Source organism: Megascapheus bottae, chromosome 1 (genome assembly GCF_031878675.1).
Source record: "Megascapheus bottae isolate mThoBot1 chromosome 1, mThoBot2.hap1, whole genome shotgun sequence".
In the NCBI taxonomy this organism is placed as follows: Eukaryota; Metazoa; Chordata; class Mammalia; order Rodentia; family Geomyidae; genus Megascapheus; species Megascapheus bottae.
This window is the reverse complement of record NC_143509.1, coordinates 98,445,298-98,589,476: the sequence shown is the minus strand read 5'-3', so window position 1 is coordinate 98,589,476 and position 144,179 is coordinate 98,445,298. Positions and strand designations below refer to the sequence as shown.

Below are 144,179 nucleotides of genomic sequence, written 5' to 3'. Positions count from 1 at the left end.
ACAGAAACTTCAGTTAAATCCAGTAACCAATCAATTCCTTCACCTCTATCTGGTGTAATGATAAGCGTGATGGTGATACTGGTCAAGCAGTTTTGAGAGAAGCCTACAAGAGAATGGATCCCTGTCTGAAATGTTTGCTAGAGAAGAGACAGGGAAACCATATATTTTGAGTTGATAGATTTAGACATGTTACCCTTCAGAGCCTCAACAGAACTATCTGTTATTTTCTCTGTAATTTTCTCTGCTATTCCTCAAGAGACCCCCACCCTGCTGTGCAGAAGTAACTAAGACTAGCCAGTTAACAGTAGATTAGACTATTCCAATTTAAGCTGTCTCTTAGTCTATTTAAACATTCAGCCAGTATTCAAGGTTCAATTCCCTTTAGGTTATCTCTGCCCCTAGTCATCTATCTAGGATAGCTCAAATATCCTCCCTTTTCTGTCTTGCTACTTGCTGATCTGGCAGCCATATATCCAGAGGAAAGGTAAGATTTTCATGATTTCAAAGAACCAAGAAAAGGCATCTCTGAAGCCCACTACAGGAAAGCTCCTCAAGACACTTCCGTTAGCCATATCCACTGCTCTGTCGTGGGTGCCCATAGCAGTTCTGCTGGATGAGAGTGGAAGATGTCTCAAGATTTCCCTCTGACTCACCCACTCACGTTTCTGTGTGACCAGGCTGGGATAGCCTGTGAAATAGCTTCCTGTCAGAGTCCTGAGTTTTCCTCATCTTATATAACAGTCACTGTCATAAAAGGATATTAGCTCTAAGATCTTTAGTCTCCACCATTAATGTTTGCCTACCACAAGTCATTCTGAACCACCTTGGAAGTAGCCAAGAACTAAGTTCTTCCAAGAGCTCTGAAGGCCTCCTTGAATACAGTCACAGAAGTATGTTCGTAGTCAGGATGTTTGGGGCATCTCGTGACATTCTAGGTGTTTCTAGATGTTTCTGATATATTTTGCTTCTCTCTATCTACAATTCCAGGTGCAGTGAGGTCACCTTCAAGCTCTTGCAGCCTATCATAGCTTCCCCTGCTGCAACTCTCAGGCCTCATTGTACTGGCTATAAACTCTTTCACTTGATTACTATGAAAAAAATATTAAAGTGTGAATCCTCCAGTCTTAGTTACTAACAAAGTTAAAGGATTTTTGAAGTCCTCTTCCTCACTACAAAGTCTCGATTTCAAGACAACTGTCTTGTGTCAGAAGTCGCTTTTGGATTATAAGAAACTTCTGTTCTCTTTCATCCTGACATAATAATTCTGATTTTTCCCCCAGAAGAGCAACAGATGGCTCTGACTGTGGAAGGGATAACTGGAAGGAAGTCATACCCACAAAAATGCCAAGGGCAAAGTGACATGAGTTTGAAAAACAGAAAAATTAAAAAAAAAACAGTCCCAATTTTATAAACATATTACCGACACTCAATCCAAAGCTTGTCCTCAGCTTGCATATGTGCTTCTAATTTCAGAAAAGTCACTGAGATCCTGGCATAGATGAGCATGCATGCACTAGAGACCCCAAGCCTGTCCCACCTTTTGTCTCCACTCATCCCTGTAGTTCCCACCCCTCTAACCCCGCTGTAAGACAACTGTCATATGCTATCAACACATCCCACAACATGGAGGAAGGAATATTGTTGGTTACAGCAATTAGAAGCATAAGGTGATATTTTTCAATGTCAGAAAAAGATAAGGAGCTGGGCGCTGGTGGTACATACCTATAATCCTCGCTACTCAGGAGGCAGAGATTTAAGGATCACAGTTTGAGGCTAGCCTGGGGAAGGAAAGTACATGAGAGACTTATCTCCAGTTAGTTACCAAAAAACCACAAGGGGATTGTAGAGCACTAACCTTGAGCAGTAAAGCTCATTGACAGTGCCCAGGCCCTGAGTTCAAGCCCCAGGATAAAAGGGAAGAAAAAGACAGATAAGGCCTGCCTTATCTATCAAAAAAAAAAGATCAACTTAGCTCTTCTCTTTGGCCAGGTGATGGAAAGTTCTGGAGAGTAACTGCCACAAAAGAAGGGGAAACAATAATGTCAATTCCTTGATGGCCTTTACGTAGTGTTAGGTCTGCCCAGGAGAAATGCTCCCTTCCCTCTGCTCGCTCTCGCTCTCTCTCTGTCTCTCTCTCTGTCTCTCTCTCTCTGTCTGTCTCTCTGTCTGTCTCTCTGTCTGTCTCTCTGTCTGTCTCTCTCTCTGTCTCTCTCTCTCTGTCTGTCTCTCTGTCTGTCTCTCTGTCTGTCTCTCTGTCTGTCTCTCTCTCTGTCTCTCTCTCTCTCTGTCTCTCTCTGTCTCTGTCTCTCTCTCTCTGTCTCTCTCTGTCTCTCTCTGTCTCTCTCTCTGTCTCTCTCTGTCTCTCTCTCTCTCTCTCTCTCTCTCTCTCTCTCTCTCTCTCTCTCTCTCTCTCTCTCTCTCTCTCTCCACACAGCAGCTGTAATCCAGGCAACTGGCAAGCCTGGGGGTAGTGAAAGGCCCCCAGACTCTGAGGTCATTTCCCTGTCTTCTGAAGTCACTTCTGCTTCTGCTGTAGCCACACTCTTCCCCCCCCCACACACACACATATGATCTTTCTCCCTCTACCATAATCTCACTCACCCCACCGAACTCCATTTGGTGGGTGTGGAAGTTTGCTTCCCTCTCTCAATGAACACTCTTCACTTGAACCATGTGGGAGTTTCCTTTCTGCAACTCTTATATAGGGACTATGGGAAAAAGAGGGGGGAAAAGGGCAGGAAAAAAGAAGAGACACAGTCCAGCCTCAGTACACACAGGGGTCATTTCCATTGACTGACTTCTCTAGGCAATACCTCAAAGAGGCAGAACAATTGTTACGTTTGATGAAGTCCTGCATTCATGCGGCCACTTAATTTTCAAAGGCGTATCTCATCTTCTCTGCCTTTGATATCCTCTCACAAAGTCCCAGGAGGTGGTTCCAATAAGTGGAGCCACCTTTTTTTGACAGATATGTCAGCCTCCAGGACACAGAGCAGTTGTTCGAGATACTCAAGGTGATCTGCTTCAAATAAACCTCAACACCTTCCCGTGTCACACAGGCATCCATCTTCATAACAAGGTGGGGAATTGTTACTCCTGAACAGTGTAGTTAGAGACTGTGGCTGCCTGCGGATTCCAGTGGGACCCAGAAATAGGGTCTCCTCTCTTTGCCACGGGCTCCTGGTGTGAGTCACTGACCATCTCACTCTCAGTTGCCGTGTCCAAAGCACAATCATAAGAATCATGCCTTTGCAAGCATCAAAGACAAGCATCAGTGTGTGCCGTGTTTAGGGAGGACAGTTTGGGCACACAGCCCTCAGAAGTGGCAGCATACCTGCTTAGATACCTATACCTACCACATGCTGGATTCCTGATCCTTCTAGGCCCAGACTTGTCCCAATTCTGGCATCTCTGCTTCTTTATCTCCAGGGAAAGTGTGTGCAATCAAGGTCTGAATGGGTCCTTTTGCTCTTGCTTATAGATGGTGAGGAAAGAGCAGGTATAAATGTGGTGCAGGGCAGGGTAGGAGACTCCTTGTCTGTCTAGGGGAAGAGCATTTTACAGAGCACTTGCTAGTCTTGTCCTTCTGATCATCACAGTCACCGCTGTAGTCCCTCTTCCTCCCTCTAGGGCTAGAGTTAGGTTTCAAACCTTCAGAACCTGAAATGTAATTTGTGCTCAGGGACAGCACCCAGGCCCAGTACAAGCCCCATGATCAACAAAACAAACAAACAAACAACACCCATACACCTCAACTAGAGGGGATGAAACCCTGAGGAAAAGGTTAAACACAACGAAATCGGGTCATTTCCAAAGGAAAGAGGAGAGGAGGGAAGGGGAGAGGAAGATGTTGAAGGAACTAAAATAGTGGAGGAATTTGTAAGGAAATGGAAAGGCTTGGAAAAAATTATATTAAGTGAAGCAAACCAGACCCAAAGAAACAGGCTGCATGGTTTTCCTCATTTGTAATAATTAGAACATATCTTGGATAGTTTTAACAGAAGACCACAATAGCTCTATCGCTATATGCATATGACTATATAAAATGATGCTTATTGAAATGAACTCCAAGAAATAGCCACAATACTGTGTACAGTTATTTCTTTTTACTTTCTTTTTTGTTTGTTCCTTTGGGTTTATTCCTGTTGTTACTGTTTTTTCCTATTTTTATTTCTGTGCCCTTTGCCTTTTATATAACTTTATCTGATTTGGGGAAAGGAAGAGGAATGACAGAAATGGTTAGAGAAAGGGAGAAACAATGCAACAACAATACTCACCAGACGCTACACTGGAAACGAACTTTACAACTTGTGGAAATGGGAATCTCAGTGTGGGGAATAGATGAAAATGAGGGAGGGAATTACACTGTTCAAAAAGAAATGTACTCATGACCACCTTCTCTACGTACCTGTAACCCCACTGTACATCACTTTTACAACAAAATTTAAAAATAAAACTCTCCTTTCTCAGTAAGAACAAGTAACAGACATGGAATACAATTCTACCATCAGGAAGAGAATAAATTCCTCTATTCAGGCCAAAACTGTGTTCTGAGTCATCTAAACAGACCTTAGCATTGGACTTCACTTGATAGCTGCAGACCTGGACCCTTTGTGTTGAAGAGAACACACTAGTGTTGAATAAACTCTAGAAACAATAGGTTACTTCTCAATATCCACAATGGCCTTAAAACCTTAGAACACAATAAGCATATCTTTAGAGACATCTTCCCACTCTAGGGATAAGAGATCACAATTTGTCAAAGAATCTGGTACCCTATTGATCACAGCAGTTTCCTTTAAGAAAATTTTCCATGAAACCTGAATGTCCGAGTCTGTCCCTTTAGAGGAAATCTTCTTAAGTGTCCAAAAATAATAAAGTATAAATGTAACAGTCTTATTCAAAGAATGTGCTGTATATGTCCACTGTCTGTAACCAATTCCAGAGATACCCATATGTGGCCTTCTGGGATTACTATACAAATAGTGAGCCTCTTAAAAATGCAAACAACCACTGAAGAGCATTTCCATTGCTTTTATTTTGGATTATCTGTATTGAGAGAGAAAACAGATCTCAAGCCAAGTAGAAAGAGAATACCCCACATAGTATGTTTAATTTAACATACTCAACAGAAATAAAAACAATGCTTTACTCTCAGGTTTGTTTCCAAATGTTAGTAATTCCAGTCATTCTTTTGCTTCATAAAGTGCTGAAAACAATAAGCAAGAACACTTACATTCTTGACTTCTTTTACAATGCCTCTCCTCATTTTTCCTTTGATGTGACCTGATGTCTTCATTCTTCCCTTCATCTTTAAATCTTTAAAAAGGAAACTGTCATGCCTTCCTTTTTAGTCTACTGATAAAAAATGCTTCTTGGGCCTGGAGTTTGGCCTAGTAGTAGAGTTGCTTGCCTAGGGTTTAATTCCTTAATACCACAGACATAAAAATAAAAAAAAAGCCGGAAGTGGTGCTATGGCTCAAGTGGTAGGGCTCTAGCCTTGGAAAAAACCCAGAGTCAGTGCTCAAGCCCTGAGCTCAAGCCCAGGACTGGCAAAAAAATGCTTCTTAACCTTTAGTAATATACATTAAAATCTCCCCCACACTAGTGCAGCAGGCTTTAATGAGGGGAAGTTTCTTCTTTATCTCCTTAACTCCAAGGATAGTTCTGCAATTAGGAAACAACAGGAGAAACGAATAAAAATGATAAAATTGTTTGTTGGCAGAACTTTGAGGAAACAGATTTCCTAAATTTCACTGTTGGCCTCAGAAATTGTGATGGGGAGGGGAGAGCTTCTTAAGAACAATTTTGCAATATGTGACAAATCATAGAAATGTATCCTCCTCTTTGACCCAGTAAGGCCTCTAGGGGGAAAATGTCCCGAAGACTAATTCCAAAGAAACAAACAGATTTGTGAAATGATGTTTTGAGCCCTGCCATGTCTTGAAGGGAAGAACTGGAAATGACCCAAACACTCCACTGTGAGGAAGTGGTTTCAGCAGCCTGGGGTCTATTAATACAATGAAATATTAAGTGGTCACCAAAAATGACAATTACAGTGATGGTTATGAAATCTGGGGAAGAATCACGCAAAATCAGCCTGAGCAGAAAAAGTAGAAAATAGATGGATGCACAGAATCAAAAGTAAAACTGCCTGCTTCTAGAAGAACTCAACTATCCTAATTTAGTCACCGTGAAACTTCACTCTGCCTTTCAGAAGGACTTGTTGAATCTCTTTTGCTCAGTTGATCTAATATTGTCATTCTCAGCTGGTGGGCAACACACTCTTCTCAGAAAGAAAAAGACCAGAAGATAGAGGAAAAGGAACAAACCGTATAGTTTAAAATAGCAAATAGCCTTTCAAATGGATTTTCAGACATTCCATTGAAGCAATTTAGCCTCCCATCCTATGATAGAAGGGACACAAAAGAACAAATGTCTGCTTAGCAATTTGCCAAGGAACAGAGTTTGTATCCTATAACAGACTGATGCCATCTCTTATTGAGATGGCAGTATTGTCACAGACATAAAAAACTAAATTCTAGAAAGAACGCTAAGTTCTTATTAAGGGATGTGGACTGATAGAGTATGAGTCTCCTTGAGTATGTGACTGAGAAGCTCTTGTTACCTTATTATGAAACTTCCATCTGATATGTGTACAATGGGCTATTATATTCTTGAGCTCTAGAACCCAACTGGCCATTATCTCCTCAGATCTTGTTTTATCAGGGTTCTAGCAGTCTCCATAACTGTTACTGCATCTCCAGTGGCTTCTTATCCCAATGTCTTCAATCATAATGACACAAACTGAACTCTGTCCTTTTAGGTTTAACACCAATGCTCAGAGGCAAAGACCTCTGATGATTGTCTGAGCCAATTTATCTGGTATAAATGCACCTGCAAAGGCCAACTTCAAACCCCCAAACTAACATCACTAAGTAAAGGAGAAGGGATACACAAAGACACACCACTACATAGCATTTATATCAACCACATTTGAAATGGCATACAATGGAAGTTTGAGATATTTACTGTTTTGAACAAAATGTACTTCATTTTAATCTTACAAGGTTTAATTTTCAATTTTGAAGGATAGCTCATGAAACTCCTCAAAAATTAACCATTGGATCTTGTGAGCCAGCTCTAAAATACCACTCTAGCACACTTAATACATCTCTCCACTAAACTTGGATCATAAAAGAATTTTCCAAGGGTTTCTTTAACATTCCATGCCACCCTTCTTCACAGAAACCTCTTTCTACATTTCTGGGACCACACACTGCTCTAGCTCTTTTCTGTCTTCTCTGTCTCCTATCTTGGGTCTCTTTTCTCTACCCTCCTTGGCACATTTTCACACTCTACATCTGCATTCCTACTCTTTCTCTTCTTATCTTCCACCAACTCATTAGTAACCCTATCGCATTTACAGCCAAAATCCAGATCCTGTTCTAGGTTCAAGATGGTGCTGGGGAACCAACCCCTGGATGCAGATTGCTGTATTTCCTATGACCTCTTCCTTCATACCAGACACTTTCCTTTATCCTCAATCAGCATTCACTCACACATGTTACTTCAGAGTCAGTCACAGCATTAGAATGTGCAAAGACAGTAGAAAGCAAGCTTGCCAGTGGCCTTAAGAAGCTCACTTTCCAGAGAGCGACAAAAAAAAATCCATGAAAATAATTAAGCAAATGAAAGCCACATACATGCTACAAGATCAAGTAATAAACACAGTAAAGAGCAGGGCATTTTAGAGTCATCCTCACTTCCTTTCTTCTTTTATTGTGGGATTCTTTTTATTTTTGTTTCTTTTTAAAATTGTATTAAATAGTTGTACAAAGGAGTTGCCATTAAATAAAGCAGTTTGTGAGTATAATGCATCTTGATTACTGTCAGCCTTTTCAACATTATCACCCATGCCTCCCCTATTCACTCCCCTTCCCTTATTCATCTTAATTTCATTGCATGTACATTGGATTCTTGACTGCATTCTCCCCCACTTCTCTTCACTTATCTACCCTTCTCCTCTTGGCCCAATCTCTTTCAAGTGCCTGTTTACTAGTGTTTGTTTTGTTGAGTTTTGACTTTCTGAGGAATTACACTGTTTGAGTCCTCCCTTGAATCTGTCATATTCCAGTGAATACATTTGCATATACTTGCATATCACCCAATGCCTTTACTTACATGTTTATGAACTTTACTCTTCATGTCTGTTCCTAAGAACTCTTTTAGTACCAAAAGAAGTCCTTGAATGGGGACTGTATCCAGTTCTTTTGTTTTTGTTTTTGTCAGTTTGGGGCTTGAACCTGGAGCCTAAGTACTGTCCCAGAGCTCTTTATGCTCAAGTGCTCTATCACTTTGAAATCGCAGCACCACTTTAGGTTTTCTGGTGGTTAACTGGAGATAAGATTCTCACAGTTTCCTGCCCAGGCTGGCTTTGAGCTGCATTCCTCAGATGTTAGCCTCTTAAGTAGCTTGGATTATAGGTATGAACCACCAGTGCCTGGCTTTGCATCCTATTTTTAAATTATCTTCATGAAGGACCACTTTATAAAGGAAGAAGGTTTCTTTATCCACAGATATTTTTTTTGGAGGCTGACAACCTACTATCAGAAGTCCTAACAGCAGAGGCACATGTCGACAGAAGAGATGGGTTTTTTTCTCTTAAAATACGGAGCCAGAGAGGGAATCCAGGGCTGTGAGTATGTCCTCTTCCATGTGGGGCAGGACAGTCTCCATCCTGGGTCCTGAGCATGGCTCTCCAGCCCCCAGATGGATCAGCAAATGCCTTCCACCCAGACCTGAACTCTGCCTGCCTCAGCTTCCAGCTCCCATGTCTAGTCCTGTGACTGGATAAAAATGCCCCTGAACAAAGACGGGTGCCATTTCTCCCTCTTCCATGGGAGTACAACCCTGCTGGCAATAAACTCTTTGCTCTACATGACTGTGTTTGTGTGGTCTTCTGGGCTGGTTACTTTCATTCCAGAGGCTAAGTTCACTTTTGTAACACCTCAGACACGAGAGCTGGTGGGAAGGGGAGAAGAATACCCACAAGTGATACCAATGGATTCTTCTCACAGACCTTATATCATCACCTCTTAAAAGTCCCACTGCAGGGGCCGGGAGTTTGGCCTAGTGGTTAAAGTGCTTGCCTAGCATGCACGAAGACCCGGGTTCGATTCCTCGGTACCACATACATAGAAAAAAGCCGGAAGTGGTGCTGAGGCGCAAGTGGTAGAGCTCTAGCCTTGAGAAAAAAACAAGGACAGTGCTCAGGCCTTGAGCTCAAGGCCAGGACTGGCAAAAAAAAAGTCCCACTGCATCTCAGCACTGCCACAGGCGACAGCACCAACACATGAGCCACTGGAGTCCCACTCAAACCACACACAAGCCACACAAGAACCTTCCTCCCTCTCTAAACTCGTATTGTCTTCCTGGTCAAGAGCATCTACAGCTTCCAGCCTGAGCTTCTTGGGACAGGTTCTCCACATTTTCCATAGAATTTTCTCAAAGCATGCCCTCTCCTTGTTAAATACCTCTTTGCATATTTTAATAGTTGTAAGATAAATAGATACTATTTGCCCATTCTATAATATTTATCCTAGCTATTTACCAGGTAAATGTACTTACCTGGTAAATATTTATACAAACATAAGCATACACACACAGACACACACACACACAATCTCCTTCTATATCCCAAAGCAGATAGAGACTTCAACATTTTTTCATCTTAAGTCACAAACACGTTGCATGCAACCCAACATATTTCCTTCTGTGTTTCTAAACTTTTACTCCTCAGATGTGGTTGGATCCTGAGACCTGGTTTTCAGTGACAAGCAACAAAAGTCCTTGAATGACTGAATCATTGTTTTTATTCTGTGCTGGAACTGAACCTTCACAGCCCAGACTAACCTTTCTTCCTAAATTTCCTCTCCTGCCACAATACCACCATGCCTGAAGGCTGTTTTCCTACCCTGCTTTTTCCACCTGATGGTATTTCTACACACTTGAGCCCTCATTCATCTTTTCCTCCAAGGATACATTTCTTTGTGGCAAGCTTGCCATTTTCTTAGGGAAGACTTTGTTCTTCTAACACAAATCACCCTATTCCCCAGGAAATCAGTCTATTCTCAGCACTCCAAAGCCCTTGGCTCTCCAAAACTTGTTGAGTACCTACTATGCCAAGTCTTTGTTCACATAGGATTGATATTCTAGTGGGAGCACAGGAATATAAATGCACAAATAATCTCAATAAAGTATGAGATTTCATAACAATGAAATAAAACAATAGGGCATGAGGTAAGGAGATGCGTTCTAGTTTGGAGAGTATAGTAATTTTTTTAAGGCTATTATCACAAAATACAGTAGGTTAGGAAGCTTTTAACAATAGGAAAGTATTGTCTCACAGTTTAGGAGGCAGATAACCTGAGATCAGGGCACTGGCAGGGTCTTTCTTTGGCTCTTGTTATATCATCACAACCTGCTATGTTCAAATCCTTATTATCTCAGTATATGTCTAAGTTTCCTCATCTTGTAAGGACATCATTCATAATGAAAAAGGGCCCAACTCTGTGACTAAATGTCCTCAAGGACCCCAATCTCAAGGTCCTACCTCCAAACACAGCCACATTCTGAGATGAGATACTGGAAATGAGGACTTCAATATATGGATCTGAAGTGTATACAGTCCATCCCCTAACAGCCAGGCAATCTCCTCTCCCTCACTAGGGAGACCAGCTAACCACACCATCAAATATCAAATATCTGTTAGTGTAATTGCAGAAATGACAGGGATCATATCTCATTTCCTTTTAACTCTCCCTTACTAGTATGACTGTCATAGGCACTTATTAACTAGATAGATGGGGAGATAGATAAATAAATAAATATATATATACATTTAGACATTCTGTTTAGAGGCTAGAATCCACTCAGCTATCAGTCTTTCAATTTCCAGAGAAATCTTCTGATGGCTTCATAGAAAATCTCAACCACACACACACACACACACACACACACACACACACACACACACACACACACACACACACACACACACTGTGCCCAGTTTTGGAGTGGTTCCTATCAAACCACCTGAGAAGCTCATATTTCTCTCATTTATTTTTTTCCCCAAGGAGTTTTGTACCACATCCAGTCATCTAACAAGAAACAGTAAAATTGGATCTGACTTCCCAATTTTGCAAGCTTGAGGACTATTTCTGATTTGGAAACCATTCAGTTCCAAGAATATTGGTGCCAGCATCTGTACTAAAGTTAACTTACTTCTCCATCTGTGTCATTTATGAATCTACCCATTTGAACTCTCAAGAAAGAGAGAACTGGATGAGTTCTACAGTTACAGGAGACACTAAGCCTGTGGGTTGCTTTTAGGAAAAATGCATAGAACAACTCCAAAGACCTCAAACACCTTCTTCACATTCTAAGGGAAAAGGTACAGCAGGTACAGAGGGAAAGGTGTTGAGTATCTGCATCCTTCTACCTTGATCTGATTCCAGAACACAGGTACAGTCACATTCATCTTATTTGTGGCTCCCTAAGAACATGGTACGGAAACTACCACGTGACTTGTTATCACGTACAGCATAATTTTTTAATCACTAATGCCAGAAGTTTTCTTAGAAATATGATTTCAGAGCCTAGGTTTGTGGTCTTACTTCCAGTACTGTATCTTTTAGATAGTTATCTTTACCTTTTATATGTTTGCCCTCAATAAATTCAGATTTGTATGTATATATATGTATATGAATAGATATGTCTATATATGCATATATCTACACTTCTATATTACTGAAAAGATTCTAGGTGATATATAAAATTATTTAAGATATAACACAATTATATGGCTAAAAATAGGATAAAGTTGTGCATATGGCCTTTACTTAAAATAGAATCAACTTTTTGTACCACCTGATCTTTCTCACTGAGGTTTTCTAAGACATAATTAAACTCTTCTGTACAAGTACCCAGTGCTCCAAAGAAAATAACGGCACTAATAGAAGCTCAGGATGGTATCTGTGGGAAAAGGGAAGGCTGTGTTCCATGTTTCAGACACATTTTGCACAGCACATGAAAGGGAATTATTTTTCCTGTAATGAGTAGCTTGACTTTCGTAGTCTTGGTGACAAGATAGTATATAGTCAGAAAGATTCTCATTATTGCTGTGGTGGACAAGGGAGGCAGAGAGGTTGTAACATTCTCCAAAAAGAAAGCAGCTTCTTTCATATTGGAATGGGAGAGGGATGTAGGCAGTGGAGAATAGTTTGAGGAGACAATAGAGTATTTCACCACAATGGTATTTTGAGTGCCTGTCACAGGAGGGTGAGAATCGTGGATGGACGCCGACAGTGGATCAGGGGGAGAAACTGATATAGGAGTGAAGTTTTGGGTCTGGTCTTAGAGTGGCCTGCAGTTTACTGCTTGGGCAAAGGTCATGTGCTTAACCTTTTGGGATCTAACTGTACTCTGGTGTTCATTATCTCAGTTCTTCACAAAAGAATCTTTGAGAAGATTCTAGAAGAGCTTTTGAGAAAACTTCCCTTCAATCTGGACACTTTTGTTCATAGCTATAATCCCAGCTAGTCAGGAGGCAGAGATCATAAGAACCACGGTTAAAGGCCAGACCACATGGAGGCCAGACATCCCTTCCTCAACTCTGTCAATAAGCTAAGTGTGGTTATGCATGTGCAATCCTAGCTAGACAGGAAGCCAGCAGTCAAAGGAGCACAGTCTGAGATACAAAAATGCAGCACCCTATCTGAAAAGTAACTAGATCAAAAAATAAAAGGTAGAGGTAGGAGTGATTCAAACAGTAGAGTCCCTTTCCAGCAAGCTTCAGAGCCTGAGTTCAAATCTCAGCAAGAGAAAAATCTCTTTGTTTCCAGTAACATTTTGGAATGAGACCAATGCATGGGTCACCCTCGTGGTTATGCTCAGGGCTTGGCGGCCTCTGAGGCCTGCTTAGGTTCTCCATGGGCTGGCCAGGGCTTTGAGCCCACTATTAAAAAGGTTCGTGATGAGGACTCTATATATCTTTTTAGAAAACCTGCTCAGCAAATCACCTTAAAGAAGGAAAGGTTTAGGCCGGGAGTCTGGCCTAGTGGTTAAAGTGCTGGCCTAGCATGCACGAAGACCCGGGTTCGATTCCTCGGTACCACATACATAGCAAAAAGCCGGAAGTGGTGCTGAGACTCAAGTGGTAGAGCTCTAGCCTTGAGAAAGTCCAAGGACAGTGCTCAGGCCCTGAGCTCAAGCCCAGGACTGGCAAAAAAAAAAAAAAAAAAAAAAAGAAGGAAAGGTTTATCCTGAATCATCGTTTCTAAAGGTCTTCTGTCTCTATTGTTTCTGGGCTATGCAGAGACAGACCAGAGCAGCAGGGTGGCAGGGCCAAGCTAAGAGTATTTCTTTGGATGTCCAGAAGGACAGAGTGGGGGAGAGAAAGGGAGGGGGTAGGCAGTGGTGAAGGGAGAGAGAGGCAATGAGACAAAGAGGGAGGGAGGGAGGGAGGGAGAGGGAGGAAGAGGGAGAGAGAGAGGGAGGTAGGGAGAGAGAGAGGGAGAGAGAGGGGGACAGAGGGGGGAGAGAGAGGGAGGGAGGCAGAGGAAGAGAGAGAGAGAGAGAGAGAGAGAGAGAGAGAGAGAGAGAGAGAGAGAAGGAGGGAAGGAGGGAGGGAGAGAGGGAGAGAGGGAGGGAGGCAGAGGGAGAGAGGGAGGGAGGCAGAGGGAGAGAGGGAGGGAGGCAGAGGGAGAGAGGGGGGAGAGAGAGAGGGAGGGAGGCAGAGGAAGAGAGAGAGAGAGAGAGAGAGAGAGAGAGAGAGAGAGAGAGAGAGAGAGAGAGAGAGAGAGAGGAGGGAGGGAGAGAGGGAGAGAGGGAGGGAGGGAGGGAGACAGAAAATACCTGCTCTTTTTTTCAAAAGGTCTTCTGTCTCCATTGTTTCTGGGCTGTGCAGAGACAGACCAGAGCAGCAGGGTGGCAGGGCCAAGCTAAGAGTGTTTCTTTGGATGTCCAGAAGGACAGAGTGGGGGAGAGAAAGGGAGGGGGTAGGCAGTGGTGAAGGGAGAGAGAGGCAATGAGACAAAGAGGGAGGGAGGGAGGGAGGGAGGGGGGAGGGGGGAGGGAGGGAGGGAGGGAGAGGGAGAGAGAGGGAGGAAGAGGGAGAGAGAGAGGGAGGTAGGGAGAGAGAGAGGGAAAGAGAGGGAGAGAGAGGGAGAGAGAGGGGGGAGAGAGTGGGAGCGAGGCAGAGAGAGAGAGAGAGAGAGAGAGAGAGAGAGAGAGAGAGAGAGAGAGAGAGAGAGAGAGGGAAAATACCTGCTCTGGTAAGCTTTTTCTACCTTCCTTTTCTTCCATCTGGGCCCTCAGACTATTTTGAAAATATTAAAATCCAATCATAAGCACTCGAGTTAATTGGTGAGAGGGAACCAAAAAGAGTTAAATGCATGGTAACTATCAGAATCACTCTATCTATAAGCTTCCTTTCATATTAAAGTTTATATACTCAAGTCTTGGTATAATAAAATGTGGATTAAGCTGTTGTAGAGTTTAATGGAGCCAAGTCGTGATGCCAAGTTTCAGTTAATACATTTTAAATGAAAACACACCAGTAAGACTTGGAACAAGGGTCAGGAATCATAAAATAAATACCACAAAAATAATTCTCCGTTGTGAAATGACTGGTGTTATGCCCCCTGGGAGTCTAAAATCTCTTCTCAATCAATCTTTTCACTTGGAGACAACTAGCAAATCCTCAGCAAGCTCTTCTTGTACATAGGGAGAGGGAAAGAGAAGAACATTCAGAAAGGGAGGCCAGAATTGGTCTACCTTCATTTCTAAACCTGTCTCTATGCACTAATTCAACAGAAGAGACAACAGACGAGTAGGCCGGAGTAGAAGGCTAACTTCCAGGAGAGAGTAGCCTGGTGGTGCAAACATCTAGAACTTCTAGAAGGTAAATGAATTTGAATCTCAAGGAATGCCTTTGTACTCTAAGGATAACAGGTGGTGGATAGACAGTTAAGTAGTCAAATTATTTCCTGGTCCTTCTCCCAAAACAAAGCTCATTTTGAGTCTTGGTGAAAACCCATGCTGCACTTAGAGAAGGCAACTCTGAACAATAGTGAAGGGCGGATTGTGTGCTCAGCAGCAGCCTCTCATCCTTCTGCTGCATTTGTGTTCCTAGGTGATGCTGGGACATTGCCAGGTGCCATAAGGCCAAAGCCACGGAATACTGGACCTTCTCTTCAGCGACACAGGATTCTCTGTTCCAAAGCATAGTGTCTTTCCATTAGGCAAAGACTAGGGCTGGGCTCCATATATAAATGCCAAATTGACACCTGCCTTGGAATTTGTCCAGGCTGGATGGGATCCTGCCAGAGGGCCTTGCAGAAATATTCACAATTCAGGATGGTTTCTTCCACTTTAGGAGCAAACAAGCCTCAGACACGCGGTAAGAAGTGACACTTCACTCCACCGCCAGCCTTGTAACTTCCTAGCAAGCTGTCCCTTCAGCCTCTGCTCACCAAATGCATCTGGGATTTGTTCCTTCATGGTCCATCTAGATCTTCCTGCATCATCAAGAACCTTCTAGGTCTTTTGACTACCTTCTATGTTAGTCTCCAACTCACTCTGTCCCTGGGGTGGGCTGACATTTCCAGGTGGTCTAAGAGTAGCCAAGTGTATTGCCATCTTGCCCATCTCCATGCTAAAATCCTTTCTCCTCTTCCCAGAATGGTGGGGTGAGGTGGAGGGTTGAGACACCTGTTCACCTACAGTAGAACCCAGAAAAAATTCCCCCTTAGGCTTGCGTGTGCTTGAGGTGTGAGAAGATGAGGGTAAAGTCACAGTCTCACTCTCTACACTGAGGAGTTAGGAGCAGTAGCCAACAGAACTGGGGAGTCAGCTATTTGTAACAGACACTCCAGCTGTGGACGAACGCTAGAAAGAACTCAGACACACATCTGAACCAAATTTCAACAAGATCCTCTTTCCAGACTCTTCTATGTCGAAAGTGGCTGGATCTACCACAAAAGGAAATGTGTGTCCTTGGCAGACTTAGAAGAGAGGTGATGGCTAGCCTAGGAGCTGTATTTTTATTGGTAGAGGTACTCTGGTCTCAAAACCACGGTGGTCTCCAGGTGGGCAAGACGAATGGAGGAAGAGGACAGTTTCTGGAGGGCTGCACAGCCAAGTCTCTGTGAAATCCTGTTAGCTGACAAGAGCCAAACAGTGGAGTGATGATCCAGCATGGGTGATTCTCAACCCCATCGTTGAGCAAAGGGACCATAGCAAGGCATCTCCAGGCCAAGCCATCACAGTCACTGATCCTAGTTGATTGTGCTCTGCAGCAGGATGGAGATGGGCTATGATGCCTTCTGAGAACTTTGGAAAACCAAGACGCTTATAGCTATCCTGTATAGCCAGAGAAATTAACATGAATCGACATCTTGTTCCTGAATGCAAATCTCAACTCTTAGGGAAGCTGTTTTCGGTTTTCTTTCCTTATTGTATATACTTCTTTTTCACTTTATGCACATAGCTATTCCTGGAATCCAGTGAGATCTACTCTGCCAAGAGTTAAAATATGAGGAGAATTTTTAATCTTGTTAACATTTCTCAACTAACTAGAAGCAGAAGGTACATGGAATATAGGCAGAGGGAAAGATAAAGGGAGACACATGTTTTGGAGGCCCAAGGAGAGACATTTTAGAAGCAGAATATCTAGCACTCGAACATGAATCATGATGGGATGGGAGTGAGGGACTAGGAGAAACCATTCATATCTCCAAGATGAAGTATGGAAGGAAGGGTGGAACTAGGAGGTGGGGAAATCTCTTCCAGGTTGCTGCTCTTTACAACTTTGTCAGGACTCGTGTTCATGTTCAAAGGAGCACCATGGAGAGGGTTTATATCTCACATTTGCATCTCAGTCCTGCCTCCCCACTTCTTAGCCTTCTCCAGTCTCACTGGATGGCCTACTGAAGGAGAAAGAGAGAGAAAGAGACCCTCCTCTCATTTTGGTTCTTCTCCTCAGTCACTGTCTTGTTTTCATATTCTTGGCTTTCACAAGAAGGAAAGAAATTTGCCTGGAAGGGGAATAAATACTCACCATTTTTTCTTCCTCATTTCCTATCCAACCACTCTCACCAAGGTCACATGGTAATCTCATGTCCCCAAACCCAAAGGATTTGTTTGGATCCTAACCATTAGCCACTTCCATATCTTGGAATTCTCTGTTTCCCTGGCCTCTGGTGACTCCTCTTCTCGTGTTCTCTTTATTCTTCTTTGACCTTTATTCATTGACCTTCTCCCAAGAACCTTCCGCTGCCACCAGACTGGTATTCCCCCCTGAATCACATGGCTTCCCTTCCCTGCACTCAGCTTGATCTCTGCATGGATTTCTAACTTCATTCCATTGTCACTCCAGAACACCCTCTACAGGACTTTGCTTCTTTTAGAAGTTGGAGATTTGCTTTCTGCCCAGCGTGTGATTTTAGTGAATGTTCCATATGCAAGATAAAAAGATGACCACTCTGTTGTCATGGGGAATTGTCTATAATTATCAATTAAATCACATCGCTGATAGATTACTCAGGTCCTTCTATTAATTATAGAGAAAGAAGTGTTGATAACCCCAAATATAATTGTGGATTTGCTTATTTCTACTTAGAGTTGCTAGCTTTTGCTCCACTGCTTTTAGAGCTCTATTATTAGTGAATATGTATTTAAGATTTTTGTTCTTTTTTTCTTTCTTAACTTTTTCTCTTCATTCTTGTCAGTGCTCCCTATTCAAAAGCCTATTCGATCTGATGTTAATACCACAAAAGCAGCTTTTTGTGGATTAGTGCTAGCAGAGTATATATTTTCCATTCATTCACTTTACCCTACTTAAGGATTTATACATAAAGAGGATTTTTGTAGAAAACTTGTACTTCATGTGATCCAATGATTTCTGCCTTTTAACTGGCAGACCTTCAACTTATCATCTTCCTGTTAGTTTTCCATTTGTCTTTTCTATTCATTCTTTTCTCTTTGCCTTTATTTTATTCATTGCTTTGAGCTAATTGAATTTTTTATGATTTATTTTATCTCCATTACTCATAAGAAATTAAAGAGTTAGAAATAAAACCTGGTGAACTCAAAATAGAGTAAAAAGGATCAACTATGCTGAATGCTTCTGAGAGTTTAAATACATAGAGACACAAAAAGGATTTGGCAACGAGATCAATCTTATAACCTCGGCAGGACCAACCTCAGTGAAGTGGGTGGTAGGTTACACACTCAATGTAAATGGAATAGAAGAAAGAATAAAAGATGAGGAATTAGAGACAGGTACAGGGAAGAACATAAGAGATTGTGCTGTAAACAGGAAAAAAAGATTATGGCATCAAGAAAATGAGACTTTCTTTGTATTATCCTTAATTAATTGTAAAAAGGGGTTCCAATTAAACAAGCCTTGAGGAGTTGACTAAATCCTATCAGATCCACATAAAAGAACCATCACCAAGTCCCACCTTGGCTCTAATACATATCAATTTTAAACAAGTGGATGAATTCATTAAAAAAATACATGGTTAAGAAGATGCATTTGAACACCTAACTATAGCATTTGAATCTTGATTTTGCCACATCATTGTTGTACGAACCTAGCCAAATAAATTTCTTAGCCTTTCTCAATCTCAGTTTCTTCCATGGTAAAGTAGAATTTATAGGACTATAGTACAGATGAAAGAAAACAATAGACAGGACACTTAGAATAGTTTCTGGCATATAGTAAGCAATAAATGCTAACACGCTACCTGAGTTGATTGCTATTGGAAATAGAACATCTAAACTAAACTTATAAAATTCCTTAACCTGCTGATTTCCTTCTTCTTGTGTAATCCAAACTATATATGCTGAGAGAAAAAAAGAAGAAGAAGAAGAAAATACATCCTGAAAACAAAACAAAGCAAAAGGCTTGGGTCAGATCATTCATGCAAACTTCCCTTCCAGTTGTCATGGCCTCCTAAATATGGTGTTCAAGTATTTTTCAAGAAGACAAAGATTTTTTTCCAAAGAAGGCCAAATCCCATCCACCACATGTTAGTGCTTGGCCATCCCGGCTTTGCTTGGCCAACAGGAGCTATGGCAGTGGCAGGAACACAATCATTTGCTTTGTGTGTCTATAATAAACTGTAAAACAGATGCAGCTTGGAAGGTCTTCATTCCAGGCTGTCCTCAGGAGGCAGGAAGTCCCTCTGCTCTGGCACATGTTCCCACATTCCTAGAGGATGGGACCCCCCCTAAATCAGGCAACTGACTCAAACCTCAAAACCTGCAGCAGAGAAGCTCTTGGCAAAGAGCTTTTATTTTGTTAGCTTAGGACTTTGACTCTGATTATTTTCTTCTGTAAAATCCACATGATATAAGGTAAGATGGGTGATGATGAAATGAAGGATTTTTTCTCCCAGTGGGACAGTCATGATCATACTGAGCCCACCTCTCCAGACTCCTGTGGTATCCTGTGTATCCTATGGTGAGTTGAAGGGAGACACATTGTGACCAATTTCGCTAAGCAGATAGATACCAACCAGACTGAGAATGCAAGCCAGGACAAGTAGCACATCTAAAGCAAAGCTGCAAGGAGGATCTGAGGCCTCCCGTCTCTGGGCCTGACTCCAACCCCACTGGAGACTCTAAGACCTTAGGAGCCCTCTCGTGGGTGTCAGGTGTGATACCCAGTTCTCCTATCTGAGTTGTACATCAGCAGGCTCCACAGGCCTTGAAGCTTCTTCCCCTCTTTACCAAAGGTGTCATCCTTCTCACCCTTCCTAGAGACCTCTCTCTTTCTCTGGGTTCCCTGTTCCCCAGACTTGCACATCTGCAAAACAAGTGGACAGCTGTAGCTAAGTGCACATGGCAGCCACACCTGCTCCCAGAGGTCATCCACTGCTCAGTGAATGAAGACAGTGGAGCAGCTGACAATCTTCATTTTTATTGGCTCCGTGTGTCTTATTTCAGTAGGTGATGGGTGGACCAGTGCTAACTGGAAGCTCTGTGCTGCTCACTGCAGAAACAGCTCCGCTTGAATCCATCCTCCCATCTCTATCCTATCCTACTCTACAAGTACAGACAGACACCCCTCACCCCTTCCACTTAGAAGATGGAGCCTGGGGAGTGATTAGCCCCAGAACCCAAGGGGAGTGGCCATGAGTAGATAAACTGAAATCTTTCAGAATGTGGTATACACACACAGTGGAGTATTAGTCAACCTCAGAAAAGAGTGAAATTATGTCATTTGCAAGCAAATAAATAGAACTAGAAATAATCCTGGTAAGTGAAATGAGGCAGACTGAGGAAAAACAAATACTATAGGTTCTCTCTTGCCTATGCAGAATCTAGTCTGTGAACGGACAGAAGGCTAAAATGGGTTCTGTCTAGGGCTGAGTACCAGCAGGGGAAGGGGAGAGTATATGGGATTGGGTGGGATGCGGGTGGGGGGCAGAAGAGTGCAGCTGATGAAGTCCATTTACATGTATGCAACTAGAACATCAAAATTTGTTGAAATTGTTTCAAGAAAAAGAGCAGTAATAAAGGAGGTGAATTGTATTGGGGTACCCATTAGAGTATATTTTATGTACATTATATGTAAGTATCACAATGAAGCTCCTTTATACAACTAATATATGTAAATGAAGGATGGAAAAATACTGAGCATGCTCAGCAATGAAGTTAAATCTACTGTAGGTGTGTAGAGATGTGTGTGTGTGTGTACATGTCCAGAACCATCTGTCCAATGACTGTTGACATGATGGATAAAAGATTTATACTTTGAATCAGAAAAGAAAATTAGTATAAAGATTTGTGGGGAACACTGGTAAAATTTGCCATGTTAGTAAGATATTAATATCAATTATTTGATTGTGATCATGAAAATAAGTGTTCTAATTCATAATATTCAGGATTAAAGATCATGGTGTCTGCAGTGCATTCTCAAATGATTCTGAAAACAACATCTATGAGTGTCCAACACATTCTGAAACACATGTGACAATACCAACCATTCGTGAATGCAAGGCAGGGGGAGGGAATTATCAATTCTAGCATTGTCACAATTCTTCAGGCTTCATCATTTTCAGTCATAAAGTTAAAAACAAAATGAAACCAGGTACCAATGGCTCATCCTGTAATCCTAACTATTCAGGAGATTCTCAGGGTCACAGTTTAAAGCCAGCCAGGGCAAGAGATCTATGAGACTCTTATCTCCAATTAACCACCAAAAGACAACTATGAATCTACTATAAATATTTAGCTACAGCTTTATGTATGGGCATGCTTTTGACTCATTTGCATCAGTCTACAAAGTATACATCTAAGCAGGATCTTGTGGTAGAGATCAATGGTCCCACTCCTGAAGCATAAGATACTGATGGTGGGGAAGGCTGTGCACGTGTAATAGCCTGTTTGGAACTATTGCAACCAGAGCTGCTAAGACTATTTCTATAGGTATGTGTTATGTGTGTGCGCATGCATGCATACCGTTTCCCTTCTCAGGGAAACAATGTCCAAGAGTATGGTAAGAACATGTTTCATTTTGCTAGACTATTCCACAGCGGCAGCACCATTTTTCATTCCCATCTCCAATCTGTGGGTGATGGAGTGTCTTCATCACTGACTGTGCTGTCACTGCCCCTAGTTTTTATTGTAGCCAATCTGGTTAGCACCCAGTGAGATCTCAGTGGAGTTTCATTGGCTCACAGCTAATGTCTTTGAACATTTTTCTTCCATTACTGAGAAATGAACTGGGGGCCTTGCAGTTGCAAGGTAAGTACTGTACCACTTCAGATTTTTTGAATTTGTATTTCAGATAGGTCTCATGCTTTAACTCAGCCAGCCTTGTTCTATCTTTGTTTTCTGAGATTCTGGAATTACTGATGTGTCCCACCATATCCAGTCTTCTGAACACCTGTTCACATACTTATTTACCTTCTACTATAGTGTCTTCTAAGAAATGTCTGTTCATATCTTGGCCTAGTTTGCTGGTTAAATTGTGAATGTTTTACAATTGCATTTTAAGAGTTCTTATTTATTAAGAATTTTGTCAAATACACATTTCTGCCAATCTGCAGCTTGTTTTTTCCATTCTCTTCAAAAGCTCTTTCTTAGAGTAAAATTTTTAATTTAAGGAGATAAGATTTATTCATAGTTTTTCCCTTTTATTTTGGGTCACACTTTGTTTTCAATCTAAGAATTTATTATTAAGCCCTGGGTCTCTAATCTTTTATTCTACTGTTTCCAAGACTTTTGTAATTTATTCTATGATTCAGTTGCAGTGATTTTTTTTGTGCACAAATGCGGTTTAAGCCAAAGATCTTTTTTTGCAAGAAGGTAGCCAATTACTCTCACTTTTGAGAGTACTTTTTTCTTCTTCCTTTGAATGGTTTCTGCAACTTTGTAAAAAGAAATTACATAATTTGTTACAAGCTAAAGATGACCAGATCATCACATAAGCTAAGCCTAGGCATTTTTTTTGCTCACACTTGTACTTCTAGCTACTCAGGAGGCTGAGATTTGAGGAGCATAGTTCGAAATCAGCCTGGGCAGGAAAATCAATAAGACTCTTATCTACAAGTAATCACACAAGAAAAAGCTGGAAGTGGCACTGTGGCTCAACTGGTAGAGTGCTAGCTTTGAGCAAAAAAAAGCAGCTTAGGGACAGAGACCAAGTACAGAGTTCAAGTCCCAGGAGGAGCAAAAGAAAAAGAAAGGTAACAAGATCATGTCAGGTATGGTGAGGCACGCCTAAAATCCCAGCTTTGTGGGAGGTAGAGGTAAGAGAAGCCAGGTCCCAGGCAAAAGTAGATCTTATTTGAAAAACAGCTAAAGCAAACACTAGCTTAAAATGGGAGAGGGGCTCTCATGGGGGAGCCCCTCACCATGGCCTTCACCCTTCCTCACCAAGCCCACCATTCACAGTCAATTTTACCCTAAGGCTTCACTGGTTAGGGTATGTGGGAAAGGTGACAGGTTAGCCAGAAGCCTTGGAAGGTGCCTTTGTTTTGTCTGTAGGCCTGTGATAGAGACTGGGCCTCTGAGAACAGAGAATTCCCTTTGCACTTTAGCCACAAAGCCAAGAAACATAGCACAAGACCTTTGTTGAATGTCAGAATGTCAAAAAAAATGGAATGAATTTTTCCCAAAGAAGAATATTGGCTCTTCACAATTCCCCAACTCAGGCCAGATCTCCAAACCACCTTAAATAAATCCAGCCCTTCCATCTGCTGGGCTTCAGTTCTCCTAGAAACAAAGCCTATTCAAGACTGTGCACATAGCCAAAACGAAGATCCGCTTGTCCTTCCTGGACCCAGAGCAGAAGAAATGCCCAACCGATCAGTATGGCGCGAAAGCCTCGAGGATAGCACAGAGTAAAAAGAACAAAGACTTGAGAGCCCCGACCCTCATCCCATTACAGATTTTGTCCAGAGCATCCCAGGGCGAGCTCGCTTGTCACAGAGCAATCTCTGCTTGCTGTTCCCAGGACAAGCCAGGAGGGCAGTCATAATTAGATTGCCACAACCACATCATGGTTAATAAGTGCCACAAATAACCATATAAATGTCAAGCTGTGAATGTGAAACTTGACAGGACCTTGCAAATCCAACAGAGTTTGGCACTGAACAGCATTCTCTGAATTTGCACATAATCTGCTTTTTGCAGCTCTTTTGAGAAGGAGCTATTTACCCAGTAAGCGTATTATTCCCCAGTCATTCCAGGTCAATTAACTTCATTCCAGAGAAAAACAGGAGGAATTGAAAATACAAGGTGGAAAGGTTTGAGAATGAGACAATAGATCTGAAGGGGGCATCTTGTAAATGTAGCTACTGATACACTGGCATTCCCATGAGCTCTGAAAAGTAGACAATAGCCAGCTATGGGATTAAGACATCAATCCATGCTATGCTGGGTTCATACATAGCTGACCGGGTGGAGACTGACCAGCTGACAGGAAAGCCCACACGACACTAGAAACCGTCAACAAAACCAATAATCCCCGCACATCACAGTGCGTGCTTTAGGGAGCTATCCATCATTAAAGAGTACCCCCCATCCCTGTGACAGCCCCTTCTTCCTCTACTTTTTATTTTTATTTTACTCAGTGTCCATCTTGAGTCTTGCACTCAGGGCCTAGGCGCTGTCTCTAAGCTTTTATGCTCAAGGTTGGCATTCAGTATCACTTGAGCCACAGCTCCACTTCCAGCCTTTTGGTGGTTAACTGGACATATAAGAGTCTCATGGGCTTTCCTGCCCGGGCTGGCTTCAAACTGCCACCCTCAGATCTCAGGCTTCTAAGTTGTTAGGATTACAAGCATGACCCACCAGCACAACAGCTCTAATTTTTTTTAAGTTAGGTAAAATGTATGTAACATAGAATGGGCATTAAAGTGGTGTAAAGTTTAATGGCATTTAGTACACTGACTGTGTCACACAACCACCACCATTATCAAATCCAAAACATCACTATCCTCAGAAGAAAGCCCTACCTCATAACGAAGCCAATACCAGTGTCCCCGGCTCACTATGTCCTGACAAGGTTCACAGCTCTCTATCTCTGGATTGCCTCATCCTGGATATTTTGTATCATTAGATCCTTCAGTATATGGTCTTTTTTGTCTGGCTTCTTTCTCATGGTGTGTGTCCGTGCTTCCTTCTTTACTCTCATGGAACGTCATTCTATTGTGCAGATGTACCACATGATGCGATTCCATCCACTTATGGACACTGACATTGCTTTACCCGTTGCCTTTGTGAATAATGTCATTATAGATATTCATCTGTAAGTTTTGGGTTGAATACATTTTCAGTTCTTTTGGGCAGGTAGTCAGAAGTCAGGAGTTAATAACTGGGTCCTAAGTTAATTTTTCCATTACATTTTTCAAGGTGTTGCTGGACTATTTTCTCCTTCCTCGAGGAGGCTTAGGAATCTCACAGGAACCTTGTACCTTTGTAGCAAGACCTGGACTTGCTATGTATTAGCAAGGCTATGTTCTTGAATTCTTAACTAGGCTCAGTGCTGTCTGGGTGGATTTTGAAAGCAATATCTGCACTTGAGGGACTTAGTCCAAGGAAGATTTTATTACTTCTTATCTCTCATAGTTTAGAAAAATAAGCAGCATTTCATGGGCAAGTGACCCCATGGAAGCCTGTGTTTGTGGCTCATTTCTCTAGAGTCCTATCTCAGTTCACTTTGCTCTCAGCCACGTGCCTAGACAGGACACCATGAATGAGCTAATGTTCTGACTTCCTCTTCTTAGGTTCTGCCCTTTGAAAATGAAATGCTTTACTCACACCAAAATTATTCACAGTTCACTCCTAAATCTGAAATGATAGTTGTCTTTTTTCCAAGAAACCTCCTTTTCTTTTCACTTAAGATATTGCTGTATTCAAACTCCAGAATTGGGTTGCAATAAATGCTTAGAGATTATAAAAAAAAATTCAAATGAAGGAGCATGACAAATACAGCTGGGAAAACTGTGGCCCAGAAAGGTCAAGTCGCCGTCCAAAGTAACACAGTAGCCAACGCTGAGGTCGAGGTCAGGTGACTCAACACACTCAGCCAGGTACCCTGGGTGGAGTGGGGGGGAGGGCGCATAGAGGGAAGGGTTGGGGGAGGGGGTGGACCTGAGACACTGGAGCCCAGCCTTGAAGGAGGAGTTACCTGATGCTGGCATGCTCTGGGCTGGGTGTGTTCTCCTTTGCCCCAGCGCTGCTCAGTTGCTGTTCACCCTCCATGAAAACTAGAATGAATAAACAGGGAGGGACTGCACAGGAAATTCTCATGGGAGGATTCTTCAAGATCCATTAAGAAAATGCTCCCTTGTTTATAACAGCGTACATCCTAGATGCAGTGCCAATAGGCTGGCTCCGTGTTGTTTATCTTAACCGAGAAGGAAAGTTAGTGGCAAAAGAATATTTTGATAATGAATAGAAGGCAAGTCATGACATTTTTGAGGGGAGGAAATACAAATAAACTTTCTTTTAATGAGAGTTGTCTCAAAAAATGATGGAAGGTATTTATGAGAAAAGATTTTTGGGGTGCCTAGAGGATCTGCCATGAGTTTCTGTTTCTCCCATGCTCATACATTGTGTGTGTGTGTGTGTGTGTGTGTGTGTGTGTGTGTGTGTGTGTGTGTGTGTGTGAGGGGGGGGTGCACACATGTGCTCCCAAGACAATATCAGTTAATGGAAAGATTTTTTAAATATCTGGAAACACATCCCAGCACTTTACAGAACACGATGGTATCTATTTCAAAACAACCTGGAAGTATTTGCTGTCCACTTTGGCCTGGTAAATTTCCATTGTGGGTAACGATACACAACTTTTTCATTCCAACCCAACATACTTCAAATGGCAGGATTTCATTAAGCATTTCTGCACTCCTAAATGAATGCCAAACTTGCAGAGTACCATTTGTTGGGTGGCCTCAAGTGGACTGGAGTGGGGACAGGAAGACTTGTAGGTCTATAAAAGTTTGTGCCTGACTTGTGCTGTAGGGTAATTCTGCCTGGTGGCTGTCAAATGCCCACTTACTGGGAACAGTCCTGGCCTTGCCAGCAGTGATGTCTTCCTTTCCCCTTATCATCCAAGGCAAGGAGAACCCAGGAGACAGGCTGTTTCTGCAGAGCTCTTGGCCTTTGTGAAAGCAAGGAATTGTGTATTACATGGACTTCACCCACTGCCTGGGAAATTACAGAGTGAGCTGCCCACTTGCAAAGTCTAGTGCTACCTTATTGCACAAAAAGATTCAGCCCATCAAACAATCTTGACCTCTAACGTCTGCTCCTCTGTAACACAAGGTAGCAGTACAGCCTCATCATTGAGGCCAAAAAGGGTGCTAGAAATATTATAGATCAACTCCTGCTAATGGGTAAAAATCCATGAATAGCATGTACAGGTGCCATCCTTATTGTCATAGGGACACCGTTATCTCACTGTTCTCCTTAAAAAGGATGCCAGTCTTGATTAGGTATCTGCCATACTCCTGTGAATCTGGCTGTCCAAGGCAAGACCAGGAGGAGGGATCTGAAAGGACTCAAGTGTCCTTTATTCGTTAGGATAAGCCTGAGGCCCAGGGCGATCAACTAGACTCAAATCAGAGCCAGGCACTGGTGGTTCACACCTGCAATCCTAGCGTACTGAGGAGGCTGAGATCTGAGGATTGCAGTTCAAAGCCTGTTGGGGCAGAAACCTCCATGCCACTCTTATCTGTAATAAACTATCTAGAAAAAGACAGAAGTGGTGCTGTGGCTTGAGTGGTAGAGCGCTAGCCTTGAGCAAAAAGAAGCTTAGGAAGAGCAACCGGACACTGAGTTCAAGTTCACACAAAAAAAGACACAGATCAAACCTGAGTGTGGGGTCCAGCGAGCCACAGGAATGTTCCTCTCCTGAGAGAATGCCGTGGGAAGACACTTGCTCACACTTCAACGCATTATTTCTCAAGGTGATGCATCCGTCAGCCAAAGGACAGCTCCAAGCCTCTCAGTATCTCCCAGACCACTGTCCCAGGCTGCTTAAAGCTCCCAAAGAGAGGGAAGTTGCAAACCAAACACTCACTACATTTGATTTTCTTTGCCCCTTCTGGAATGAGATCTCCCTCACTAGTGAGCCATCCCCCTCGATAGGGAAGCAGCCCCCACCAAGAGCTGCCCCCTCATCCTCCATCCTCCAGTGCCTCCTCCAGGTCTACTTGCTCCCCCAACCAGGGAGCCTTTCCTTCTTCCCATAGTACTGAGTCACCTTTCCCCAAACAAGAGGCTAAAGGGAGACTTGTGTGCAGGCTAGGAGCCTTTTCTGACCTTATCCAGAAAAGTAGGAGGGGAGCCAGTGTGAAGAATAAAAAGGAAACACTAGGGAGAGCTAATGAAGAACTGGCTCACAGAAGGAAATAAAGAAATTTCAACTCAGAATCAAGAATAAGGAAACAGGGCCGGGAGTTTGGCCTAGTGGTTAAAGTGCTTGCCTAGCATGCATGAAGACCCGGGTTCTATTCCTTGGTACCACATACATAGAAAAAAAACGGAAGTGGTGCTGAGGCTCAAATGGTAGAGCTCTAGCCTTGAGAAAGTCCAAGGACAGTGCTCAGGCCCTGAGCTCAAGCCCAGGACTGGAAAAAAAAACAGAATAAGGAAACAGCAGTGCTGTTGCACATTAAAGAAAAAAATTACTGTTCCAAGGTTGGAGTGAGGGCTCATGCCTGCAATCCCAGCTATGTGGATGATGGAAATGGGAAGCCAACACAACAGCAACAAGTCAGGCACAGGGGTGCATGCATGTAATTCCAGCTACAAGGAAAGGGAAGTTAGGAGAAGGATAATGTAAGGTAAAAAGATGGGGCAAAAAGTGGGAGATCCTACTTGGAAATCTAAAGCAAAACACAGGACTCAGGTGTGGCTCAAGGGGTACAATGCCTGCCTGGTGAACTGGAGACTAAACTTCAGTACTGCAAATAAACTGTTCATTGACCTTAGATAATAGGAAGCTGTTGGGCCTGGAATCGGGGGCACTTGGTAAAACTGTGTCTTGGAACAACACAAATCCCAACTTGTACTGGGGGCAGAGAATCTGCTCTCTTAAATGTCACCAACTCCTTGGAGCAGAGCTTGGGGAGGGTTGAATAAACCACTCAAGAATGTCAACAAGAACCCGGTTCTTTCCCAGTTTTTGGTGTGGGCTTCCTTCTCTGTCTGGTATCATGCCTGCTACTGGAGAATGCTAAGCGTTTTGATTGGGATCCCCAAGAAAACAAGCTGGCCTTGCATTTGAGGTCAGTCAAGTTCTGCTGGCTAAAGATGGCCTTGGGAGGGGAACAAAATTCAAAGTCCCTGCACTAGAGCATGGCAGTTAGGTTAGAGAGAGATCGTATAGATTGAAGACAGCCACTGACAGTGAAGTATGAGGTTCAGTTGGTCAGTGACCTTCTTGACAACCAGATAAGGTATTGAAGGGGATCCTGGGGCAGAAGCCTGGGAAGCCATGTGGGATGCAGTGAAGTGAGCCTGGGTAAGGTGCATCTGTGAGTCTATGAAGTCTCGGCTGCTAACGTGCGCCTGGGTACCATTCCCAGGAGACTCATGAGTGTGTCTTAGCCTCTCTGCTAGGCCTGAAGGACATCCTCCCTCAGAAAGGTCAACCTGGCCTAAACGTGGGAGTCAGAAGATAGACATGTCAATGTGTCAAGTTGCTTTCTCAGCAATTATTAAGAAATCCTCAGAAATTTTGAGACAAAATTGCAACACATATGAAACCCTAGTTTCATTATAAACTCTCACGGATCACTTTTAAATAGATAAACAGACATCTTAGGTAGGCAGTGAAAGGCTATAATCGCAGTACTTGGAAGACTGAAGTAGGAGGATTGCAAGTTCAAGGCTAACCAGGACTATACACTGGATTTCTCTGTCTCTTTGATTCCCCATCTGTCTCTGTCTCTCTGTGTCTTTCATACACACAAAGCTTATATAAAACTTACATAGACTGATGACATTGAAAAACATTAAAACGCTACCACTCACAAATAACAAAAACAGTAAAATTGAAAAACAAGATGTGCACCAGTGACTTAGCCCTGTATTCCTAGATAATACTCAGGGGGCTAAGAGCTCATGATCACAGTTAGTTTCTATCCAGCCGAGATAGAAAGGTTTATGAGACACTTCTGTCCAATTACGCACACAGAAAAGCTGACAGTGATGCTATAGCTTAAGTGGTAGAAGCCTTGCCATGAGCAAAAAGCTCAAGGACAGCATCTAGGCCCTGAGTTCAAGCCCCAAGACTGGCATCTGATCATATAAAAGAATACTTCACAAAATGAACTCCAAAAAATGAAAACAAGAAATTTTATTGTTTATTGTTATCTTAGTTGTCTTTTCCTTTTGTTGGTTTATTTGTCTTTGGGAAGATAATGGGGGGGGCACAGAAAAGGTGAATTCAAACCTTATTCACCAAGGGTGAAAACACAGCAGTGGTACTCACTAAACACTATGTAGAAAATTAATTATATAATTTCTGAGTGAGGGAAAAACTGGGAGAGAGTGAGGGAAAGGGCGAATAGTTAAAAAAGAAATGTACTCATTTCCTGACATATAACTGTAACCCCTTTGTACATTAGCTCTACAATGACAATAAAATATATTGTTTTAAAAAGGATTAAGGAATATGTCCCCTCTCAATAAGCCCCTTACATGAAACTATGGTATCTGAAGAAGAAATTATATCTTTACCTGGATTATGTAACTTTAATCCCTCTGTACCTTTATAATAACAATAAAAATTTTAAGAAATTTTCTCTACTGCTAGTGGCCTAGTAGTAGGGTATTTGACTAGTCTGCACAAAGCTCTGGGTTCAGTTTCTCAGTAGCACATTCACAGGAAAAAGCTGGAAGTGGTGCTGTGGCTCAAGTAAAAGAGTTCTGTCCTTGAGAAAGCCCAAGGACAGTGCTCAGGTGCTGAGTTCAAGGCCAAGGACTGGCAAAAAAAAATCCAAAAAACAAAAATCTGCAGGATACATACAGTCATCCCTCAGTAGTCTCAGGAATCAGTTTCAGGAGACCCAGCATAGACCAAAATACATGGAAGCTCAAATCCCTGACAGAAAAGGGTATAATATTTGCATATAACTTACACGTATCCTTCTGTATACTTTAAATCCTCTCTGCATAATTTAAACTACTTAATATAAAGTAAATGTTATGCAAATACTTATTATACTGTATATTTTAGAGAAAAAGTCTGGGCATGTAGATACAATTATATATATATGTATAATATACAATTATACAGAATATATTTACTACATAATTATGCACAATTATGTACACACAATGCATGTGTATACATATGCATATAGGTGTACATATACATATATATAGACACTCACATATAGTCTATAGTTACAGTTGGTTGAATCTGATCATGTAGAAGTTGAATGCAGCTATGGAGGATTAATTATATTATGATCTTATATTTTTTAAATTAAAATTCTGATCTGCCTATTTCTGGAAGGTCCATGAGATGCTACTAACAGAGGATTGATTCATTGATTGATTGATTGATTTTTTGTCAGTCGTGGGGCTTGAACTCTGGGCCTGGGTGCTATCCTGGAGCTCTTCAGCTCAAGGCTAGTGCTCTATCATATTGAGCCACAACACCACTTCCATTTTTCTGGTGGTTAACTGGAGAAGAGTCTCAGACTTTTGTGTGATCCTGAGTAGTTAGGATTACAAGTGTGAGCCACTATCACCTGGCAAAAAAAGCAGATTTTTTTTTTTTTATGTTTTAATCAACAACACTATCTAAAGGTCTAGTTTCTGACATTTTTGCCAGAATGTAGACAAAATAATTATCAGCTCTGGCCCCATGAGCCAGGCAAGTGCTAGAGCTTCTGGGGGCAATTTCCCACTGGTGATTCCTATCTTAGCAATAAGGTCACCTCAAGGTAATGTCTCTCAGATGTTCCCAAAGAAGAATCCTCAGTGACAAGACAGAACAAAAGTGTAACCTCAAGCAATGAAGGAAATCAACCCAAATTTCTACCTTGAATGAAATTGCTTTAATGTCCAGACTACTTTAAAAACAAATGGAAATTCTTAAATTAGTAGCCGTGTGTGATCAGTTGCCCAAGCCCCAGTGCTAGCATAAAAAAAAAAAACCAGGAAGAGAATAATCAGGAAAAGGAGGAGAAGAAGGTTGAGGAGGAAGACAAAGAAGAAGAGGGGGAAGAGGAGGAAAAAGAAGAGGAGGACGAGGAAGAGGACGAAGAGGAGGAGGACGAAGAGGAGGAGGAGGAGGAGGAGGAGGAGGAGGAGGAGGAGGAGGAGGAGGAGGAGGAAAGGGAGAAGAAAGTGGAGGATTATAAAAATATATTTAGCGGGGCCGGGAGTTTGGCCTAGTGGTTAAAGTGCTTGCCCAGCATGCATGAAGACCCGGGTTCGATTCCTCGGTACCACATACATAGAAAAAAGCTGGAAATGGTGCTGAGACTCAAGTGGTAGAGCTCTAGCCTTGAGAAAATTCCAAGGACAGTGCTCAGGCCCTGAGCTCAAGCCCAGGACTGGCAAAAAAAAAAAAAAAAATATATATATATATATATATATATATTTAGCATGGCAGAAACTGATACATGGGATGGTCTGCTTTCCATAGACAATGACAGTATTAGTGAACGGAGACAACTAGCCAACATGCCACAAATAATAAAGACATGGAAAATATGAGACAAACTTAAGAGATAGGAATGTTTGAAAAGAAAGACATAATACACATCTAAAAGGAGTTCTGATACACGATGTCTGAAAAAAGTAAGCAAGGCAACACTCAAAGGCATAATTGCAAGAACTCTTCAATACTGAAATAGGACATTAATCTTCACTAGAAGGTGCAAAACCTAAGAATGATAATTAAATAAATAACTAGATACGTCACAATTAAACTTACAGGACTAAAGAAAAATAAAACAAGGTTTTATGAAGTAAATAGGGAAAAAATTAACAAACCCAATGAACTGAGCTACAAAGTAAATAGGGAAAACAGAACCTATCTGAAAATTTCCAAAAACAGAATTCATGTTTCAATGGCAACATAGAAAACTGCAAAAAAAAAAAGAAATTAAAAAAACAAATCTACTATCCAAAAGATCTTAAACAAACTTCCAGGTAGAATATCAGAAAGCAGCAGAAACACTAGTCTGAACACTAGCCTGCCTGCAGGAACACTTGGTAAAAATACATAGCATGTTCCAGCACAAAAAATAGAGACAATTGAAGCATCATAAGAAATAAGCTCTAAAAAGTAATTGCATTCAATAAAAGGAATGAATTAATCATGATAAAGTTAGAATGCAATGATTATAAAATAGAAGACTATACAACCAGGTGATAAATGTTTTTAAACCTCCAGAGAACCTTATTCTCACCAACAGATAAATCTAGACAAATTTTTTTAGAAATTTTTTTTTAGAAATGTACTTTCTTTTACCTGAGATGCACTATGTGTATAAAATGCCCGTCAGGTTTTACAAACTTACAAGGCAAAGACTAATGTCTTAAAATTCATAGTTTTAACTGATTCCATAATGAATTAGAGAAGAACATTTTAGATGTAATCGTTTTGATCCTTCAAAATAATTTTACCTGCTTTTTTTTCTTTTTCTTTTTTTTACTTTTTAAATATGGCTGCTAGGAAAACTAAGCTGTTTGTAAGGCTTGCTTTTTTATTTATATTGGACATAACTTTAGAAGAAAAATATAATTTGACTCCAAAAGAAATAGGAAATCTAATAAACTAATACATTTAAAAGAACAAAGCATTTGCACAGGAGCTTCTATCGTATCTCCACGATAGTAAACACTCTGAACCATACCAATACCAAAGTGGAAAAGAACATCAGAACCAGTGACATTTAAACTGTGTCCCACTGGTTTAAAGAAAACAAATTTGAATGCATTTGATGAAATAAACATCATATCAAAATCTGATAAGGATCATGCATACACTCTCTCTCTCTCTCTCTCTCTCTCTCTCTCTCTCTCTCTCTCTCTCACACACACACACACACACACACACACACACACCTCTCATTAACTTCATTTATAAACAACTAAACACCAAATAAAAGAATGGCAAACACATCCCTTGGTTATCTCATATTGTTACAATTTTTCACCTGGTTATCTGATATATTTTATATGTGCTTAATTGGTTATTTGAAATTGGATAGGGAAGGGGGGGAAATCAAGATAAGTGGGAGGAGGGGGGAGGGAAATGGGGACCATGTCATGAGAAAGGGTGTCAGTGTTTGTGAAGTTATGCACCTTCTATCTGGTGAATATAATGTAACCCCTCTATTAATCACAACAAAAAATTATTAAAAAAAAAAAAAGAATGGCAAACAGAGTAACTTGAGCTTCCAGGGGAAAACTTGATCAGAAAGATCAACATTCTATCACAACCACAACCATAAAAATGATAAATCGACATGTTTTAAAGACAGGAGAGAGCCATGAAAATGAGGAAGAGAAAAACAACTATCCCAGAGGAGGAAGTGATCACTCTGAATAAGCTGAGGGGTGAGCTACATGTGGCCTAATCATCCACTGGTCTCAAACACAAGGACTCTCTGTGGGAAGAGAAAGCAGCAAAGCTTTTGGTTAATGCAATGGATTGGCAATTAGAGAGCTGAGAACAGAAGGCTAATTTTCCCCAGGAGACAACATTCTAATTTCTGAGCTGTCCAGAAAGCTGAATGATAGAAGTCAAAAAGACGACAGTAAATGAGAGGTCTGTACAACACGATCATTTTCCCCTGAAGATATTTACCAAATTTTATCCTGCTTGAGATGGTCATTTGACTCAACCCCTCCCAAGAGTAGGACTTTCTGGTTAAACTAGAAAAGCAGACTGCATCTTATTAAGGTAAAATCTAGCTCCAACTAGTTTAAGTCGCTGGTGAGATTAAAACAATTCTCTCTTCACTTTATCTGCCTAAGAGACGGAAAGGGCAGTATTCAGAGGGTAGTGGAAGGGATATCATTTGAAACTCAATTATTCTAGAAAAAATATGATAAATGTGGTAAAGAAATGAGTCAACGCCGGGTGAGATGGCTCATTCCTGTAATCCTAGCTACTCAGAAGGCTGAGATCTGAGGATCAAGGTTCAAAGGCAGCCCAGACACTAAAATCCATGAGACTCTGATCTCCAAATAACCTCAAGAAAATGGAAGTTGTGCTGTGGCTCCAGAGGTAGGGTGGTAATCTTGAACTGAAGAGCTCAGGGACAGTGCCCAGGCCCAGAGTCCAAGCCCCATGACCAACAAAGATAGATAGAAAGAAAGAAAGAAAGAAAGAAAGAAAGAAAGAAAGAAAGAAAGAAAGAAAGAAAGAAAGAAAGAGAGAAAGAAAGAGGGGAGGGAGGGAGGGAGGGAGGGAGGGAGGAAGGAAGGAAGGAAGGAAGGAAGGAAGGAAGGAAGGAAAGAAAGAAAAAAGAGAAATGAATCAGAACCCATGAAATTGATCAGCAGACATTTTACAACTGAAAATTTCAATAGCTGAAATTAAGAAGGTGTTGGTTTTAAGAGGTCAAAAGTTAGGATGAGTTGATTAAAATATGATATAAAAACAATAGAGAACATGAAGAGAGAAAGGAAGTGAAAAGGACAATAAACAAAGGGAGGGAACATTGTCCACAAGATCCAATGTATGTCAAGAAAGAAAAGATAGAGTGATAAGGGCAGGAGACATATTTGACGAGAGAAAGACAAGGATTTTCCAACACTGATGAACAATATTGAAAACTTACTAACCCAGAATCTCAGTGAAGCCCAAGGAAGATAAATAAGAGGAAGTCACACCAAGACCCATCCAAGGTAAATGTTGAAGGTAAAAAATAAATAAACAAAATCTTAAAACAGCTAGAAGGATTTTCTTTTACATTATTTTCAAGAAAATAAATTTAAGACTGACAGTTGACTTTTTCAGCAGGAAGCATGGAATATAGAAGACAATGGAATGTTATCTTTCAAGGGAAAAAACATACAGGGTGATATACCTAGAGGGGGAAAAAGCCTATACTTTTGACACACAGTGAGACTATTAGGGGAGGACCCAATTTCTCAGTGCCTCTGAGCATAAACTAATATGCACTGAAATTAATTTAAGAAAATATAAACAAGAGTTATTTTCTTTTTTGTCTTATTTGTTCATTTATATGTCTTTCAGAGGGCAAGAGGAGTACAGAAATGGAGGGACAAAGGGTAAACAAATACAGCAGTGGCACTCCCTACACACCATGCTGAAAATGAACTCTATACAACTTGTGAGTAGGGACAGGAGGGAAAAGTGGGAGAGAGTGAAGAAAGGAATGTGGGGAAAAGAAAACCCCTGATTCCAGCATTCAGGAGACAGAGGCAGGAGATCACTCATTTGGGTCACCAGTGAGACTCTGTCTCAAAAAATAAATAAATAAGGGAAAATGTTTCATCAATGGGAATGAAACAAGTATTTAGTCATTGTCCTTTTTTTTAAACTAAAGTTACTACTGAAATACAATAAGAAACTAAACTAACAGCCATGGCTACCTCTCTAGTCTCAGGATAAGAAGTAGACAGACAGGGAAGGATCCTTTTCTCTGTGTAATGCTTTATATCTGTGGATTTACTTGAAATCTATGATGCATCATTTATTCCAAAAGTTTTGTGGGTTTTTTTTTTGTTTTTTGCCAGTCCTGGGCTTGAGCTCAGGGCCTGAGCACTGTCCTTGGATTTTCTCAAGGTTAGAGCTCTACCACTTGAGCCTCAACACCATTTCTGGCTTTTTTCTATGTATGTGGTACCGAGAAATCGAACCCGGGTCTTCCCGCATGCTAGGCAAGCACTTTAACCACTAGGCCAAACTCCCGGCCCATTATTTCAAAAGTTTAAAACAATGAAATCCTATGAAAACCCTGCAGGACAAAAGCACACAACAGACAGCATCCCTCCCTCTCTGCCCCCCTTCCCGCAGAAGCCCAGGGCTCCCACAGCACTGAGGAATGTGCAGGTGCAGTGGTCTTGGTTTCACAGAGCCTGAGTTGGCCCAGCTGAGTCTTGGAAAGTCATGAGTCTTGTTCAGACCTGTCCAGAAAGATCAAGGGCCCTGTTCGTGCCTGAGAGGCAGGGTTGGGATTGGAAACCCTGATTTCTAAGAGGAGAAGCAGGTGTAAGGGAGGGGTTCTTCTCAGTGGACTCCAGTGCATTCTAGAAAGACTGAGAAGGAGCTGAGGGCTGATTGGTGTGAAGGGCCAGGATTTACTGGGACTTTAACTGCCTTTTTACTTCCTTATCACTACTCAGACTTTTGTTGCTGTTGTTGTTGGTCTTGGGGCATGAACTCTGGGCCTGGGCTCTTCAGCTCAAGGCTACTGCCCTGCCCCTTGAGACACAGGGCCACCTCTGGTTTTCTAGTGGTTATTTGGAGATGAGAGTCTCAGGGATTTTAGTTCTCTAGGCTGGCTTTGAATGGCGACCCTCAGATCTGAGTCGATTGAATAGCTAGGATTTCAGGTGTGAACCACTGCGCCTGGCAGCTCCTGCTCAGACTGTTGGCCTAGTGAAAGTTGAGAAGTTTTCAGACAAGATTGGCAAGCCAATGAGGACCAGAGACCAAGAAAGGAAACTGGCCCCTGGCTCTGGATTTAACAGGTTCTTGTCCCAGGATCCTGACTGGCTTGTCACCAAAGGAAATGGTGCTCACACCTTTAATACTGGCACTTCAAGCCAAGTTGAAAGTGGAAGTGTGGCTCAAGTGGTAGAGTGTCAGCCTTAAGTGGAAGAAGCTGAGAGACAGTGTCCCAGAAATGCGTCTATACATGCAAACATACATCTATGTGGCTTTCCTCTAGACAGCTGTGGTACACATGCCTGTAATCCCAGCACATGTGAGGCTCAAGAGGATCACAAGTTCAAGGATTGCTAGGGTTACATACCAATACCCTATCTCCAAACAAACCAGTAAACCAAATACTTGTCCCCAATCTCCAATACCACTTCCCTCCCTCCTGCTTTCTCTCCATGTCTCTTACACTACCATGAGAACTCCATAGCTTTCTCGTTTATTGTATCATCTGTCTGCTCCATTGAGAAAGTTAAGTTTCCTGAGACTAAGTTTGGGTTTTGTTCAGTACTTGATGACTCTGCATACAATTCAAATCTCATCCACTGATCTACTATCAGTTAAGGTAGGCCAGAGTATGTATTTATGGACAGACTGTACACACACACACACACACACACATGCACACACACATGCACACACACACTAAAATGAAGATTACAGTTTTTACTTTCGAGGTTTTATGGCTGCCTTTGGAGACAAGAAGAGGTTTTAGCTTCTATGACCACTCCTGGAGGAAAAAGAGAGAAGAAAGATGGACTGGGAAAAGTCCGAGACTACTGAGATCTTTTCAACATAATTCAGTTAACTCAGCATATCACAGTAGCCAACATTGGGAATATCTTGTTTTTCTGAGTCGTGTGTGTGTGTGTGTGTGTGTGTGTGTGTGTGTGTGTGTGTGTGTGTGTATTCCTTATCCACAAGGCTTTTGGACCATGTACAGGCATTTTCTTCCTCTTCCTGGAAACTCCTGCTTTGCTTCAAGAAGAAACGCCAGTAACTTCCCCTTTATTTTTTTTCATGTAACTTTTATTGTAATTAATAAAAGGGTTACATTACTTTTGCCAGATGGAAGGTGCATTACTTCACATACATTGATACCCTTTCTCATGTCTTGGTCCCCATTTCCCCCCCACCCCCACCCTCATCTTGTTTTCCCCCCCTTTCCTATCCAATTTCAAATAACCAAATACGCATATATCCAATACATCAGATAACAAAGTGAAATACTGTAACAATATGAGATAATCAAGGGACAGCAAAAGTGATGAGAGATAACATAGTACATTAGTAACTTCCCCCTTTCTTTCTGCCCACCTCCCAGAGAGCTGCCCTTTGTCTCCTGTCCCCTTTACCCGCTGGCAACTGGAAATGGCCCCTGTCCACTCTGGCAGTGGAAGTGCGTGGACAAGACTGCGTTCTAAATGGTGGACTGTGTTCTCTGCGTTGCACCCCATAGCAAAGAGCCAGAGATAGGTCCAGATCCCCTGAAATAATGGGCATTTGTTGCCATTAAGTCATGGAAAGTGAGGAAGATGGGGATTTGGTGACAAGTGCTCACTCCTGGACCTGGCTAATGGCTGGGGCACCTGCCCTTGCCCGCTGGCTCCTGCTCCCTCCTCCCCAGTATCCCCATCTCCACACCGGCAGACAGGCCACCAGGCCCCCTCTGTGGCCTGGAATTGACTCGGATCCTGTTTGGCTGGTCTGGGCCTCCCTGGCCCTGTGCACATGCCAGGGCCCACACCCGCTTCCAGCAGGGTTCGAGGGCAGTGGAGGAGGGAGGAGCCTGTGCCCCCACCAGCACCCGAACGGGGCGAGGCAGTTCCAGGTGGGATCGATGGCCGTTGGGGGTGATAGTTTGAAGCCATCCCTTCTGCTTCCCCAGCCCTCTCCTCCCCCTCCACGCCCCCCCCGCAGCCCCCCCTCCCCAGGGAGGCTGCCTGGATCCTTCCTCTCCGGGCACAAGGGAGAGCAAGAGAAGCAGCTGGTGGCACGCTGATTTGGGGGAAAGCCTGCACCCCCAGGCTGGTTTTGATGGCACCCCTCTTCTGTGACCTTGGCCTAAGCTGCAGGATTCTGAGCCCGGGGTTCCTCCAGGAAAGGGGGGCCGGGGACGGGCGGGCGCCCAGAGCGCATGGAATTTTCCACAGCCTGGCAGCGCCTGCAGAATTTTGGCTCTTTGGCCTGGTGGAGGGGGGGGCTGTTCCCGCGTGGGTGGCCCCTGCGGGGGTGCAGGGCTGAGATTACCCTGGGAGCCTTGGTCCGGGCTTTGCCAGGGTCTGATGAAGCAGGTTAGCAGGTCCGGGCCGGGGGAGGGGAGCCGCCTCCTCCGCTTTCTAGCCCCCCCCCCCCCCCCGCCGTGGCCTGGGAACACACTCAGAAAATGCCAGAGCGCAGTGGGGGCAGATCCTGAGATCTAATACCCCTTTGTAAAGATCCCAGCAGCCCCGTCCCCCACCTCCCAGTCTTGAGCTCTCCCAACCCCTCCCACACTGGTCTGAGATTGACACCAGGCCTTCCTTCCCTTGAACCATTCCAGACTTTCAAGGCCAGCAGTAGAATTCCTGCTGCAGTGACTGTCACAGACCCCTGAATCAAACCCAATGGTGGGGGGGCGGGTCACTCATCCCAGAGTCAATCACGAAAAACAGCTGGTGGCAGATAATTGGGACTGGCTAGGGTGGTCCTTCCTTATCAATGGGAAAATCACACTGACCTGACACACACACACACACACACACACACACACACACACACACACACACACACGCCACATACAGATACAGAGAATGGCCAGGAGACAACTAGGACCAATGTACTAGAGTGCCCTTCCCTTCTCCATCCCCATGAGCTATGGGAAGAAACTTCAAGCTCAGCCCCAGTGAAGGCTGTCCACCCTCCTCTCCTCTGTAGAAAGTGGCAGAGGGCCCGTAGAGCACCATGATGCATGCTGGGCAGATCTTTACTGCGTCATGAACAGGTGTCTACAAGGTAGGTAAACTGGACATCTAGCATGCACTTCCGGGGCAGCCGTGTCAGGAGCAGAGTCTGGGCTTATACCCAGCCCCCACTGTGGAAATGGCAGCTATGAGTCCACATTCCTAATCAAGGGGACAACTGGGCAGAGGTGGGAGGAAAGGCCATTGTTACCTCACTGGGGATCTCCAATCCGGAGACCTTGGTTACTTAAGTTGAATGTGATTTCATTTTTGACAGGGACTGGTGAAGTCTGGAAAAACTAGTATTTAAGTATAAAAGTAGATCCTAGGGCCGGCAGTTGGGCCTAGTGGTTGAGTGCTTGCCTAGCATGCACTGAAGACCCGGGTTCGATTCCTCCTTACCACATACATAGAAAAAAGCCAGAAGTGGTGCTGAGGCTCAAGTGGTAGAGCTCTAGCCTTGAGAAAGTCCAAGGACAGTGCTCAGGCCCTGAGCTCAAGCCCAAGACTGGCAAAAAAAAAAAAAAAAAAAAAGTAGATCCTGCCATAATTTGGTTAGTGAACTATCTTCTATGCTTTATGATTGTGTGAGCCTTTGTTGTTCTTTTTGTTTTTTCATGTAAGGAGAGAATTTCGAGAATCGTGTTCAAGCTCTGTGTTCAAGTGCTACCAAATTCTTGACCCCCGGTGTGTGAAAGTATTTGGGGGACCTCCCCAGAGTGAAGAAAGAACATTGCAAGGGGAAAAGAAAAGAGTATCGTTCTCCATTCTCTAGTTCCCACAGAATAGCTCTCCTTGTCACAGTATTACCTACTGATTTTTTTTAATGAGGGGAAGGGCAGTTGTCAGGCATCAGTGGTTAATGCCTATCCTCCTAGCTAATCATAAGGTTGAGATCTGAGAACCGAGGTTCAAAGCCAGCCCAAGCAGTCCTTAAGACTCTAATCTCCAATTAACCACCAAATTGCTGGAATTGGAACTGTGGTCCAACTGGAGAAGCATAGCCTTGAGCAAAAAGCTCAGGGGTAGTTCCCCAAGCCCTGAGGTCAAGCCCCAGGGCTGGCATGAGAAAAGTGGGGAGAAGTGTCCCTTTATGAGGAATCATTTGAAATCGTATTAAGTGAAGTAAGCCAGACGCAAAGGAACACAGGCTCAATGGTTTCCCTCATTTCTCATAATCAGTAGAAACCTTGGGCTCTCCTAGCAGAGATTTACAAAAGAACAAAACCTAGATACATAAGGCCATATAGTATGACACTAAATGAAAGGACCTCCAGGATATAGAAACAAAAGCCATGTAATGAGTGATTGTTGTCCTTAATGTACTCTGTTATTTTCTCATCTCTTTTGCTGTCCCTTGGTTATCTCGTATGGTTACAGTATCTTATCTTGTTATCTGATATATTGTAAATATGTTTATTTGGTTATTTGAAGTAGGATAGGAAAGAGCGGGGGGGGGGGGGGGGGGGGGGGGGGGGGGGGGGGGGGGGAAGAAGATGAGAGATGGGGGGTAGGGGAAGGGAAATGGGGACCAAGACATGAGAAAGGGTATCAATGTTTGTGAAGTAATGCACCTTCTAGCTGGTGAGTATAATGTAAACCCTTCTGTTATTATAATAAAAATATATGTAAAAAAAGAAATCATTTGAAAGCACAATTGTATAGACTACTTAATGTTTTACAGTATTGCCCGTGATCCCTGTCACATAGCTCCTGTTCTCAGCTGAAGTTTCCTCACAAAATAACTTTTACTAGTTTGCAATAACACAATATTGCTTGCTCAAATAAGCTTTTATGTTCCCTTATTTCTTTGGAAAACTAATTTGGAGTAATCTGAGTCAGTGTTTACATGCAATCTCTAAGACCCCAAAAAAGTTCTTTTTAATTTTGCATATTTGTTTGTTATTTGCTTCACAGTACTGTGGGCTGAACTCAGGGCTACACAAAGCACTCTACCACTTTATCCCGCTCCCCCTCTACCCCCAGTCCTTTGTGCTTTTAGTTGTACTCTTCAGATTGGGCTAACATTTGCCTCTCAGGTAGCCTGGGTTAGGGCCATGCATCCCCACATCCAGATATCTGTGGCCTTCCTTTTGCACTAAGTTTACATTGATGGATGAAAGTCTACTCTATCTAGCTACAAAAGAACCACACCCATTTTCTAGGCTTAGGGTCTACAGGGTGCATCTTTCTCCTCCCATTCTTTTAACATATTTTTGTCTTTACATTTAAAGTGTTTCTTTTAAGTCTTTTTTGACACAATTGGCATGAGCCATGGACTACTTAAAATGAAGATGTTTTTGTTTGGTACAACATTAGAAAGCAATTCTAAGATGAAATGAATTCTAATAGCATTGATATAACTCATGTACTACTTCTTTGTAGCTATGCACTTGCTTGTTTGCTGTTTTAGAGCTGAGGCCTTGCTAAATTGCCCAGGTTGGCCTCAAATTTAATAATCCTCTCACCTCAGCCTTCACAATAGCCAGGATTACTAGCTGTACTTACAAATAGGCACTTAAAAAGAAAAAAGAAAAGAAACAGCTTGTGGATGAGGAAAGACTATGCACCAGACTAGAAGTTGATGTCATGAGGACAGAAGCTCCTGTTGCTACTAAATAACCAGAGTGGCCAACCAGGTGACCAGTGAGAGTTTTGCAACCCAGCAGGCATTTGAGAGATAGGAAGCAAGGAGAGAAAAAGCAGCTGCCAGGTCCAAGTCACCTGTTCAATGCTTGTCTCCCTAACAACATAGCCAACAATGAAGACCCCTCCTTCAGGCACACAATCTCTCCACTTCCATCATACCCACAAATATCACAGACCTACACAGAAAAAGACAGAGACCCAGAAATCCCCGTGAACGTAGCCACGAAACTGGTTTCCTTTCTCTAGTTCAATCGCTTTTTCAGTCCTGATTGTACCTTAGAAGAAACTATGTGGCATATAACGAATGATTGTTGTCCTTAATGTACTATGTTGTCTCTCATCTCCTTTGCTGTCCCTTGGTTATCTCATATTGTTACAGTATCTCACTTTGTTATCTGATATATTGAATTTATTTGTATTTGGATATTTGAAATTTGATAGGGAAGGGGGGAAAACCAAGACGGGTGGGGGGTGTGGGGGGGGAGGGAAATGGGTACCAAGACATGTGAAAGGGTATCAATGTATGTGAATTAATGCACCTTCTATCTGGCAAATATCATGTAACCCTTTTATTAATTACAGTAAAAAAAAAAGAAACTATATGGCCTATATGGCAAAGCTTCTAGAATGTCCAATACCCCTGTCTACCTTCCACACCCAGTTATTCTATTTCATTGATCTGGATTCATCTGAAGGTAAAGTTAAGCATCCGTGTTTTCTTAAGGTGATTTCAGTTGTGAGTCAAATTTGATACAGGTATGGGAGCTTGAGTTCAGTGCCTTTTGCTTGGCCTGTTTGCTCAAGGCAGGTACTCTATCTCTTGAGCCACAGCTGTACTTCTGAATCAATAGTTTTTACAGACTGTTTAAGTATCTTGAATGTACAATCGGACCCCCTTTGCCATTTGGAAAGATCCCAGAGGGGAACCAAGACCAGTGCCCCTGTCCCCCCATTTTATAGTTGGAGCTATATTATTCTGTCAATGACACTAGGGCTGGCAGGCTGTTAAAGACAACTCTGAAGGGATGGAATGTAATCAGACACAGTCGAGACCCAGCAGACACCTGGTCCCTTGGGAATGGCATCTGACACTACTGATACTGAGGCCCCAGGAGGGTGCAAATGGTGGTAACAAAACACAGAACACACACGCTGCTGGCCCACCAGCAAATAATTAGGTCTGAACTGCTGCATCATAAGATCTCTATCTCTAAGGTCAGCGTGAATGAACACGTCTCATTTCTTCCCCCAAAGCAAACATTCCCTAATCTCTATTTTCCTCCTCAATTCTGAGTCCCCAGTCCCAGCACATATGAGCCATTTTATTGGTTATATGATGAAGGTATAATAGAGATAAGAAACCCTTTCCACAAGAAATAGTGTTTCTTGCTCAGCCCTGCTTGCAAAAGCTTACTCAACCAGCAGGGACTAAAAGCAGTGCTTTCTGTTATGGCAAACTACCCATTATCCATTAGAGAGGTGAAAGTGGGAGTCACAGGCTTCTGGCTTCCGGCAGAGCAAAGGAGTTAGAGGCTCACTGTTAAAATAGAAAAGCATCTTTTCTTCTTTGCTGCTGACAGTGATTAATTCAGAGTGTGAAGCCACAAAACCAGACCCTAGAAAAATGATGTTGTTCTACAGTTAGGTGGTGGAGGAAGACAGAAGTTTCCACTCAAAGGAGGAATGCTACATGAAATGCTATGACTTCATTATACATTGATACACCTATGGAAAAAAGATCCCTCTGTGCTCCGTAAGTATGTGTGATTATTATGTGTCAATTAAATACAAGAAAAGTAATTTATAGGACTGAGAATATGTTCAGTCTCTTGACAAAAGGAAATCTCATCTACCTGTCAGGATCCTCTTCAACTCTGTCACCAGTGGGAATTGGCTAGATTCTGTCCATTACAGCTGCGTGTCTCTGCTGTGGACTTCAGCTGACACCTGCCTCATATGTTTGCAGTAACAGTCTTCTTCTGCTGCCAGCATGTTGGCTCCTACAGGATCAGAGGTAGATGTTGGGAGGGGCTGCATTATTTAAAAGCATATAGCCTTTCCTGCCTCCATTTTCTGTAGATAGTTCAACACAAAAATGCCTTGGGTGTGGTGGGGTGGAAGTTGGAGAATGCAAAAAACTGGGAAATTTTGCAGTGGACTTGAAGCTGTTGAACCCCAAAATAGCATTTCCTCTATTGCTTATAAACAGCAGCAGAAGACCACAGCTGTTGGAGATGGATAAACATTGCATCTCCAACCTTCCACTCCCTTTCAATGAACAGAGCTATTTAAATACCGTGTCTTCCATGTTTAACTGTGGTGGACATCAGGAAGAGAATGGTGGGCATAGAAGAGCATGGTACCTCTTCTGAGCCCAGAGGTGGACCTGGCTTTGCATAACAGACGTGGAAGTAGTCTGAGTTCTCACCTAGGATCAGGAGCGATAGTCTCTGCGCATCACACAGTCTTAGATTTTATATCAACCAACAAAGACAATGAACTGGCTCTTGTAATAAGGGTGGCTTGATACGTCTCAGTATCTGTAGTCAAGTGGAAAGCTGGCAACTTGGAAGAATCTATGATGCATTTCCAGGGAGTTTGTCCATATGTGAACCAAGGGAGCCAATGGAATAAGTTTAGTCTAAAAGTTTGTAGGCTGGATATCCAAAAAGGATGGATGTTTTTGAGTCCAAAAGCACAAAAAGAGCTAATGCTGCAGTCAGAGCTGAGCTAAACAGAAGACATTCTTTCCTACCCTGGGAAGGACCTGCCTTTTTGGTTCTATTCAGGCCCTAAAATGAATTTGCCAAGACCCACTCACATTATTGAAAGTAATCTTTATTTATTCTACCAATTTAAATGTCAATCTCATTTGAAAATCCTGTCACAGAAACACCTAGAACAATGTCTGAGAAAAAAATCTGGCCACTCCATTACTCAGTCAGGTGGATATATAAAATTGACCATCACAGTGGGGTGAGAAGTAGCTGTGAGTATAGAGAAGATCTCCACTTCTGAGGCCTGACACCTTCAGGTTCAATTCAGGCTTTCAGTCACTAGTTGTGTGACCCAAGTCTTTTTAGGGCAACTTCAACTGCCATAGAAAGAGGGTTAGCAAGAGACACCAATGGCAGTTTGCAGATACCAAAGTGTTCTGAAAAGTATTTTTGAAGGCTCAATTTGTCTTTGTGTTTTTTTTTTTGTTTTTACCAGTCCTGGGGCTTGAACTCAGGCCTGGGCACTGTCCTTGAGCTTTCTCAAGGCTAGAACTCTACCTCTTGAGCCACAGCATCATTTCTGGCTTTTGTCTATGTATTTGGTACTAAGGAATCAAACCGGAGTCTTTGTGCATTCTAGGCAAGCGCTCTACCACTAGGCCAAACTCCTGGCCCCAATTTGTCTTTTTTTTTGATGAATATTATTATTTGGGACAAATAGGATAGTTGGTCATAGAAAAACATAGGAGAAAAAGAGAAGAATTGATATCAATTTTTTAATGATAGAGATCTTAAAACAGTCTTGCTCTTCAATGACTAAATCAGGATCTGTGGGACTTGGAGAGAAATCAGAACCACCAGACTATGGTTTGGTTTCTCTAAATAAGATACTTCTGTTTTCCAGGAGGCTGGGGATCCATATGTAGCTTGAAGCTTCATGGTAGGGCTGTGATCTTTCCAGAGTATGGGCATGTTTCCTATTACATACAAGAGCACTGGATGCATGGGACCTGACATTATAATCCACTCACACACACAATAAGAAAGAGTTTCTCATCTAGAAAATCAAATTGGAAAACCTCTCCCACCTTGGTTTAGGTTTTAAAAGCACAGCAATGGCTGAAAAGATAGCCTGTCGATCAGATAAGATGGGAGCCAATCTGACATGGTCCCGTTACAGCATGTAGGTGGTGTAAACAACATCGTCTGGCAGCTGAAATGATCCCAAAGAACAATGTAATAGTTAGAGAAAACCTAGATGGTACAGCAAGAAATGTAGGGGCCAGACTAGCCAGATGACACTGCTGGGGGCAGTAGGGGGGCAGCACAACGGCGTTCAGAGCGTGTAAGATATTTAGGGTTTGGCAAACCCCCAGCAGCTGACCGCCAAGTCCTACTGGCCCTCTCCCCCTGGTGTATTTCAAAGGAAATTAAATCCACATGTTTCTGATTTGCTGACACTTAAAGCTCATCCAAAGGTGGTTTTGCAAGACTGGTCTGGATCCAAGAAGCCTAGAGAAATTTTAATTATTACTATTTTTCATGTTGAAACACAGACCTGTACACTTATATAATAACATGTCCACAAAATCAGAGCCCAGTTTTGTCTTAGCAAAATTCTTTGTCCCGGGCCCACCAGAGATAGATTACTGAAGAAAACTAGAGAAGCAAACAATGATTTTAACATCCAACCTCGAAATCTACGCTGAAAATTGCATAGCTGGTTGCTCCCTTTTGATTGGGATGTACCTAAGAGATGCCAAATCTAACACTCAAAAAATCTGAACACCTTAGGGATGGAGCCCATGGATTTCATTATTACCAACCACAGACCCTGTCCAAGGGGTGAAAGTCTACATTCAAGATGGTGCCCATGGTAGGTGCTGGCTGTAGGAACTGAAGTGCAAGCACCCAGGATGTACAGTTCAGATCCCAAAGAGTAACTGAACACCATAAAGATGCTCTATAGACTGTCCTGGAATGACCTGCCATGTCTCTGAAGAAACCTGAGAAAAGCAACTCAGTTTCTGCTTCAAGAAAATCCAAAACACATCATACACATAGAAATTGTTATGACGTGTGTTTCCTTCTAAACCAGCCTCATGTACCACTGGGGAGAAAGATTAGCAACTAAAAGGTCTCTGTCTTCTGAACCAAAGACTTACATGTTTTTTGTTTCTCCCATCCCTTTCCCTCCTTGAGGCACAGAATATAGATTTTTTCTTAAATTTCCAGTCCATTGTCCCATTTCCACCACTCTGAGCTCTCGTGAGCAGCTCCAGGAGGCATTCCACACGTCAAGCCCCAGCTCCAGGGCCATTAGTACCTTACCCAGAAGTTAAGTCTGGTAATTTTGCTTTTAGACTTTTGATGACTGAGGCCACAAAGGTTGAAACAGAAGAAACCAAGAAACAAAAATAGCCATTTGCCATCCAGCCTCTGCTCCTGCAACAAAATAGCTCTGAGTGTACCATAACTCCTGCTCTGCTGGAACCTGCACACATATTCCCTCTGCTTCTGCCTTTTAATGTCTCCGTATCCTTTGCTTATCAGGCCTTAGCGGAGATCTCCTTTTGGAGACCCAGGTTAAGATGAGCTCCCTTCCTTTCTGGGCTCACTGAATCCTACTCATGTTCCACTACTTGAGCCCAAAGTTCTCTGCAAAGCTTGCTTTGCTATCAGACTGCTGCCTTATTGAGGCTCCAGGCTCCAGGGCTGTCTGTATCCCCTTTCCCCCAGCATACAGCACCAAGGATATGAGAAAGGAACCTTGATTGCCCGATCAACTTCTCATCTGAGCCCTAAAACCAGCCTCTGTGACCAAGATGGTTCAGTTCTGTCAACTGTACATACTAAGAGTAATGAGAGTCTCACCAGATACATTGAAACCAGTAGCCACGTGGATTGAGTTTGTGAGGATGCTAAATTGAACCAAAGTCAGGGTGGCTTTAACAAAGGGTGTTTATTACCTGCTGGTTCTGGAAATTTGGTTTTATCAGCAGACTGAGAGTCTTAAGATCTGTCCTCTGGCTTCTACAGGTTTGTTGGTGATCTCTAATGCTCCTTGACTTTTAAATGCATCACCCAGTCTCTACCTCCACCTTTGCCCGGCTTTCTCCCTGTGACTTGTTTTTTCTTTTTTTTTCTTTTCTTGCCAGTCCTCAGACTTGAGTTCGGGGCCTGAGCAGTCCTTGGGCTTTCTCAAGGCTAAAGCTCTACCACTTGAGCCACAGCACCACTTCCGACATTTTCTGTGTATGTGGTACAGAGGAATAGGACCCAAGACTTCATGCATACTAGGTGAGCACTCTGCCACTAGGCCATGTTCCTAGTCTCCCACTAACTTGCTGAGCCCACATTCCTCATTTTACAGGGACACTACCTTACCTTAATTGCACCATCTGCAAAGACTTTATTTCCCAAGAAAGTCACATCTACAGGTACTAGAGATTATGGCTTCAGTATTTGGGAGAGGGAAAAAAAAGGATGCAATTCTACCTAGAGCATTATACTTCTGGAAAAGAAAACAAAATTGTAGCTTAAAAGTGGGATGGAGAGGCCGGGAGTTTGGCCTAGTGGTTAAAGTGCTTGCCTAGCATGCACGAAGACCCGGGTTTGATTCCTTGGTACCACATATATAGAAAAAGCCAGAAGTGGTGCTGAGGCTCAAGTGGTAGAATTCTAGCCTTGAGAAGTCCAAGGACAGTGCTCAGGCCCTGAGCTGAAGCCCAGGACTGGCAAAAAAAAAAAAAAAGTGGGATGGAGATTCACCACTTTTTTTTGGTACTAGGGCTTGAACTTAAGGCACTGTCCTGCCCACGATCCTCAGATCTCAGCCTCTAGAGTAGCTAGGATTCCAGCTTGGGTTAGTAGCCCTGGCTCAACAACTATTTAATATCCAAATTTGGAGGGATTATTTTGTTTATCTTTTACAAATGAAAAGGAGTAGACTCCAGGCCTAAATGAGGGCTATTCCAGGAAACTAGTGGGTCCCCTCTGTGGCTGTGCTGGTTCCTGGCCTTTCCCAGACAAGGATATGTTTTTACCTTTGCTGCAAATCCCTCTGTGTTTGTGTTCCCAAGCGTGTCCGGTCTGTTGTATACACAGGCACAGAGAAGCTGGGGATTAGCTGTATTCCAGCCGTTGTTAATTTGCTGTTTCCAGTTACCAAACACAAGTCGAACCTCAGCAATTAATTGGCCAGATCAAGTCAGAGCCTCTTGACACCTGTTCCTCTGTTAATTAGGTTCTGATCTCCCAGGTGCTGGGGGTGGGGAGGGCAGTGAGGAGCATTACTTACCAAAGGCTTGGATTAGGAGGGTTATGACAGATACACAGCCAGGGTTAAGATGTACAAGCTGCTGTTCCCCTGCCCCCAACCCTAGACCTACAGATCTGCTCCTGCTCTGCCTTTTAAAATCTGGGTATCCTTTGCTCATCAGGCCTCAGCTCAAAGGTCCTTTCCCTGTCTAGGCTGTATTTTCTCAGCCCACGTTAAAATGCCTCCTCCTCCTCCTCCATGAATTGCTGAGACATCAGGAGACTGCCTTAGATACCAACAAGCCTTTCCATCACATGCAGAAATTAATCTTGACAACCACAATTTCCCCAGCCTGGGTGAGAATGAGAATCTTTTGGGTTTTGTTTTTCTTTTTTTTCCATATATTTTTATCGTAATTAATAGAAGGGTTACATTATATTCACCAGATAGAGGGTGCATTACTTCATGTTTTGTTTTTCTTATAGACTTCCCTTTTTCTTCTCCCAAAAGAAGAAAAGGTTGTCAGGGGGGCTTGTTTTTGTGAGGTCATTGTTAAGACCAGGCTCAGCCAGTTAAGGCTGCCCATCTAATTAGTAGATTCTGTTATGACTTATCAGGATAATGAGATGTGAACAAAGACATCTCTTTCTTTTCTCCTTTCCTGATATTTTGGCTTCTTTAACGATTCAATGTTAATGAGAAATGAGTCACTTGTTGTTGGGGTACACATAGAGAGATAAATGACATCACTAAGTCACAGGCCCTCTTGGGTGTAATGAAGCCATTTGTTAGGCACTATTATTCAATTAATTAATTAGGGCTACTACATTTCTCCAAGCCAGCCATTCAATCTAAGAGCTCTAAAAATTTATATGATACAAAAATAGAAAATGAACCAATGCATTGTGAAAACAAAAAGGAAACTGAGGAAACCATGCCCAGGAAATGAAGCTAAAAGCCTTTGAGCTTTCAAATGTGTGAAGTGGCCAGAGCCAGTCACACACCTCTTCTACAGTGGTCTGAAATCATCCCTCAAAGGCTCCCGTGTTAAAGGGTGGGTTGCAAGCCTGGAACACTGTTGTTGGGAGGTAGTGGAGCCCATAGGGGGAGAGGCGTTGTTACAGCAATGGAAGGCTGATCCACTCATACTGCTTCCTTCCCCTCGTGGCTTGAAGAAATGCTTTGAAAGGAGCTGGTCCATCTCATCTTATTACATGATTTTGATGGTCAGTGGTGAGGGCTCTAGTTTGATGTCCCCTCTGTGGCCAGGGAAAAGACAAAGCCTCAGGTGATGCACCATGGAACTCTGTAAGGATCATTGAGACTAGACACAATGAGAGGGAAGGTGTTTGCAAGAACAGCAGCCCTGCCATGTGTTTGTCTTTTGCCAATGTCAGAGGACAAATCTGGCCCCATCCATACCCACGTACTTGGGATCACTCATGACTTAGTCTGCCTCCATCGGTGTCCATACCAATAACTACATATGCCCACATTCCTTTTATTTCCTGCACTCTGTCTGCTTCTCCTTTCAACTCCTGTCAACTTGCACTACTCCCACTAGGAAATAAGGAAAGTTGAGAACTACGCTTAAGAAGAGTTTGCCCAAAGCAATCAGAATCAGAAGGACCACTAACTCCTGAGAATCTCAACAAATCCCCACATCCCTCTTCAGCCACCCCCAAATCCCCTTTCCTCTGATCACCAGTATGAACACCCATAACATAAACACTCTTTCATTGATGGTTTTATTCTGCTTTGAATGGCTTCCAATACTCCAGGAGCATTGTGACCTGCTCCTTTCCATTGTGACACAGCAGTATTTCAGCTAACTTCAGAAGTTAATATGTCCTTGTAAGCTGGCGTGGGACCCAGTCTACTATTCCTAGTACATTCAAACAGCTGATTTCCAAAGGATGGTCTGTTTATAAGTTGGTGGCTTCCTATACTGTTCCAACTTCTTACATTCTTACCTCCCAGCTAACAAGTGACTGTTGTTTCCTAGCAATGAAGACTCCACGCCTACAAGTCAAGGTGAGAATGAAAGAGCTGAGGACAGGGCTCTTAAACTTGCAATAACTCCAGAATTTCCAAGAAGGCCTATTGTCAAAACAAAGCCCTGAAGATCTGAGAAGGAATCCAAAATTCAGCCTTTCTAAGTTACCTTCAAGTGGAAAAGTTGACTTTAGAAAAAAGATGTTCTCATCTTTCACGTCTCCATGACACGCAGTGGAATTGAGGAGATGACGAGGTTTCTGGAAGCCTGAGAGTGTCCAGCTACAGTCTCTGGCTGTTTGAAAGCTCACCTTCCCGGGAGGATTGTGTCAGAGGCAAAGCTGCACTTCCTGGCTGCCTTCCATCTTTATCTGCAGGCAGAGACCAGGCTGTGGACTTAGAGCCATCATTTCTATGGAGCAACTCAGCACCACTTGCAGTTTGTCATTCGATCTGGAATTAATGCCGGTGACTCACAGGATTTGAAGATGTGGAATGGAAAGTGGTTTTCATTGGTTTTGTTTTCTGCTTCTGATAGATGTCTCACACATCCAAAGTGTGAATCTTCTGCTGATTTTATAGAAGACTTGGGTGTTCACCAACCTGCAAGAACTTGACAGGGACTTGATAATTCTGTATGTTGTGTTCCCTGTGGTTAACTGGTCCAGTGTGAACCTCACTCACAGAGAACTCAGTACATCCAAAGCCAGACATCTTTCTTTCTCTTCCTTCCTTCCTTCCTCCTTCCTTCCTTCTTTCCATACTTCCTTTCTCCCTCCCTTTCTCCCTCATCCTTCCTTTCTCCCTCCCTCTTTCCCTCTCTCCCTCCACCGTCCCTCTCTCCCTTTCTTTCTTTCTTCCTTCCTTCCTTTCTTCTTTCTCTTCAATACTAGTGTTTAAATTCAGGGTCTTGCCATTGCTAGTCAAGAACTCCATTACCCTTGAACCACTCTGACAATTAAAGCTTTTTGCATAGGTTAATTTTTGAGAGAGAAAGAGAGAAAGAGGAGAGAGAGAGAGAGAGAGAGAGAGAGAGAGAGAGAGAGAGAGAGAGAGAGAGAGAGAGAGAGAGAGAGAGAAAGAGAGAGAGAGAGAGTGTTTCACTCTGTGTCCAGGAGATACGCTTCCTGTTTGTGTTTCTCCACATAGCTGAAATGAGAGGCAGATGCCACAATACACGGCCATTTTTTAAATGGAGTTTTAGGGACCTTTGTCTGGGCTGGCTTCAAACTCCAATCAAATAGAGGTTTGAGCCACTATGCCCAACCAACCTCAATTTCACCTCTCAGTTCTAGTGTATCATGTAAGGTCTTCATTGAGGTTCACCCTTGGAAGACATCAAGGATGGTTTTTTTTTTGGGGGGGGAGGGAGTTGTTTGTTTGTTTGGTTTGGTTTTTTAAAAGAGAAGTGCTTTGTAGGGCTGGTCCCCGCAGGCAGGAGTCACAGGCTGGCCAGAGTAGGTTACGAAGGAGGCATCAAAGGCGGAAACGGGATCTGCCTCATCTTCTGTTACAACTTCCTCAAGCCTCTGAATTTTCAGTCTGGAGAAAGGAAAAGAAAAGCATTAGCATTAAACTCCCATTCCTTTTGGGCTAGGCTCTCTTCACGGGTGCTGGCTCATTCCTTCCCAGTTCTGGGTTAGTTGCACATTCTTGAATGCAAGGATGTTGTTCTGGAACAGGGAGAAAGGTAGTAAGCTGACATAAAGCACCAGCCACGACACCGCCACAAAGCTGCTTGCCCCAGCAATGGCTGCCACCAGTGATGGGCCAGCAGGTGAGGGCCACACACAGAAGGGGTCTAATGTTGTATATTATGGGAAGAAGATACTTAAACAATATTCAAATTATTGATGTGCATAACAAATTCCATGTTAGCTTTCATCTTTAAGAGTCAGCGTGTTTTAAATTTTTAATCAGAGCCAGGCGCTGGGCTCTCTCTCACCTGTAATCTTAGCTACTCAGGAGACGGAGAGCTAAAGATCTTGGTTCAAACTCACTCCAGGGAAGGAAGTCCCTAAGACTCTTACCTCCAATAAACACCACCACAAAAAGCCAGAAGTTGAACTGTGTTTCAAGTGGTAGAGTGGTAGCCTTGAGCAAAAGAAGCTCAGGGTCAGTGCCCAGACTCAAAACCCTATAGACACACACACACACACAACCTAATCAGTTATGAGGATTAACATTAAGTTTTAAGATGTATCTAAACTCTATAAAGGTTACAATATGCCTACATGTCCCATTTCAAGAAAATTCTCTCTTTTGTACCCACAGGTCTAGGAAACAGGGACTGCACAATAGTTTTCATACCATTTCAAGGCTGCCAGAGGCAAGGCAGAATTTTCTACCAGCTCTTTGTCATTCTGATTAAAATATTGGTTAAAACTGACGAGGATCCAAGAGCTCAGATATTGCTCTCATCGCCTTATGCCTGAAATTCTGATATTCTGTGATTCACATATCAACTAACTGCCATTTGTGCTCACTGTGGAACTATTTGTTCTCTCTAAACGAAAAACAAAATTAGAAGTAATAGCTACTGTGTTTGTTTTCTTTCTGTAACACTGAGATCCTCGTGGGGATCACTTGGATGACTGAAAGGCAATCATCAGGTAAGAGGACTTCCAACACCAGTGCTGCCAATCTTCTAGTCTCTACTCAGGAACATATAGCTAAGATTAAAAGCCACTTAAAACTCTACAACTAATGGGCCGGGAGTTTAGCCTAGTGGTAGAGTGCTTGTCTAGCATGCACAAAGACCAAGGTTCGATTGGTAGACCAAGGTTCTAGTGGTAGAGCTCTAGCCTTGAGAAAGCCCAAGGACAGAGCTCAGGCCCTGAGTTCAAGGACCAGGACTGGCAAAAACAAAAAAACCTTTACGACTAATAGATAAAATCTTTGGGGCTCAGCTCACACATACCTTGGTTGAAGCTGAGGTCCAACGTGCTTAGTGGCTCCCCCTTTCCTGCTGCGCATGCTCAGGAGATATCTGCCAATGCTCTGGAGAAAAGTATCTCGGTGCTTTATCATGGAAAATTCCAAAAACATGCAGAAGTGCAGAAACTAGCAGGATGAACCCTTGAATAATACGTCAGTTATCTCAAACAACTATCATGGTCAGTCCTCAATACTTATTTTAATGTTTTTATTCTTTTTAAAAATAATTTAAATAGCTTTTTTTTTCTCCCAAAGACAGGAAACCCAGAAAGATTTTGATGACCCCCTGAGGGTTTGTGACCTGCTGGTTCTCTGGTTCACTGGCCTTGTTCAATCCTTCCTTTATACAAGGGAATGCTATCTTCTTCCATTCTCTCTGGCTATTTCTCATGCTTGCAGCAAATTAAGAGAACACTATGATTTCAGCCATGGTGACATATAATCCCAGTGTTAAACAATGGAATTTTCCAGTGCAAGAAGAGCAGAAAGCACAGAGGAAACATTGCCAGGAGCCAATACTCCCCAGCACAGAACCTCCAACTATGCGACAAAGAAACTCAGGATTTGTATAAAAAGTAAAGAAAGACTCTGACAAGCAAGTGATTGTTCTCTCTCTTCAAGCAATCCCACTCGTTCTAAGTCCTCCATGGTCTGCACTGGCAGCAAGTGGGTATCACCTAGCTCTTCCTATGGTGGCCTACAAGCCCAGAAACAAAGGGGGAAAAGACCATGCTGTTTTCCAAGGAACCAAGGCCAAACATCATAGTTGTGGTCTCTAGCCACTACTGTATAAAATAGAGAGAGGTGAGCAGGCCAAACACTCACCTTGGCTCATTTGTTCAAATTGAACCCAGAGCCAGCAAGAAGGATCAGCTTTCTGGCTTTTTGTCCAAACTACTTGCCTACTGCTCTAGAAAAACAACAGATGCCTGCCAAGAATTTGCAGTCCCCTAAATCTCAAAATAATGACTAGTCTACCGAGCGTTTCCATCCAAGGAACTGTTGGTTCTTAAACCAAAAATCCCTTTGGGGTAAGAGTATAGAGTCCAAGAAAGGCATGTGGTTCTTTCTGCCACTTACTGGCCCCTGCCACTCTTTGGAAGTAAAGGAAAATCTATTTTTGACATCAGCTATTCAACTCTTAAATAACATTGGTTTGTAAAGCATATCTAATGCAAATATGAATTCCAAACTCCATAAAACTTCAAGATAGTTGCCACTGCTCTAAGCACACATGCAGCCCACATTCACATTCTTTTTCCTTAGCATATATGTGCTAAAGTTTTGGAATAGAATAAGGAATTGTAGCTTCATTCCCATAAGACAACTCTGATTATATGTTTTGGAAACATATAAAGTAGAAGTAGATCCATAGAAAGTCTAATTGTTTGACTCAGATAATAATGCTTGTAACATTTACCATGGCATGCAATATCATTAGTTGTTAAAGAACTCGTGTGCTCATGACAGAGGAGAGATGAAGTACTAAGGGTCAAAGAAAAAAAGAAAGGATTCAAACCATAGCTTTAACACATTACAATGTAACAGAGAGAGAATGATGGAAGGTATGACTGCGTGAAAGCACTGGACTTAGATGGACACATTAAATTGTAATCCCCCCTTGTACAACCTTTTGAAGTTCAGAAAAAGATTAAATTGAGAAAATAAAATGTTATAGTAGATTTACGAGTCGTTACAGATCCTGAGACTAGGATAGAATACAAAGTTCCTGCAGCTTTATGAAAACTAGTGTAGCAATGTCCCTAGATGTATAACACAGCTGTGTCCTGCCAAATTCACATAAACTTAAAATACACTTAATACACCTAACCTGCATCACAGCTTATCCACTCGAATCATGCCCCTGACACTTGCATTAGCCTGCAGTTAGACAAGTATTATGTAATACAAAGCCGATTTTACACTAAAGTGTTGAATACGTCATGCAATTTTTTTTTGCCAGTCCTGGGGCTTGTACTCAGGGCCTGAGCACTGTCCTTGAGCTTTCTCAAGGCTAGCACTCTGCCGCTTGAGCCACAGCACCATTTCCGGCTTTTTTCTATGTATGTGGTACCAAGGAATTGAACCCGGGTCTTCATGCATGCTAGGCAAGCATTCTACCACTAGGCCAAACTCCCAGCCCTAACTCATGCAATTTATTTACCACTGTACCAAAAATAAACAACAGAATGGCTGTAGACTCATCATCATGTGCACAGAGAACAATGAAACAGGGCCTGAGGAGCCCTGGAAGCGCTGAACTAAAATTCGTTATTGGCTGAAGAAGACAGTGACTGAGCCATTGGTTTCTGTCTGTGAGCTGTGGCTTGCTGCCACTGCCCAGTGTTTTTGAGAGTATCACACCAAATACCATTAGCTTGAGAGACGATCAAAAGCTAAACTTCAGAGTAATGAGTATCCTTTTTCTTTTCTTTTTTTTTTTTTTTTGCTGGTCCTGAGGCTCAAACTCAGGGCCTGTTCCATCCCTGAGCTGTTTTTTGCTCAAGGCTAGTGCTCTACCACTTGAGCCAAAGCTCCACTATTGGCTTGTTCCATGATTAATTCGTGATAAATGTTTCATATGCTGGGAGCTGGTGGCTCACACCTGTAATCCTAGCTACTCAGGAAGCTGAGATCTGAGGATCATTGGCCAAAGCCAGCTAGGACACAAAAGTCCACGAGTCTCTTGTAGGCAGTTACCCTCCAGGAAACCAGAAGTGGCACTGTGGCTCCAAATGTAAGAGTGCTAGCCTTGAGCTGAAGAGCTCAGGGACAGTGTCCAGGCCCAGAGTTCAAGACCCATAACGGACAAAAAAGAGTCTCACAGACTTTCCTGCCTGAGCTGTCTTTGAACCACCATCCTCAGATATCAGCTTCCTGAGTGGCTAGGATTATAGGCATGAGCTACTGGCACCCAGCTTGAGTACCACTTTTACACCATCACAAATTTGAAAAAAATGTAAGTCAAGGATCTTTATGGTTTGCATGGAAATCCCACAGTCTACCTGATCCTACCTTTATAAAGAGACTGGAAAATAACCTCCCATGATGCTTGTTCCAACACTTTGTTGTTTTAAAGAGAGGGGGGGGGATTCTATTTTCAACAACTAAGGAAGCATTTGTAAGCCACAGTACAGCTTGTCTTTCAGTTATAGAAACAGAAAAGCACACAGTTTTACCAAAATGACTTCTGACATGAAAGGATACACTTAGTTTTGCTTTTAATTCATTTCAAAGACAAAGAAAATTACCTTTCATCAGAGCCTTTGGTTGCTATTTCTTACCCAAAGTAGAATAAAAAAACAGAAACAAAGCACTTCCTCCTGTCTTTCTCATCTCTGCCTCATCTACCTCCTACCTTTTCTCAGCTGGAGTCTCAGTGGCTGCTCTTGTCCACCACCTGAATTTCTTCTTCTAGCTATTTAGAGTCTGTTCATTGCTTGCCTCTACCTTCTACCCGTGTCGCCTGCAAAGGCATTCAAGTAGGCACATAATGCTGTAATGCATTTAGGAGCTATAAGGATTTTAGTCCTATCAATTGAATGAATCTCTTCTTTTGAAAACAGAAAGAGATGAGAGTGAATGAAAATCATAAAAGTCACTGTTAGACATGGGAATAATAATCCTAAGATATCAAACTCCAAGGAAACTAAGAATTCGCATAGGGTGAGCTGAAGGTGCCTGCTTTAAGATTGAAATTCCCACCTCTCAAGAAACTCCTTTGCAAACCCTGGAACAGTGGATCACCTTGCAAGATCTTGTGATCCTCAAGAGCCCAGTCTCCAACCAAATCATCAGATGAGAGGGTGCGCCATAAATTGGGTATATTCCCTAAACCTACCCCACCAGGATGCTCTGCTTTCTCCCCTAGTGCTTTCCTTTATCGCCTCCTTTGAATATCAGGCTTATTGTATTCTGTGTATTCATTGTTCCCACAGCTCGGTGTGAGCTTCATGTGAGCAGCAGAGTACTCTGCCTTGTTTACCAGCTACAGCTCTAGAACATTCCCCAGCAAACAGGAGATTCGAGAAACATGCCCCTGAGTGGAGAGCTCTCGAATCACCATAATCCACTGATTCTGAGACGTATGGTTTTCCACCATGGAACATCTTGTTTCATTTTGCTTTGTTTTGTTTTTATCCATCGTGGGGCTTGAACTCTGGGCCTGGGTGTTGTCCCTGAGCTCTTCAGCTCAAAGCTAGCACGCTACCCCTTGAGCCACAGCACCACTCTGGTTTTCTAGTGGTTAATTGGAGATAAGAGTCTCATGGAGTGTTTAGTGCCTGGGCTGGCATTGAACTGTGCTCCTCAGATCTCAGCCTCCTGAGTAGCCAGGATTACAGGCATGCACCACCAAGCTCGGCTCAAACATCTCTTAAAATCTAGATGCCTCAAGCCCCTGTACCTTTCAGCAAGCCATCAGCCAGCCAGCAGTCTTGACATTGTGGCCTTCGCCTTTGCCAGTGCACTCTGCTGGTCATTCCTTCATATCCTCATGTCAGCGAGTCCCACACAGCTGTGAATTTCATGTGTGAGTTGAAGTGTCAGGTTGAAATGTCCTCCAAAAGAGTTCACTTTGGTTCAGCGCTGGAATGACGGCGTATTTTGTAATCAGAAAGGCAGAGAAGCCAAGCAGCAGGATATAAATATGATAAGAATGTTTTGTCTCAAAAGAAACCGTTATGTCTTGTCTTTTTTTTTTTTTTTGCAACAAATACAATCAAGTGTGTCCGAAGCCTTTTAAAAGTAGATACCCACCAGTTGGGCAAGTTGCATTACTTTCTGTTGCTGAACTGTCTCTCTGTCAAATCTTCACAAGGAAGATTAATTTATTTTCTTTCTCTCTCTTTCTTTTTTCTTTCTTTCTTTCTTTTTTCTTTTTTGTTGCCAGCCCTGGGCTTGAGCTCAGGGCCTGGGCACTGTCTCTGAGCTATTTTTACTCAAGGCTAACATTCAACCACTTTGAGCCACAGCTCTGCTGTCCTCATTTTTTGCTAATTAATTGGAGTTAAGAATCTCATGGACTTTCCTGCCTGGACTGGCTTCAAACTGAGCTCCTCAGATCTCAGCCTCCTGAGTAGCTAGGATTACTACAGACATGAACCATCAGCACCAGCTAGGAATCTGCGGTGGCTGATTCTTATGCCACTCAAGACTTCCATTAAAGGTATCTAGTACCATTTGTTGGTAATGTTCTGCCTTTCTTATTGATCTATAAAATAAAAATAATCTGAACATGAGGGGTATATTAGACTTGATTTGAACTAAGGCACTTACCTCTGCCAGTCTTTTATTTAGGGATGTGAAAAAGTCCTCCCAGAGACATAAAAAAAAACTTGCTTATAGATGGCAGAGTCAGGAGAGTGTAGCCATTCATTCAGTCTGTACAACTTTCTCACAACTTTCTCGAGAAGTTCTCTGATTGAATTCTCTGCTGGAGAAATACTCAGAAAATACCATTGCTGAGCATCTTGCCACGAGGCAAAAGCCTAGTCAGTGGTCCACGCAGAAAAACAGTTAACTCCTTGACTATCATCACCAACAGTGATCACAGTTTGCGTTAAACAAAATGCGTTCAATCTTCCTCAAGTCTCTCAATGCACTGTTAAATGTTTAAATCGTTTCCTAGTTCGTTCCTTTATTTTTTCACTTACTAGTTGAGTAGTTAGTGCAATTGTAGTAAGTGTGAAACATAAAAGGAAAGAATAGTGCATAGGAGATCAGGGGTCCATGGAAACTCCCCTCAAGGGGTTAATAATTAGAATTCAGGGGTCCATAAATGTACACAGAAAAAACGTGGCAATGTCTTCACTAACTCACACCCTTGAAGACTACTGAATAGTTGTTTTCACTGGTTTTGTCTTGTCTATAACTTCCTATAAATCTCATCATGAAGTATGCATTACTTTTGAGATTAGCTTCTTGGGATCAGCATGTCTTTGAGATTCATTCGAGTTCCTCTGTGTGTCAATAGAACATTCGTTGTTAGAACCGAAGAGTTTTCCATTGTAGGAATGGACTTATTTTTGTTCGTTGAGGGACATTTGGGTCATTTCCTGTTATTGGTGATTATGAGCAGAGCCACTATAAACATTCATGCACAGACCTTTTTTTTTTTGTAAAAACATAAGTTTTCAGTTCACTTGGGATTGCTAGGTCATGTGTTAAGTGTGTGTTTAGCTTTATAAGAAACTGCCAAGTGGCTTTGCTGAGGAGCTATGCAAGTTCGAATTGCTGCTGGCAATGTATCAGAGTTCTGATTGCTTTGTATGATGGCAAGCACTTGTTATTGTCAGCATTTGTTATTTTTACCAGTTTAATAGATTATGGCTGTATCTCATCGGGACTTTTTATTTCCCTAATGGCTAATGATGCTGAACAATTCTTGGTATGCTACCTACTTTTGGACATTTGCTAATATTTTGAGGATTTGTGAAATATTCTTCTTGATAGATATTCTGCACTTTTAATTTTTTAATTAAAACTTTTTTATGTATTGTTAATCACAGGGCTTGACCTCAGGGCCTAGGTACTGTCCTTGAGTCCTTTTGCTCAAGGTTAGCACTCTACCACTTTGAGCTACAACTCAAAGTTTTCTGGTAGTTAACTGGAGATAAGGGTTTCCATGGTCTTTCCTGCCCAGGCTGCCTTTGAACCACAATTTTCAGATCTCAGCTGCCTAAGCAGTTAGGATAACAGGTGTGAGCCACCAATACTTGGCACTACTTTTTTTTTTGGTACCATCTTTGTCTGGTTTAGTTTTCAAATGCTGGCCTATAAAATATCCTGGGACATCCCTCCTTTTCTAGTCTCTAGAAGATATTATATGGAATTCATTTTATTTCTTTTAAAAATGTTTGCTAAACACATATTATATGTAATGTGGGTGAGAACTGGACCTATAGATTTCTTTTATACTGAAACCGAAGCTTAAAAAATGATATTCAAATTAAAACATGTCCATTTGGGTAAGTTTTGGTAATTTGTGATGTTTAAAGAACTTTCCATTTTATTTAATTTGTCAAATTTACAAGTAATCTTCATTCTGGTATTGGTAATTTGTGTTCTGTCTTTCTCTTTGTCTGTCTTATAAGAGGTTTGTAAATTTCATTGAACTTCTCAAAGAACCAAGCCAATGGCTTTATTAATTTTTCTCTAATGTTCGGAAGTTAATTATTTTCAATCTTGTTGATTATTATTCTCTTTCATTGCTTATTTTGACTTGATTTTTATTTTCTTTTCTAATTTCTTGAGGTAGCAGCTTAGATTGCTAGTTTGATAGGTTTTTTTCTTTTTCAAAATGAGCTTCTTAATAATATCGTGTGACCATTTCTTTAATTCAGTTCTATAGTTTGGGCATACTGTTTTTTCCTGCTGTATTGTTTGGTACATGCCCATGTAAAGTTTCTGTGTCATCTTATTGAAAAGCATTATGTATTTTTATACAATGTTTCTTTGATCTGGTAATCTAGGATTATTGAGGCACTTTAGTTTTCTTCTAATTAGTAACATATACATTTAATTAGTGATACATACATTTATAGACAGTAAGAAATATGCTTATTTATCTACATAGAAACATAAAAATATATACATCTATATATGAGCTTGGGATAGGTATATATGTATTTATGTATGTTTATCTCTACCACTAGCTTACCTATGACATTATACTTTATATATATAATGACACAATATAGTGTCTGTAAGATACTATGTAATTAAGTTATCTAAGACTAAACATAGAGTTCCCCTATGACCCAGCAATTCCAACCATCCAGAAACAAGGGCATACTAAATCCACTAGCACAATGGTGTTCATTGCAGCACTATTTACCATAGCAAAGATATGGAACCAACCCAGATGTCCCTCAGTTGATGAGTGGATCAGCAACATGTGGTATTTATACACAATGGGATTCTATGCTGCTGTCAGAAAAAACAACATTGCCCCATTTGTAAGGAAATGGAAAGACTTAGAAAAAAATCATATTAAGCGAAGTAAGCCAGACTCAAAGGAACATAGGCTCAATGGTTTCCCTCATTTGTCATAATCAGTAGAAACCTTGGGCTCTACTAGCAGAGATCTGCAATAGAGCAAAACTTAGATACATAAAGCCATATAGAATGATGCTAAATGAAAGGACTCCAGGATATAGAAACAAAAGCCATATAATGAGTGATTGTTGTCCTTAATGTACTATGGTATCTCTCATCTCTTTTTATGTCCCTTGGTTATCTCATATTGTTACAATATTTCATTTTGTTATCTGATATATTGGATATATGCGTATTTGGTTATTTGAAATTGGATAGGGAAGGGGGGGAAAACAAGATGAGGGGTGGGAGGGAGGGAAATGGGGACCAAGACACGAGAAAGGGTATCAATGTATGTGAAGTAATGCACCTTCTATCTGGTGAATATAATGTAACCCTTCTATTAATTACAATAAAAATATATGAAAAAATAAAAAATAAAAAGTCAGTAACAATCCTCAAAAAAAAAATCTATTCTAGGCAACAACAAATGCTGGCAGGGATGTAGGGAAAAGGAATTCTATTGTACTGTTGGTAGAAATGTAAAATAATACAGCCATTCTGGACAGTGGTCTGGAGATTCCTTAAAAAAGTAAATATAGATGACCCAGTCATACCACTCTTGGGCATCTATCCAGAACATCACAAGCCAAAACACCATAAAGACACCTGCACAGCCATGTTCATGGTTCCTCTATTTTCAAAGCCAAGGTCTGGAAACAGCCCAGATTAGTGGATTAAAAAAGTCAAATGGGGTACCTATACACAACAGCATTTAACATAGCCACTAGAAAGAATAATGTTATGTCATTTGCAGGGAAATGGATGGACCTAGAATGTATCACGTTAAGTGGGGTAAGCCAAGCTCAGAGAGACAAGGCATGCATGTTTTCGCTCATATGCAGAAGCTAAATCTACAATATAGCAGGACATGATAAATTACACAGGACTCTAGGTATTCACACCCAGTGAGACTAAGGTACAATGGCTATGTGCATCTGATCATATAAACTAATACTTATCAAAATGAATTCTAGGAAATGGAAACAAACTTTTCTTAGTGTTATTTTTCCTGCTATTATTGACAAGTGTCTATTTTTGCTTGTTGGTGTTTTTGTTTGTTTGTTATATTTTTGTCTTGTTTGTTTATGTGTCTTCGGGGGCGGGTAATGGGAGCACAGAAATAGAGAGACAAAGGGTGAATGAATGCAGCAGTGGTACTCAGTAGACATTATGCTGGCAATGAACTGTGCAACTCGTAGATGGGGCTGGGAGTAAAAAATGGGAGAGATGGAGGGAAAGGATGATATTGCCCCTCCCCCAAATGTACTTATTAGTTGACTTATGAAATGGGAACCTCTCTGTTAATCACCTTAATAATAACAGTAAAAGTTTTTTTTTAAATATGTTCTAGGATTAGACATGGTGATTCATACTGTAATATTAGCATTTTAGGAGGCAGAGGTAGGGTAATTGTGGTTCAAGACCAACCCTAAGCAAAAGCATAAAACCCTGAAAAATAACTAAAGCAAAAGGGGTAGGTATACTCAAATGGTAGAACACTTGGCTAGCAAGTGAAGGGGCCTAGGATCAAACCCTAGAATTGAGGGGAACAAATGAAATGTTCTAACCATTGTAATGTATTCATTTACAGTTCATGTACTTATGTTTTAATTTATGTCTACCATCTTACTATTTTCTGTTCTCTTTATTTCCTTTTTTCATTTAGGTTATTTGAACAATTTTTTATTTCTTTGTCTATTTTAACTTATTTTTGCTAAAGCTTTGTCTAATTTTATGATGTTTATTCTAGGAATTAAAATATACATATTTAGCTTTGTATAGTCTACACAGAATCATTATTTTACCACTTCAACTGATGTTATCAATACATAGGTTCCTTTATCTTTCCTCCTTCACGTGGTATTTGTATTACTAATTATACCAACATACATTTAATATGCCTTTCAACAATGGTATAAGTTTTGCTTTCAATCACCAAGCCTAGTGTGTACAAAACCCTGTTCTATCCCTAGCATTATGGGAGAGAGAAAGAGGCAGAGGCAGAAAGAGAGAGAGAGAGAGAGAGAGAGAGAGAGAGAGAGAGAGAGAGAGAGAGAGAGAGAGAGAGAGAGAGAGGGAATAACATATTGTATTTCCTTTTTCTGTTGTTCTTTGTATCTTTATGACTTTCTGGCTTTCTTTCATTTTCCAACTGCCTGAAGAACAATAGCAATAGTTCTGTGACAATGAAGCCTCTTCATAATCACTCATCTGAGAAAGTTGTTGAAGATTATTTTTATTGTCTATAGAATTGTGGGTTGATAATTATTTTTTGATGCACTTTGAAAATGCTCCATTTCCTTATGGAAAAATCTTTAGTAATTGGGGGTCACAAAACCCTATAAAGTAACATGTTTGCCTCTGACTGCTTTACATACCTTTTTCTTTCTTTTTTATGCCAGTCATTTAATAAAATGTACCCCCAAACTGTGGTAATTATCACAACACAAATCTTATAGTGCAACACTGATATGGAGGGCAGATAATAATAAGTAACCCTAATATATCTGCAGAAAAAGTGTTCTGGACATCAATATAAGTCACTGCTATGAGCATAAGGACATTACTATTCTTAGCAGTAAGTTAGTATTTTTTTAAAAAGATTTCCTTCAAAATAATTTTACTTTTTATAATACAATTACATTTAAGTGGGCAGAACTGCTCTGTAACAGACAAGAGCCCTATTGCGCAAGAAAAATAAATAAGTGAAGGTTTTCAAAAAGCTTGAGGCAGAAATACCATGATAACGCAAGGGTGGCTAAAGCAGTCTCAAATGACAGTGCCAATGTCTATTAGCAAATGGGTAGAGTAGTTATCCTAAGATTACTACTATTTTCTAAAGCTATTTGTTAAAGTGATCTGTTAAAACAGATCACATACAACAGCTATAAACAGAACTGTGTGACACTTCTGTAGAATAAATCCTATCAATTACTAGGCAGGTTCTACAAATCTCATTCAGCTGTGGTTTATGATTATTGAATTATGATCCTGTGAAAGTAATTCCATAAGGCATCCAGGTAAATTTTATACCTAGTGAATTTTTTAGTCCAACAACCAAATAGACACACACCCCAACGCTACAGGAAAGCAGAGCCAGTGTTGGTGTTTCCAAACGAAGCAGAACAGGAAAGAGTGTTCAAAGAGATCTTATCCTTCTCTTCAGCCTGAGATGTCAGGCTCCATCACTCCTCCAGCTGCCTTCTGTTGCTTCAAGTCCTCCTCAGAATTTTCTTTGGGAATCTTTTTTCTTTGCCTGTATTCTCTTTAACCTACAGAACGCTTCTTTAACCTACAGAACTCTTCTCGCTCTCGTTCATCCAGCTCTGTGATGACAGAAGCAGGAGTACAGTCTGTGGAAAGATGGAATGCTCAATGCTATTCCCACACCTGTTGGTTATTTTGACGGCTTCATCTAGAGTCACGTGGGAAATCTGCAGCAAAGCCAGTTCCACCACTAGTTCTACTGCTTTGACTAAATGCCTCTTCAATTTTAGCCAACTATTCCCCTCCTCTTCCGGCTAACCTGGTTGGTTCGTAACTGTCAATTCCTTTCTGGTAATCTTCAAACACTCGTAAAGCAAAACTTGCTACGTTAACTTTCTTTGTGGGGATGTTCACTTGGGCTTTCTTTACATTTTTGGATACCTGTGGTACTGAAGTCCCCTGCTGTGATCTTGGTCTTAGCACGTGAAAATGCAGCTACTCCCACCACTTCACCCATCAACATTTTAGTATCTATTATCTTTTGGTAGTATCTGTCAAAACGAAAGCCTTAGATTTTATAATACCTGTGAGCCAGTACTGAAGTGCAGCATCTCTATTCATTTTTATCTGGGTTGTATTCAGTTTTCAGTTCTAAAATTTTCTTTTTGGATCTTCTTTATACCTTCTATTCCTTTTCTATGATTGTTGCCCTTTTACTCATTTTAAGAATGTTTGTCTTTATGTTTTTATGATAGACATTTTAAATTCTGTGTCATTTAAGCATTTAAGAGATGTTGATTTATTTTTCTCCATGTAAATTGAAATTCTTCCTATGCACTAAGTAATTTTTATTGTATCACTGGCAGTTTGAAGATGAGAAAACTAAATTTTCTTAGCTTCTACAAAGGATTTCTTAAACCAGGTTTTAGTTACAAGTTTCAACCAATCCTCTATCAGCTGTCAGTTTCCAAGTCTTCCTTTTTGTCCCTCTGCGCATGTGAATAGTGGCCAGTGGTCAGTTGGAGACCTGAGCAATGGTTTGTTTGTAGTTCACTTTTCAAAAATGTTAGAATGTCATTTAGCATTTTTGCACACCACAGGGATAAATCCACTAAGCAACTTTTATAAGGTTACTTTGTCCAGCTCCTCTCTCTCTCTCTCTCCTCTCTCTCTCTCTCTCTCTCTCTCTCTCTCTCTCTCTCTCTCTCTCTCTCTCTCTCTCTCTCTCTCTTTCTCTCTCTCTCTCTCTCTCTGTTGTATTTTTTAGTTCTAAAAAAGTCAACTTTGCAGTCCTTTCATTGGAAGTCATGAGCTTTAATTAATATATTCTACTGTGTACTTCCCACAACTGTATCAGTCTCCTGGAATAAGTGGCAGAAAAAGGCAGACAGATAGACAGACAGAGATGGAGGATTCCCCCACCCATTGTGATTGCAGCTCCTGTGATCACGGGGCAAATTCCAGTCTCTCAGAGTTCTGGGTTCCCAGAGCTCTTATGCCCTCATGGTCATAGGACACTTAGGGACCCACATGGAGAATGAATGAAGGGGGGGGGAGAAAAACTGGATTTATCTATTCCTTCCAGGTACTGGAAGACATCCCTTCTATTTTAAGCCAGTCTAGAGAGTTTCTCTCCAGGCTTGCTCCTGTGTCCATGACTAGATTTCAAGTGGCACAGAATCCAGATCACGTGATTCTAGAAGAAGCAAAACACTAACTCACCATTGGGTCAGCAAGACCTGAAATTCTTTTGTCTTTATCAGCCTGCCGCTCCATCTAGTCCGTACTGGATTCACTGTAGCATCCACTGGAAATGAGTGGAATTTACTTTTTGCCCCCAGGCTCTGAATCCCAACCCAATGTGTTTTACCTAGCCATTTGTAAATGAGATTCTAACATAAGATCCCTAGGCCTTATCAGTTGCAAAAGAGATGCCCAATGCAGAAAAGACCTTCAGCCAGAAGGGAGTCACAAACTTATCTACAGTCTGGTGCAAAGCAGGATTACACACCCTCAAAAGGAACAGCTAAGGTCCTTGGGAGACCTTGGAGAGCATCCAGGGTAGCTCAGGTTCGGGTAAGCTTCACAGTGAGTAGAAGAAGAAGAGCATCCTTGGCAGTGAAAACCATGCTCATGAGCCAGAAAAGAACCAGAGCATGCAAAGCATGGGTCATAATAGCAAGTGACTCAGAACAGCCAGACTGCACTTCAGTGTGTACTTGTGGTCAAGCAAATGAGAGGATCATCTGGGTACAGTAGATAGCACTGGTGAACTACTAAATTCAATGAAGCCCTAAATTCACTGAAAGCTGCCATCTTAATGATATCCATCCTGGGACCCAATTCTACATCTTCCTCTCAGATCTATACATACACTCTTCCTTACAGGCTTTCAACATTTGAATAAAGAATCTGTTCATTTGTGTGCCTGGCTACAACTCTGTTGTGGATACATATACATTAGCTAGCTATTTAAAATTTCTATTTCAGGGAGGAAAATTTCAATGAGGAGACTGAACAAAAAATAACAAACATGAATACAAAAGATTAAAATAGCCAATGGGAAAAGGTTTAATTTCTTTCATCATCAACTTTTCACCATTAACAACTAAAAGAACAACTACATATAACTAACATAACGGAAACAGTGCATTTCTCTGTGCTTTTGGAAAAGTTCAAAATTTGTCAGAGCAAAGCACAGAAATAAATAGGATGAAATGAAAAAATGTGTTGAGAAATAAAAAGAATTCAATTTCCAAGGAGGGGAAAAGCAGCATACGGTAATAGAATTCTAATCTCCGTGGACAAACAGATAGGTCTGCTGTGAAAATTCCAGAGGCACTGCTATGGAGATTAGAGGCTGGATCTGACTTCAAGCAAAGAACTTATTTCTACACCATGCAGCCGAAAGGTTTTGAGGTTGGAGGAGATGATTTATTCACACCACCAATGGAGTCACAGAAACAAACAGTAATGGCAAAAAAAAAAAACCCTTATGGCTGGCTAAAAAACAAAATAGCAAACTGATCATTCATTTAATTTAGCTTAAGAAAAAAAAATCAGAAAAGCTAGTTGCTAGTGGCTCATGGTTAGGGGAGAGCATAGGCCTTGAGTACAGGCATACTTTCCTGGAAAATGGGGCAAAGGGACTGAAACGGGATAACTTAATTCCAACATTCAACCAGTCCTTTACCGAGTTAAATTCTTCTTGATATGGATTGTGAATTGTTACGCTTCTTTAATGTTCATGTGTTAAAAACCCTACTCCCACCCCTCAGTAGCTTAGAATATGACTGTATTTAGAAAGAAAACCTTTACAGAGGTGGTAAAGGTAAAATAAGTTTATTTGTTGGGTCCAAATCCAATCAGGTATCTTTGCAGGAAAAGAAAATGAGGACACAGAAAGAAAGCAGGAATGTGCAACAGAGGACAGTCACATAAGAACCCAGTGGGAAAGTGGCCCATCAGTAAGCCAAGGAAAGAGACTTCAGAAGTAAACCTATCTCACATCCCCTTGATCGTAGATCCTAGAACTATGAAAAAATACATTTCTGTTGTTTCCTTTATCCAGACTGTGGTGTCACTGCTGGCAGCCCAAAGACATGAAAACAGTTAGAAAATTAGGCAGAGCATATGAGTGATTGTTGTCCTTAATGTACTATGTTATCTCTCATCTCTTTTGCTGTCCCTTGGTTATTTCATATTGTTACAGTATCTCACTTTGTTATCTGATATATTGGATATATTTATATTTGGTTATTTGAAATTAGATAGGGAAGGGGGGAAAACAAGTTGAGGGGTAGGGGTATGGGGGAGGGAAATGGGGACCAAGACATGAGAAAGGGTACCAATGTATGTAAAGTAATGCACCTTCTATCTGGCGAATATAATGTAACCCTTCTATTAATTACAATAAAAAATATATGAAAAAAAGGAAAAAAAAAACAAAATTAGGCAGAGCTAGCAGGCTTCTGAGGAAGCCAGCCCAGGGATACACAGTACAACAAGAGAAAGAGGTAACAAGCTTGGGGACCTGTAAAAAGAACACAAAGGAAAAAGAGAAGACATTTTTATAAACAATCAAGCAGATCAGAGGATAGATTATTCAACTTCAAAACTGTCAATACAGCTACTTCCTGTCAAGTCTGGCTTTGTTCTGGGATTGATCAGATTGAAAATACCACCTGGGGTAAGTCTGAAGTGACCAATGTAGTTCCCCCATCGATGGGTTTTGCAACCTCTTACTTTCTGGGTGCAAACCATCAATAAGTAATTAGTACAAAAAAAATCCAACACACCTCTCATTTATAACCATCCTTCAGCCTTCAACTTTCTCTCTAAAGCACCAGTAAATAAGCTATCAGAAGACTCAAACTGTAAACTATCTCAAAAACAGAAAATTCAGCAAGAAAAATATCACTAGTGAGAATATAAAAAAAGCCAGGGATTCCAAAATTTCAAGACTATTGGACCCTGAAAGAATCGTCTACTACATATTGAATATTATGAGTTCCTTAAGAGGGAAAACAATGATATGGAGAAGCAAGCTTGAAAAACAAATAGAGGAAACACTTGAAGAAAAGCAAGGTGATGGAGAAGTTATCCATGGAACCAAGGAAGCTGTGACCAGACTGAGCTAAAACACAAAGCCTGGAGTCCGGCGATGTTTGCAGATGGCAGATGGCTTGAAATTCAGGAAAGCAAAATGACCGTGTGCTCAAGTGACTTTCCAGACCCTAAAGGATCATACTTTGTAGCCGCCATCAGGGATAGAAGCCATCGATTTAGTGTATGACAATAGCTATACTTGGAATCCTTTCCGAGGCAGACACCCAACAATGTTTTTCAGGCTGGCTTTACACTTCCAGGATCAAGTGCTCCTTCTATTTCAGCCTCTTGAGAAGAGGTGGCAAGTACTGCCACACTCACACTTATGCCCACTCAAGTTGGGTAAGACATGGTTCACACAGGATTTTTTTTTGTCAGTCATGGGGCTTAAACTTGGGGTCTGGGCACTGTCCCTGAGTTCTTCAGCTCAACAATGTCACTCTACCACTTGAGCTATAGAGCCACTCCCTCACACAGTTCTTTTTTTTATTGTTAAGTGTGTAATGCTATTTATTCATCATAGGCAAAAAGATTACTGTGGTACAGTGTGACTAATAGGCTGACCTACCATTTTTCTATAATCATCGATTTCTACAAGAAGGCATTAAGGCAGTAAAATAGTACAAATCAAATGTGTCATAAGGAGGAAAAACCAATTTCACCATAGGTACTTTTCATTACTCCATCTGAGCATGAAAAAAGGGAACAGGATAGTTTGTGCCTCTATTCTTTAAAAACTAAACCATTACAAAATCAAACAAACTGGAAAACAAAGCAAAGGTGAAGCTGGAATTTGCAGCTGGGCCATGGAGCCAGCAACACACACACAAACTATACTGGAGCACCAAGTTTTTATTTATTCAGGGATGCCTTAAAAAAGCTCACTGATATTGAATAAGGGCCCCCAAACATTGTTCAGTAGGGACTAGTGGTCAGAAGCATATATGCAGTGGTAAAGCCATGCTTGGGACATGGGGGAGAGAAGAGTCTGCTGTGGCCATCAAGAATAAAATGGATTGGCAGTTGTAGGTCTTCAGTGCTTGGGTTACACCATTCCAGCACTCCTTGCATTGAGAGTTTATGTGGAGAGACCTGCAAAGACTCTGATTTTCTTGCCATTGTAATATAGTCCCTTCTTTGATTCTGTGGCATTTAAAACCAGTTCCTTGCTATTCAAGTCTAATATTTTTACTATGATGTATCTACAAGTGTTTCTTCTTGAGTACAATCTACTGGGGATTCTACATGCTTCTGTTAGACGGGTGAGATTTTTTTTCTCTCTTAAGAGTAGGGAACTGTTCGGCTATTATTTTATTAAGGAGGTTTTTGATGTCTTTACTATTAACTTCTACCCCCTCATCAATCCGAGTTATGCATAGATTAGATTTCTTAGCTAAGTCTGACAGTTCCTGGACAGTTCCTGGTAGATTCTGAGTATTTTTCCAAATTTTGACTTTTCATCCTAGCTTTTCTGTTTAATCCTCAACGTCTAAAATTCTATTTTTCATTTCACTTATTCTGTTACCTATGGATTCCACTGTGGTTTGTACTGTGGAAATTGAACCTTTTATGGCTCCAAGAGCAGCTTTTATAATGTCCATCTCCTCTTTTAATGAAATGTATAGCATGTTTACTCTTCTTTCCAAATCTTTCTGCGGGTCTTGAATTTTGTCATTTCCCTCGTTTCTTCTTTGTGCTCTTGAAATTGCTTTTGCATCTCCCCTTTTATTTATTTTATTGACAGGTTCTGTCATTATTTATTTAACTTTCTTTTTTTTGTCTTCCATTTCTTCTTCCTTCTCATTCTCACTAGTCTTTCCCAGGATTGCTGTTGGCTTTTGGATGTGGTTTGTGGTCTTGATTGATCCTGAATCTTGTCATCTTTCTTTTTTTTTTTTTTTTTTTTTTTTTTTTTTTGCCAGTCCTGGGCTTGAGCTCAGGGCCTGAGCACTGTCCTTGGACTTTCTCAAGGCTAGAGCTCTACCATTTGAGCCACAGCACCACTTCCGGCTTTTTTCTATGTATGTGGTACCAAGGAATCGAACCCCGGTCTTCATGCATGCTAGGCAGGCACTTTAACCACTAGGCCAAACTCCCGGCCCATCTTGTCATCTTTCATTGTGATTTAGACATCTGGATTCAGCGGTTATCAGGGCGCTGGCCCTTGCTAGGCCTGTTCATGCCTGATTGGTGGCAGTCCCATTTGGCCCACATTAGTTCGTATGAGCTCAGTCAAATCTGCAGACCGGGGCTGGAAAGGTTAGATTCGGGTCTCAGGGTGGGTGTGTGCTGAGTAGCTCCCACTGCTCAGTCGCTGGGCTACTCCAACCCAAACTCATCCATCCAGCGAAGCTATCATTTACACTACACCGTGAAACTAAGACCTTTCATGGCAAACAAGAATGAAAAGAATAAAACAATCAAAAGCAAGGACACACATCAGACAAAAATCACTAGGAGACCAATTTAGTAAACACAGGAAGAAGAAAGAAACAAAATAAAGGAAGAAAATGGCAGGAAACATTACATGGCTCTGTAATAACCCTAAACATTAATAGAATCTATTCCCTAATCAAAAGAAAAAGAACAGCAGACTGAATCAAAAACAAGATCCATCCAACATTTGCATTCTTTTGGCGTTATTTTTGAATTGATTAAAGCTTCCATTTGTTGAATAAATAAATGACCTCAGTCTTTGATCTTAGATAAAAAAAAATCAGATATAGGCATTTGCATAAAATGTCTTTATACCTTTAAATATAAATATATACAAATATAAACATATACCTTTAAATATGAACACATATACAAATATAATATAAACCTTCAAATATAAATATATATCTTTAAATATAAAGAAACTTACAAATTATATGCAATTCAGAAATAGAAATACCCTTTATACACAATGGAATTCTATGCTGCTGTCAGAAAGAACGACATCACCCTATTTTTTTTTTTTTTTGCCAGTCCTGGGCTTGAGCTCAGGGCCTGAGCACTGTCCTTGGACTTTCTCAAGGCTAGAACTCTACCACTTGAGCCTCAGCACCACTTCCGGCTTTTTCTGTATATGTGTTATCAAGGAATCGAACCTGGGTCTTCCTGCATGCTAGGCAAGAACTTTAACCACTAGGCCAAACTCCAGGCCCTGACATTACCCTATTTGTAAGGAAATGGAAAGACTTAGAAAAAATCATATTAAGTGAAGTAAGCCAGACTCAAAGGAACATAGGCTCAATGGTTTCCCTCATTTGTCATTATCAGTAGAAACCTTGGGATCTCCTAGCAGACATTTACAGTAGAGCAAAACCTACATTCATAAGGCCAGATAGGATGACGCTAAATGAAAGGACCTCCAGGTTATAGAAACAAAAACCATAAAATGAGTGATTGTTGTCCTTAATGTACTCTGTTATTTCTCATCTCTTTTGCTGTCCCTTGGTTATCTCATATTGTTACAGTATTTTACCTTGTTATCTGATATATTGTATATATGCTTATTTGGTTATTAGAAATTGGATAGGGAAGGGGGAAAACAAGATGAGGGGTGGGGGTGGGGGGAGGGAAATAGGGACCAAGACGTGAGAAAGGGTATCAATGTTTGTGAAGTAATGCACCTTCTATCTGGTGAATATAATGTAACCCTTCTCTTAATTACAATAAAAAATATATGAAAAAAGAAATACCTTGTCTTTAAATATTTTTCATAGATAGCTTTTCCTTTTCTTAGTAGGTTGATTATATGAATAAAGGTTAATAAGCAATTATTATAAATAAAATTTAACACATCATCAAAAGAAAAAGGAAAGATCATCCTTATAGTTACATATGACACTATACTTCTTTGGGTGTAGATAACTATTTTATTTATGCATTCATCTACTAATGGCATCACTACAATTTTTTTTTGCTAGTCCTGGGCTTGAGCTCAGGGCCTGAGCACTGTCCTTGGACTTTCTCAAGGCCAGAGCTCTACCACTTGAGCCTCAGCACCATTTCCGGCTTTTTTCTATGTATGTGGTACCTAGGAATCGAACCCAGGTCTTCGTGCATGCTAGGCAAGCACTCTACCACCAGGCCAAACTCCCAGCTCCAAGCATCTCTACATTTTTAAAGTCGTCAAGTTAACCTATAACAGAAAATATCCCTTCAAACCTTCAAATCTATCTCTGCTTTACTCTTTCTTTTCTAAATGTTTCCTTTTGGGGGGGAATAAAACAAAATAAACTTCCAGTCATTAACTCTAGTGATTTTGTGTGCTTTATTAGAAGCTTATGGCCAAATGGCCAATTCCCATTTAATATAAAAGCTTTTTGAATTATACCTTTCCTGGTAGAGAGGAAAAAAAAGAATAAAATGGAGTCCTTCACGTACAAGCCAGTTCTGCTCTGTGTCACTCAAGTAACTTTTTTCAAGGCCTCTCATGGCAGCTACTTCCATTCATGATTCTTCACCCCAAAAGTTGTTGGGTATGACTCATAATGTTATCTTCAATGGTCACCAATTCTGTCCCAGTCCTCAGTCCTCCCCATAACCCTGGGGTACCTCCTTCACATTCTCTGTCAGATGAGTCCTCTACCTTCTGCAGTGCCAAAACATGGCTCTTCTGTTACTATCCTCAGGGTTTGTCCCCTAGAGAGGAGTTTGGCCTGCTCACAGGTGGCTTCTGCACTGCCAGTCTTCCCGCCTCTCTGCCTCTGTTCCAGTGAGTTACATGCCTGCTTTTCCAGCTGCTCCAGAACCCTATCTGCCTCTGGATTTCTCTGCCTCTGAAATATTTATCTCCAATTTGCCCTTTGCAAATCCATCAGCGTTCTCAGTTCAGAATCCTAATCATAATAGCTGTCAAAAATGCTCTCCTCCATTACTGTGGTTCTCTCCTCAAGACTGGAGCTCGGCTAGTTGTTAAAATTGAAGAACTTCACCAAGTATTTGTCAAGTCCTAGCTTTTGCAATACCTAGAGCAGCTTGCTCCTTCAAGTAATGACTATAATTTCTCTCTCTCTCTCTCTCTCTCTCTCTCTCTCTCTCTCTCTCTCTCTCTCTCTCTCTCTCTCTCTCTCTCTCTCTCTCTTTCTCTGCATGTATACAGGAGAATCTCCTCTACAAGAATCTCCTCTATAAGTTATGAGTCATTCATTTCAGCACAAATATTTACTTCACAGAACCATTAGTCAGTAAAACAGGCTCAAAGAGCATTTGTGTGACAACAACTCAGGACAAAACATAATATTCGACTGAATAATAAAACTGAATACCTTACATAGCAATGAGGTTATCTTTTCTAAGGTTAAAAATCAATTAGTCAATAGTAGAATCAAACATAAGTACATTCTCCTCAAGAATGAAATTATTCTTGAGTGAGCCTGATCAACAAAAATCCCAGTATGACATTGTAAAGATATATCTGATTTCTAAGTTTTAATGTTTTCTTAAAAACCTTTTGAGAAAGAAAACTATAAACCGGTTATCACAAAATCTTCCATTTTATTATTTCCTTAAAAAAACTTAAAACTTAGAAAAAAGACAAAGGAGAACTATTTATGTATCACCCATACCCTTGTGAATACTTGATGACAAGAAAGAGAGAGAGGGGGTGAAGAGAGGGAGGGAGGGAGGGAGGGAGGGAGGGAGAAAAGGAAGGAGGGAAAAGGAGATTGTTACCTGGCATGAGTTTCTAATGCACAACTTGGCAGGAGTGGTGATTTCTGGCAACTCTCCAACAATACAGATGGTCAGCAGCTCTTTCAAGGCAAGTCCTGGCCCAGAGCACAGACACTCCGCATTCCAGGACAGGTTGTTCAGGGATAGATTCCATGAACGTACACCTTCATCAAGACACTGTAGAATCTGAATTTCAAGGAATATTCTGGCCAGTCTGCTCAGTCTCCAAGATCTTCTGTGATGAACGGACTTTCCTCTGGTGAGTCCTTCCAGGATTGAGAGAACCCACTGTGTGCCCATCCATGCCATCAGGGCTCTTCCTCAAGCTCTTGAGCAAGTTTAGATTGTTCCTTCTCACTCTGTTCTCTGTGAAAAAGGTCATCAATTGATTAGTGCCTATATGTAAACTCACTTTGTGTGTGTGTGGGGGGGGGTTTGCACACAAGCATGGGTGCCTGTACTAAGGCTTGAAATCACAGCCTTACATTCTTGTTTAGCCTTTTCAAACAAGTCTAGTGCTCTACCATTTGAGCCACAAGTCCACTTTTGCCTTTTTGGTTTGGATAATTGGAATTAGTGTCTCATAGATTTTTATGCCCTAGCTGGTTTTGAATCATGAATTTCAGATCTGAGTCTCCTGAGTAGCCAGTGTTATAGGTTTGAGACACAAGCACCCAGCTAACTCTACTTATTTAGAAAGAAAGAAGAAAAAAAGGAAAAATTTAAAGACATAATTTCTGTTAGGTTAAATATTCCAAACTGTTATCTTCTTAATTTTATTACCAGTTGTGCTTTCCTGAGTACCTCTTAAGTCTCTGCTCCGACTAGTGAGCCTAATAAGGCCCCAGAGAAAATGACATCACAGTCCAGGTATACTATCTTCCAAACCCTATTAATATGCTTGCTTTCTCTAGATAAAACTCTCTTGTTGCGCACATGTTTGCAGTATAGTGGTTTATTATGATGACCCCTTACGTTGTTTCTCAGATTATTTTACTTGCCCAGTTTTTCTTGTTACTGGATTTTTTTTTTTACTAATGTGTTTTTAGCACATGCTCATTGTTTTTCAAAATCAAAAGTTATTGTTAACAGAAAAAAATGAAAAAAATACCCATTGTCACATTCCTTGGAAATAACTACCACTCACTCATACGACAGTGTTTAGCATTTTGGTTTTCTCGTGTGTGTGAGTGTGTGTGTGTGTGTGTGTGTGTGTGAGAGAGAGAGAGAGAGAGAGAGAGAGAGAGAGAGAGAGAGAGAGAGAGAGAGAGAGAGAGAGAGAGAGTAGTGAAGCTAGAATTCAGAGGCTTGTGCTTTCCTTTTGGGCGGAAGCTGGGATTCTACTTTTTAAGCCACGCCTCCACTTCCAGATTAAGCAGAGATAAGAGTCTTGTTTCCTGCCTGATTTAACTTCAAACTCTAATCCTCAGATATCAACCTCCTGAGTAGCTAGCTAGGATCACAAACATTCAACATTGATGCCTAGCCAACTGATTTTTTTAGATAGATTAGATGGTAATTCTCTGAAATCCCCTTGTCACCATCAACACAGAACATTGAGCTGACAGCCAGGGCAGACTCACCCTTCAAAGCATCTGACTGTCAGCAGCCCTCCAAACCCAATTTAACACAAAAGCAGATCCTAGTCTTAGATCCAGACTTTACAACAGTTCTGTTAGACTTAGGAGGTAAAACACCGGGATCTACTTCTACTTAACTGGAATTAAACCCAGCTCAGCCAGCAGGGGAACTATATGATGAGAGGCTCTTTTTGTGTGCTATAGGGGAGGGAAGATCCAAATGGATGGAGGTGACAGCGGAGGCGATTCAGAACTGGCTAGATTCCAGGTACATATTTGAAGGTGAGACAATAGATTTCCCCAGAGGATCAGATGGCGGATGAGAAGGAAAATAAGGATTTCAGGATAATTCTGAGATATTCAGCTGGAAGACAAAAGCCTCTTAGAAGAGCAGGCTTGGGAAAGAGACAGGAGCTCAAGCTGTGGGAGGAGAAAACTATCGATCTACGGGATTTCCAAGATGAAGATAGACTATTGGAGATACCAATGAGGAAGCCAAGAAAGTAATCCAAGCTGAAGACAAAACTGTATAATCACATAATATACAGTATGATGTTTATAGCCAGGAGCTAGGGAAATCAGCAGGAAACGCACAGACAGGCTCAGTCTGGAATACTCAGACATGAGCAGGAAGAAATGAAGAGGAATCAACCAAGGAATTCATGAAGAGTCAAAGCAAATAGGGTCTGAGAAGCCTCCACACACAAGTCAAGGAGATACTTCAAGAGGAAAGCACGAGCAACTCTGCAAAGTGTTGCTGGGAGTGTCGACAGAGGGCTGAAAAAAAAGCAGTGATGTAGAGACTTTCAAATTACCAGCATAATATAAACGAGCTCAAGGGAGGAACACATTTCAGAACAAAAAATCAGGCTTCACTGATTTTCTTCAGCTATGGTTTCCATTAAAAAGGCAAGAAGACAGGAAACAACTGAGAAACATTAATTCTAGCAAAGCACCTTTCCCCCCCACCCCAGAAAGAATGAACTGAATGCACTTGCTGATGAGAATGAGCAGATGGGAAGGCTAACAGTACAGGGAAACAAAGAACATTTGCTGGAGTAATGTCCACAGCAGGGACAAGGGGACTGGACAAGGGGCGTGACTCCCTGGAGTCACGTAAATTAAGGTTCTAGATGGCTTCGATCACTTGTAGAATATCCCATTGTTTCAGTAAAATGGGAAGCAAGACCATCAACGGAGAACTAAATATAAAATATTCCGGAGTTGAGAAATCCATGGAGGCTTTGTCATTCAAAGATGACAAAAGAGTTTATTGGCTGGCCGTCAACTGTCCTGTCCTGAACTCCCAAGGAAGTCTCAGCCCAAATCTCTAGCATGGCAGCAAAATTCACACGCAGATGGTGAAGACGTTTCCCAAGCAAGCACGCTGATTCACAGAAGCTAAATTTACAATTGGCCTTATCATAAGCAACTTTATAGGCAGTTTTCATGAGGAATTTTCCTAAACAATTTCATGAGGTAACATGCTGGAGCCATTAGGGACGGGGGCACTTCTGCTGGGCATCAGAGACAACACAATTGTGATGAGACCTGGGCAGACAGCATTTAGCTGGTACCGGAGACTACAGGTACTTGCAGTTTCAGGACTGTTCTGATCACCTAATTTCTGGGGAAAGGGTCTAGGACCTTAAGATGGAGGTTGTTGAGCCCAAATGGCCTTTCTGTATCTCACAAATGGGGGCAAAAAAAGGTAGTGGAAACTTGAGGAAAAGCTAATTTTTTACCTGAGAAGGCAAGGAAGCTAACAACTAGGGGAGAATAACTGGGGCCACACAGCACCCAAAGCCCATGTATGCTTAGTGGTCATAAGCTCAGTCACCAGGAATGTGCTTTTTCCAGCCACACAGGTCTGCGCAGGCACAAGCTTGACTATAACCAAGAGAGGACCAGAAGAGGGGAGGTGCCGAGGTAACTGACTTGGAATTTAAGCTAAGGAGGAAGTGATGCCCGAGGAAGAGATACAATGAAAGACAGTAGGATTAGTGGGGTTCAGTGAGGTTGGCAGCATGGGCTCTTGGCTGCTAGGGCATAAGCAGGAGTGAGTGAAATGAAATTGAGATTTTCAGATAATGAAGTTGTTCATAAAAAGTACCCGGCAGGCAGGTGACTAAGTAGAATAGATGATAAAATGGAATGAGAGAGATCGGGTAAGTAAGTCCATGGCACTAGATAGGCTCACTGAAGTAAATATTAAAATCACTGAGTCAGAAACTTGGGGGAAGTAGAGGAGTCTTTAGGTGACCTTTTGTACCGAACCACACCCAATGATTGATCTTGATGGTATGAAATTCAAGCCTAGGAATTTTAGAATGAGAGGGGCAATGATCTGGATAGGACAAGGGGAAGGACACCTGCCCTACCTGTAGGCCTAGTGGAGGAAAAGTCACAAGAGAGGAAAACAAAATCATCACTAAGAGAAGGACAGGGAGAGTATTGGGCCTTGGAATCCCAATTCTAGCTGGAACAACAAGAGAGAAGGCCATGTGTACTGAATAAGTCCAGGGGATGAGAAAGCTGGCTTTGCCATAGGAAAGAGATGCAGTAGGCAGGTAAGGCAGTCCATGTCTGTAATCCCAGCTACTCGAGATGGGTAGGGATTAGACACTAAAACTAAGGGAGGATTTCGAAGTTTGGGAATTCTTGTGACAGCATGAGGCACTGAGGTGGTGATCCTTCTGGAAGGCAAAATATTCCAAGAATGCTTTTCAGGAAAAGCACTCTTGTTAGGTTTGAAAATAACAGGTACTGCAGGAAGAAAATCAACACACAATATATAAGTAAGCAATGAATGGGAGGTCAGGGATCAGAAGAAATTATTACCATGGAAATAAGTCTCTATTTATTAAATGATGAAGAAAACAAAAGGAAAAAAGTGGCACTATGTAACGGTCCATTATACTACCAAAGTGTTTTAAAAATGTAATACCAAACCAGGCACTAGTACACGCCTAGAATCCCAGCTCCTCCAGGAATAAGGGTAGGATGACAGTGCTAGCCTGCCATCGTTAGAGTATGTCACATTGGAATACGGACAAAAGGAGTACCCAGCAAACAGAGACTTCCTTAACACTCTGCTTAAAGACAGCCCATTTTGGCCTTAGCACCACCATCACCTGCCTCAGAAACTCCCAAAACATACTGCAGCACTAGCAATTCCTGTCCCCCCACCCACCTATGCTCCAGACTAGTTGTTCCCATGCCAGTTGAAATGCCAGCTCTGAGGGAAGATTGCCCAGCTCCACCCCCACTCCTAGGACTAATGAATTCAGCCCACTTGTTTCCATAGCACTTGCTTTGTTTTCCTTTCTGGATGGCTTTTTCATGGTTGTGTTAGATGGGTGAATGCTTCCTTCTCCCCAATTTTTGACTACCTGGAGGTCAGAGCTCAGTCCACTCCATCACCTAAAGCTGCCCAGACCAGCACTTGCTTTGTGTGCTCTGTAAACACAGCCCAGGGGTAATCTGGAGAAGTTCAGGAAATGACAGAACAGGGAGAAACATGCCAAAGGAAGGATGGATTCTATAAAAACACTAACATCTCTAATTCTTGGGGCTCCCCTCTGAAGACCTCAAATGAAAACCACTGCTAAGGGAGTCCCAATTCCACTGGCTCGCTGCCACAGCAACAAGACCTGGGGCTCACATCTGGATGTGGAACAGGAAAGGCCCAGAGGAAGAGGTCACTCATAGCAGGGACAAGGGCCCAGTAGCCTAAAGCCTCTCCCTCTAGTAAGGCAAAGCAGACTGGAAATAGTCTTGGGAATCAGGCAGGACACTGGGAGTCCCAACTCCTCCCTCTGTGGCCTAGAAGGAACTGCTTTGTATCTTCTGAGCTTCCTGTGCCATCTACTTTGCTTGCTTTAAATACAGACCAATCACTGAGCTATAGCTGAGCACAGGGTCCTGTCTCTCGGGTAGACTGTCTTGACACTCTTCCAGGCCCAGCAGGGCCCTGCCTGAAGCAAGGAAGCACAGCTTGAGCTTTCAAGACTCCGATCATTCACGCAGCAAAAATCTAAAAGGCTTCATGGATCTTCTCCTCGCCATGGTGGTCCATATATAGGATATAACTCCCTGAAAAACAGCATCAACTTCTGGAGATGCATTTGCTCCCCAATCACACCTCAACTGCGAATGAGAGATTTCCCTCACAGTTCCCAAGCTGGTTTCTAACTGGTATCTGTCCTGAAGTGCACTTAGGGAAGCTGAGAACATCTGTCAGCTGAACCAGCACTTCTGGAGGGCTCTCTCCCAGGGGGCCTATGCATGGCCAAGAAGACAAGTCTGAACATGAAGTCCTTTGGGGAAGACACAAGCTTTTGCCTTAGAGCCCCCTCCCTCCGAAAGTTCTGTGACCCATGTCACCTCCACAGCCTCCTAAAGCTCATGCTCACTTGTCAGGGCCTGCAGCCTTCTACATGTGGTCCTGCCATGCTGTGTCATGCCCACATCTTCCAATTCTCTAGCCACCCTCTTTCCCTGCATGCTTCACTTTCTCATAGTACTAGTTCTGAAAGGCACTGAATGGCACCTCCCCATTTGGCAGCGTACACACAAACGCATATACATACAATTTGTCTGCCATTTCAGATAATGGTCAGCTCCAATGAAGGCAGGGACTGTCCGTGTTCATGTCTGCACTTTAAAGCTTTGCCCAGTATGTTCAGGAAAGGAGGAAATCAGTAGCACAGGTCCTTGGCCCACCAGCAGCCCAAGGCAGACAGACCAGTTATCTGACTCCTAAGATAATGTTGTAGCTTGGAAATTACCTGCACATGCCCTGCTCCAAGACCAGGCATATGACAGTCAGAGGCTGCTGTATGCTGAGGGGAGTCCAGTGTGAATCAGCACTCAGAGAAGACTAGTTCCACTCTGATGCTTCCAAGGAGGGAAAAGTGGCACACTGCACAGCCGCCCTACTTACTCAGCCTCCTTCCTAACTGTGCCACAGCACTCTGAACGTTGGCATGACCTGGAATGCCCAACCTCGTTGATCACCTTCTCAGGGAGTAGCAAGCATAGGAAAACAAAGTACCAAGTACCACACTCAGGCCATCAGGACAATTTACCCCCAGACAACCAGGCATCGTTGCTTGTTCAGCCTCAAAACTGCGAGACTGAAGACTAAATAGCATGATGATTGCTAGTTCAAGGCTCCAGTTGTCATGTGGTAGCTGTGGAGTAAAAGGTCAAATCTGCGTAGGTTTCTTCATCCAAAAAAGAGGTAACAACCCCTCAGGATTGGGGAGTTAGTTCAATACAGTTGCTTACCAAGTGCAAGGCTCCTAGTTTGGTCCCCAGCTCCACAAATAAATTAATAATAAATACCAATAATCCATCAATCCCTCAAGGGGCTAAAATGATCAAATAAGGTCAGCAGAGAACATGTACACCACACCACATCACACTTAAGGTAGCATGCACTTTTAATTAAATGGAAAAACATACTGTATAAGTGGCAGCTGAGTGAAAGCATATGCAATGTACATAATCGCCACTGAATTTTATGCTTTAAGTTTTTGTTTCAGAAATTCCCGGTAAGATAGTAGTTTCTCCAAATCATCTCTCTCCTTTTATATCTAGTCTACATTCTTAATGACCTTCATCACTTAATTATTGCTGTTTAAAACTTTTTGTTGTTGTTCTTATTGATAATGGTGCTTGAACTCTGGGCCTGGACGCTGTCCTTGAGCTCTTCAGCTCAAGCTTAGTGCTCTACCACTTGAGCCACTGCATCGCTTCTGGTTTTCTGATGGTTAATTGGAGATAGAGTCTCAGACTTTTGTGCCCAGGCTGGCTTTGAACCACCATTCTCATATCTCAGCCTCCTGAGTACTGAGCTGTCAGCATCTTTTGGGGGGGCGTCTAACTCAGGGTCTGGGCCTTGACTTAGAGCTTCTTTTGTTCAAGGCTAGCAGTCTACCATTTGGCCCACAATGTCACTTCCAGCCTTTTCTGTTTATGTGGTAATAAGGAATCAAACCTAAGGCTTCATGCCTGCACTCTACCATTAAGCCACCTTCCCAGCCCCTAAAGAAATTATTTTATTCATTCACATACTCCCTCATTTGGGAAACGGAAGAGCATGAGCGTGGCATGCCGCCACGGTTCAAAGTCTGGGCGTGGTCCCTTAGCTTTTTCTGCTCTGCTCAAGGCTAGTGCTCTACAATTGGAGCCACAGCTCTACTTCCAGCTTTGAATGTGGTTAATTGTGGATGCGCAATCATGTTCACGGCAGCATTATTTACCATAGCCAAGATGCCCCTCAATGGACAAATGGATCAAGAAAAGGTGGAATATATATACAATGGAATTCTACTCATTCATCAGAAAGAATGACATTGTACTATACATAAGGAAATGGAAGGACTTGGAAAAAAAAATTATGTTAAGCAAAGTAAGCCAGAGAAACATAAGATGCATAGTTTCCCTCATTTGTAGTAGCTACAATGTGCCTACACATTCACAAGTAAACACACTGGGTGGTAAGCAAGGAGTTACAAATGAATTAACTGAAATGAATTAACTCAAGTATAATAGATTCTATGGAGAACAGAAATAGTAATACCTTTCTTTAAAAAGACTAATTCCAAGCTCAACAAAATAAGTACCAGAAAATGGTTAGCTTCAAGAGTGGAGGGTGGGATAATAGAATGAAGTGTAGAAGGGGAGAAGAATTAAGCAAGCATTCATTGTGTATACTACAGAATTGAGAAATATAAGGAAAGGGGTGGGTAGAAGGTGGGTGAAGACATTGAAGTGATGACATGGATCATACACATCAACTGCTTTGTTAAATGGGGGAAACAAACAAACAAACAAACAAACTCAATACAGATGCCTGTGCCTGGAACTCTAACTACTCAGGAGGCTGAGACCTAAAGATCACAGTGTGAAGCCAGCCATGGCAGAAAAGTCCATGAAACTCTTATCTCCAGTAAACTACTCAGAAAGAGCCAGAAGTCATGCTATGGCTCAAGTGGTAGAGCACTGTTCTTGAGCACAAATTGCCTCAGAGACTTTGTTCAGGCACGAGTTCAAGCCTCAGAATCAGCAACAAACAAACAATATTAACATAACCTAAGTATGGGAAAATAAGTATGGGAAGGGGTGGGTGAGAATGCTGAAAGGGGTGATAGTGATCAAGATGCACTATATTCATAAATTGCTTTGGCAAATGACAACTCTTTGAGCAACTGCTTAACAATAATAAAAAATATTAAAGGGAAAAAAGTCTCCAGCCTTTCCTGCCTGAGCTAGCGTCAAACCTCAATCCTCAGATTTTAGTCTCCCAATAGCTAGGATAATAGGCAGGGGCCACTGACACCCAACTAAAGAAGCTTTTTATAGACATGTGCCGGAGGGAAGTTGAGGTTGGACGCTGAACATCAAATGACCAATGCAGAGTCAGACAGCTTTTGCAGAGGGAAGACGTGCGAGGCTCACAGCTTCTCCTGTTCTATCTCTTGCTTAGTTCTTTCCTCCAGTTCTTCCTTCTTCCTGCTTTAAGATGATCTGATTGTACAAATCATCAGAACCAGAAATTCTAGTAACTGGCACTTTCCCAACATTTGAGCTATGGCAGCATTGCCAACTGGGATGATGACAGCGCCATCTGGAAAGGTGAAAAGGGAGGCAAGTCTTTTTAAATTCACCATCCCTGGGGAGACAGGATGAGATGCTTCAGACTGTTCCAGAAAAAAGGCTTCCCCATGGCCCTAAAGGAGGTCATTACCCAAGAAGCTACTTCCTCCAAGAGGCCTGGCCGTGCAGGAGGTGGAAGACAGGGGCAAAGACATGACAGAAAGCATTGCAAGCCTGATAACCCCAAACATCGAGCGCTCCCAAAGGGAGCGCTGTGACCTGTGGGGAGAAGAATGGAACCTTGGTAATGCTCAGCGGGCAGGGAACAGACTCGTGCCTGTCCCTCCTCCAAGCCTCTGAACACGTGGCACTGTCCAGGCACTGTGGCAGGGTGGAATGGAAGCCTCCAGGCCTAGAGGAGTGCACTGTGCCAGGGCAAGTGAAGAACAACACAGCAGCCAGCGTTTGGAAAATGGTGTTTATTACTCTGACCTCTGCTCTCCATATAACACAGGGACTTTTGATGTTTGTTTGTACTGTGACCAGCTTGCAGAACAGGGCAGTGTTGCTGTTCCAAAAGGAAAAACAACTGATGAAGAAATCACACTACTGAGCACGAAATTAAAAATCACCTGTTGGTACCACTGATTCCATAGCAGCCACTGGCAAGCAGTCCCTGCACCTCTCATAGCAAAGGGATCTAGAGTTAAAACACACTTAGATAAAGGTCAGGCTCGTAAAACTCATCATCACAGCTCGGATGTGATGAGTAAACAGGAGGCAAATGTCCAATAAATCTTTTTACTTCTTTCTCTTCTTCGTAGAATATAATTTTTCTTCAAGCTGGACTGGGACAATGCCTTCACACTCTTTTACTTCCTGGGTCAGAGGGTGTTTTACAATAGTTGGTCTAATCACGTCAGTGTCTCGAGACAAATGTTCCAATATGGTATCCACAGCTGTGGTGGGGGCATAAAAATCCACCAAGAAATACCTGCAATAAAACGAAAGTTGGTAAATACCTGAACTCTGAAATAGAACAATTCCACTTTTTGTTCAATGTTTTAATTTTACTCTTTCCAGATAGACATCAGTCACACACACACACACACACACACACACACACACACACACACACACACACACACACACACTTTGTCAAAACTGCCTGTAAAACATCTGAATGGAGTACGGCAGTACATGCAACCTTCCTTTCCTACGGCCTTCCCCATTACACTCCTGTGAAAATATACATCAAAATCAACTTTACGTCAATTAAAAAGCATGGTGAAGAGGGATGAAGGATGGCTCCATGGTAAAGCACCTGCCTAGCAAGTCAGCCGAAGTTCAAACCCCAGTGCTAGAACCCCAGTTCTAAAGAGAAAAGCAGGGGGAGGGAGGATGGGAAGGGAGTGCAAGGGAGGAAAGAGGGAAAGGAAGATGGAAGGAAAAGTGGGGAGGGAAGGGGAGAGGCATGTGACAGATACAACGAGTCTGGCAGAGCTAAGGTACAAGGACAGAATTCTCTATCAACAAGTGTAAAATTTTAAACCATCCATTGATGATTTGTATTTGTGAAAATAGCTACTGAGTGACCTGATTTTCCACAGGATTTCACAAGTGCATATATGAGATACAGACAGACATCAGCTATACTTCACACATAAAGAAAGATCAGGGAAAAGATGACACATTCCATGTCTGTGCTTACGACACTCCATGCTCAAGAACTGACAAGAAAGCAACAGAAAATGACTGGCATCTTATTAAGAAAAGAAAGTTAAGATTCATCTCCTTAGATGAGCGCTGAAGGACACCCACACGGCTCCCTAGTCCTAAAAGATGCCCAGCCTCTGAGAATCCTGCTGGATGACAGTACGGAGAGAAAAGCAGCATCTTCGCTGCCCGCACAGCTCTCCTCTGGATCCTGTAAGTTTATGTCTTCATTGTACTGTTCTAGGGAGAACAAGACTGAAAAACGATGTCAGAATTCAATTCCAAATTCCTAAAATGTTCAGGCTAGGAAAGGAAGTCTTTTTTTTTTTTCTTTCTTTTTTGGCCAGTCATGGGGCTTGAACTCACTGTCTCTCAGCCTCTTGATACTCAAGGTTAGCACACTCCACCAACTGAGCCATAAGAACATTTTCAGCTTTTTCTGAGCAATTTATTGAAGATAAAAGTCTCATGGTTCCCAAATTACTTGAGCTGATTTAAAACTTTGGCAAAGTAGCAGGGTATAAAATTAACCCTCAAAAATCAATGGCTTTCCTATATGCCAACAACAAGAAGAGCAAGGCAGAAATCAGGAAAGCAATTTTATTTGCAATAGCCTCAAAAAAATTAAATACTTAGGAATTAACTAAGGATGTAAAGGACCTTTATGATGAAAACTTTAAAAAACCTGAAAAAGGAAATTAAAGCAGAACTAAGGAATGGAAAAACCTCCAATACTCCTGGACTGGAAGAAATTAACATTGTGAAAATGGCAATCCTGCCAAGAGCTATCTACAAATTCAATGCAATACCCATCAATATCCCAATGTCATTCTTTAATGAAAGAGAGGAAGCAATCCAAAAATTCATATGGAATAATAAAAGAACCTGTATAGCAAAAACAATCCTTAGCAGAAAGAAAAGTACTGGAGGAAATACCAAACTTCAGACTCTATAACAAAGCTATAGTAATCAAAACAGCTGGGTACTGGCACAAGAATAGGCCTGAGGACCAATAGAATAGAACTGAAGACCCAGAAATCAACCCACAGATGTACAGCTACCTAATCTTTGATAAAGGAGCCAAAAAGGCCAACAGACACAAACTGATGACTGTGCGTGCGTGCGTGCGTGCGTGCGTGCGTGCGCGTGTGTGTGTGTGTGTGTGTATGATAATGTAGATGTCCCTGTAGGGTTTATCCTAAGAAAACAAGATTTTTACCTTTAGGAAAAAAAATATATCAACCAACATACTTCATCATACTAACAGAAGAAATTTTTGATAATTTCAGTAAATATATAAAATTCTCATAGCCATTCCTAACAGAAATTCTCGGGAAATAAAGGATACAGGGGATACCTTCCTCTTTCTTATGCAGGTCATCTTCCAAAATTTCACCATAAACTCCTTGCCCACCAATAGAGTCAGAATGATTTTCTTAAGATTGGGAAGAAGCAAGGGTGTCCACTGTCTCCTCTTCTGTTCAATACTTCACTGGAGGTTCTTGCCAGTGCAATAAGGGAACAAAGGCAATCAAAGGCATCCAGATCCGTGTTTCAATGTTGTATCTAAGCAGCTCATATAAATTTCTCCCTTTCTGCCTTTATTAACGTCCCCCAATAAGCTCCATACTGTATGCATTCACTATGGCACACATACTCCCTAAAGCTATCTAAATAAGCATTGTTTTGAGAATCTGATTGTTATTTAGGTTGACAACAGGTCAATGCTCTCCAAGTTATTCTAGAGATACAGAAGAATCCCAGTCAAAATCCTAACAAACTGATTCTCAAGTTCATCAATAAAGGATCGTGCTTAAGGACTAACATCACCTGATTTTAAGACTTCAAAAGCAACATCATGAGCTATTCCCATAAAAACAACAATCACAACAAAAACCCACATACAGATTTAAAGAGTCAAGTCCAGATAGACTCATACATACATGCACAGCTGGTTTTTGATGAAAAGACAAAGTTAATGGAAAAAGAACAGTCTTTTTTTTTTTTGCCAGTCCTGGGCTCGAACTCAGGGCCTGAGCACTGTCCTTGGGCTTTCTCAAGGCTAGAGCTCTACCACTTGAGCCTCAGCACCACTTCTGGCTTTTTTTTTTTCTATGTATGTGGTACCAAGGAATCGAACCCGGGCCTTCATGCATGCCAGGCAAGCACTTTAACCACTAGGCCACACTCCCAGCCCAAAGAACAGTCTTTTTAAGAAATGGTATAGAGCCGGGTACAGTGGCTCGTGCTGTAATCCTAGCTACTCAGGAAGCTGAGATCTGAGGATCGCAGTTCAAAGCCAGCTGGGGCACTAAAGAATGTGAGACTCTTATCTCCAGTTAACCATTAAAAAAATGGAAAATGGAGCTATGGCTCGAGGGGTAGGATGGTAGCCTTCAGCTGAAGAGCTCAGGGACAGGGCCCAAGACCAGAGTTCAAGCTCCATGACCCACAAAAGAGAAAAAGAAAAAAGAAATGGTACAAGAACAATTTAGTATCCTTATACAATAAACTATTTCCATCCCTGTACAAGGCAAGAAAATTAACTCAAAATCAAAAACAGAACTGGACATCAGTGGCTCACATCTGTAATCACAGCTACTCTGGAAGATGATATCTAGAGCAAAGAAGTCCATGTAATTTCATCCCCAAAATGATCAGCTAAAAGCAGGGCTGGAGATGTGATTCAAGTAGTTAAGCACTAGCCAAGCAAGCAAGCTAAGCAGGAAAGAGTCCACAAGTTCACAACCCCAGTATTGCGAAAGACTAAAATGTAAATTACAAAGCCAAGTAATTCTTCTAAATTAGACTTCATCAAAATGTTCTTCAAATAAGACAAACTACAGATAAGATTTGCTAATTATAAGTCTGATAACATATTTATATCTAGTATATAAAGACCTCTCAAGTCTTAATAAAAATAAATCTATAATTTTATATAATGGACATAAGATTTGAAGAGACAGTGTTTTTTCCTTTCCATTCATTTGTTCCCATCATTTGTGAAAACATCCTTCCACTACCATGGATCAGTTCTGGCCTCAACTGCCAGCTTGCAATCCCACCATACTTAAGTCGACAACACATCCTTTTCCACTGTCTCTCAAGTCCCTTCTACCTTTGCCTTTTGTCTCTCTTAAGTCCATAGCCCTGGTATGGCAGCTAAAGGTAGTAATGGACATGGGAGGACCCTGGAGGGATTGCTCAGACAATGCCACCCTCAGACCTCCATACCCTCCCCTAGCAAATCCACAGGCACCTCCTCTCTCCTGTGTGAGCCTGCTCTTCCTCACCAGCAGTACCGAACCATTCCAATACCAGTTCTGCTGCCTTGTTTTTATCTACAGTATTATTGTTATGGGCAAGTACTGCTTTCTTTCATCTCCCATCTGCCTGCATCCCAGGCTAAAGAGTCACTTTTGAGGGGTAGCCTGCGAGTCTAAAGATGCTCAGGAGAATGTGTTCACAGCAGCCAAGAAGCACAACCACCCTCCAAGTCTTCCTGAACAGTGTTCACCAAACAACCCTGAAAAATACAACTCCACAGCTTGTGATAAGACAAAATGCTGGAGGCCAGAGACAGCAGAAACCTTCTATTCCAGAACTTTCAAATCAGTGCTTACACAGCACTCTCTCAACATTCAAAGTGACACACATCTCTTCAGTGGTGAGAAACCCATTCTAGGTCAGTTAAAGAAATGGCAGAAGGGGAAGGGAGTTTGGAACCAATAGCATCTCTTGGTAAGGTCAACTTCTGTGGGAGTTTTCTAGTTGGGGTGTTCTATACTCTGCCTCTTTACCATTTTACAGTCCAGTGCTTCTAGGAAGAAAACAAGAAGGTTCCATAATTCACTTCGAGTTCAATGAGCTACTAATAAGCCACAGCCAGGATTCCCACAGACCAGTCTTTCCACAAAGCTACTGACAGCTGGAGAATTCTTTAAGGACAACACAGCTCAATCCTTCACATGAGGAAGTTGAAGCCCAGAGAGGGAACCACTCAGCCCCAGGTCACAGAGCAAGAGGCACACTCCAGACTCCAGCTCCACATCTCCCACCAACAAGCAGCACCACTCTGGAAGCTGGTCAAGGACACAGTGAAGTGCTAGCTAAAAAGGCTCCCCACTGCCACATCCCCCTCACCTTTGCCCTCTTAACTCCTCCCCACCAATCACAACACCTCTTCTTTAGTCTTTAGCAACCCACCCCAACAGGAGCACTCTGGCCACAACACACATGCCCACAACCACAGCTGTGGCACTCATGCTTATCACCCTGGTGATCTGTGCCTGGGGCCTCCATTTCCAGGGCTCTTTCCTACACCATGGGCATTTCCAAGAAAAGGAAATAACAACCAAACAGAGAAGGGGGAGAGATCTTTCTACCGTTCACCTCAAGGTTGGAGGCTGAACCTCCCCCCAAGGCGGTTCCCCTCCCAGGGAACCAAGCTGCCCAAGTCCAAAACAGACTCTATCTCTGCCTTAATGGACCACACACACAGGTAAACAGTCGATTATTATCCAGGAAAGAACCGGACCCCTTCCTAGTTGCTTATGGCATTTATTTCCTTAGCTGTTTGGGCAATTTGAGTAGATACTGAGCCTCTGCTCTGGGCAAGCCCAAGGAGGCTGAAGCAATGAGGGGCCCATATCCTAATCCTCCTGGATAGGTTAAATTCAACTGAGGAGAATTGCTACAAGGGCTGTTGTACCAACAGCAACTCAGACCTCCCTAACTTCAACAAGATGCCCACCAATGCCAGAGACTGGTAATGCTTGGACTCTCAACAGCAATTTGCTGGGCTTTGCGAATTCCTGATGACCTGAAAAACAAAAATGAGGCTTTACAGGTATGAGTGACATTTGGAGTTGTGGGTCTTGGCCACTCCTAAGGCCTGTAAGGATCCCCTTCTCATGATTGTCCTAGGTCTATAACAGACCTATAAAAATGGAAGTTCAGATGGAAAAAATGACCTTGGAACTCCCACTCCCCTGGCAGCATGAAGACTGAACCATCCTAATGGAGGCTGCCAGATCTGGAACTCAAAACAAGCCAAGCTTAAGGGAAGGAGGCCAGAAGAGGGTCTCAGCTTCTCTAAGGGAGTCTGGGTGCTCTGTGCCGTGTCTTCATCCTGCTCTGGAGAAAGGAAGGACTAAAAGTACTCCTAAGACACAATGGGGCATAGGTGTTTGCCTTTGTCATCCTACGAAGAATCAAAACACAGATCCAAAGTCCTAATACACACACACACTCTCACCGCTATCCTCACCATAACTCTTCACTCCAGAGAAAGAGAATAGTTCAGAACTGAGGTTACTCCACAACTGTCTAGACATAACTCTAAAATAAAAATATTAACAAAGTAGTAAAATTAGCTAGTTTTCAATTTTTTACTTTTAGTCTATAATTAGTGATAATACCTAGCAAATGAGGGAACAGATAATTTTGGAAAATGAGTGTGGATAATCCAACATCTAATTACATCACCCATTCCTAGCACCTTCACGCAGGACACAAGGAAAACAGTTCTGCCCTCCAGTGGGTGGGATTACTTTCATCTTGAACACAGTGCCAGGCACTGCTTCCATTACAACCTCTTCATCTACAAGGCTATCCAGCTTTGCACAAGCAAACCTCTTCTCTGTTGAAAAGCATGTATGTGCATGGATACGAACTCTTTAGAGTAGCAGTGAGTAGCTGACAAGATTCAAGGCAAGGAGAAGCAGACCCCAACAGTTCCAGTACAATGCAGATGCAGGGTTGAAAAACCAGGAAATGGTGACCTGCTTCTCAGGTAGAATTCACCCAAATGGTCTTTAAGGAGACAATTTACCTTCCTTCTCTTTAGGCACTCAACACAGTGCTACAAAGGCTATACTCCAAAAGATCAGAAAAGACCGGTATAAATGGCTTCCCAGGAGACTAAGCCCACACTGGAAAACAATGGCCCAGGAAGACTCTATCCATAGTGATATGCTCACAGAACAACCAGCAGTTCTCACTGTCCATTCTATTCTTCTCAAGCCTTGGTCCCAGACCCGTAACACCACCAAATCACCATCTGACTTGTACAAGATAATGCAGCCGCTTGGAGCTGGCAGCCTTGGCCTCACTCCCCTAAATGCTGGGGGAGAAAATGAGTTTTGTTTGTGATGTAAAAGCTTATATGTAAAGGCTGTACTTTTAAAATTCTACTTTTAAGCCCTGTATTTACAAGTCTTCCGCAAAATGAGCTTGCTCGAAATGGAGTTATATTCTTTGTCTGTGTCTCCCTCTCACCCTCCCTCCCCCTGCCCCTGGCAGACAAGTGGAAATTTCCACTGAAGCGCTCAGTGGCTCCCAGTGGGTGGGGGAGTGGGTGGGAGGGCTCTGCAGCCCCAAAGCATCTTGGAACCTTTTTGAAGATAGGAAACTGATCTGTTTAGATGCCAGTTCCTAGATTGTCTTGGTTAAATGTTTCTGGATTCAAGCGTCACACAGGCAGTGAATTATTTACCTTAAAACCCAGGTACGTTGGCATTTAAAAAAAAAAAGCCCCATTTCTTTCTTTATAGCTGTGGATTTCATACATTTTAAAAACCAATAATCCTAAGGGAGAAGCCTTACAAACCTTGGAGCACTGCCACTTAAAAGAAACCTCCAAGGACACAGCAGCCCTGCCTTGAAACAGGCTGTAGGGCACCTTTACAACAAGAACGGGGTCAGGACACTGTCCCTGACTTAATGCTGGCAGAGAAGCATGAGAACATGGGAATGTTAGCTGATGGGAAAACTACAGAGGAGAATCAATCTCCTCTGGAGACAGTGCCAGCACCTCTTGGAGTAAGCTGCACACGCATTTGGGGAGCAAGTCAGTAAAATTCCACTGATTCACCATAGAGCCAGTTATTTTTATCCTTCTGCTTACCCGTAAATAGAAGGTATCTTGTATGTAGGCCAGCAGCACTTTGCTATAAGCACCTATCCAAATTTTGAAGCAGACAAACACAGGGTAGGTTGGAGCAAAGGATTTCTTAACAGAGACATCCACACCTCCCAGCCCAAACCTCCAGGCAGAGACAAAAGCCACTTGAGGTATCAGTGTATAACAGGCCCAGGCCCAAACAAACGATCGTGGACCCGTTTTTTCAGCACTCTCCACCCAGCCCCACCTAGTGGAAAGTCTCAAAGAGGGTGCAGGCCCAGAGGACAGTGCTCTGGTAACCAGGGACTGGGGCTAGGACTCCATAGGACTCGATGAAAGGCCTGCCTTTCAGCAGGGATCTAAAGGAGCACCTACTCCCCCAGGAAGACAGGAAACACTTTCCAGATTACCTATCTTTGCCAGGCAAAGAACATCTAGGTGAGTCTGTGAAGGCACAAAGAGAGACAGTTAAGAGGTGTGAAAGAGACTAAAGCAAACTCAGAGCTGGGGGAGGTGGAAAGTTCTCAGGCCCTCCAAGACCCCAAGCCCTAGGTTATTCTTTAACAGATTCAGACACGCCTAATTACAGTGGCCAGTAGGGCCAGAAGTCTCCACCTAGAAAGATGAGCAGGGAAACTCCAAGTCCCCACCACCAGCTGAGCTGACTTAGCTGAGGAAACCTGAGGTCAACTCACCCTATTTCCTAGTTCCTATTTCTTGGTGGGCAATGTTTAGGGCATGGTTGCCCTAAGGGAAAATAGGAAAGTACATGTGTATATGTAAATATTAGTTATAGAGACTGAGACACTGTCCCTATCTCTCATAAGGTGACTGGATGCCAAGCCTCTTTCTACTGCCAGGTGGAACATAGAATAGCACTTTTTAAAAACAAGTTTTAAATGGTCCACAGCTGTATATAAATGGCCCAGCCAATTCTATTGACCCCTACAGATTACACATTAAGTAAATTTCTGTGGATTCATCTGGGAGTTTAACCATCAAGTTGTTCCAACAAGAAAACAAGTTCCAGCTATAAAGACACTCACAATCAAACTTCTGGAACAGAACCTGTTAGCAAAAAGGGGACTAACCAAATTAACATCTGGAATGAGTACATTTTTATTTTTGGTGTAAACGGGTAATAGATCTCAGGTATTACTAAATATGTCAAGCAGGTTCCACTGTCCAAGTACACCCTCTTCCTTCAGGAAGACTTCCCAGCAAGCACTGAAGCAGGGCACCTCTCCACTTAAGCACTGTTCCACCTAATCCTTCCACCCTACTTGGCCTGGGCATAGCCGGGGAACAACATAGGAGGAAGTGGGATGGGAGAATGGCATCAGCAATCACAACATGCTAAGAAGTGTGGCAGACACCCTGGTGGTCAGACCTGTCACCACAAATCGTCTTCCTGGTGTCATAGATTAGGTATGTTCAATGTGTGACAGGTTCACTATATTTTTTCTTAACCATTTTTTAAAAATATACCTTCCCAGTTCCCTGCTCAGCCTGGCAACATTATTTAATTACTGATATGTTTGCAACACACACACACACACACACACACACACACACACACACACACACACACAGAGCTTGGTTATGCACAGTCCGTAAGAAAGATCTGTCAAATGAAAATGCTGTTATAAACAGGGCTGGTATTACCGACCCTGGGGAAACTAGCTGAAAACAAGAGACCTCCCCACTAGGCTTGAATGCCTCAAGCAGACACTGGATGTATCCACATAATTCCAAATCTTCATTCTGGCAACTCCTGATATACTACCCCTTATGTGCTCATTTACCAAAAAGCACGGTGGAGAATATTCATGGGCATTATGAAAATAAAAAGCAACAAGATGAAATAAAGCCAATCAATGAAGGGTCTGAAGCCAATATGAATCTTAACGGGCTTAGATCAGCAAGGCTTTCCACACTGATTTTTGACTGGTATCTCTTATATTTTTTGGTTTCTCTTGTAAACTTGTGTTTCAAAGACTACACTGGAGAGGGGAAAAAAATGTATCTTAGACAAATGAAAATCAGACACTGATTTATCTCAGAAAACAGTGAAAATATAAAGTTTGAACTTCCAACTGCAGGGGGCAGCCCCTTTCTGTTGGTACATGATTTATATAGGAAATATATAAGAAAAGCATTGTCCTTTGTCTGCTCCAAGTCTGAAATAAAATATCAAGTGCCAATGAACTAAGTGATTGCCATAGCTATGAGTGAGGCCTGGGCACCTGGGCAAGACCCAGTTCCTGCTGCTTGTAGTTCTGGATAGTCTCTTCTAGGACCCCAACTAATCCCACTCGTAAAAAGAAACACCATCAACTATGGCCCACTCCCCACATGGCACAGAGGACTAAGCCAAAGCAAGCTTGTATGGTGGTCCTCAGTTATCCCCAGCCGGGTGGCAGCAATAACATCCAGGTACTTGGTAGAAAGGAACTGTTCATGATGCTAGTCACAGACAAAGGGCAAAAGAAGACTCTTGCCCTTGACACCCCTAAGAGAACCACGGGGATGAGGAAACTGACTTCTTTCTCTGTTCAGTGCCTCCCATCAAGAATAGCTAACAACTCGTAGCCACATTTTATCTACTCCTTTAAATAAGACAAAGGGATCTACAGCTTTGCTGTTAAAACCACACCTTTTGTGAGCTTTTTTTTTTTTAAAGAAAAAAAGAAAAGGATATACACCCTCCTCCCCAACACAATCTTCATCCTTCATTGTTTTCATAATTGTGGAAGAAGCCCAGCCACTGTGCATTTCCTGTTGCCTAGCAACCCTCAGGCGCTCTCTTAGAGGTGTTCTTAAGCTCAACAGTAGCACAGACAAGATAGGGCAATCACAAAAGGTCCACAGTCGGCTGCCACAGCCCAGGAGCAGTAAGAAATGCAGTAAGAAAACAGGTCCGTGTGCACACCAACAGACCCACAGGACTAAAGCAGCCTTACTTAGTCTCGGTGACTATAGTCAGTGCTACAGAAGCTAAGTGACCTGGCTAGGGCCACACACAGCTATTGAGTACCAGAGGGAGAGTGGAGCTTTTGTTGACCAAGCATCAGTTGGAGTAGGAAGTTTCATTTGTGCATTAGGCTCTGGCAGTGTACATTATTAGTCAGAAGCACATTTTGCTGTTCTGTAACCTACCTTTTGCAGAGAATGTGAATGGACACATGGTTCACTGAAGGGTTTTGAAGACAGATGTTAAAAAACACCAGGAGAAAAGAGTATTCAGGTTGAAAACAGCTTCTCGCAATCAAGAGCTGTTCTGCATGCAGGCTCTTCACGTGGCCTGCTTTTGTTCTGATTACAATCCAAGTAAAGCACAGCATAGCTGTGCCTTTTCCCCTCTTCCTACCGTCAGTTCTGGGGTTTGGATTCAGGGCTTAGGCATCGTCCCTTAGCTTTTTTTTGCTTTTTTTTGTGGCACTTGAGCCACACCTCCACTTTCAGCTTTTTGATAATTTTGGCCTGGCTTCAAACCACAATCCTTATATCTCAGCCTCCTAAACAGCTAGGATTACAAGTTCTTTGCTTGAACTGTGTCTTATTTGCAACCCAGCATGCACTTGAATAACATAGCACCACAGAGTAGAAATAGGACACTTTCTAAATTGATCGATATTCTATACTGAGTCCATCAAAGACACTTTCGTCCGGCACAAGTGCTGTGAAGAAACTTACCCGCCTCTCTGGTGCAGCTGACTGTGGGCAGACATCTTGAAAGGAAGGGCTTTCTCACCCAGGCTTTCCAAGTTCCTCACAATGGCTCCTCGGTCCAACAGGGCTTCTACTGTACGTTTCAAAGCTGCAGCAGACTCTGGCTGTTTTTGTTTTCATTTTTAAAGAGAAGAGAGAAAGCCATCAGAATCAATGTGACAACTAGAGTGATTAAGTCCAGTTAATTTTAATTGTAACAGCACTACTACTGGTAGGGATTTAAAAAGTTTTTATTGCTGGATACAAATTGGAAGGAAGAAAAAGCTGCTGGAGAATCAGGCCTTGGGTCAAAGTGGATCCTGGGACCTGGCAGGCAAGAACTAATGAATGACTTCTTCAGAGCATCTCAGCCAGGCTGTCAGTCCCAACCAGACAGTCTTGCATCTCATGACTCAATTCCAATTCCAGAACACTGTCCTATTGGCAGGACATATTTAATGACCATTTAATCAAATCACAGCATTAATTAGAAAAAAAAAACCGTTGTTCTTCAAAAAAAAATTTGGAGATTATAACTTAAGAGGCAAGAAGAGTAAACCCGCCAGGTGAGGTGGCTCACGCCTGCAATCCTAGCTACTCAGGAGGCTGAGGATCAAGGTTCAAAGCCAGCCTGGACACTACAAAGCCAAGAACCTGTTATCTCCAATTAATCACTAGAAAATGCTGTGGCTCAAGTGTAGGACAGGAGCCTGGGGCTGACGAGCTCAGAGGTCAAGTCCCATGACCCACCCAAAAAAAAAAAAAAAAAAAAGAGAGAGAGAGAGAGAGAGAGAGAATGAGTAAACCCAATATCTACCCTCACCAAGGTTACAATCCAATCATGGGCTATACAAACACGTAGTTAGACAAGCAGAGGACAGAACACGTGTGGCCTGGGGACATGGTTCAGGAAAAGAGGAAGCATGTTCAGATGGGAGAATTAAGGAAGATTGCTATGCAAGAGCCCCCAAAATTAAGACTGGTAGTTGGTGAACCAATGAACCAGCCTCCAAGTAAGGGAGCAAAGGCAAGTCTGAGTGCATGGAGAAAAAAGTGAGGCGACAAAGAAGATATAACCAGAACGAGAGAAGTCCCTGACTCTGACAGAGACCAAGACCTATCATAAAAAGAAAAAATCAAACAATATACCTGAGGGTTTTTTTCCCCAAGGGTCTAAACATTTAGGAATTTCTTTTTTTTTTCAAGTTTCAGTAGATTTTTAATTGAGAATAAATATATGATTATAACACTATTCCTTAAAAAGAGAGTGCTAGGGCTGGGAGATTGGCCTAGTGGTAGAGTGCTTGCCTAGCATGCACAAAGACTCAGCTTCAATTCACTGGTACCACACATATAAAAAAAAAAGCCAGAAGCAGTGCTGTGCCTCAACATTTAGGAATTTCTTTTTGGGTATTTCTCTGTGCCTATTATACAAAAAAATGGGGAAAAAAGATACTTTACACAATAAATCTAAAAAGAAAAATGTAGCTAGTGCAATGAGAACAAGATGAGGAGAAACATGGCATCAAAGCCTGGTGGCTGGCCAATGGCACTGTCATCAGGAACTAAGGGAAATCTGGACACATTGGCTGAAATAATAAAGGATGACCTGGGTTAAAGGACACTGAATTTGAGATGCCCACAGCTCTCAGGATGACACAGATTAAAGCGTTGTAGTCACTGGCATGGAAGTGTCAAGAAGCCCAAGGGCAAGCTCAACAAGAGAACTAGCAGTCAAAAGACAAAAATGTAAAGTATGTAGTAAAAATAGGACAAGGAACACTGTAATGTAAACCTAAAAGATGGATATAGAGAAAGGACCACAAAGGATGGGGCAAGATGGGGCTCAAACCAGTTAGCTAAAGATTGTCAAAGGTGTGCAAGCCAGAGAAGTTAAGGATAAACAAGTCTGAGAGAAGTGTTTATGGATTTAAAACACTCAAGCAAGTCCAGAGTTAAAGGAGAATGTAAATTAAAGGATTCTAAATAGTAATAATAATAATAATGACAATTTATTGCCTTACTTCCACAGACCTAAGTGTGTGTGTGTGTGTGTGTGTGTGTGTGTGTGTGTGTGTGTGTGTGTTTTGTGAGTCTTGGGGCTTGAACTCAGGGCCTGAGCACTATCCTCGGGTTTTCTCAAGACTAGAGCTATACCACTTGAGCCACAGCACCATTTCTGGCTTTTTCTATGTATGTGGTACCAAGGAATTGAACACACGTCTTCATGCATGCTAGGCAAGCACTCTACCACTAGGCCAAACTCCCAACCCCTGGTTTAGAATTTTAGAGTTACATACTTAATCTTTATCAGAAATAAGCCAGAAAGTATACAGATATGGAACTGGGGTCTGAAAGATGCCACGATAAGGTCTCTGGCAAGCAGAGGAGCCTGCTGCAGACAAAAAGGAAGTCGATGAGGCATAGTTGGGGAAGATGGAGACAAGGGATATTTATCCTAGACAGGGCACAGCAGTGACCTTTGAAGTGCACGAGAGAACTGAAGAAAGCAATGTTCTCCTGGCTTATCTTGTCAAATGAGTCACAAATGCAGGACAAGTCTGAGGTGTTCATCCTAGAAAGCAAACAATATTTACATTTTTTTCTGATATATTGCTAAAATGTCAGAAATGCACTAAATAAGTGCTTCAAGCTTTCATTGAAAAAACTACTGAAACGTTACATTTCTTTGCCTAATTAGCCAACTCTATAATAAGATAGGCTTTTCCTGCAAACAATAAAATCAGGGTCTAATATCTTCTTATTCAGACTAAGTAAAAAGTGCTATGTTAACTTCTTATGATAGTAGCAGATATACATGGTTCTAAGGCCAAGACTAAGTTCTTCTTACATTTCATGACTGTAGAAAGACATTTCCACATGTCTCCAGAAACCTCATTATGAGCAGCTTGATGCTTCATTAGAGATGCTGTTTCTTTAGCTGGCACTGCATCAATTAACTTATAGCCTGGTAAATGAACAGACTCTCCAAATAATGAATGAGGTTTTTTAAAAAAAAAACAAGTAACTTTGATTACTAACCAATAATGATTAATTACCTAAATCATAAACTTTTAATTTCAGCTTTGCTTGATTCAAAAGGAATATATCTCAATTACTTATTGAAATTCTAATTGAAATGCACACAATATGAAACAAGGAGTGTGTCTTCTCTTGATATAAGAGCTTGTGAAATAATAAAAGATGTCCATTACCAGACACTAGTGGTTCATATCTACTCTGGAGGTCCTGAGGAGAGTCACCTTAGGAAAAGGACCATGGCTTGAAACTTTGAAAAGTTCATGAGACTCTTATCTCCAATTAACCAGCAAAATACTGCACTGTAGGCATGGCTCAAGTGGTAGAGCATGAGCAGAAAAGGCTGAGCAAGAGCACAAGGCACTGAGTTCACACCCCAGTAAACTAGTACATTCATTCACACACCCTACGTATGTGTACACACACATACACACACACACACACACACACACACACACACACGAAACATAAAATTTTCTTCTTACATTTATCCAGAACAGGGGCAGCAAAACTACATTTTGTTTGACTTTGGTATGTTAAAATCAAGTTGCAGACTACTTAAATGTTCAATTCAAATTACTCAAAAGTTTTGAAGAGGGATGGGAATGTGGCTTAGTAGTAGAGTGCTTGCCTAGCATGCATGAAGCCCTGGGTCTGATTTCTCCCTATCACATAAACAGAAAAAGCCAGAAGTGGCACTGTGGTTCAAGTGGTACAGAGGCCCTAAGTTCAAGTTCCAGGACTAGCCAAAATAAAAGTTTCAAAGAAAGACTGAGTGGAGAGCAAAGTCTTCTCTAGTGTAGTAGGGTGCCTAGCAGGTCCCATATCCTTTACCTCACAATAAGGCAGGACCAGGGTGCATGAGCTACATGCAGCTGGGCTGTTTTTGTAAATAAAGTTTTACTGGAACAGTTAAACTCACACATTTGCACCTTTGTCCTTAAAGACAGATATATAATTATTATAAAGACCATAAGGCCCCAAAGCTTACACTACTAATTATATATTTCACTATTGTAAAGAGTTGTGGAAGCTAGCAGGGCCTCAACTTGCTCATACTAAAATGCCAAATAAAATCACGAGTCTGGTCCTTGAAGTACAGAAAGTGAATTCCTCAGAAAGAACACACGGGCACCACTACATCGCAACTCACCACAGGTCTCAGAATTAATTCTACCAACTCACCATTCCATATCCATACTCTAATCTATTCAAGCCAAGACACCAACTTCAAATTTATAAATCACAACTCTATGGTGAAGGGAGTGATGGGTTCTTGCTTAATCAACACAATGTTCAACTTCTATAAAAGCCTATAGTTACAGAAAGTAAATAATCTTGGTATAATTTTCATTTTCAATAAAACTTTTGATATAGTTCATTCCCTTAAAGAGTTCTCCAATCCTGGGAAAACTGCTGAAAACATGTTAAAGGTTCCTCTTCTGTATGTCCATGTTCCCCATTTTTTTGTTTCTTCATGCTTCAAATAAACATTCGTGTTGCAATTCTCAGTGTCACCTAGGAGTATTTGTACTGTGACAAAAGTCTGTAACTTTTTACACCTCACCTCCTTTCTAGCCTTTATGACATCCTTGATGCCATTTCTCCTTTACTTCTAGCAACGTTTGGGATGATCTAGAAACATTTCTCTGACTCAAAAAAAACATGAACCTACTTTTTATAACAATGTTTATACTACTCCAATACTAGTAACTGCAATATTGAAGCAAAAATGACCACACTAATGCTTTCATGTTGTTTGTGTAGTTGCAAATGCTGTTACTACGAATGGTACATTTTAAAGTGATTTAGAATTCATTTAGTTCAAGCACTTCAACACATTCATGCCTCACTTATCAATGCATAAGAGCTACATTCTAGAAAATGCATCATATGTGGGATTTTGTTATACAAAATCACAGAGTATTCTTACACAACAATAGCTATATATGGCCTATATATTCTTGAAATCAGGATCATATGTAATCTGTTGCTATGGAACATCATTGTACAGCAATTACTATATTAAATATTTCCTTTCAATCAAAAACTTCATTTACCCATCTCAGGAGCCCCTGAAGCTATCTAGTCCATTGTGGACTAGCAATATCAGCAATTGGCATCAAAAGACCATAAATGAGCCTATAATCCTAGATGCATACCTATAATGCTAGCTACTCAGGAGACTGAGATCTAAAGAATCATGACTCGCTTAGACCAGCTTAGCCAGAAAAGTCTGCTGGACTGTATAGGAGGGAAAAATCTACAAAAAGCAAGACTAGAGGCCTAACTTAAAGTGGTAGAGCAGTGGCTAAACCAGCAAACCTAAGCTGCTGAGTTCAAACACCAATACTGCCAAAAAAGGAGTAGCTACAAATGAATACTAGCCCACAAAGGAAGGTAAGTCATGATTACATGAAATCCAACCTTGAATGAATTCACAGTCTAGTACCTGTAAGACTCTTAACAAGCCTGTGTAGTTCAACAGTAATACAGTTAAGTCCTTAATTAACTGAACTCTTTCTGAAGGCTCAAATCAAAGAATAACATTTGAAAAGATGACATTTAAAGTCCAATCTGGGGACTCATTTGCATGGAGCCAACAACCTTTTTCAGGATGTCAAAGGAAAAGGGCAGTCACCATGGCATCCCTCAACACACACGAGTCAATGAGAGATTCAAAATAAAGATGTTCAAATGTCTCCCTCAGATATTTCACTTCAATTGCCTTGAGATTTAAAACTTTTGGGCAACTAGATAGTTAAGGTTCTCCCAAATGAAGATGAGGTCTATATTGTCAAAAGAACTGAAGTAAAAAAAAAAATGGCTTTTACTCAATAATCTTCCCCAACTCTAATTTAAGGAATGGAAATGTTCACTTTCTCGCAGGAGCTCTGGAATCTTCCATGAATATGAAATGGAAAAAAAATGGCTACTGTGGTAAAGTCCACAATTCTTTGTGGGGTCCATTTCCAATCTCCCCAGTCCCCTCCTAGAAGAATGTCAGAGATGGGCCAGGAGTTTGGCCTAGTGGTAGTGTGCTTGCCTAGCATGCACAAAGACCCAGGTTCAATTCCTCAGTACCACACACATAGAAAAAAAAAAAAAGCTGAAAATGGTGCTGAGGCTCAAGTGGTAGAGCTCTATCCTTGAGAAAGTCCAAGGTCAGTGCTCAGGCCCTGAGCCCAAGGCCAGGACTGGTAAAAAAAAAAAAAAAAAAAAAAAAAAGAACGTCAGAGATGAATAAAACATGGAAACAAGATGACTGGCAGGAGGCCTGGTTACTATGGCAGCAGATAAATGACATGGCAAGGCCTGTGAAATGGATAACAAGAGCAGGAATCAGGTAGACAACACTGAGTCACTGCCTTGTTAATTGGTACTCCCAAACCATCAGTTCAATGTCTTTTTCTCTTTCAGAGTAGAAGACAACAATGGAATGAATGCCAGGGATGCCAAGGAAAGTATAAACCAGGAAACCATTTAAGGATTTGTAAGAAAATTCTATTTAGGTGCTATGAATTTTCTGACTGCCAGTGCAAAGTTTAGCAAAAAAAAATATCTATTAGATGACTGGGTTAAGAGAGGCTTACAAACAAATACATGTACAATCAGAAACAAGGGCTATGGGAAGAGATCTATACACCTTGCTGAACAACAGACCAAAACTGTGCTCATCAACTGGGGCCATGATGTGTGCTTAAACTCAAGGAATGGGAGGAAACAACTCAAGCAAGTGCTCTACACTGACGAACAGAGAAGAGAAAGGGTAAAAGCACAAAGGAATCCAAAATATAAAGGTCAATATTCAGCTACTTCCTAGAAATGTGCCTTTCCTCTGAAATTCCAGGGGAACCTCTCTCATTGTATAGACACCGTGCAAGTGTAATTATTCATTTATCCCACTACTAGGCTTGAACTCAGGGTCAGGGAGCTATCCCTGAGCTCTTTTGCTCAAGGATGTCAATTCTACTTAATCACAGCTCCACTTCCAGCTTTTTGCTAGTTAGATACTGGTAAGAATCTCATGGACTGTTCTGTCAAGGCTGGCTTTGAACCATGATTCTAAGCTCCCAGCTTCCTGAGTAGCATGAGTCCTCTTTCTTAAACTACAACTTCTCAGGACTGAATCTTATCATCTAGAAAATGTTAAAGATGCAAAGAATCTGGCACACCAGATAGCCAATAAATATTTAAGTATGTAAGTCAATCAGTTAAGAAATAAAAGCTACTAATAACTATTTAGGCCAACTAGAAAGGAAGAACAGATTAAACTGAGTAACAAAATAAGAGAAAAATAAGATCCTTGCTGCAAAGAGAAAGTATTGAATGGCAGAGATACATAATAAACCTCTGTTAGTACAAAATAAATAAAAAGTAAAGAGCTAGGAATAAACAAGATAAAAACAAACAAAAACAAAAGCACAGTCAAATACACTTACTTGGTTTCTCCAAACTTTGAAAAAACTCTTAGAATGAAATAAAGAACTCAGTGTTCAACTCCTAAGGTATACGAAGAATGTTTCTTCAACAAAATCCAGCTTCTATAAAGTTATGGAAATTTCTGGAAACCCAGACAGCAAACCTTTATGTTATACAAAGGACTGTAGAAGAAATCTACCACAGTGTGAGAGTAGGCTTCCAGCTAGACTTGGTTGCCACTGTCATGATGTAATAAGGCCTGCCCCTTCAAGAGCTGGTTGTACTCACAAGAAAGCATAGATTCAGGCAGTCTGATATAGCAACAGAAATGAACTACGACTACCACATCCCTGAGAAAATGGCATGTGAGAAGAACAAGAGTTCGGGGGGTGGGGGGGAGCTAATGATGGTGATGACATATACTTGCTTCACAAGTACACAAAGGTAGATCTTCATTACTTGTGGAGTTCTTACTTGCAGATTTACCTATATGCCAAAATTTACTTGTAACTCCCCAAATCTGCAATGCCCTTTTGAAATCATGCTGCCCCACCATCCCCTGCCCCCTGTGGCTCATCATTTGTAGATACACACACAGAGTGAGGAAAAATTTAAGTCTCATGCCTGTAATCCTAGCTACTCAGGAGGATGAGATCTGAAGACCAAGGTTCAAAGCCAATCTGAGCACAAAAGGACCTGAGACTCTTATCTCCAATTAACCTCTAGAAAATAGGAAATGGGGGCTTGGCTCAAGGGCAGGGTGGTAGGGACAGTACCCAGGCCAAGATCAAGGCCCATGACCCACCAAAAAAAACAAAAAAAACCCTCAAAATTTCCAAGTCTTTACATTTCCTTATGAATGGGGCAATGTCATTCTTTCTGATGGCAGTGTAGAATTCCATTGTGTACAATACCACATCTTTTTGATCTACTCATCTACAGAGGGGCATCTGGGTTGGTTTCATATCTTAGCTATGGTGAATAATGCTGCAATGAACATGGTTGTGCTGGGGATTTAGTTTGGCCATGGTTTCCCTCATTTGTAATAATTAGTATGCTTCTACGATTTTCCTAGCAGAGCACAATAGCTCAAAAGCTACATGCATGGCCAAACAGGAAGAGGCTAAGCAAGATGGAACTCCAGGATAGGGAAACAAGGGATTTAAAGTTGTTGTTTTTAATGTTGTTATGTGAAGATACTTCTTTACTCTTTTTATTTTTCTTTCCCTTATGGTTTATCTTCTGCTGTTGCCTTATCTGACTTTGGTACGTGTGGTGCATTGTATATATATTTGCCTATTTGAATCAGGGAAGGGAAGGGGAAAAACAAGATGATGAGTCAAAGGACAAAGGATGAACCAGTGTAACAGCAATATTCACAAGACATTATGTTGGAAATGAACTCTACAACCTGAGAGGGAGAGGGAGGAAAAATGGGAGAAAACATTTCTAGGGGTAACAATGTTCAAGAAGTAATGTACCCACTACAGTACGAATATAACTATAACTCTATGTCACTATGATAATGATAATAATAAAAGAGCCCACAATTTACATTAAGCATGATGTCTTTAAACAGAAATATAGTCACAGACTGGCCAGTTAACAAAAATGAGCCTACAGGAAAATGACATTATATTTACCTAAGATGCATATGATTTAGTATTCAGCAATTATTGGTCTAGGAAATTAAGCCTACTAGAACTAATGATAATCACTTCACAACATCTGTAGTTTTAGGGACTATGTGAGGTTTCATAAAATTCTTTCATAGGTGGGATTCATGCCTTATATTAAAAAAATCAACTATACAGCTTCTAAGGTCCCTTTAGAACATGAAGTTTTCCTTGAACCTAAAGATGTAAGTAAAAGTTTAAAAACATAACTTTGTTTTTGGTCATCAAACGTTCTTTCAGGGAAGGGCAGAGATGGACAAAAGGCTCTGAAATTTCAGTCTTCAAAGACTAATCTGAGCAGATGCTAAAAGCACGGGCACATTTTAAGATTCAACTAGAAATCTACTAGAACAACTGTGCAGGTGGATTTTTCTTTCCATTCTAACATGGTATAATTGACAAAATACATAATGCATGTTTGATATTCTGACAGATATGGTGCAGAATATAGTTTTGTAAAGTTACAGCCCTGTAATAATGTGGGAGACAAGGAGACAATAGTATTAAAATTGTGGAAGGAAGAAAACGAGCAACAAGGAGAAAACTAGGAATCAGTGATGTATACTGCATATATGATATATATATTGATTGATTGTAACAAAAGAGCTGAGAATTGACAGCTCTGGACACTTCAGAAACTAGGGTTAAGTTGGGAACAAATACATGGAATAATTAGTCAAACCAATTGGGCAGTTTGGCTCTGTGTTGTGTATTTACTCTCTGAAGTGTGGAAATCCCTAAAGTGGGTTACTGGGGGTACTAAATGCACAGCGCTAAGTGGGGATGCCACATCAAAAGAAGCATTAGAGTGTTTACTGATTGGGAGTGGGGGGAGGGAAATGGGGACAAAAACATGACAGGGGGTATCAATGTGTGAAAAGTAATGCACCTACTACCTGACGAATGTGTAACCCCTCTATACATTATCCCAACAACAACAACAAAAATGTATACTGAGTGCTGAGGTCCCTGTGCTCCTCCACCCTTGGCTCTCAGAACAGCAAGAGGCAGTCTCTTTCAGATTTCGTGTTTTTTCATTTTGTTTTGTCATATTTGGGGAGGGGTGAAATTGAGGGCCAGACACAGATGCCAGGAAAGTGCTGTACAGTGATCTATATCCCCATCTTTCACTTCAACATCTTTGGGAACTCTCATCTATTGTAAAGTTGCTGATGAATTTGCAGATAGGAAGAGAGAGGGAGGGAGGGAGGGGGAAAGGAAAGGGAGGAAGGGAGGGAGGGAGGAAGAAAGAAAGACAGGAAGGAAAGAAGGGAGGGACCCATGAACAGAGAGAAAGAGAGAGGAGGGAGATATCCATGAGCAGGTGTACTGGGTTAAGTCTGGGCAGGGAATGGGATGGGACAGGCCTGAAGTTGAAGGCCAGCACAGAAATAAAAGTTTTCAAGACCCCATTTTACTAAGATGGCCTGCAATGGTTATCCCAGCTACCAAGGAAGTACAAGAAGGAGGAGGACAGCCCAAGCCTGCCTAAATTAGTAAAACCCTACCTGGAAAATAAGCGACAGAAAAAAGGGCCGGAGGTGGAACTCAAGTGATAGATTGTTTACCTAACAAGTATGATGCCTTGAGTACACCATCAACAGAACAAAATTAAAACCCATACTCGGGAGTGCTTTCAGTTCATCTTATTAAATACAAGCAGACAGCTAATAATTATCATCACACTCAAGAAACACTTTTAACATGAAAAGACCACCATGAAACTGTGCCTAGAGTAAATAATGTTGGAGGAATAAACTCCTATGTTTTCAGACATGAGAAGACGTCATGAAACAAGGGGAAGGAGGGAAGAAAAATTCATGGCATGAAGATCCTTCATCCGCCCTGGTAGAAAGTGCTCAAAAGGTACCTTCCACGGAAAGGTTAGAAGATAAAGTTCAGAAATTCCTTTAGAAAGGGAATAGACAAAAATGCAAAAACATATCAACTAGTATACCAGGCCAAGAGGTCCAAGAGCTAAACAACAAAGAGGCTCCAAAAGGAAAGAAACAGAAACATTACTCCAATACTGAGCTGCTATCTTCAAAGAGCCCTCAAAGGGCCAGTAAACTATATAATTAGGACAAAAGACTTCAAGTTAGAAAATTTGGTCTTATACTTCTAAATTTCCAGTATTTCTTTTTTGTAGTTTAAATCCTTGTAATCTAAAAGTGCTCTTCCACCTAAAATTCAGCCAAACATTTTTAGACAGACAAAAAAATTTATTTTAATTTCTAGAATTGTAGAGTTAAAAAATGTGTTAATGTCATCAGCTTTCTCACAGTTGGAGAAGGGAAACAGAATAAGGGAATGCTAAAAGGAAATCTTATGCTGGGATAGAAATGGAGTTGGTAGATATGCGAGTATTAACTTCATGGCTCTGTATCCAGGAGGAGTAAAACTGACATTCCAATAACAACAAGCACACCAGATCACTCCTGGCTAATGCCCAGTCCAGTAACATCAGCTTGAAACAAAAACAAGAACCCAAAGAACACAGAAGCTTGCCCCAAAAGAGTACTATTAGCTAAACAACATTAAGTCATAACCAACTATAGAAATAAGCCATAAATTTTAGTTTAGTATGCCCCCCACCCCACCTGGCAAAAAAAAAAAAAAAAAAAAGGTTAGAAACATGGCACTTTTGCACCACAACAGTTAATACATCATCAACATGAAGCTTTGAAAACACACATAACTAGTGCTGTACCCATACCAAAATGCAGTCTAGAGCTAATCTTGAAGCAACAGAAATAAGAATTGGGGAAGAAGTCACAAAATGACCTGCTTACTTCCAAAACACAAACATAAAAGAAAGGCTAACCAAGCAGTCCAGATTAACAGCAACAAGGGATACTAAATGCAAACGTACAAACAAACAACAAAACCCAACTTCTGGGTTTCACATGCTAAAATCAACAGTAATGAAAATCAACAACATGTGAACAGTCTTTAGACTAAATTATCTTCCAGATTCAAATAAGAGTGACTTTCCTAGTCTTAAAAATAAAATTACCCAAGGGGCCTGGAGTGTGGCATAGTGGTAGAGTGCTCACCTCATGTGCACAAAGTTCAATTCCTTGGAACTACATACACAGAAAAAGCCAGAAGTGGCGCTATGGCTCAAGTGGTAGAGTGCTAGCCTTGAAAAAGCTCAAGGACAGTTCCTAGCCCCTGAATTCAAGCCACAGGACTGGCAAAAAAAATAAAGTTATGAGCTAAGAGGGTTATGTTTGCAAATGCACATGAGGTTCAGAAAAATGTAAATGATAAAGCAAACATGGCAATGTGTTCTGTGGATTTGCAAGAACTTAATCCTTAAATTCTTCTATTCCTATAAACTGAAATTATACTAAGAAGGACTAAGAATTCTGTTATCTAGACTATGTTTTACATAGGACTATTTTTAGTATCTGTGTGTCTCTGTCCACAGGTTAGAAGTGAGGACATACTCAACAGAAACTACACGAACTAGTAGTAAGAAATTGAGGTACATTTTCCTCAATTCTGAGACACAAGACACTGGAAATGAGGGAAAAATGTGTTCATATTGAAAATACTCAGTCACAGAAAGGTAAATTTTTCATTTTATTCAAAGTTGGTACAGAAGTGATAACATTTCCATAAAATAATTACTATACTTCAGTTACAAGACAAAATACCACAGAAAGGAATGTACTTTGCAAGAAATGTAGTTCATCTTAAGTTTCCAAATACTTCTGAAGGCAAATGCAGCAGCTGGCAAAATAACACACAGTACACAAAGGACAGTGTATTTTAGTCAGTAATGAAAACTGACAGCTCGTTAGCAGATTTGCTTCATATTCCTCATTTTTAACAATAACACTTAAAAACACATTAAACCAATATCATACATTCAACAATTTTAAAAATGAGATTGAGTACAATAACATAGTCAAGTTAGAACTGTCATTTCACAAAGTTAACAACAATTTTAAATTTACAGGTTCAATTTATTTTCCTTTCATGATAGAAGTAACTTGGTTTACACCAAATTCTACTTTTTAACTATATAATGACATGGACCTAACTAAGTGAAATTTAAAGAAAAAAAAAAAAAAAGCTGTGCTCAAGGGAGGCCAAATTGGTCATCATTTCATTTTACAATTTAAAAAAAAACCCTCATAACAAATTAGCATTCATCAACTTCATTTATAATCACACTTAGTCTATAATACCTAGCTAAAATGATACATGTACACAAAACACACACGCACCCAGTGCGCTGACTGGTTTCTTACAGAAAATCTGAACAAAGTATTAATAGGAAGGACACGGGAAAACATTTTTTCAATGTGGACATCTTTTTTAAATGCATTAAATACTTACATATCAAAATTGCTACATCAAAGCAGCAATATTCTGCTGACATTTGGCTTAAAAATAAAGGAATGAGTTAAGCAATTTCACAGGATATTATTAGAAAAGGAATTGGTTTTCTTCTTGAAGAATACTACTGACTTTTGCACAGCAACTATTTTTGATATCCATCTTATCAAAAAAGAAAAAAAAAAGCACTGAAAAGCACAGTCCATATGGGGATTGCCAACACAAGTCTGGACACAGCAGACGGGATGTCCAAGCAAAGAAAAAAGCAAAGAAAGGGTAAATCCTTGCTCTGTTCTGAACACTGTTGGCAACCAATAAACTGAGCCAACAATGGCAAGGAAATGCAGAAAAATGATTCCATACCATTATTGGACACTAATGTGATATATAATTGGAAAAAAATAATAAAGCTTCGGCATCTAACAATCCCACAGAAAAGTCTATGAGCAAAAGATTTGTTGATCTTTGCCACTTTAATGTCTGTGATCTCACAGTGAAATTAGAAAATTCTCATTATACATATTTACATTACTTTCACCTAGGCTACTTAAAGCAATTTCCCATGAAATTACAAATAAAAGATGTTTCTGTCAAAGAAATTTCCAAAAGCATTCTTTCTTAAAGTTGTTACAAATTATTTAAAGGCATAGAATATATCATATACATACAAGACTAACTAGCTCTAACTGCTTTGTGTTATCATATATTGCTAAGCCAAACATGTTCCTCAAGCTTCACCCCCATCCTCTCCCTTCAGCCTCCCACCTACACTTAAGCATAAGACTAAAAGTTCTAAAATCATGTAGCTACACACCTGGCCAGCTCTTCCTAGAGGGAGAAATTTTTCCCTCAAAGTATCCAGATGAACTCCTCTAAAACTTGCCACATTCATTCAATCACAGAGTTTGCCAAATCTTTCTCTAAGACAAACATATAAAATAGAGAGCAGGTACCTTAGGCAGTCATCACTTTTTCTTGATTCTGAATTGTATCTAGATACTAACAAAATTCAACACAGCTATGTGTTCACACTTGGTAAACATGGACTATTCAGAGATGCATAAAGTAAAGAGTAGGATAAGGGCAATGCTGATGGGAAGAGACATTTTCTACCCTGTGTTCATTCAGATTTCCACTAATCTAGTCCTGAGGAGGATAACAGAACAACTAAAAGAATCTTGCAGAGTCTAAAGGCTATGGTGAAAAGCATTACAGTTCATTTGGCAAATCTGTCTCAGAATTAGTTTGATGCTCAGAACACTTTTGATCAAATTCTCTTCTATTAAAATGGTGCAGTAATTTCATCCTATACACAAATGTATACAAAAATTAAAAGTATTTGTCCCATTGAAGTTTTAATATTGCCCAGTTTTTTACATTATTGATAGTAATATTTCCTCAAGGCAAGATTTTTAAATTAACTCCATTAGTTCTATAGCTTAAACATTACCTGCCCATCGAAAACCTAAGTCTGTCCTGTTTCTTTAGTTTAGATTGTAAGAAAGAGTCCACAGATCCAATTTTTGCTAAGAGTCCCCAAACATGATCACAGTATTTTTGACATCTGGATTTTCTCTCCACCAAATCAGCACAGGCTTACTCAAGAGTACTTTGAATCTTGACCACTTAATCTTCATTTGTAACATCACCTAGAACTAATACTGTGATCTTCCTAACAAGTCTGATAAAACACTGGGAGGGGGAGGCTATGATGGCACTGGTGGGGTCACTGAGAACATTTAGTCTTGTGCTTTCTGTATGTGGAAATACATGTGAACATAATGTGCTTTCTGTGGATCCTTACTTCACCTTTCTCTCTCATGGAATATGAACTGTTGTCAAATATATGTCTGAAGATATACTAATCTAACCCACGGTGGAAAAAATGATAAAAATTAATATAATTAGATTTATATAAGTACCTTTACATGTTTAATTATGGATATGAGACAAGACAAATAAATAACATTAAGATGCAATGTAAATATTGCATGAACCTAAAGGCTATACATAAAAGTATGTAAATATGTATTTTCTTTTAACTTCCATCACTAGTTATAATACAATTTAAGAAAAGTAATGCCAAATAAGTTTCTACTAAGAAAGGAAAAGGTGCAAACTAGCATATCAATACTGATGACAAGAAGGCACTAATCCATCACATCAATTCATAAAACTGATTCTACTATGGAATACCACCAGCCCTTGCCAAATAGGCGTTTTAATGACAGAAATAAACTTAACTCCAATTTCACAACTATCACAACAAAAAAAAGTGGGTTACTAGTTAACACTCTACTTATAAAAGCCTAGGCTTCATTGATAAATTGAAAAATCTAATTTGTCTAAAAAAAAAAACCACACATACACAACTAAATCCTTTATCAAGCAGCAATAGAAGAACTGAATTAATTCACCAAGATATAATTAGGTTGTGGATATCTACTATCAATTTGTGCTGTTGTTGAAATACATCACTGCAGTAGACACCTGACTCAAGTTCACTGAACTGTAAACTGGAAAGGAGGTGGGCGGGGGGGGGGGTGATAGTGGCTTCATTATGGCCACCAACACTGAGTGCTACTCTCTGCCTTTCTCAGAATCTGACACCACCATGTACTGCCCTCTGGCTCTCCAGCTGCTCACTGTATTCTAGAGCGAGTCTCTTCAGTCTTGCTGGGAATCCAGTTTATCAAAGTCATTTTATGTACAATAAGGTTTTTGGGTTAAGTCAACAGGGGCAGATTCTATATGAAGGTATCCTAAAGAGTAAAGTGCGTAACATTACTAGACAGATACACCAAACCTTTTCTGTCCATTTCTGAGTAAAAGACTATATGCCAATGGTTATGGTGATTACCAGAAAAACAGGGTGCTTACCCTCAAAGAAATTAAAACTACGCCTTTTAAAGGACTTGAAACAGAAACACAAACAAAAATGACATCAATTTCACAACATTTTTAAAGATGAGTCAGTAGTAAAGTCTTAAGTCTAGCACTGGAGAGAAAACTTTTAACAAAAACATTTGCAGGACTAAATGAATAAAGGTGTGGGCTGTACAATGACAAAGTCTGTTAAGTACATAGAATCTTAGCTAAATTCTCTAGGAGTCAAAGTCACTGAGCTAGTTACAGAATACCAACAGAGAAGCCTGACAAAAGCATACCAAATTAAAAGGACATAATGTGGCAGGGGGCTTATCAACCAGGTCCCAGTGTCTAATCCCTCTGCATCCCTACTAGTACAAAAGGATTTCAAAACCAACAGACCAATTCCAACTATCTTGCAAAAGCCTATTATTTTGGTGTTAAGACAAACTCCTCTGCCCCTCTGTATTAGGACACCATCATTTTAAAGGGACTCTAGAGTTTTCATTATTACTCTATCCTTAATTTTTGAAAATAGTCTTGAATATACTGAATTACTAGTGCTTTTATCATTAACTAACACAAACTTGAGAAAATTAGTCTCAAACACTCCTTCTCTTTAAACTTAGCTCTATTTTAATAAGCTATTATTTGGATCAAAGACCTCTATACCAAGACAATATACCTGAAAAGTGAACAAAATTTATCAAAGAGCAAAACAAGAATTTTGAAAGCACTAAAGGAATAAGTCAAGAATCAAGTAGCCATGCAAGGAGATAAAAAGCTAGGTGCTTCCAAATAGTAACCCCCGCTCCCTCCTCCCAATACACATACAGAGAAGTGGATGCCAATAGGAAAGTCTGCCCAGGCTAGTAAAAGCTTCCCACTAAGTCATCACTATCATGTATCAGTCACTTTAACCTTTACTGTGCTAATTCATAATTTACTTATCATTAAACCAGAAACTCAACAGGCTCTATCTTATTCCCTACTATTCCAATTTATCATTCTGAGGCCAAGATACTTTGTTTAGACTTCAACATGGTCATGTAGCCCCTCTTCCAGTCCATATACTTCAGATGAAAATTAGACAGAGAAATAAAGCAGGAGGGAATCATTTAATCCTAAAACTGCCAAGTGGAAATGTTACAACACTATAAGACTTCTTTTTTTTGGTGAGTCCTGGGACTTGAACTCAAGGCCTGGGCATTGTCCATGAGCTGTTTTTGCTCAATGCTAGTGCCACACCACTTTAAGCCACAGTGCCACTCCCAATTTCTGGTGATTAACTGAAGAGTCTAGCAGACTTTCCTGCCCACTAGAGGCTGGCACTGCAATCCTCAGATCTCAGTCTCCCGAGTAGCTAGGATTACAGGCGAACCACCAGTACCCAGCAAGACCCAATTCTTCAGTAGCTACAATATAGCTGCTTTATTTGTGGAAAACCATGAGAGTAACTCATAGACACTAAGTGATACTCAAAAGAGGAAGACCATGTGCCTGGCATAGAGAAAAAAGCCAAAATGCCACAAACATTTGATGTTCTAGGAACTTAGACTTTTAGTTGCTCTGGACAAAACTTTAATCTGCTTAGCCTAGGGATAGAGAGCTGAGTAACAAACAACACTCCCACACAATTCTTAAAATGGAAAGTTTCATGGAAGGATGGATCTCATAATCTCTTCTTCTGCTATCCCTAGAGCTATGGCTACCTGACCCCACCAGTTGCTGCAAAAAAAGACAATGGATCCTTTGAGCCAAGTAAGTGAAAAGGAAGCCCTGGAGATCAGATCTACTGCGTATGGATCAAAGCACGGACACACACACACGGACACACACACACGGACACACACACACATACACACACACACACAGCACCACTGCTATTGCTTGCTGCTCTAAAGATAAAAGAAGTAATCATCTCACCAGAAAAAAGACAGATGTGGGAGAATCTGCTTCAACAGTTTACTCTTGAGATGACAGTACAGAATCTGAGATGAACAAAGAAACCAAAGGTCCCATACCAAGAAAGAAAAAAAAAAGTACTTCTACAAACCAGTATACTAAACTCTTCTCTTCAGATCAGGAAATGAAGACCACTTGAGAAGAATCCAAGAAGCTAGGTACTGGGGAATATCACTCACAGCTGGCAAAGATGTTAATTTTTTTTTATTTCCTACTGCCTGTTAACCATTTAGTCAGTATCACTCTTGGTCAGTTCCAGACCTTAGTATGAGCAAACATAAAAATATACACATGTATAGAGATCAATGTCACCTTTTAGGATTCATTTACTCAGTGTAATGTATGAACATTTTGCTAGTTTAAGACAATGTATCATCCTATGAACACTCACTGCATCAAAGAACAGACTGAGGATTAGTCCTCCCAAAAAGGAAGGTGCCATCAGCAATTCACATACAGACTCAAGAACATTATCTATTCCTGGGAAGCAATAAAAAGGAAAAGCTTTATGGACTTCAGTATAAATAAAGTGATGTTTACACTGATAAGAATAAACAACTCTAATGGATGTGCTAATAAGTCATTCCCTATTTACAGACGTTAATACTCTAACCTTGATCCACTGCTATACACACATTAACAGACAAAATGATATATTTCATGTATCTTACTAAAACAGCAGGAAAAGATGGGGAGACCCTAATTCTCCAAACTATTAGTACTCAATATTCAATAAAGGAGAAAACCACATTCATACTTTCCAATCACTTATGCTATACAGAGGAAAGATAAGAAGGCTGCCTGGCCAGTGTTAATGCTCACTGCTAGGTGAGTAATATGTTCAGAGTTCAAAGAAACGTTAATTCCTATAATTTAACACCAATCTGGAAAATGCAAGATCCCTTCCAAAACATGAAAAGAGTACATCAAAAAAAGGAAAGAATAGCACACAAACCATCTGTCCAGACATATCTGGACAAACTCTGAGTCCAGAGCTGGACACTTGGTTTCTGTTCTTCCCAAGTAAGTTTCCTAGCCATGGACATGTCATAACCTCAATACACATACAAGAAAAGATTTGTTCCTATCTACTTGGCCCCCAGGTTATAAATCTCAAAGATAAAATTGAGAACAAAAATTATACAAGGCACTCTAAGCTCTTCAGAAATACATGCTATTCATACATTAATTTTTCATCTACAGACTCAATCCATCAGAAAAGCCTCCTGAAGATAGGAAGACATTACACTACCTGATTATTTCTAAAATCAACTTTGGACTAATCAAGTCCATCAGAAGCAAACTAATGTATATATTAAAAAATTTAGTCATCAGGACTGAGTTTTCAAAATCTACAAAATTATCTATAAAAGTAATTTTCCCCTAAAGAATACAAGACTTAGTAAAATCATGCAATTTAAAAAGTATCAGTTTAAAGACAAAGAAAGTAGATACACAATTAGTTTTCTTCACGTTTTCTGGAGGACTAATGGCAGTGTTGACACAAAGCTACATCATTCACAAGGTCTTTCCCTAACATATTTTGTACCCCTCCTCAGTACAGATTACTTCCCACAAATGCTGTAACTGTTATCAACTCATGTCAAGAGAGTCCTGTACCTACGCAAGTCCTCTAACACCCTCCATAAACACAACTCTTGTTCATGGCATCTTTTGAACATGCTATCCACCCTACAAAAAGACTATACTGATTATCTGCCAATGGCAAGCATGCTGAGTTTTCCGTAACTGATGGCCTATTTTCACTGAAACATCCCCATGCTATAGGTGACTATGACAACAAAGATGTATAGGCTGTGAACAAGTGGCAAATCTTTTGAGAAAACAATAAAATGGGGGGAAATGTACTGTGATCTCAGAATTGAGTTTTCCCTCTTGAAATTTCATTCTCCATGTATGGAGAGCTTCACGAAGTTGGGTAACTGAGCACACAAAGTGTCAAGATAACTGACACTATATTCCAAATGGATTCACCTGGGAAGGAAGGCATTTGACTAATTAAAAATGTCATGAAATGGCAAGAAAAAAAGCTGGAAAATTGGCAAAGAATGATTAATCATTTTAGTCTAAGTCAACCAAATACTGCTTAGGAGCTGTTAATTCCCAAACTACATTAAAAAGCAACCTTAATTTGGTCAACAAACATGGGGATCACGAGTAATGGTTGCTCCACTTCCCCCCATAATCATTTAACAACTCAATTTTGACAACCAGAACTTTATAGACACACTTGGTGGTCATTTGAGTATGGTTCTCTTAAACTTCCCTGAAAATAGAAACAGAGGGCTACAGCTGGAATCAAGTCCACCCCCCACAACATTCTATATACAGGTGATACTAAAATACTACAGGAAACATTCCTTTTCTTGGCAGTCAGTATCCACAGACTCACATTAACAAAACAAACCTGGCCAACCTAGAAAGAAGGACTACTCAAGGACATTAGATTTTCAGTATGTAATTCATTGGAATATCTAAAAATTCAGGTTTCTTTAAAAAGGTAATAGGGATTACAGACACACACAAAAAAAAATTAGAAATGAACAATCTTCAGCATAAGATCTACCAAAAACTGGCAGTCCTGACAGTATTTTCTTATTCCTAATACCTTTGATATATATTCTGCTCTAAGTGATCTATGACAATTGGTCTCTCCTTACTTTGGTATGGAAAGGTTTAAACTACATTTTTGCACAATTAAGTCTGTTTTGCTCCATTTAAGTTGAGGATCTACTTCATCCATCTCTAGGAAAACAGTCTTGCAAATAGATGGTGTTCTGCTAAGTAAAGTTTGGCTAAAACCTACTGCGTAAACAATGCCTGAGAGAGATGCGACAGGTACATAATTTCCCCCCCAAAGACCAGTATTTTAAGTTAAGTGTCTAAACATATCCTTAAGTTCATAAGGAGAAATAAACAAACATGAAAATTCCAAGCGAACAGACAGCAAAAAGTCCAATATTCAGTATTACTTTAACTTGTGGAGTCTCTTCTAACATTTGTAAACAAACAGCCTCCTCATCCATCAGTTCTCTGAGACTCCTCTTGCTGAGACTTTTACTTTTAAGGCCACAAAACCAGTCTATGAACTTCCAGTACTGGCCTCTATCCTCCGTTTCCTTCTTTCTCTCCTTTTCACCCATGAGAGCAGCTTGCCCATTGGAATATGCATCCACTGGTGTTTCTGCCTCTGATGGACCCAAGGAAGCCACTGGGTTGGCCTCATCTCTGCAGGTCACCAATAAATTAACATCTTCAGGTTGAAGGCCCTTAATGCTATCTTCAGATTTCCCGTTGGGAATGACGTGGTTGATGGCCTCGCTGTTCTCGTTGCATCGTAGAATACTCTTTTCTTGCATTTCATAAGGTTCATCTTTCTGAGAACAGCTCTCCTTTGTAACAAGGCTCTTCTTAGACCAAAAAGTGGTGGTGCGAATCTGATCTTTTGTGGGAGGCGGTGTGAGAAGACTAACGATAACAGTCACGAGTCCTGTGATCCAAAACAACGCTGTGGCCACATACATATAATGGATATCTTTAATGAAACTTGGCCTTGTATCAGGTTGATCACACTCTGGGGCGCGGTAGGTAAAGGCTAAAACCAACCGGACAGCTCCAAGAACAAAGCCAGCCATTCCACCACAGAAAGCTCCTTGCTCATTGCAGCGCTTCCAGAAAATTGCCAGAAGGAACAGGGCCGCCACTGGAGGTGTCAGATAATCTGCCACTTCCTGAATATAAAGGTACATCTGGCCTCCTTGCATTTCCACAATAATTGGTACCCACGCTATGCTGATCACCACCATAAACGCCACAAATATCCTGCCCACAATCATCAGCTCCCGGGAGCTTGCACTCTTGCGAATGAGTTTGTACACATCAAGGGTGAATATGGTACTGGCACTGTTAAAGATCGAATCCAAGTCACTCATCAGAGCTGCAATCATCACTGCCATCATCAAGCCCCGAAGTCCTACAGGAACCAGTTTCATCACCAGGCGTGGGTAAGCAATATTGGAACACCCAGCTCTGCTTCCACACACTTGCATGCAGTGCTCAGGGTTGATGCAAGCTATGTCATCAACGAACAGTATCCTGGAAATCATTCCTGGGACAACTATGATAAACATTGGCAGAAGCTTCAAGAAGCCAGCCATAAGGGTAGAGCCTTTGGCATGAGCAATGTTTTTGGCTGCTAGGACCCTCTGCACGATGACTTGGTCAGCACACCAGTACCACACTGAGGCTGGGGTCTGTCCAAGAATGAATCCAGGCCATGGCACATCTTCATCTGTTGGAGCCCGTAACATTTTTAGGGCTTCTTTCTTGGGGTAGACATTACAAGAATTTGTATTGGAAAGGTTGTAGGTCAACAGAATGGAAGTAACATTGGGTGAGGCCAACTTGTACCTTCTCTTAACTTCCTCAAACCCACCAATCTCCAACATGCTAATAATCATAAGAGTGAGCGCCCCAATGATCATGAGCAGAGCCTGTAGTGTGTCTGTGTAGATCACTGCAACCAGGCCTCCGGTGACTGTCAGCAAAGCCGTCATGCCTATGAGCAGGATGACAGACACATAAAGGTTCCAACCTAAAGACTCCTGGATAAAGAGGGCGCCTGAATACAGATCAACTGAGAGCTTGGTGAAGACATAGAGAATCAGAGACAAGGCAGCAAAATAGACCTGAATCCTGTGGCCACCAAATCGCTTGGACAAGTATTCAGGCATGGTGTATACCCCTGATCGGATGTAAATTGGGATGAAAACCCATCCTAGAAGTTGCAAAAGCAGTAAGGCATTGAATTCCCATGCGCCCACTGCAAATCCACTTGCAGCTCCAGATCCTGCCAGCCCAATGAAGTGCTCACTCCCAATATTGCTCACAAACAGAGAGGCACCAATTGCTACCCAGGTCATAGAGCGCCCTGCCAGGAAGTATCCACTCACGGTGCTTCTATTAGATTTCCACATGGCAAAAAAACCAATGCACAGGACCAGGATAAAATACAGGGCCACTATGGCAATGTCTGCTGGCTCCAGTACAGCCCTCATTCTCGTAAATTGTGAATCAAAGCGTCCAAATGACAGAAGTGTCCAACTTTTTATTTACTTATTAGTAACCCCAGCCAAGTCTGTAAACCATACGTGAACTGGACTATACAGAGTAACACAGCAGGTCAAAGTCTTTGTCCTTTGGTTTGCTGTCTTGATGGTGGTGGTTGTGATAAACTCTGAAGGAGACAGTTAAATTTTCCTCCGCTTCTTAATTGGGATTGAGAACTTAGCTCGTACTCTTAATCCACTCTCCACAAGACCATCAGCATTTACTCAGGTGCTGGAGGAGAAATTCTGAGTTGCAGCTAAGTCTAGTGAAGCCTACTGTACCAACCCTGCAAGGCAGCAAAGACAAAAGACAAAGATTGAATTAGAGGAGGGTCTCACCACGTGATGAGGAAACTTTCAATTGAGCAAACATGGCGCAACATTCTTTATTAAAAAAAAAATAACTTTCAACATACACTTTAATTCCACAGCAAAGAATAATGCATACTTTCTCAGCCAAAACTTAAGTCAGTGATTAGTATTCATCATTTTCAATCAGGCACAAAAATTCATCGACTTCATGAACTAAATGGCCTAACTTCTCCACAAGTAACTGCTACCATGATATTGTCCTTTCTTATCTTACTGTGGCAGTGAACTTGAAACTGGCATCAAGATCTTAAAGCATCCTACACAGAGTGAACTGAATCAAAATACATAATGTGCATGTTTAGATCACATTGAAATCTTTGTACAATCAGTTTATCCTAATAAATTTTTTTAAAACAAATATCCTAAAGGAGGAAAAACACTAGTTAGTCATAAGGATATGAAAATAAATTTAGGGTATTAGAAATCCCCGGAGTATCTGGAGCTTCTTTCTAGCTAGTTTGAGTCCTAAATGGACCCAAACCTAGTCGTTTTCTAGGTGCTAGTATCTGCACAGAAATCCAAATTCAGCCACATACAATCTACTGCTATAGAAATTTCCTGAATTCCTACTGTGAATGTGAATGTAGTTATCATACAGTAGCCTAGAATTTAAGAGATGACCAATGACACAAAAATCTAGAAACATACAAAACACACAAAACAATTCTAAAATTGTATCTGTTCACAGGTACATGACACTGGAAGAACATAAAAACTTTCAAAGAATTTCCTTCTCTTCCTTTTCTTCATGCAACTATTTCCAAGAGAACCTATGAGAAAATAAAGGCACTAAGTTGAGGTTTGATTTTGCAGAGTATGTCTTCCTTTTAATGCCTCTTTTGTTGAAGGATACAAAAAAAAGCAGAGGGCCGAGGGAGAAGCCATGTTTTACTGTAAGACTGATTAATTTAATTGTGCCCTACAAACCTGAACAAAACTGACATTTATCATCTGCAAAGACAAATCTTTTCCAATAAATCCATTAGATATTTTTCAGTTTGAGATTAAAATAATCACCCTGCAAAGCAGACATTTAACTTTACCTAAAATCAATTTGAATGTGAAGGTTTTCTACATGGTATACAAATTCTAAATCTCCAGGTTAATTTAATCATAATTGTAGCTAACAACCAAGAAGAGTATTTTCATCTAAATACGCCATGTCAACTTTTAAATGATTCTTCTTTTTTTTCTGAGTCAACCTCAGAAAAAAATGTTCCACTCTGGAAAATGCTAGATTTCCAATAAATCTGAACATTTTCTTTTTTAAATCAACAGTAAACATAAGACCCATAAATGAGCCAGGCACTGGTGGCTCATACCTGTAATTCTAGCTACTCTGGAGGCTGAGATTCTGACAATAACAGCTCAAAAGCCAGCCTGAGCAGAAAAAGTATGTGAGACTTATATTTCCAACAAACTACTCAGAAAAGGCTGGAAGTGGCACTTTGGTTAAAGTGATAGAGCACTAGCTTTGAGTAAAAAGAAGCTCAAGAACAGTGCCCAGGCCCTGAGTTCAAGCCCTAAGACAAGGACAAGAAAGGGAAAAAACAAAGACCCATAAATGATAAGGTTTTTTTTCTTAAAACTGTTCAAAATGGGGTATAGTACTAAAAACTTTAAAACACTTTGGACCAACAAGAAAACTGATATAATTTCTAAAGACTAAGCCCTACCAAATTAGGCTATTAGGTCTAATTCATAAAGCTGTCCACATAAAAGGAGCTAAATACATTTTTAAATAAAAAGTAATCCATTTTTAAATAAAAAGTAATAAAATCGGGGCCGGGAGTTTGGCCTAGTGGTAGAGTGCTTGCCTAGCATGCACAAAGACCCAGGTTCAATTCCTCAGTACCACATACATAGAAGAAAAAAAAAAGCCAGAAGTGGTGCCAAGTCTCAAGTGGTAGAGCTCTAGCCTTGAGAAAGTCCAAGGACAGTGCTCAGGCTCTGAGCTCAGGCCCAGGACTTGCAAAAAAAAAAAAAAGTAATAAAATCTTTGTCTCCTAAATGTCAACAGCTAATATAAAAAAAGAAAAAAAAGAAAAAGAAAAAAAAGAAACCTGCCAGGTAATATCATGTAAAACATAAAACTTAGAAAGGTAAGATTTGTATCATTACTTCCTATCTGCTAGATCCATAAATATTTTATGATCACCTTCCTCACATCTAAATAAAGTAATATAGTGAGGATCAGCTAATAAGTTATCTAAAAGAGTATATGAAATGTTTCCATTACAATAAGAGGTGTAGTGTAGCTGTCTTTCAGCAGGAAATGTCCCTGCTCCCCAAGTTCCATGCATATCCTTATCACTTGTTCACCTATACAGGTAAGCCTGGCACCAAGCAAAAGGCATTCTTTGTGGTATGTTCTCAGTGCCAATAGCTGAGCATGAGTTTCCCAAAGAAAGGGAAGAGATGGTCCAGAGCCTGTTTGTTTGGAAGGAGGTGAAGCTGGGTTTGCCTCCAAGGCTTACTATAGCAGTCAGTGTGCTGAGAGACAAAATGCTCAGAAACAACCATTTCCTTCCTCCATCACTACAAAGCAGCACTAATACCAATTATATTGTTTCTCCCTGCCAAACATGATTTATGCCAGGCAGTTATCAAAAGCCATATTCTGCTTCCTGCTGAATCCCATGCAAGGCCTGATCCCTACACATTGCTGGAGCCGTGGGGAGGGGGGAATAGGGGGGAAGGGAGATGAGGAGGGACATGAACCAAGGAGTGGCCAAGCCCACCAGCTCAAAGCTAATTTCCATTCCTATTGCCTTTATCATGTGGGAGGTAGCTAGCTTTTTCCAAAAGTAAATCATTTCTTCAAATAAAATTTCGTCAACATCTAAGTCTCAAAACCCATCCCATAATAGGTCCCCTCAAAATTTATACACATCAACTTCCACTTGCCAATATAAAAGAGGGCTCATAATGGTTGGTTCTGAAATTACACCTTTTAGGTAGAGAGAATTATGAAACAACTACTGGTTTTAACATTACATGAATGATACTAGATACTATGTAGGGATAAAATTCCAACTCAGTTGAAGTGCTTATGTGATCACGTGAATGGACACATGATGAAGAAAAAGATTAAAACAAAAAGAAACTGAGGCACAAGCTTTCTAAGCAAGTAAACTTCTGAATACATGAGCAAGTTAGCTTAAGTTACAAATTAGCTTAAAGATCCAAGTTTTAAAGGTCCTAACTATCCAAGAAAACGGTGCTTGGCCCTCATTCTCAGTAAGAGCATTAATTGGTCTTAAGGCTTATACTACACTTAAGACTCAGTTCACACAGGTTACATGAATCTATCCAAGCTAATCTATACCTGTTTACTTTCATATCTGAAAAACTTTGGGTTAAAAGAACCAGCCGTGTGATCCATATGTGAGGATTCTCACAGCAAAAGCAATGGATCATTGTTCACAATGAAGGGGGCCTTTGTAACTGCTTGGTGTGTTGAGAGTAAAATTTGGCTTAGTCCTCTAAAATTTGTTCTGTTCTAACCTTCAAGTTACAGAGTAGCAAGTCCTATCTTTACGCTTTACATCCATAACACACTTCTTACTACCAGGTGAGCCCAATGGGGGCACAATGATTTTAAGTTGCTCACAAATTGGTCTCAGTGGGTCCAGACATCTTGTACATTGCTTAAAACTGAACCAAGTCTTAATAGCTAAGCAAGCACATATTGCTAAACTTGTGGTATCCTGCAACCATCTATTGTCAAGAGTAGTTTTTTAATCAACATGAGACCAGATTTTTTAAAAGGCCAAGAGATAGCCAAAGGCCAAGAGGCTGATATCAGAGGATCGAGGTTCAAAACAGCCCAGGTAACTAAAAGATTATGAGACTCATCTCCAATTAACCACTAGAAAACCAGGAGTGCTGTGGCACAAGGGGTAGGGCAGTGGCTTTAAGCTGAAGAGCTCAGGGACAGTGCTCAGGACCAGAGTTCAAGCACCATGACAGATAGATAGATAGATAGATAGATAGATAGATAGATAGATAGATAGATAGATAGATAAAAGAGCATCTTGTTCCTTGCAATCTCAAACAGTTCCAACTGAGTCGAATAACGGACAAGGCATGAAAGGCCTTTTGTTCAGATAAAACTTTCAGCATGACATGAAACAATAAAAACTTGTATCCATCTACACCTAGCCTCCCACAAGAGGGCCCAACTTTCTTTCACTGTACTAACTTCACTCTGAATCTGTGTCCTATATTGTTGCTTTTCTTATGAGAATCTTATGAGAATCTTTTTAATTGTTTCCAGTTAGAAGGCAAGTTGGCTATGAACAGATAGCACTTCCTCTCAGCTCACTCAACATTAAGGCCTAAGCTTATGCCTAATAGCAATTCATAAACTAATTCTCGACCTTGTACATCTTCACTATATTTCAGTGTTCCAACAAAACTTTAGTTATTTGATGATAGTGGTATTTGCTGGTTCTTTTGGTTTCTTCTGGATCGTAGCCTCTTGAGTAGCTAGGATAACCGGCATGAGCCACCAGCACCTATTTTGTTAGTATTATTTTTAATGTTTAAGATTAAATTTACATACAAGGCAAATACTTTACTACTGGGTTACTTTAAACCAGTATTTACCAAACACCATGTGTCAAGCACTGTATCATACTACACAATGAACCTCCTTTAGTCTTCACAAAAACTGTTGGAGGCAGGCATAATTACCTTACTACCAATTTGCAGATAAGCAACTGAAAGACTGCTGATTAGGCTGAACGGGGTAAGTACCATGTTGGGTTCAAAATAAAGCTTTCCAAGAGTGAACCATAGCCATTAACTGGGGTAGAAGAGCAGCATGTAGAGGACTTAGAGTAGTAGTATTCACATCCACTCAGTTGAGACTTTTAACAATAGAAAATGACTACAAGTTGAGGGGCTCACTAAAGTATAGAACCTTCTTCCTTAAAGATACATTTCACAGTAAGTCTCAGGATAATATAAGCAAAAAAAACTAGAAATAAAAGAGTCAGAAAAAGTCCAACTAATTGAAGAAAGAACACAATCAGTAAATCAACATTACAGTCTTAAGGCAATACTATACCCTAAGAGATTCCAAACCCTTAAGTGAACAGGCCATTAGCTTGCAAGAAACTTGGAATGACAATGGATGGGCATCTAAGCTCCACAACAGTTCTTATCTATACAAGGTTGTCCTTTTTTTTCTTTTTAAATGCCAGTTCTGGGATTAAGCTTTCTCAAGGCTAGTGTTCTATCATTTGAGCCACAGCACCACTTCTGGCTTTTTCTCTCTGTATGTGCTGCAGAGGAATTGAGCCCAGTGCTTTGAAAGCACTCTACCACTGGGCCACACTCCCAGCCCCTACAAGGCAGTCTTAAGTGCTTCTTGATGTGATGCTGTCTTCAGGATCACTTAACCCTTGCAAGCCAGGTACTGGTGGCTCATTGTCTGTAATCCTAGCTACTCAGAAGGCTGAAATCTAAGGATCACAGTTCCAAAGCCAGCCTGGGCATGAAAGTCCATGAGACTTTACCACAAGAAAACCAGAAGTGGCACTGTGGCTCAAGTGGTAGAGTGGTATCCTTGAGCTGAAGAGCTTAGGGGTAGCACTCAGGCTGAGTTCAAGCCCCATGACCAACAGGAAGAAGAAAAAAAACTCTTTCAAGAGAAAAACCTTAATTTAACCAAATTTCTACCATCAGTTTACCAAAAAAATGCTTGGTATTGGAACACAAAAGAACAGCAAAAAGGGAAAAAGACTAGGGACTGCTATTACAAAGTAGGGATTTAAGAGAACACCAAGTAATATAAAGATCTTGTTTGAATTCAGAGTTAAATAAACTATAGAGAAACAAAAAAAATTGGAACATGGATACCAGATACTGAAGAACTAAGCTTAGATGTGATAAAGGTGATGTTTTTAAAAAGTCCTTATCTTTGAGATATATGCTAAATACAGATAAAATGGTATGCCTGTGCTTTTTAAAGTACTCTAGTAATAAGTGAATCAGAATCACCAATACACGCTAAAGCCAGTGGATGATTGTTGGAGAGTAAAATACTTTCAAGTTTGCTAAATCATGAATGACATCACAAAAGGAAAAGAGAAATAAAACAAATGCAGTAAATTCTTAACAATTAGCATATAAAAAAGTATAAGGTACCCTTGTTCTATCCCTAGTAGGTAATAATTTTTAAAAACTTAGAATTAAGAAAAAAAAGGATACATTAAATGTTCTTATAACAGCTTGCTATTTTAGGATAAAGAAAACAAACACTGAGCGCTCTACAAACCTAGCTACTCAGGAAACTGAGATCTGAGGATCCTGGTTTAGAGCCAGCACAAGCACAAAGTCAGTAGGAATCTTATTTTCAAGTAACAAGCAAAAATAAAAGGAACTAGAGGGGAGGCTCAAGTGGTAGAACATGAGCAGTGCGCAACCAAGCACTGGCAGTGAGCAATGAAGTCAAGCAAAGGCTCAAGAACTTGAGTTCAAACTCTGGTACTGCATAAAAAGAAAACATAAAATACACCTCCAATAGGGAGAGGAAGGTGTAGAGATGAATGATGGGTAAAATAAGGAGACTCACAATATAGTTATGAGCCTTAATTTCCACTTCTGCAAAATGTGAAAATGTTACCTTTAAGGCAATATCATTAAGACAGATGACTAGATAAAAGTCCTGTGGAGGCGGGGGGGGGGGGGGGGGGGGGGGCGGGAATTACACATTAAACAATTCTCATGCCTGTCAATTCATAATGCTTTCTTTCAGAGAGCCTTAAGAAAAAAAATTGTCAGCTGAGTAGATGGTAATAGAACTTCTCTAAGGCCTCTGCATGTTCTTGGTCTTCTACCCAAGTTAATGGCCATGTTCCAACTCTCATTTAAGCTTCTGCCTTGCCTGAGCATCCAAATTAAAATGGAATGTATACATTCTTTCCTCTTAGCCTCTCAAAGAGAGGTAAACCTCTCTCAAAAAGAGGAAATATTTACTATGGTGTATACTCTTTACACAGATGAAGTAATCAAAGGCATAACTTCTAGCCTGAGACTGTCTTTGTATTCTGGCTTGGCCACTTACACTTTGTGATGTACCTTCCGGCTCCCATCTGTTCCACTTGTAAGATGTAAACTATACTAATTCTTAAGGAACTGAAGATTCAAAAGATAGAAGGAAAGCATATCTTAAATGCAAATTCAAGCATGCAGTCCTTGCTTCAAACACAAAAGTTGGGAATCACTACCACCTTCCCCCAAAGACGAATAACAACTATATGATTTGAAGAGGTATAACATCCAACTAAGTAAACTTTGTGGTTCACCTTTGTGATTTTTTTCTGTTGTTTTTCTTATGTTCCCGTTTTATGTTCCTTGAAAAATGTGTTCCTAGAACAGATACTACATAGTTTCTTATTTTCCATGTTACTGGGATAGAAAATGTAATCACAAACATATTCCTGGTAGACCAGCTTCTAATTCTCCCAGGAAACCTAGCTGTAAACAGATTTTAAAGTTAGATGCTTCCTCAGACAATTTTGGCTAGAAAGCTCAGAAATGTTCTAATTTTCCTCAAGGTAAGAATATAAGGTTTTCAAGAAGACTACAAACAAGATAACCTGAATAGTATTTGAAAGAAAAAGACAGAAAACATGTCCAGAACTGGGGGAAGGGAAACTAGGAGAAAAACATCAAAAGAGGTATCGATGTTCAAGAAGTAATGTATCCACTACTTCACAAATGTAACTGTAAAGAGGTTACATCACCCCAACAATAAAACACAAGTAAAAAAAAAATGTAAAGCCAGGCTCAGTGGCTCACACCTATAATCCTAGCTACTCAGGAGGCTGAGGATCAAGGTTCAAGGCCAGCCTGGGCACAAAAGAACCTGAGACTCTTATCTCCAGTTAACCACTGGAAAACGGGAAGTGGAGCTTGGGTCAAGGGCAAGTTGGTAGCCTTGAGCAGAAGAGCTCAGAGACAACGCTCAGGCCAAGGGGTAGGACAGCATCCTTGAGCTGAAGCGTTCAAGGACAGTTCCCCCCCTCCCCCCCCCCCCCACACACCTCTTTCAAGATGATATCCTAGCATGTGTTTACGCCTAGGAAAACAGGGAGCCCCAGAAGAGATTAATCAGCATTTTTATTATGTAAAAAAAAGTCCAGAAATGAACCTAAGTGGTGGACATCAAGGAAACACAGTGTTATAGGCAAAGGAATATGTTTTCCTCCTGCATTCAGATGAGAAAAGTAAAAGGATTAAAAAAAAAAAAAATCCAGAGAATTAGTTTCAAAACTGCTGTCCTTGGATATCAGAACGTAGATCTTAAAAGGAATTTGGGGCCAGGAGTTTGGCCTAGTGGTAGAGTGCTTGTCTAGCACATACACAGAAAAAGCCGGAAGTGGTGTTGTGGCTTAAGTGGTAGAGCTCTGACCTTGAGAAAGCCCAAGGTCAGTGCTCAGGCCCTGAGTACAAGCCCTAGGACTGGCAAAAAAATAAATACATAAATAAATTACAAGGAATTTACAATGGTTTCATCCTAACCATTTAAAAAAGACGACGAAAAGAAATGACATCAGGAAAAATTTGTTTTCTTCACTATTTCTCTTACAGACTGACTTTACAAAAACATACTCAGTCCACATGATCAGAGCATTCCTATGATACCACTACTGCTATCACTATTCTGGCTTGGACCTCCCTGCTGGAAAATTGGTGATTTAAGGTTTTAAGATGACATGGATCACAATTCTTTCTCCTGACTGCTAATAAAACAGCAAGCAAGGAGTAAACAAAAAGACAATCAAAATAACCTAAATAGACGTATTTACTTTCCTAACAAGGTCAAGCAATTTAAAAGGCAAATAACACAATCCTACTCCACAAAATTCCATAAAACTATCCTCAAATTTAGCTTTTCCTTCACCAACAGAAACTCACGTTATGAATCAAAACCAGTAAAATCCACACACAAACATCTAAACACAAAGTGGTAAAGGGCTGATTTAAGGAATGCTAACTTTTCTAAGTAGCCAAGGGCCACCCTCTCCTGAGATCCCCTTCCCAGCCACTGAAACACAGCAAGTATAGCGTTGTTCCCAGTCTACCCTAGGAGAATGTTCTCAGACTGGACTACAGCCACAGGAAGATGGCTGCCATACCTACACCTAGGTTTTCTCATTTGACAAACGAAAGTACTTAACATCTAGGTATCAAGTAGAAAGTTTTAGAACCTAATGTCTAGCTGGGCACTGGTGGCTCATCCTTCACACTACCTACTCAGGAGGCTAAGATATGAGAATCTCAACTTGAAGCCAACTCAGGGCAAACAAATCCTAGAAACTATCTCCAAATAACCAGCAGACGTCTAAATAAAGATAAAAGTAGGCCATCTTGATTCTGGGACTGTTAAGATCTTGTTCTTGTTTGCAACTTTTTTTGGGAGGGGAGGGGAGGCAGGACTGGGTTTTAAACTCAGGACCCTGCACCGCCAAATCATATTCTAGTCAAAAGGGACAAAGGATGAACAAAAAAACAAAGTATTCACTAAAATTTATGGGGATGGGTGGGAAAAATGGGGGAGAGAACAGGGATAACATTGCCCAAAAAGAAATGTACTCTTGGGCTTAGTGGTAGAATGCTCACCTAGCATTCATGAAGCCCTGGGTTCCATTTCTTGGTAACAGAAAACCAGAAAAAGCCAGAAGTGGCACTGTGGCTCAAGTGATAGGTTGAGCGCTAGCCTTAAGCAAAAGACGCTCAGGGTCAGTGCCCAAGGACCAGGGAAGGAAGGAGGGAGGGAGGGAGGGGGGAGAGGGAGGGAGGGGGAGAGAGAGGGAGAGAGAAGGAGGAAGGAGAGTTAGGTTGGGAAGGAGGGAGAGGAGGGAGAGGAGGGAGAGGAGAGGAAGGAGAGGAGGGAGGGGAGGGAGGGGAGGGAGAGGAGGAAGAGGAGGAAGAGGAGGGAGAAGAGGGAGAGGAGGGAGAGGAGGAAGGGCCAGGAGTTTGGCCTAGTGGTAAAGTGCTTGCTTAGCATGCACAAAGACCCAGGTTCGATTCCTTGGTACTACACACATTGGGGGGATAAAAAAGCTGGAAGTGGTTCTGTGGTTCAAGTGGTAGAGCTCTAGCCTTGAGAAAGCCCAAAGACAGTGATCAGGCCTGAGTTCAAGGCCCAGGACTGGCAAAAAAAAAGAAATGTATTCTTTACCTGACTTATGCACTTGTAGCCCCTCTGTACATCACCTTTATAATAATAAATTTTTTTTAAAAATAGACAGTTCACTCAAAGAAAAAGTAGACTGTGAATCACACTTTCTAACAGGTCACACTGTTACACCAAAACTGATGGGCAACTCTAAAGTCTCTGTTTATGGTAGCCTATATGAACGTGGGTAACCCAGCATTCTGATATTGCTATTTCTTTTCAGAATTAAACATGGCTGCTCTCTACCTAGTAGCTACTAATTATATTGCAAATCAATGACCAGTTATAAAGACAGGCTCTGTTCACACAAATGCTGAAATAGTTGAAAGTCACCATCTAAAGCCAATTATCTTAATAAGAAATTACACAATGGACTCTGGTCCATGGCGATGGGAATGTTTCTGAGCTAACTGACAATATCTTAAAATCTGGTTTCCTCTAAAGTCTAGATTTCTAGTAGGGAACATAACAGAAAAAGTAGGAGAAGCCAGGCCCAGACGTGGCAGTGAGACTGAAGTGAAGCAGCTAACACTAACAGCACTAATACAAATATTCATTGAGCAGAATTCTATTTCAGATTTGATTAAACCAAAGGTTCTGGTAACATAAATTAACATATATTAAGATTATCTTTGACTATATCAATCAAGAAAAGAACTGTGGGGAAAAAAGGCAATGAAGCTCACTACACTATTCCACTGACCCCTCTAAGGGATGGAAAAACTGAGGGTCCCAAAACCAGATCCCTCTGCCTCTAAAGCTCCTTCTCATCTTCTTAATGGCACTTTGGGGGTTTTTTCCACCATACCAACAAGTATCCTCACTTGGAATGTTAAGTTTTTCTATTCATTGGAGGGCTGGGGAGAAGGGAGAGCGAGAGCACACACTGAAGCTTAAGTTTTCATACGCAAAGCAATCATATTCAATCACAAATACATATATTCCTTAAATACTGTATTTATACTTAACACCTCTATGCATAATCACCTGCCAACCTTTTACAGCATACAGGCTAAAGCCCTTGAAGAATGATGTCCATGGCTTGGAGCTCGTTGCTGGTAGATGTTCCTTCTGCTGCTGCTTGATCTCATCACCTCCAATTTCCAACTCAAGTTGCACTGAAGTAGAAATCTTTAAGAGCTCCCTTTAAAGCGGCCTCTACCCAAAATCTTGACTTTTTTTACTCTTCCTACCAAACTTTTAGTTACTTCAAGCCACATCTCATTTTACAGCCATCATTTCACAACTCACCTTTCACAAGTCTTTCCAAAGAACATAACTTGGTTTTTAAGAGGAGAAAAAGGTATGAGTTGATTTGATCAGTTCATAAAACATTCAAATTAGAGTTTACTGCCATAAAATCCTGAAAGTCAATACAACTTCTAGGAAGCACCTGACTATCTAGTCCAAGGAAAACACTGACATGAAAGCAACCTAATACAGATCATGGTAATAATTCCCACAGGGCAACTAACTGAACATCCAACACAGTCACAGCTCACAGAAGAAGAAATGAAAATAGCCTTGACTCTAAAGAATTGTAATCTTGCAAAGGAAGTAAAGTATATTCAGGAATTAGTACCGTGATAGAGAAAGTAAACCACCTGACAACAGAAAACACCACCAAAGCAAAGATCCTAATTGAACAGGTCCTTGCCATTTAAGTTGAAATGAACGTGGAGACAATATAGAAGAGAAATAATGTGATTCAGGCATCAGAGAAAATGAAAGGGAATAATATAAACCCATCTGCAATAGCTTTACTTGGTATATGAAATGGAGAGTTTAAGAAACTGAGTGCTAAGATTTTTTTTAATGGTCTTGAAATGGTATCAGAGGCAGCCTTTGATAACAGATGTCATTCAATGTGTATGAGAAAGACATGTGTCCTAATTTGGCAACATCCTGACATAACCAACTAGTATGGAAATAAAGTCATCACTGCATAGTGCTATTATTTATTAAAATAGCATCTGTTTAATTCTAGCAAAACATCTTAAGATAATTTCTTTTTTATTCAAAGTGATATATTCACAGGTATTAACTACAAGCAGTACTTTAAAAGAGAGACCTACCGCAAGCTGGCAGGGGCTCACGTCTAGCTACTCAGGAAGCCCAGCTCCGAGTGTCACTTTTCCAAGCCAGTCAGGCCAGGAAAGTTCATGAGACTTTTATCACCAATTAACCATCAGAAAACTGGAAGTAGAGCTGTGGCTCAGTGGGAGAGCACTGTTCAAGTTCAGTGCCCAGGCACTGAGTATATGCCCCAGGATTAGCACAAAGAGAGGTGAAGGGGGAAGAGATAGAAGGGAAGGGAAGAGGAAAGAAGAGACACCTATTAAAACAAGCTGCTCAAGGAAGGCAGAGAGGAAACTACAGGACATTGAGACTACAGGAATAGAAGGAAGTAAATTTACCAAACCAGATGATAGATGGCAGCAAAATGATAAACAGAAGTTAAGCACTAACAGGAGCAAGCATGGAAGTAGGCAATTCTCCATGTTTAGAACCATACTCAGTTTATGGCACTAGAGCAGCATTTAAGCTACAGCTAGCACAGAAGAGTTGTCAACTTGTTTAGAAAACAGCATTATCACCTATATAGCAAAAGGAACAACATGGAGAAAGGGAGGAATCAAAGAAAAAAGAAAACAGCACCATAGGAAAAACACTGAAACAGAAAATTCATCCATATACTGTAAATCAATGGCCAGAAAATTTCACCTGTAAAAAACCAAATAAGGGGGCCGGGAGTTTGGCCTAGTGGTAGAGTGCTTGCCTAGCATGTACGAAGACCCAGGTTCGATTCCTTGGTACCACATACTTAGAAAAAGCCAGAAGTGGTGCTGAGGCTCAAGTGGTAGAGTTCTAGCCTTGAGAAAAATCCAAAGACAGTGCTTAGGCCCTGAGCTTAAGCCCAGGACTGGCAAAAAAAAAAAAAAGACCAAATAAGGGGGGGAGGGAAATGGGGACAAAAACATGAGAAGGGGTATCACCTACTACCAAACAAATGTAACTGTGACCCCTCTATACATTACCTCAATGTGGCTATTAAATCCAAAGAGTACAAGAGCGAGGACTCAATATCTGCATACCCAATGCTATGGACATGGTAATGGAAATATAAACATAACTATATAGATATAAAAACTTATGACTCTATAGACAAAAAGAAAAAAAAGACCAAATAAGCGCAGGCAAAGGAACAAGATTATACTCCAACATAGCTCCACTCATTGACTGTGTGTGATTCAAGTTTTAATTTTCCTATGGCCATAAAATAGACTCTTTGACAGTTTTCTCCCCCCAACAATAGGCCATAAAAGGTACAAGTGGCAGGGCAAGTCTAGCTTGTGAGTGACTGTGTCATCACCTCTAAGTCAGAAGTCACAAGGACTAGACCTGGACTAACTGACCATTCCAAACTCCCAAGCACAATTTGCCTTTAGAGAAACTAGTAATTTACCAGACATTCATCTGACTAACTCCTTAAAGTTGCCTCTCCTAAATGGAAAGACTTGAAAAAAAAAATCATATTAAGTGAAGTAAGACAGACCTCATTTGTAATAACGAGTACACATCTAGGACTCTCCTAGCAGAGGATTACGACAGCTTAAAATCTAGGTACATAAGATCATATAGGATGAGACTAAATGAAAGGATCTCTAAGATATGGAAACAAAAGCTTTATCTTGTGTGATTGTTGTTCTTAATGTACTGTTATTTCTCTTCTCTTTTTTTGCCCTTATGGTTAATCTCATATTGTTACTGTATCTGACTTTGTTACCTGGTATATTGTATATACATTTGTTTATTTGAAATAGGAAAGAGAAGAGGGGGAAACAAGATGACTGGGGGGTGTGGGGGAAGAAAATGTAACTATAACCTCTCTATACATTATCCCGACAATAAAAAATAAGACCTAAAAAAAAAAGTTGCCTTTCCTAGAGATTAAGAGGTAACCACAAGTATAAATGACAAATCTTTTGGGGTAACATGTTTGCTTTCTCAAAGGAAGTCTTCAAAATTACGATCTTCAGCTGAAAAACGATGTGAGATCAGAGTTCTAATAAAGGCCATAACTTAAATGAACTAGGACAAACTTGATAAATAACTTCCAACAGGCTTTTACACATATGATAATCATACCACAATCTATCACTCCCTCCCTGCCCTTCCTTCCACTTTCATGTTAAGCCAAGCATCTGTATTCAGGTTTGAGATGAGTTACGCCTGTATTACAAAGAGCAACAGCACTGGATAAAGAAAGAAAAAAATTACTTAAGACCTTTCTTGACTGCTTTTTAACACTGTTTCATGTGACTTTATAATCCAAAAGGTAAGAAGATGCAACAGCACTCTGTATAAATTTAACCTAGACTTTACAAAACCTACAACAAACATCAACAATAAATATACAAGTAATGAACTTTTTTCTTTAATGAAGGGCAGAACATCAACTTCTGACATGCAGTCTTCACATATACAAACCATATCTGGTGTGAAAGAACTCCTTACCCCCAAGCCACTCCTGGTATCTTAGCAGTAGCTCAGAGTCAGGAGCAGGACTCCTTCTTCAAGCACTTGCTGCGGCAATAAGCTGTAACCCAAGAAAACTTTAATACTAAATGTAAGTATAACATGATTCACAAGTCTGCTGTCAATTGTGTAGTTTCAAATTTAAAAAGAACAAAGAAATACTACTAAAGACACAAGCTGAACTGTTCAGGGAGAGTCCAACAGAAAGAAAAGTAAAACTATTTGAAAAGAAAAGATTGTTTTCATGTTTCCATTTAAATTGATGTGTCCCATGAGCACCCAGCAGGGATTTTACCATTTCCTAACCATCAAAGGCTATCAAACAAGGTGGCATCAATGACAAAGGGCTTGCCCAGCCCCACACATGAGTTCATAGTACCCCATCACCTCAAATGGTATCCAAAGCCAGGCACTTGTGGCTTACTCCTGTAATCTTAACTACTCAGGAAGCTGAGATCTGAGGGTTGTGGTTCAAAGCCAGCCTGGGCAGCAACATCCATGAGTTTTTTTTTATCTCCAACTAATCACCAAAAAAGCTAGAAGTGTATCTGAGGCTCAAATGGTAAAACACCAGCCCTAAGCAAAAAAAGCTCAGAGGCAGTGCACAGTTCGAGCCCCAGGACCAGCACAAAAAGGAGAAAAGAGCAAATGTTTTGTATTACTTTCAGAATATCTGAACTGGATACAACCCTAAACTAAACACAAAAGTTGACAGGATCGTCCAATCACAAAGGCTCGAATATAGAGAAACAGAGAACTCTTTGAGATATTCAGAAAACCGACTGCTTTCTACATTGCTTAAAACATTTTTCTGTATCTAATTACTAAAAACTAATTACTACAAACTACTTTAATGAGTTTTTGTAAAATGTAATCTACCTTTCAGTGAAATTAAAAACAAATGGGGAGACCGAGAATGGTGGAACATACCAGCACTCAGGAGGCTAAGTCTTAAGGCTATCAAGTTCTAGCACAAGCCACATAATATCTTGTCTCAAAGAAAAGAGGGAAGAAAAATCCTGAACATAAAACTAACTCCATCTGTTTTAATGAAAGAGCTATCTACTTCTTTCATTTCTACTTTAGAAAACATACAGAAGATATATATGCTATTATACACCTATCCACCAATTCCACTAGTTATTATTTAAGTCACTCTCATGTAAAAATGAGTGATGACATTATTCCAAGAAAAAAAATATTTTTCTCAGGGCATTCACACACCTAACTTTCCCAACTATGATCAGCTTCAGAGAAAATGCAATCTAGACATGATAAAGTGTTCTTAAAGAATATGAAAAATAAGCCAGGCTTGGTGGCTCATGCCTGTAATCCTAGCTACTCAGGAGGCTGAGATCTAAGGATCATGGTTCCAAGCCATCCCAGGCACTAAAGTCTGGGCGACACTTATCTCCAATTAATCACTAGGAAAAAAAAGTGGGGCTGTGGCTCCAGGGTCGTCTTGAGCTGAAGAGCTCAGGGACAGCACCCAGGCACAGTTTAAAAAAAAAAAAAAAAAGAATATGAAAAGTATTCATGTAAGTATTTTTCTCCTAAAATTCCTCTTCCCACACCCTTTCCAAGCTTAAAAAACTTTCTATAGCTTTTCTAAACTCCTCCATGGTATGCAGCTTTATCACTTATGTATTGGTAATTCACTTTTATCCAGCAGAAATTAAATACCAATCTCCAAACTCAAATTACAAAGTAAAATCAAATGGCATCAGCCATCTTTCCAGACTTAAGTAACTGATAACCAGTATCAGTTGATCTGCCACAATGTACAGTCCCTGGTTCCCTCAGCCATTTGACTGCTCCTACTGCAAGGGAGTCAGGAAAAGTGGAGGATGCTCACCATCTCACAGGCAATCCTTTCATTGTTAGAAAAGGTCTTCCTCAAGATGAGACTGCCCAAGAATGCAGCTTTGGTCTTTCCACTGCAGCTTATGTCCGTCTGCCTTATAGCTTTGGAATAGCGTGTTTTCCAGAGATGAGTAAAGCCCCACCCTCTTCTGATGCTATTTGATATAAGGATAACAGGGCTTCTCAAATATTTACTTTAGAAATTCTTCTATAAATTCAGCTTAAGACTACTCTAAGCAATTACTTTATTAAACAGTTGTCATTTTTTAGTGGTCCTCACCCTCAAAGCCCTAGTTTCACAATATTCACAGGGTCATATTTCAGAATTTAACCACACTTTACCTACTTTTTAATTCTAAAGCAAAAACAGAAAATGCAGAAATTACAAGATTCTTGCATACACATATTAAAAATCAATGGTAGAGTGCTTGCCCCATATGACAAAGGCCCTGGGTCAATTCCAAGTTTGGAGAGCTGGAAGGGGAAGTCTTGGTCAAAATTCAAGCTGAATGGAACCTGCAAAATAGACTTCTTGGAAGGATATCTCCACTCATACATGTGCAAGTACAACAAAAGCAAAGACTCACTACAACAAATGAAAACAGAAAAGAGATGGAATTAAAACTAGAGTGACTACACACAAATCGCCTAATCTTTCTAAATGCTAAACCCCAAAATCTTCCCATAGGACTCCCACAATACTACAAACAGATATGTGAGAGGCCCAACATGGTGTCTTTAAACTTAAACATCTGTAAGCTCAAGTTTAGGAAACTGTAGGTCAAATAAGAAAATATCCAAGGTTATTAGAGGAAATTAACACCCTCTACCCCACATCTAAAGGAACTGGAAACCAACTTCAAAAAAGAAACAGGAAAACTGCTCTGGAAACTAAAAGCAAGCTGGAAAACTACAGTCCTACAGTCTCTAAATGCTCATCTGCTACAGAAATTGCTCCTCAATTCTAAGACATATAAAATTATGAGAGCTGTGCACTGGTAGCTCTTATATCTGTCATCCTAGTGACACAGGAAACAGCCCTGAGGACTGAGGTTCAAAGACAGCCGGAGCAGGAAAGTGCATGAGACTCTTATCTGCAATCCAACAAAAAGCCAGAAGTAAAGGTGTGGCTCAAGTGGTAGAGCCATAGCCTTGAGCAGAAAAAGCTAAGGGACAATATCAAGGCCTCAAGCTCAAACTTAGGTACTAGCATCCCCCAAAATAAATAGATTATGGGAATGGAGAGGAGAAAAATATCATATTAAGGGGCCACAATGCAAAGTAGTCCTCCTAAAATCTACAACTATGAAAATTAAGCAACTTAAAATTGAGAATTTGCAAAGGTGCCTGTGCCCCTGTAGCAGAAGCACACACTGCCTCAAGTTGGAACTTGAGCCTCCCTGGGACCTGCTAAAAGCATACAAGCCCACATTGGCACTTTACATTAAACAAACCCACAGTCTACTTTATCTTTCATTTTCCTCCCACTTAGAATCCAACATTCCTAAATTGAAAGCAGACTGTCTAAAACTTCTAAGTCTGCTACAAACTGCTTCAACAAAGATAACTTTTTTAACAAAAAAAGTGGTATTATTTAGGTCAAGGATCCCAAGAATGTTTATCTTGAGCCACAGATGCCTCCCACTCAGCCTTAGTATCCATATCCTGCTCTTGCTTTTTTTTTTTTTTTTGGTAGGTCATAGGGCTTGAACTCTGGGCCTAGGCACTGTCGCTTACCTCTTCTCAGGGCTAGCACTCTACCACTTGAGCCACAGCACAACTTCTGGTTTTCTGGTGATTAATTGGAGACAGAGTCTCATGGACTTTCATGCCCTGGTTGGCTTTGAACCCGGATCCTCAGATCTCGGCCTCCTGAGTAGCTAGGATTACAGGTGTGAGCCACCAGCACCTGGCTCTGCAACTCTTTTCTGCCTCCTCATCTAGGGAACTGCCTGTTCTGGAATATAAACTTTCTCAAGTTTGGGAGAGGGAGGTTAATGGTCCCCTTGGGCAAGGATTTTAAGCAACTATTAAAATTACACGGCTTAGTTTTAAACTATGGACACCTGAAGACTGAATTCTTTGAGAATTACATCAAAAAAAAAACACTGCTCATATAGTGTATATATACTTACATTCATATTCTTTCTAGACTCTTCTATAAATATGGCCTAAGACTGTTCTAAGCAGCTACCTTCCCAAATGGCACATATACATATATATATATATATATATACACACACACACATATATACACATACATACACATATATATATACATATATATATATACACACACACAACTATACAAGCAGCATGGTAAAGGAAACATTTTCATCAATATATTTGCAGCCATGTTACCCAAGGAAGAATGTGTTTTTCATTTCAAAGATTTATGAATAATACTCTGCCTAGATTCTGCATTTCGGGGAATCACCTGCCACTTTCTAAAACAAGGAAGGTAAACAAGAGGAATTTCAGCCACATTTCCCAGATTGTGAATCACTGCCTAAAAAGCAGAATTAAAGAGAGGTTCAAACAATTCTCCTGATCTAAAAATGTTATCGTTTTAATAATTTGCCCCTCTGTTGTTCCTATCCTTTTGAAGGTGCATTTCCTCCTCAGGAAAGAGGAAGGTGGAGATAGAGGAGTATAAGAGACAAAACAATACAATCTCAACTTCTCCCCAAGGCAGGGGCCAAGCTTAGGGACACAATGGCATGCCTGGCCAATCTCCCCGGACCCCATCATCCAGCAAGCCTGGTGTCCTTTCCCAGCCTGCCCTGTGCAAAACATCCCTAATAACCTCGTGCTAGTGATAGCTTCTGCTTCAATGGAGCCCAAGCTTAAATCCAATCAAACTAAACAGGTTACTCTTCAAAACTGACCTAATGTTTGATTCAAACCAAAAAAAAAAGCGTTCCCGTCCCCAGCACCAAACAGAAGGCTGTTTTTGAGACCAGGATTATGGCCTAATGGCAGAGTGCTTGCCTAGCATGCACAAAGCCCTGAGGTTCAGTTCCTGGGGACCACATAACACAGGAAAAAAAAGCGGAAGTGGTGCTGTGACTCAAGTCGTAGAGCTGTAGCTTTGAGAAACCCCAAGGACGGTGCTCAGGCCCTGAGTTCAAGGACTGGGGGAGGGGGGGTTGGGGGAGGACAGGGGAGGGAGGGAGCCAAGGGCTCTTTCTAAAAGTTCAGACAAGATATGATTCTTTTCCTATACCTGGGAGGGGGCGGTCAAAGCATACAGCACACTCTACCAATTCCCGGAAGGATGGGGGGACGGGGGGGGGGGGGGGTTTCGGCGACGACTTGAGGAGTACAAGACCCAGAACAGAGGACGAAGCGCTGCCTCCAGCCGCCGGCCTGCGTCCTGGACCACGTCGCCAACACCTGAAGCGAACGGTGGGGGGGGGGGGGGAGGAGGCCGCTGGTTCGATGACCGGGCTCCAAACCTGAAAGCCGCCCGCCCCCACCCCGCGCCTCAGAAATCCATCAGAAGCGTGGGGGGGGGACGGGGGTAGGGGGCGTGCAGGGGGTGGGGGGGAGCCTTCCAGGAGGCGCCACCTGCAAGGCCGCCGTTTGGACGAAAGGAAACGGGGCTAGGGGCGTCCTGGCCAAGGGGAGTCGCTGAAGTCAGAGGAAAACAGAGAAGTCACGGATATCGGTCGGCTGTGGGACGTGCAGGCGGGAGCAGCGAGTGGAGGTTAGAACCGCGCACACGCGCACACGCGCTCTGGAGGAGCCTTTTATTGAGCGCCGACGTTGCCAGGGCGGCCGGAGGGCCGGAGGGCGGCCGGAGGGTGGCCGGGCGGCGGGCGGGCGGCCGGGCGAGCGCGCGGCGGGGCCGGCGACGACGAGCTTCACGCGCGGCGGGCGCAGGTTCGAGCCGAGCTGGGCGCTCCCGCGTGGCCTCCCCGCGGACCTTCCACTGGATTCCCGCGGGCCGGGGACTCGGCCGAGGGCCGCCCCGCCCCAGGTTCCGGGCCCCGGGCGGGCGGGCGGGCGGCGGGCACACCCTCCTGCGGCCTCCCGCTCTCACGCGCGGGCACGCCCCCGCCTCCCGCGCGCACGCGGCCGAGCCCCGCCGCCCACCCCCGCCGCCCGGACCCCCGGCGGCCTGGCCGCGGCGGACGCCCGCCCGCCCGCCCGCCCGCCCGCGCGGGAGGACGGGCTCTGAGGGAAGGTCACTTACCCGCTGCATGGCTTTCAAAATCAAAGCCAGCTCGTAGCGGGGCATGCCCGAACACTCGCGTCTCCGAAGCGAGCCGGAGGTGGGGGGGACGCGGGTGCGGGCCCGGAGGGAACGCGCCGGCGGCTGAGGCGGAAGGCTCCCCGGCAGCGGCGGCGGCGGCGGCGAAAGCACGCTCCGGCCGCCCGAGCCCGGGCTTAAAGGCTCCGGCAGCTGCGCAGTGCGGGCCACGCCCCCTCGCGCGGCCACGCCCCCTCGCGCGGCCACGCCCCCGCCGCCACGCTTCTCTACCTAGGGCTCTCCAGCCCCTGGAACTTTCCACTCCTTGCGGCTCCTCCTGGGCGGCGGGCTGCCGTGTGCGCGTGCGCCGCGGTGCGGTCTCGGTCCGTGGCGCCTTCCTCGCCGCGGCGGCCCCCACCCGGCCTCGGGAACCGCCTCGGGGTGGGAAGGTGGGGAGAGGGGGCCGGGGGCTCTCCTGTGCTCTCGCTTTCCCCCTCCTCCTCCTCCTCTTCTCTCCCCCTCTCCCGCTCGGCCTCTTCCCTTTCTCTCCCCACCCCACCCACCCCCGCCGCCGGTGACCTTGGGCAGGTGACCGTGGGGACCGTGCGGGTGGATGGCTTTGCGTGGACTGAGGCACAGGAACCTGGAAGTGCGGTGCCTGGAGCGGGGCGGGGCGGATCCGGGCTCCCCGCCCCCCAGCCCCAGCCCGGCCGCCGAGGCCCCAGGGTCCGGGCTCCCCGCCCCCCAGCCCCAGCCCGGCCGCCGAGGCCCCTTGGTCCGGGCTCCCCCGCCCCCCAGCCCCAGCCCGGCCGCCGAGGCCCCAGGGTCCGGGCTTCCCCCCCGCCCCCGGCCCCTGGGCCTTGGGCTCCCCGGCGCCTCGCTGACCCACTCAGTGAGCCTCGACGTGACAAGGGCAATCACCTCCAAAGCGGCGTTCATGGTCGTCGTCCACCCAGCACACGGACTCGGGGGATCGGGGGACCACGCTGAGACTGTGACAGGTGAGGTCTCCTCACGTTCTCAGCCGCCACCCTGGGCCACCAGTGCTGTTCACCCCGGAGGTAAGTCGTTCCCGGCCTAGGGGAGGAGAAACTGTCCGAAGGCGATGCCAGCCTGAAGGCGTTGCACCGCCCACCGTCGAGGCCCTGGCCTGCTCTTCCCTGGCTAGCCGTGCGCGGTGGCCCGTGAACCGTCTCCCCGTCTCCCCGTCTCCCCGTCCGGCCTCCGCCTCCTTCCTCCACCCAGCAAAGGAGATGAGGCTTTGCACGCCTGAGTGTCTGCAAGGCCGGCCTGTTCTTACCCTGATTGAACCCCGAATCACCTCCTGTTCACTTCATTCACCTTTGGCTCACAGGACTAAGAGTCGCCATCGAGGAGTCGAATGAGAAGAAGAAGAAACTTGGGGCTCTTCAGAAGTTGAATTATACAGATTGGTTTAGGATGGTCCAGCTTCAGCTCTCCTGCTGTCCCCGATTTCAGAATGAGAAAATAGGAAGCCGAGGTTTATACGTCAAGGCGATACCATAAAACTGACTTCAGTTTGGGCCATTTCTTCTTGGAACTCCACAAGTATGTCCCTGATATTTGTAATAATAGGAGAGGAGCTGGCTCCTTGCTCCATTCCTGCCTCTCACTTGACAAGTGAGTAAAGAAATTAGCCTGATTATACAATGCCTTACCAAACAAATCCACACCCTCAGGCCCTCCCAAGCTATTGCCCTACCCAGAGACTCAGGGCCTGGGCACTGTCCCTGAGGTAGTATGCTCAAAGCTAG

General features: G+C 41.6%; 1 protein-coding gene and 1 pseudogene across 2 annotated transcripts; both read right to left on the bottom strand.

The window, feature by feature from the left end:
• Positions 1-65,958: 65,958 nt before the first annotated feature.
• On the bottom strand, positions 65,959-67,779 carry LOC150069673 (V-type proton ATPase subunit D pseudogene; annotated as a pseudogene).
• Positions 67,780-85,924: 18,145 nt separating this feature from the next.
• LOC150069672 (sodium/myo-inositol cotransporter) lies at positions 85,925-142,565 on the bottom strand. Of its 2 annotated transcripts, XM_090349086.1 has the most exons (4): positions 142,408-142,565; positions 119,105-121,527; positions 97,777-97,916; positions 85,925-86,454 (listed from the first exon to the last, which is right to left on the bottom strand). In XM_090349086.1, exons 2-4 carry the CDS (start codon positions 121,187-121,189, stop codon positions 86,262-86,264), a joined length of 2,418 nt encoding a protein of 805 aa, XP_090205212.1. In that variant the 5' UTR covers positions 121,190-121,527; positions 142,408-142,565; the 3' UTR covers positions 85,925-86,261. The 2 variants fall into 2 exon arrangements, with proteins under 2 accessions (XP_090205212.1, XP_090205219.1); XM_090349093.1 differs by lacking the exon at positions 119,105-121,527.
• Between the last annotated feature and the right edge of the window lie 1,614 nt (positions 142,566-144,179).

Coding starts and splice junctions, on each gene's coding strand:
- LOC150069672 (XM_090349086.1), bottom strand. CDS start 121,189: ATGAGGGCTGTACTGGAGCCAGCAGACATTGCCATAGTGGCCCTGTAT. Junction 97,917..119,104: donor AAGAGACTCCACAAGTTAAA/GTAATACTGAAT, acceptor AAACAAAAACAG/CCAGAGTCTGCTGCAGCTTT. Junction 86,455..97,776: donor CAGCTGCACCAGAGAGGCGG/GTAAGTTTCTTC, acceptor GTTTTATTGCAG/GTATTTCTTGGTGGATTTTT.